This window comes from Coenobita brevimanus, chromosome 52 (genome assembly GCF_032717465.1).
Source record: "Coenobita brevimanus isolate Jiangsu-jjx chromosome 52, ASM3271746v2, whole genome shotgun sequence".
NCBI lineage: Eukaryota > Metazoa > Arthropoda > Malacostraca > Decapoda > Coenobitidae > Coenobita > Coenobita brevimanus.
In genome coordinates this window covers 8,719,398-8,843,955 of record NC_137005.1, presented here as the reverse complement: position 1 = coordinate 8,843,955, position 124,558 = coordinate 8,719,398, and the positions used below count along the sequence as shown (strand labels likewise).

Genomic DNA, 124,558 nt, shown 5'->3' with positions numbered 1-124,558 from the left:
TGTGTGTGTGTGGAGAGATTGGGGCGTGTGTGTGTGTATGGAGAGATTGGGGCGTGTGTGTGTGTATGGAGAGATTGGGGCGTGTGTGTGTGGAGAGATTGGGGCGTGTGTGTGTGTGTGTGTGTGTGTGTGTGTGTGTGTGGAGAGATTGGGGCGTGCGTGTGTGTGTGTGTGTGTGTGTGTGTGTGTGTGTGGAGAGATTGGGGCATGTGTGTGTGTGTGTGTGTGTGGGGAGAGATTGGGGCGTGTGTGTGTGTGTGTGTGTGTGTGTGTGTGTGTGGAGGTTGGGGTATAGGTGTGGAGACGGGTATAGGTGTGTGTAGAGTTTGGGGTGTGGGTGTGGGTGGGTGTGGAGTTTGAGGTTGGTGTGGAGCTCGGGTTTTGGGTGTGGAATGCTTGTTTTCAATATGTAAATGTATAGGTATTTTATAGTTTATGAAGCATTTAGTGTGATGACTTACAAGGAATTTCTTTCATGTGTGAATTGGGCGAGAGCATCATGATGGCGAAGAGTAGAATGACATGGAGGGGAAGTTAATGGTCACCGTCTGCGGAGGACTACCCCCACCACAGATACCAGAACTACCACAACGACAAAACCACAACCAATGCTTTGAAGGGGACATTGAATTGGTTACTGATTGGGTAAGTATGCCAGTTTTTTCAGTTTATCATCTATTGCTAGACGCCTCAATCCCGTAAGGGGTGGCCACAAAGAAATCGCCTCCATGTCACCCTGTCTAACTCCATTTTACTGCCTTGCTCCCAACTCACACCCCCCTCTCTCATTTTTTTTCACATGGCTTTTCTGGGGAGATTAGGTACATTCACATTCACCACTAAATTTTAATATGAGCTTCTCGTGACATATTCCTAGCCCCTTTTTAGTTTCTTGATGGCCAGGTGTAGTTAGAATGGAACGGTAACTGACAAGTAACAAGGAGATACATTCCTTGAGGCCCATTAAAATGTGCATCGCCCACCCTCTTTTCTGTTTATGGCCAAGCCTAGTCAGATTAGGAGGGCAATTTGGACTAACAACTAAGTCTGTGACTGTACAGTATGTTGCCAGTGACTGAATAAGTTTCCTTTTTTCAATGACTGTAGATAACTGTTACCTTTACCAATGACTATAACTGTTACATTTTATCAGTGACTAAATAACTTTCCTTTTACCAGTGACTGTAAATGTTATCGTTTACTGTAAATGACTGTTACATTGTGCTGTAAATAATTACCTTTTACCAGTGACTCGAAGCAACTGTTACCCTTTACCTTTCACCACTAGCTGAATAATGACAAAATTACTGACTTTCCTTCTGCCAGTGACATTCTTCTAAATGCAGTGGCCAGGCCTCTTTCAGTGACTAGATCATGACTTAAATTTTTGGAAAGATTTATTTTTTAACTGTTCTAGCTTTCTTGTGTAATCCAGGCATTAAAATGCTGTCTCTAGGATTACTTCAGTAGATTTAGATATAAAGCACCTAGGGAGTATGGAGGATTATATTTAGAGTATTAGCAGTGTTTACAGTTTTTGCCATCCTTAAGAATTTGTCCATAATCAATGTTATCGTTGTTTAGTGGGTTAAGGTGCTCTCGTTGGCTGATGTATGGAGTTGGTTAGGTGTGTATTATTTACTGTAGATACCTGTGGTCTAGTGGGTTATAAGGTGGTCCAACTAGATGTATTTTTAAGTATTAGGTTTTTCTATGAGGAAGCTGACAGGTTTATAAGTGATATCCCCTCGTCCACACCCCTTTTTTTTTTTTTTTTCTCCACCAGGGAAAGTTTATCTGCTCTTGGAGAGCTGACTGATTTTCTTTTGGAATATAAAGTTGCTCATTGTGAAATTTAGTTGACATGTCAAGTGTTGCATCAGCTGGTTATTTAGCAGTTTTCAGTGTTGATTATGAGGCATTTTAATAAAATAATTTCAATCTCTGAGTTTCAAAGAAACTGTTAAAAATTGGCTGCAGTAGTTCTGCCGCAAGTCTGAAGATAGTCACTCGTTGTTTAGGTACGGAATTTAAACTTCTGATCTTGTTTAGGTGATCCGGTTGGCAGGTGTTTGAATGTTTGGTGTTAATGTGTGTTTAGGGTCCTGGTGGTTTAGTGGGTTTGAGGTACCTGGTGACCTAAAGGGTTTGGGTGCAAGATGGTTTAGAGTTTTGGTTCCTGGTGGTTTAAAGGGTATGAGTGCCTGGTGGTTGAGGAGTTCTGTGCCTGGCGGCCTAGTGGGTTTGGGTGCCAGGTGACCGAGGGTCTGTGCCGGGTAGTGTGGTGGGTTTGGGTGTGGTGGTGGTCCAGTGTGCAGATGACTGGTGCCTCAGTAGCCACAGCTTAGTACTTCAGTTTAGGGAGTTGTTCAGTCACATCAGATGAAAACAAACCAGCTAATGTCTTTCTATTTTTGCAGGAGGCAAGTTAACTTTGTAACAAGATGGTTGAAGATCGTATCAAGACAGCAAGATAAATCCAGCTGTGTAGAGGAAAATGGTGTATGTCCCAAGAAGATTGGTAATGTGTTAATACTGAATCTATTTTTGCTTTAACTTGGTATAAAATTACCATGCTAGTCACGAAGTTGTACGGTAGAAGGGCTTTAACTTAACCTTAAATTATCGTCTTTGAATCATAAGTGTTTAGCTATGACTGTAAATTAAATGTGATGCCAGTCACAAAGAAGTGCTGTGGAAAAGATGTAGAGCCAAACTACAGTAAGTGAATTAAGCTGCATAAGGATAAATCTTGGCCAAGTTAAGGTGAAAGATCTTTAGTTGTATGTACGGAAAGTTCTCGGTTATGTACTAGTCACAAAGAAGTGCTGTGGAAAATAGTGAATCAGTTGTATATACAGAAAGTCCTAGTGTACGTACTTTTTTATTTAATCCATATGGTTTTCTCGGTTTGTCCCAGTGCTCATTTATATGAAAGTCATGAAGTGCCGAATTATTCTCTCCATGCTTATCTGAACATGAACAAGGTGGTCTGCAAACTGATTTTGCTAATCACCTGTAGTCCACCATTATCCTTTGGGAGGATAGGGAGGTATATGACAAGTAACCAAAGAAACTCCTGAAGGCAACCCTCCGTGCCTATAAAGTGGGTTACTGTGACTAGTAATCAAGGACACTCCTGTTGTCCACCGTCCGTAAGGAGGGAACTGATGGATCGATGTTTTATTGTTTAATAGGATTTTGAATTGAGGGACTATAGTTGTTCTTGATCAATCCCAGTCTGCCCAGCCAAGCAGACCCATCAACCACAGACAAAGACAGCCTCTTGCAGGGCCACCTCACACCGTGAACCAGTGTTCCCTTGCAGCTGACAGCGCCTTGCAACGGTGCAGGGAAAAATGTGAAAGCTTGGTTCCTGGGTGGATGCTGCATTTGGGTTTCACCACCCAGTTAACATGGGTACCATAGTAGGCTCCACATCACCCCGTTATTTGGTTATGTGGTTACCACCCAACATTGTAAATGGATTCCTGGGTTGCAGAAAAAGTTATCTGGTGATATGGTTACCACCGAACATTTTAAATGGTTTCTTGGGTTGCATGAAAGGTTTGGTTACTACCCGGCATTGTAAATGGTTTCCTGGAGCGCAGGAAAATATTAAGCTTGGCACTCTATATAGAACCACCCAAAGTGGAATGAAGAGAAACAATAAATGACAGGAAGAAAAGGGAGAAATAGGAGAGGACACTTAGAAATAGAATGTTAAAGGTAAAGGATGAAGTAGGCAGTAGAGTACTGAGTGGATGATGATCACCATCTGCACCTGAGGGACTACTAACCTAGGAGACTCGTGAAAGCAATACTCCTGTCTCTAAAGTCTTGTTTCTGTACCACATTGATATGACTAGTAACCAAGGGGACTGCCACCTCATGAAGGCAACCCCGCTCTATTGCTTATAAAGTTTCGTTATTATAGCGTGTTTTCAAACCTGACAGATCCCTATTCCCTTTTGTCTCCGTCGATGGCAGTGTGTAGTCAGACTGGAGGGTTGATGTGAGTATTAAACAAAGGTGATGATATGTAGGGGTGGTGGTGGTACTGACATAGCAGAGGGAGTGTGGCCATGTGCGGTTTACCACAAGGGTATGGGAAATACCTCCATCCTATGCAGTATTTGCGATAAGTGAGTGCATTAGAGATGAAATGATATTAGAGGCAGTCTGAAACATGCTGATTTGGTGTCTGCAGTGTGTCAGGGAGAGAATGCAGAGATTATCAGGTGTGAAAGGAGTGATCTTACTGGTGAGTTTTGAGTGTTTGAAGTAGTTTATTTGGGGGACATGGTATGTGCTGGAGATGGGGCTAGTGTTATGGCTAGGGTTGGAGGAAGTTTAGGGAGCTGTTGCCTCGCCTGACATTGAGAGGGTTCTCCCTCAGTGCTAAGTGCTAAGGGATCTTTGTATGTGGCACGTGGTTGGAGTGTAATGATGTATGATGGTGAGACCTGGGTAGTGAAGGAAGAGGATATTCATAGGCTCAAACATACAGAATTGATAATTATTAGATTTGTGTGTAGTGCATCCTTGAATGAGAGGCCTTTGGGAGGTGTTAGGATTGCAATAGAAGCGTTGCTGGGACTTCAGTGTATTGGTGTAATGATGAGAAGGGGTACTCTAAGATGGTTTAGACATGTGGAGAGGATGGAGAATGACAGTTGGTTGTGGAGTATGAGAGGTGTGAATGTTGAGGGTAGAGTTAGGAGGTAGACCAAAAAAGAACTGGGATGAAGACATAGTGAGACCTCAGGGATAAGGGATTGAAAAGGGAGACTGCCAGAGACTGAATGGCATGGAGAGTTGCCATTAGGTGACCAAGGCCGACTCATGCAAGTATGTTAGAGCCTTTGTAAGTGATACAAACTTAAAAAATGTAATGGAGACTAATTCATACCTCATAACTACGAATAAAACAATGCAATCCCTTCCCTCATTTTTTCCTCATTTCTCTGTTGAAAAGTGTTCCTATAAAGTTTAGTAAGGGTACAAAATTTTCACTACCAGTTGCATGGAGAGAATACTGTTAGATTAGGCCATATGTGACTAAACGAGGACATCTGTATGTGCACTGTATTTGTGGATGTGGGAGCATTACTTATCCATTCAGTCAGACCCTTCGATTTTCAGCAGTTTTTCACTCTTGTATATCTTTGTATATTGCGGCCCTCATGATCCCACATCCATTACTTATATATTTGTGCTGACCATAAAATGTTTTCTTTACTCCAATAAATGATTGTCTTATATAAATGTTGTAATATTTTATCTAGTGGAGCGCACTTTCTCGCCTTTAAGACGTGATATGAAAAACAGCTTGAATTTGACAAGGCAGTCTTAGAATCTCAAATATTTTGGAAGCAGTAAAATTAATCTTGCTTGTTAAAATCTTACATCAGTTGTTTTGCCAATGAGTGAAGTATTTCTGCAACTCTTAATAATACACTAAACAATCCAATAAATGCAGCAAAAAAAAAAAAAAAAAAAAAAAAAAAAATCCGTGCTCGGTGCAGACAAGGAATTTTTTGAAACCTCTCTACATTTTGTTTAGTGATACAGTGATGCAGCGTGCCAGTTTTTATTCCTTCTGACTACAACTGTTGCATCTTTATCTCGTTTGCTGCTGCGTCATTGGTCACTGCTCCTCTGAACTGTTTGCTTGCATCCTTCCATCACTGCGGCGGTTGCGTAGCGCCCGTCTAGTAGCATACTCTCATACTGTACTTTTTCTGTCCAACTATAATGCAAGAATTGTTACTCCCAGTCCTTCATATATGCAACAGGACAACACTGGAACTGCTTTCCTCTTCAGTTCCTACTGCCTATGACCCTCCAGTCTTTTAAACGCTTTGTCTAGGCATCTCGAAATTAATGGATCTTGACTTAGGCTCTTAGCTTGTTATTTTTTTTGTTGGAGGGAGAAATCTTTCAGGCTTTCTAGCATTTGGTGCCTTCCTCTTATCATAAAAAAATACTTTAATATAAATCTTTCTGGGAAAAACACTGCCTAAAAATTAGCTGCTATTGTGTTAATCTATCATGTTGGACTTAAAGACCAGTTGCATGGGTATGAAATGGCTGGGTAGGCCATGAAGAGCATACTGATTATATATACAGTAGTTTATTAGTTTTCTTGCACCAGACCATGAGCAATAAATGTAAACTTTACCCTGTCTCGGTTAAGATGCGTGTCTCCGTTTATTATATGATCAAGAAAATAATAAGTGGTGTAAACTGTAGGAAGGTGTTCATAAAATCATAAGGTAAGTCTTAAAGGCGAGAAATGTTAACCTCATAACTTGTGGCCATATATACTATCACTGGAGTGAAGGTGTTATTTAATGGAAGATCTGATAGTGGTAGATATGCTATGTAGACACTGGAAATCATAGTCTAATCAGAAATTGGTTATGTTGTCTTTCGCCCCAAAAATTAGAAATGAGAGAATTAACTAGGAGAATGAGTGAGGTGGATAGGGAGACCGAGGATGAGATGGAGGGATGTAGTAGAGGTATAGGAGAGAGGCTGGTGTAAGCTGGGGGGGATGGAGAGAGAGGCTAACTAGGAGTGTGTGATTGAAGAGGCTTAAGGAGACTGAGGGATGGAGTGGAATGGTATATGAGAGACGAGGGTGTAAGGTGGGGGGATGGAGAGTGATAAACTAATTAGAAGACTGTAAGTAAAGTGACGGGGAGTGGCAGGGATATAAGGATGGAGTGGAGAGATATGAGGGGGGGGGGTAAGTTGGAGGAATGGAGAGTAGGAGACTAACTAGGAGAGTGAATGTGATTGAGGTGGAGGGGGGAGAACGAGGATGAGTTGTAAGGATGGAGTGGTGTACATTAGAGAGGAGAGTGTAAGTCGGGGGGAGAGGAACGAAATGGCAGGAGACAGGGAGGCTATTTGCACCCTTACGGGATTAAGGCATCTGTCTGTAGGTAGATAGCCTGTCCACATCTTTTCCTCAGTTATAGTAATAAGGCCATGAGTTGCATATTTTTAAAGATTTGTTTGTTTTCTATGTGACTATGCTCTGAAGTTGAACTTGGCCAAAAATCTTAATCTTCCCAGCCTAAATTAAGAGTTGTAGCAGTGGGATTCTTAAAACAGGATGCTAGTCGCATATCATGAAAAGGATTTTTAGCCATAGCATTGTCTTTCTGTGCCTCGAGTTAGTGTGTCAACTAGCTGGAAAAGAAAGAAAAATTGGGCCAAGTAACAGTGAAGAGTATTAAATTACTACGCTCTGTGCAATGTATTTTATGGATATTTAACATGAACCACAACCAGTGCATGTTAGTATCTTTGAACCCATTCAGTACAGTGGTCTCAATTAATTCTTGCTACATCCCTGATGATTATATTCAGGTTTATTCGTGCTGCTGCCAGACTATTTTATTCAGCTCGAAGGATTTATCGTACCATCCCTGTCCCTCCAGTATGAAGTCACCCCTTTGGCATACCCAGCCAAACCCTGCCATACCGCTCCAGCTGAATAAAATCGTGTCAGCAGGAATAAAACGTCCTCGTACTGAATAGGTTAATTGACCCAACTCAGTCCATTTACATATGCCGTTTTGACTTATATTCTTACATTGTTCGGTTTTTGGGTGACTGGCACTGAAAGTGGCATATGTCAAACGAGTTAGGTGCGCTTTTGTGTACAAAAATATTTTGTATTGATCTTTAACATGCCTTAATGCAAACACACGCTGCATGGTTGCACAGAGTGTTTAGCCAATGCATGTTAACAAAGCCCTTCTCATCCTTTGTTGATTGCCATGTTTGTTTGTATAGCTCTGCTCAGCATTAGCTGGGCAGGGCAATATAAGACATGGCATATACAAAGTGATGAGCAGGGCACGGTCCTGGAAGCATCTTAGGGAAGGGCACAGAACCTATCTCGATAAATCTGCCACGAAAATATGGACTGGCAACTCTGGGTTACCAGTCCGTATTTTCTTGGCCGATTTATCGAGATGGGTTATTTTTTCAACCCCTCCACTCTTGTGTATATACTGTATACTGTGGAAATAAAACCAATGTATTATTACAATGTCTTTATTATATACCTTTTGTACATATTTATTTTTTGCACATATATTTAAATGTGAACTTTGAAAATATCAGAAAAAGACCACCACCAATAGACATAGGAATAGTATGAAGGAGAGATCACTTCAAACTATTCATGTCTATTGATGTTCTGTTTCCGATATTTTCAAAGTTCACATTTAAATATATGTAAAAAAAAAAAAAACATCGTTGAAGAACTGAAAAATTATGCACTTGTGGAAAATACCTTAGAACATAGAAAAAAACTAATGGACTAGACTTAGAAATCATGAAACAGGACTCATTAACATGCAAATGCTGAACATGACCATATATTCAGAAAAGATACACAAGGCAAGAACAGATGAACATAGCAAAAATGGCAGGGCAGGATACAGCAAGGCAAGAACATCAGAACATGGCCAAGATGGCAGGGCAAGACACAGCAAGGCAAGAATAGCAGAAAATAGCAGAGATGACAGGGCAGGACAAAGTAGGGCAAGAACAGCAGAACATAGCAGAGATGGCAGGGCAGGACACAGCAAGGGTGGAAGGGAGAGTATGACTAGGTATAGTACTGGTGCAGGACAAGATAGGATTGGTAGGACAGATGCCAGGGCATATGAGGGAGGACATGGTCGTGTATTGCATGGGTGCAACGAAGGGCATGACTGAGTATTGCAAGGATGCAGGAGAGGTTATGGCAAGGCACAGCAAGGGTGCAGGGCAGGTAAGAGATGGCATGACAGGGTTGGCAGAAAAGGACAGGACAGGGTTGGAACAGCAGGGATGGTAGGACAGGACATGACAAGTACGGCAGGAGAGGAATGGTATGAGAGTACAGGGATGGCAGGACAGGACAGGGATGGAAGGACAGGGATGACAGGACGTGAATGGCAAGTCAAGGATGGCAGAACAAGATGACGGGAATAACAGGGCAGGGGAGACGTGAAAAGGCATAGCAAGAATGCAGGGGATGGCATGGCTGTGTATTGCAAGGGTGCAGGGGAGGGCATGGCTGTGTATTGCAGGGGTGCAGGGGAGGGCATGGCTGTGAATTGCAGGGGTGCAGGGGAGGGCATGGCTGTGTATTGCAAGGGTGCTGGGAAGGGCATGGCTGTGTATTGCAAGGGTGCAGGGGAGGGCATGGCTGCGTATTGCAAGGGTGCAGGGGCGGGCATGGCTGTGTATTGCAAGGGTGCAGGGGCGGGCATGGCTGTGTATTGCAAGGGTGCAGGGGCGGGCTTGGCTGTGTATTGCAAGGGTGCAGGGGAGGGCATGTCAGTGATGGTAAGGTAGCAGTCCTGGAAGGAAGGGATGGAAAAGCAGGGTAAGGAAAGGGTGCAGGGCAAGGCAGAGCAAGGAAACAGAGCAGGGCAAGGATGCAAGGCAGGGCAGAAGACTGGGAAGGGAAGGGAAATGGGTAGGCCCAGTAAGGTAGCAGAGCAGGGTGGTGGTAGAATGGTGGTGGTAGAATGGTGGTGGTAGGGTGGTGGTGGGGGTAGGGTGGGTTGCAGGATGGTGGTGGGGATAGGGTGGGTTGCAGGATGGTGGTGGGGGTAGGGTGGGTTTCAGGGTGGTGGTGGGGGTAGGGTGGGTTTCAGGGTGGTGGTGGGGGTAGGGTGGGTTTCAGGGTGGTGGTGGGGGTAGGGTGGGTTTCAGGGTGGTGGTGGGGGTAGGGTGGGTTGCAGGATGGTGGTGGTGGTGGTAGGGTGGGTTGTAGGATGGTGGTGGTGGTGGTGGTGGTAGGGTGGGTTGTAGGATGGTGGTGGTGGTGGTGGTAGGGTGGGTTGTAGGATGGTGGTGGTGGTGGTGGTAGGGTGGGTTGTAGGATGGTGGTGGTGGTGGTGGTAGGGTGGGTTGTAGGATGGTGATGGTGGTGGTGGTAGGGTGGGTTGTAGGATGGTGGTGGTGGTGGTGGTAGGGTGGGTTGCAGGATGGTGGTGGTGGTGGTAGGGTGGGTTGTAGGATGGTGGTGGTGGTGGTGGTAAGGTGGCTTGCAGGGTGGTGGTGGTAGGGTGGGTTGTAGGATGGTGGTGGTAGGGTGGGTTGTAGGATGGTGGTGGTGGTGGTGGTAGGGTGGGTTGCAGGGTGGTGGTGGTGGTGGTGGTAGGGTGGGTTACAGGGGGGTGGTGGTGGTAGGGTGGGTTACAGGGTGGTGGTGGTGGTGGTAGGGTGGGTTACAGGGTGGTGGTGGTGGTGGTAGGGTGGGTTACAGGGTGGTGGTGGTGGTGGTAGGGTGGGTTACAGGGTGGTGGTGGTGGTGGTAGGGTGGGTTGCAGGGTGGTGGTGGTGGTAGGGTGGGTTGCAGGGTGGTGGTGGTGGTAGGGTGGGTTGCAGGGTGGTGGTGGTGGTAGGGTGGGTTGCAGGGTGGTGGTGGTGGTGGTAGGGTGGGTTGCAGGGTGGTGGTGGTGGTAGGGTGGGTTGCAGGGTGGTGGTGGTGGTAGGGTGGGTTGCAGGGTGATGGTGGTGGTAGGGTGGGTTGCAGGGTGATGGTGGTGGTATGGTGGGTTGCAGGGTGATGGTGGTGGTAGGATGGGGTGGAGGGTGGTGGTGGTGGGGTGGGCTGCAGGGTGGTGGTGGTGGTGGTGGTAGGGTGGGTTGCAGGGTGGTGGTGGTGGTGGTGGTGGTGGTGGTGGGGTGGGCTGCAGGGTGGTGGTGGTGGTGGTAGGGTGGGTTGCAGGGTGGTGGTGGTGGTAGTGTGGGTTGCAGGGTGGTGGTGGTGGTAGTGTGGGTTGCAGGGTGGTGGTGATGGTAGTGTGGGTTGCAGGGTGGTGGTGGTGGTAGGGTGGGTTTCAGGGTGGTGGTGGTGGTAGGGTGGGTTGCAGGGTGGTGGTGGGGGTAGGGTGGGTTGCAGGGTGATGGTGGTGGTAGGGTGGGTTGCAGGGTGAAGGTGGTGGTAGGGTGGGTTGCAGGGTGATGGTGGTGGTAGGGTGGGTTGCAGGGTGGTGGTGGTGGTAGGGTGGGTTGCAGGGTGGTGGTGGTAGTAGGGTGGGTTGCAGGGTGATGGTGGTGGTAGGGTGGGTTGCAGGGTGATGGTGGTGGTAGGGTGGGTTGCAGGGTGATGGTGGTGGTAGGGTGGGTTGCAGGGTGATAGTGGTGGTAGGATGGGGTGGAGGGTGGTGGTGGTGGGGTGGGCTGCAGGGTGGTGGTGGTGGGGTGGGATGCAGGGTGGTGGTGGTAGGGTGGGCTGCAGGGTGGTGGTGGTAGGGTGGGCTGCAGGGTGGTGGTGGTAGGGTGGGGTGCAGGGTGGGGTGCAGGGTGGGGTGCAGGGTGGGGTGCAGGGTGGGGTGCAGGGTGGTGGTGGTGGTGGTGGTGGTAGGGTGGGTTGTAGGATGGTGGTGGTGGTGGTAGGGTGGGTTGCAGGGTGGTAGTGGTGGTAGGGTGTGTTGCAGGGTGGTGGTGGTAGGGTGGGTTACAGGGTGGTGGTGGTAGGGTGGGTTGTAGGATGGTGGTGGTGGTGGTAGGGTGGGTTGCAGGGTGGTGGTGGTGGTAAGGTGGGTTGCAGGGTGGTGGTGGTGGTGGTGGTAGTGTGGGTTGCAGGGTGGTGGTGGTAGGGTGGGTTGCAGGGTGGTGGTGGTGGTAGGGTGGGTTGTAGGATGGTGGTGGTAGGGTGGGTTGTAGGATGGTGGTGGTGGTGGTGGTGGTAGGGTGGGTTGTAGGATGGTGGTGGTGGTGGTTGGGTGGGTTGTAGGATGGTGGTGGTGGTGGTGGTAGGGTGGGTTGCAGGGTGGTGGTGGTAGGGTGGGTTGCAGGGTGGTGGTGGTAGGGTGGGTTGCAGGGTGGTGGTGGTAGGGTGGGTTGCAGGGTGGTGGTGGTAGGGTGGGTTGCAGGGTGGTGGTGGTGGTACAGTGGGTTACAGGGTGGTGGTGGTGGTGGCAGGGTGGGTTGCAGGGTGGTGATGGTAGGGTGGGTTGCAGGGTGGTGGTGGTAGGGTGGGTTGCAGGGTGGTGGTGGTGGTAGGGTGGGTTGCAGGGTGGTGGTGGTGGTAGGGTGGGTTGCAGGGTGGTGGTGGTGGTAGGGTGGGTTGCAGGGTGGTGGTGGTGGTAGGGTGGGTTGCAGGGTGGTGGTGGTGGTAGAGTGGGTTGCAGGGCGGTGGTGGTGGTAGGTTGGGTTGCAGGGTGGTGGTGGTGGCAGGGTGGTGGTGGTGGCAGGGTGGTGGTGGTGGCAGGGTGGTGGTGGTGGCAGGGTGGTGGTGGTGGCAGGGTGGTGGTGTGGAGGGAGGTGGTGGTAGGGTGGGCTGCAGGGTGGTGGTGGTGGTGGTGGTAGGGTGGGTTGTAGGATGGTGGTGGTGGTGGTAGGGTAGGTTTTAGGGTAGTAGTGTTGGTAGGGTGTGTTGCAGGGTGGTGGTGGTAGTGTGTGTTGCAGGGTATGTTGCAGGGTGGTGGTGGTGGTAGGGTGGGTTGCAGGGTGGTGGTGGTAGGGTGGGTTGCAGGATGGTGGTGGTGGTGGTAGGGTGGGTTGCAGGATGGTGGTGGTGGTGGTAGGGTGGGTTGCAGGGTGGTGGTGGTGGTAGGGTGGGTTGCAGGGTGGTGGTGGTGGTAGGGTGGGTTGCAGGATGGTGGTGGTGGTGGTAGGGTGGGTTGCAGGATGGTGGTGGTGGTGGTAGGGTGGGTTGTAGGATGGTGGTGGTGGTGGTAGGGTGGGTTGTAGGATGGTGGTGGTGATGGTAGGGTGGGTTGTAGGATGGTGGTGGTGGTGGTAGGGTGGGTTGCAGGGTGGTGGTGGTGGTGGTAGAGTGGGTTGCAGGGTGGTGGTGGTGGTGGTAGGGTGGGTTGCAGGGTGGTGGTGGTGGTGGTAGGGTGGGTTGCAGGGTGGTGGTGGTGGTAGGGTGGGTTGCAGGGTGGTGGTGGTGGTAGGGTGGGTTGCAGGGTGGTGGTGGTGGTAGGGTGGGTTGCAGGGTGATGGTTGTGGCAGGGTGGTGGTGGTGGCAGGGTGGTGGTGGTGGCAGGGTGGTGGTGGTGGCAGGGTGGTGGTGGTGGTAGGGTGGGTTGCAGGGTGGTGGTGGTGGTGGTGATGGTAGGGTGGGTTGCAGGGTGATGGTGGTGGTAGGGTGGGTTGCAGGGTGGTGGTGGTGGTAGGGTGGGTTGCAGGATGGTGGTGGTGGTAGGGTGGGTTGCAGGATGGTGGTGGTGGTGGTAGGGTGGGTTGCAGGATGGTGGTGGTGGTGGTGGTAGGGTGGGTTGTAGGATGGTGGTGGTGGTGGTAGGGTGGGTTGTAGGATGGTGGTGGTGATGGTAGGGTGGGTTGTAGGATGGTGGTGGTGGTGGTAGGGTGGGTTGCAGGGTGGTGGTGGTGGTGGTAGAGTGGGTTGCAGGGTGGTGGTGGTGGTGGTAGAGTGGGTTGCAGGGTGGTGGTGGTGGTGGTAGAGTGGGTTGCAGGGTGGTGGTGGTGGTGGTAGGGTGGGTTGCAGGGTGGTGGTGGTGGTGGTAGGGTGGGTTGCAGGGTGGTGGTGGTGGTGGTAGGGTGGGTTGCAGGGTGGTGGTGGTGGTGGTAGGGTGGGTTGCAGGGTGGTGGTGGTGGTAGGGTGGGTTACAGGGTGGTGGTGGTGGTAGGGTGGGTTGCAGGGTGGTGGTGGTAGGGTGGGTTGTAGGATGGTGGTGGTGATGGTAGGGTTGGTTGTAGGATGGTGGTGGTGGTGGTAGAGTGGGTTGCAGGGTGGTGGTGGTGGTGGTAGAGTGGGTTGCAGGGTGGTGGTGGTGGTGGTAGAGTGGGTTGCAGGGTGGTGGTGGTGGTGGTAGGGTGGGTTGCAGGGTGGTGGTGGTGGTGGTAGGGTGGGTTGCAGGGTGGTGGTGGTGGTGGTAGGGTGGGTTGCAGGGTGGTGGTGGTGGTGGTAGGGTGGGTTGCAGGGTGGTGGTGGTGGTGGTAGGGTGGGTTGCAGGGTGGTGGTGGTGGTAGGGTGGGTTACAGGGTGGTGGTGGTGGTAGGGTGGGTTGCAGGGTGGTGGTGGTTGGGTGGGTTGCAGGGTGGTGGTGGTGGTAGGGTGGGTTGCAGGGTGATGGTTGTGGCAGGGTGGTGGTGGTGGCAGGGTGGTGGTGGTGGCAGGGTGGTGGTGGTGGCAGGGTGGTGGTGGTGGTAGGGTGGGTTGCAGGGTGGTGGTGGTGGTGGTAATGGTAGGGTGGGTTGCAGGGTGATGGTGGTGGTAGGGTGGGTTGCAGGGTGGTGGTGGTGGTAGGGTGGGTTGCAGGGTGATGGTGGTGGTAGGGTGGGTTGCAGGGTGATGGTGGTGGTAGGGTGGGTTGCAGGGTGATGGTGGTGGTAGGGTGGGTTGCAGGGTGATGGTGGTGGTAGGGTGGGGTGGAGGGTGATGGTGGTGGTAGGGTGGGGTGGTAGGGTGGGGTGGAGGGTGGTGGTGGTGGGTTGGGCTGCAGGGTGGGCTGCAGGGTGGTGGTGGTAGGGTGGGCTGCAGGGTGGTGGTTGTAGGGTGGGCTGCAGGGTGGTGGTGGTGGTTGTGGTGGTGGTTGTGGTTGTGGTTGTGGTGGTGGTGGTTGTGGTTGTGGTTGTGGTTGTGGTGGTTGTGGTTGTGGTGGTGGTGGTTGTGGTGGTGGTGGCTGGGTGGTTGTGGTGTTGGTAGGGTTGTGGTGGTGGAGCGGTTTGCAAGGCAGTGGAGGTGGTAGAGGGGTTGGATGGGTGGCAGGGTGGTGGTGGTGGCAGGGTGGTGGTTGTGGTGGTGGTAGGGTGGGTTGCAGGGTGGTGGTGGTGGTGATGGTAGGGTGGGTTGCAGGGTGATGGTAGTGGTAGGGTGGGTTGCAGGATGATGGTGGTGGTAGGGTGGGTTGCAGGATGATGGTGGTGGTAGGGTGGGTTGCAGGGTGATGGTGGTGGTAGGGTGGGTTGCAGGGTGATGGTGGTGGTAGGGTGGGGTGGAGGGTGGTGGTAGTGGGGTGGGCTGCAGGGTGGGCTGCAGGGTGGTGGTGGTAGGGTGGGCTGCAGGGTGGGCCGCAGGGTGGTGGTGGTGGTTGTGGTGGTGGTGGTTGTGGTGGTGGTGGTTGTGGTGGTGGTGGTTGTGGTGGTGGTGGTTGTGGTGGTGGTGGTTGTGGTGGTGGTGGTGGTGGTGGTGGTGGCTGGGTGGTGGTGGTGGTGGTGGTGGCTGGGTGGTTGTGGTGGTTGTGGTGTTGGTAGGGTTGTGGTGGTGGAGCGGTTTGCAAGGCAGTGGAGGTGGTAGAAGGGTTGGATGGGTGGCAAGGTGAGGAGAAAGAGAGGGAAGGAAGAGGAGGGGAGGAGGAAGGAAGAGAAGAGGAGGAGGAAGAAAGAAGAGGAAGAAAGAGAAAAACAAGGAGGGCAAGGAGAAGAAGAGGGAGTAGATGGAGGGAGAGAGCCTAATACAATACATAACAATAAACAAATAAAATACTAAAACACACAGAGAAGAGAATAACACTATTCATTTGTATATAATGCCAACAAGAGATATCTCTGTTTAAGCTTCAGAAACTGCTTGTTAGTGTCAAATAATGATGGTGATAAAAACTAACTGTTAAACCCATACCAATAATTCTGATTTAAGATACTTTCAATAAGCAAAGTTTTTCTATTATGCTATCAGTCAAAATACAAACAATTTTCACTTTATATATTTCTTAATCTCAAAACTGTGCTGCAAAAGATCAAGGTTAATTCATCTAAAATTATTATTAATTTAAATTTAACACTTATTATCTTTATAGTTATAGTTGCTGTCTTGACTATGGTCCTTAAATACTTGAGAAAACGTCCCTCTTGCTGGGACCTAATCCTAACTTCAAGCAGTGCTCACCTATCAGCTATTTACAGGAATATATATCAATTGTTAAATGAGGAATTATTTTTTACTGGCATTATACAAAAATGAAACTCACAATTTTTACATATTCAGTTTGTAATAGTGTGGAAAACGTGCCATTAGATATCAGATGTGTTTAAGTATATTCCAGTCCTATGGATATTTATACCAAAGGGCCGCAATAACTCTGAAGTTCAGAGTCCATGATGGTAATGTAGAAGCCGTTCGGTATTTTCGTATTGTTCGTATGGTATCGTTTATAAAGGCTCCAACATGCATGTGTCGGTCCTGGTCACATAATGATGACTCTCCTTGCTGCTCGATCTCTGGCAGTCTCCCAATTCAGTCCCTTAACCCTGAGGTCACACACTATGCCCTTGTCTAAGGTCTTTTTCAGTCTGCCTCTTCCAACCCTACCCCAAATATTCACACTTCTCGCTTTCTGCAACCAATTGTTATAAAAATGTGATGCTGTGGAGACACCTTCATGTGGTGGCCCTGATAAAACCAGGCCATGTTCAGTGAAAATGGCCAGATGATCACTCACTGACTTTTATGTCCCTGGAATCCTGGCTCTACTTCGCAGGTCCAACTGCACATATTTTTCCACACTCATGCACCTATTTTCTAGACTCTGCTTTATAACTATCTACTCCATGACTTTCCCCACTACAAGCCAATAGCAATACAATAACAGCTGGTGTTCTCAATGCAAAAGATCCCTTGTGGCTAAACACAAAGACACAGGACAACCAAGGAGCCCTCAATCCAGAAAAACAAGAATACATAAATATTGTAAACAATCACCACACCCCAGCAAGACCTCCACACAGACTTATGAGGCTGCCTCCTCCCCTCAGCCTCACTATGCATACCTCTTCACAATAAGTTAGTTCATTTCTTGCAGGCAAAACTGAGTCAATCTCATGATTCCCAGTGAACCTTAGTTACAACATAGGAATGAGTCTCCTTGGTTACTGGTTAAACTGACCCTCCAGTCTGACTCCACTTTGTCAGATGAAAATAATGCATTATGGCCATTCAAACCACCAAAGAAGAAAGTAGTAATAGAGCTCTCACTTGACCACTGCCCCAAAATAATTAAAAAACAATCTCCACCCAAATAAAATGTGAATGGAACTGCATTAGTGTTTATTTTTGCCCTGATTATTAAAACATTTTCTATTTATTAATATCTAATCCTGTACTTACTTAATACCCAGCCACTACAGCCATTCAAAACCTGCAACACTACCTGAAGTGCCTCAACAACATCCTTCTTCTTCCTTTGACCAACACTACACTTTCCTCTTCCTGTTTTACCCTACACTACACTTTCCTCTTCCTCCTCTACCCTACACTACACTTCCCTCTTCCTCCTCTACCTTACACACTTCCTTCTTCCTCCTCTACCCAACACTACATTTCCCTCTTCTACCTCTGCCCTACACTACTTTTCTCTCTTCCTCCTCTACCCTACACTAAACTTCCCTCTTTCTTCTATACCTAACATTACACCTCACACAATTTTTTTCCCTACCTAAATGATCTCCATCCAAAAGAGACTGTGTTGTAAAAGGCATATTATAATTTCACTAAACACGTAACGGGCCCCGACCATCCTCCAGAGACTGTGGTCGTCAAACATTATTTTTTTTTTTCCAACTTAATTTATGGAACTTTATACCAGTAATCATAGTTCATCCTGCAGAGCAGCTAAACCAAGTATCTGTGCATGCTATATGAGAAGGAAGATGAGGCCATGGACAATGTATACTGTATTTGGATAAGGTAACTGTTTGGGCTGATTTTTTTTTTTTTTTTTAATGCAAGAAAGAAGGAACCAAAGGTCAGTAGCTCACAAGAAAGTGCTCTCCAAGAATAACTAATAACAAAACTGCCAAATTCAAGATCTGTTCATATCCAGATTCCTGGACACACTGCCTAACGCCTCAAGATTTATGGTGATAATTTCTGGGGCACCTTATTTATAAGTTTATAAACAACTTTATGATATTATTCACACTAATATATCTTATGATGACAATAAACTCGTGAAAGCATGACCTTCCATTTCAGTAGCAGCTTATATCTTCCAAAATGGTAACTGCTCTCTCTACATTGATATATAATTTTCCTTGTATTGATAAGCTTCTGGTATGACATCCTAAATAAGTGTTAATACTGAGAAATGTGATACTGAATAACAAACTTGGTCATGTAATTCATTTATTTTGTGGCATTCACTGTCATTTGTATGCACTAAATACAGGGCTATGTATATCCATTTCTATATAAGCCAAATATAAGCTGTGATAACAATTGTCTCCCTATACTAAGAGACAGTAATCACAGCATTACTCTTACATGGGAACACTAAATAGAGGTGGGTGAGATAATGTGAATCAATCCTCCTGAGATATCACTTGCCACATTCAGAAATTTGGAAAAACTGACCCCCTCCTGCATGGATATTTGTTTTAGCTATTGTGTATAGTCAGCATCCAGCAACTACCGCCATTAAAAACCTATACTACACAGTGCTTCAAAAACATCTATTCTCATCCTACACCCAACACTAAATTTCATAAAGACATTTATCTATTCATTCTTTTTATTTCAGACCACATAGCCATTACCTACCCATACAAGGCCATTACAGACATAAAAAATCTCCAGCAAAACAGGAGCCTTTACCATCACCAGACACCCCCCACTTCGGAAACAACCCTACCCTGAGAAACACAAGTACAGTAAGCTCTTAATTATCCATCGTCGCAATATCTGACCCAACATAATATTTGATGCTGCTGGCTCAGTTCTATTAATGGAATATCCAGCATGCAACATGTGGTGACAAAACAGTATGTAACCAGTGGTTCTATGCAATATTCAGAATTGAGGCGTATTGGCCTGCTTGTATGTGGCAGCCAATCGGTGCTGAAGTGCTGTATTATTATTTTATTTAGTTTTCATCTTTTACTCATGGGAAATTTTTTTGGATAGAGGATCAAGATGGATAGTAACACAATATCTGGCCCGACACTGAATGTTGAGCCAATGGGGGGATACTATGCAATATCTGGTGTTTCACTTTATTTGTCATGGGGCTTAGCTGAATTACAATGGATAATTGAGCGTTTACTGTACCCCCATGCCCTCTCTCTCTCTCTACTCTAACTTGATCTGAAAATGCCTTCTGCTCTCTCTAATAAATGCTGAGTTGTAACGATACAGTACAAAAGCACTAAAATATGATGCTTGTCATGAAGAAATGCTATGGAATGAATGTAGGTCTGTACTACTCCTTTCTTCTGCAACTGAGAAATGTTAAATAAACTGCAAACATGAAAATCTGTGCCAAATTATAGTTAAATGAGTATAACCAGACTCCAACACAGTCATCATCTTTCTCTACTTCAGTGCCAAAACCTAATACAACTCTCAAACAATGCACTATGCCCACAGTGCAATGCCACCTTCCACACCACAACACACTCACCACATGCATCACACTGTCACAACACCCAATCCTTCAACATATATCTTTGGCGCTGCCAGGATTTAATCAGTCAGTCAGTCCATTGGGTTGATATCTAGATGAACCTGAAGCTGCAACCACCATCATCAATCAAATTACACCTATTCTATCCAAGGCCCAGGAGAGGGGGATGTTAATGGTGCCAGAACACAGGTGCCTGAACCCAGAAGGGGCCCACAAACCAAGATTTTACTATGCAGCAAATATTCTTCAAAACTGGATAATCTTCAACATATAGGTTTATCATCTACTGACAAAGGTATAAAATATATCATAAGAATTAAAGCGTCTGTTTTATGGGAATGTGTTGGGAAAACTGTCAATATAGGTGATGAGAGGGTCAGAGGCCTTTAATGATTTTTAGTGCTAGGACACCAGGGTCTCCTTCTCAATTTCTCTCTCTCAATTTTATTTCCGGCTAGAACCATTTGAGGTAGGAACCAGGAACAAAAGAAAGAACAAGCATTAAAGTGGGTAAACAGTACCATGCCCAGTGAAGTGGACTAATCATCGTCCTAATCATCATCATCATTACCGATTACTTTTCAATCATCGTAACTATTTTTTTTTCTTTTTTTCCAGCAATCACCCTCACCATTCTCTCCATTTTTTCCGTATGGATGAAATGCATTGGGTCCAAAAAGCAATGAGGAAACCTAACAGACAGAGAGACTAGCCAACCGCAAGACCACTGAAATGGTTCATACACTCATTCGCTCACCAATTAAATCCCAGAACCTTCAGCACACACACACACACACACACAGACACACAAACATTAAGACACACACACACACACACACACAAAACCATGAGGGTATCACATATCCTTGCTCATCTCAACACATATTAAATCATTGTCATTTACATACTTCACCTCTCTATCTCTCTCTCTCTCTCTGTCATACTTTGCATACACAAGTTTTACAAATCCATCTGCTCCAAATTCACTGACATTAACTCCTCTAGTACCCTTAACTGGTGTTCAACTGTCACTTTTGTTTTTTTCCTCTCTCTCTACCGATTCACAAACCAAAACATACTCTAACAGACACAACACTATCACAAATACCTAAAAAGATCTGCATACAAATAAAAAGCAACAAAGGAGGAGAAATATCAACAGTATAGCCTAAGAAGAGCCATTAAAATCCTGACTACCCCTTATTGTGTAAGCAATGAATGAATGAACCATTACTAAAAAGATCTATAATCAAGGAGAAAGCATCAAAGTGTGAGAAATACAAACAGCATACACACTGAATATCCGTTGGAGTCTGACTGCATTTTAAAAACATTCATTCATTCATTCATTGCCAGACGCCATGTATCCCAAACGGGGTGGCCAAGGGCTTAGAGTTAATTGTTTTACAGGGAGGGGCACTAATCCTCCACCAACCCCACTTGACACAGGGATGCCAACAGCATCTGGTGTTCCCAGGCGGTCACCCATCCAAGTACTAACCAGACCCAACGTTGCTTAATTCTTAAAATGTATAAATAATTGGCTGTGATGTTAGTGAGCTTATAAGAACATTGTCTGGCTAACCTAATATTGCACACTGCAAAAACTAATCTGCTCAAAAAATAATACTGCAGAATTCTGAGATACCATGGGTTAACAGATGACAGGGACTTGACAGGAAAATTAGTTCTTGCACATGCTTAAGATATATGGCAAATGAATATGTGATTTGACACTGTATATCAAAATACTGTAGTTTGGTCCACTGGGGCACTGTAAGTTCTGTCTATACAGCTATTAAACTTTAAACAGCTGAAAATGACTATATAATGGCACACTTTCCCACACAATTACAAAGAAGAATGGAAATGGAAAAATAATAAACCTGTAGTACAATTCAACAGGTACATAACTACAGTCAGTTTGTTTTCATCTGACAAAACCAAGCAACTTTTATAACTTCGACACTAAATCATGGGTGTATAAAATTGAATAAACCTTTGTGATGAGGTAGGGATGAGCCTCCTTGGTTACTAATCAAATTAACTCTCCAGTTTGACTGCACTTAGCCATCAGTCAAGTTGATGTTATGAATCTCTGTCAGGTGAAAATACTCTGACTATAGTATTAATCAACAGAAATAAAAGGGCGCCAAAAAAAAAAATACCCTTATCATTATACAGTACAAATAAACATACAGTCAGCCACAGGAAAAAAAGAAAATAACACAAAACATAAACCATAAAAATGAAAAATGATTGTACTGTATAAATGAAGGAGATAACTCAAGATGCTCGTTTAGGAAGCAATTCAGAATTATAGTTATTTTTGGATAGAAATGAGGGGAAACTGAAGATGCCCATTAATCTTATACATAAATTGACATTAACTACGGATGTTCAATGATTTTAAATTTTTCAGTGCTATTCATGGCAGGATCTTTTTTAATGCAGAAAAAAAAAAAAAAAAAAAAAAAAAGCCAATTCAAGATCCATTAATTTGAGGATTCCTGCACACATTGCATTTAAAAGACTGGAGGTCACAGGCAAAGGCTAATACAGATTGAGGAACAGTTTCATAGCTGACTTCTTGGCAATTAAAATCTTCCGAGCCAGGACTACATAGCTGCATTTTCTGCATATTTTTTTCCTGTGGCAGACTGTGCAGTACACCACAATGACATGGCAATAATAGAAATGCAAAAACAACACATCATTATACAGTACGATAGTAGGCATAAAAATGTAACAAAACCAGTATCAATACTTCAGGTAGGATATATGGAAAACTCCTATTTTTAAAGTTCAGTAATAAAGCACTATGGTTTTATCTGTACTCTAAGTCCTTTTATATGCCACATTTATTTACGATCTCTTGGGCTGATAATTCTTTCCCATTGCTGTAGTGGTCCCAAGCTCATTTTAACAACTCCCATGAATCACAGTGAATGGTATAGAAACAAAATACTGAAATTTAATGAAAGAAAAGAGGCAAAATGAACTTCAAATTATTCTTACAACAAAGATTATCCTCCAATAATCTTTAAAGATGTGTGTGGATCTTACTACCAGCAGTCTACTTTGGAAAATGACATGTATATATCCTTAGCAAAATTTCTCAGTTCCTTTAGCAACATCTCATTCAAGAATCTTGATGATTAGCACACACTGATATGCTACAAAACTAGTGGCATTGTCTCACTTATTGAGCAAATACTGTATCCGCAAAAATGACGAAACTGATGATAAATCAGTTGTAAAAAGTAGTTTGATTACAGCACTACTACAGAGGAATACAGGACCATAGCAACAGCAGCCTGCAATTTACTGAACCATAATGCAGGGCTTCCCATTTATATCTTGTGTGTTGTCGGCTCAGTCAGCTGGTGTAGGGTATGCAGGTATTTTGACAGCTTTCAGAAATAACTATGCTCTGTTTACTTTAACTGGGCATTATCATCTTTCCTTTGTAATTGCTAATTGAAAAAATTCTGTAATATTGTGCTAATCACAAGGAAGTGCAATGGAAAGTATGGTGAGCCACAGTGATATCATACTGTGCCAGTGAGGTATGGGAAATAAATCCAAAAAGGGACATAAATTTCATGTTTCTGTGTGTCGTGCCTCTGTCATATTGCCTTGTGTCATATTTTTGTCATGTCTCCTTGTGTCATGCTTTTGTGTGTCATGTCTCTGTGGCTGTTCAATTTTTATATGGATGGAGGTAGAAGAAATGATACGTAGGGAAGTGAATATACTGTATTGGTGTGTCTAAGATGGAGGAATAGAAGAAGGGAAAGACGAGAGGAAGGAGTAGTTGCAAGGAGAGTGGAAAGGTTACAAGAGGATGAGAAAAAGGCAGAGTATAAGAGAGAAGTGGAGGAAAAATTGGGCAAATATGAGTTGGAGCAGATGGGGGACGTGGAAGGTGTGTGTAGAATATTTACAGAAGAAATATGTGCAGCATGTGATGTGGTGTGTGGAAGGAAGAGAAGACGGAGGGGGGTGCAAGGAACAGCGTGGTGGACTGAAGAGGTGAAACGGGCTGTGGCACAAAAGAAGAAAGCACACAATGAATGGATGAGAAATAGGGGTGTGGAAGAAGTTGAGAGGCGGAAGACAGAGTTATATGTAGAAAGAAAGAGAGAGGTGAAAAGATTAGTAAGAGAGAGTAAGAAGAGAGTGGATGAGGAATTTGGAAGGAATTTGAGTGTAAAGTGGAGGGACTGTAAGAAAATGTTCTGGAAAGAGGTGAAAAGAGTAAGACAGGGTGGAGGTGAAGTTAGCAGGGGAGTGAAAGATAAAAATGGTAGATTACTAGTGGAGAAGGGAGAAAAAGTGAGCAGATGGAGAGAACACTTTAAGGAATCGTTGAACGTGGAGGATGGAAGTAATGCGAGTATAAGTGGCTGGGGAATGGCTGGAAGAAGGAGGGAGGTGAGAAGACAGGAAGAAATCAGTAGGATAGAAGTTGTGGAAGCAATGAAGAAAGTTAAATCAGGGAAAGCCCCAGGAATTGATGGAGTGTGTGGTGAAATGCTGAAGCATGGGGGAGAGATAGTATTAGAATGGATGTGGAAGATGTGCAGATTGGCCTGGGAGGAAGGTAGAGTCCCGGAGGATTGGAAGTCAGGTATAATTATTCCCTTGTACAAAGGAAAAGGGGAAAAAGAAGTGTGTGGTAATCATAGGGGCATTTGTCTTCTTAGTATAATAGGAAAAGTGTATGGTAGGATACTTATAGACAGAGTTAGAGAAAGAACAGAGAAATTAGTTGGAGAAGAACAGGGAGGCTTTAGGAAGGGAAGAGGTTGTGTAGATCAGATATTCATTCTCAGATCTTTAGTGGAAAAGTTTCTAGAGAAGGGAAAGAAGTTGTATGTGGCTTTCATGGATTTGGAGAAAGCATATGACAGGGTGGATAGACTAGGATTGTGGAAAGTGTTAAGAATATATGGAATAGATGGGAAGTTGTTGAATGCTGTGAAGAGTATGTACGATGGTGCGAAGGCTGCAGTGCGTGTGGATGGTGAACTAAGTGAATTTTTCTCTTTGAAAGTTGGTTTGAAACAGGGATGTGTCATGTCTCCATGGTTGTTCAATCTGTACATGGATGGGGTAATAAAAGAGGTACAAGGTAGGGTAGTGGATGTTGGAGTGGCCCTGGTGAGAGAGGATAGTGTTTGGAAACTCCCTGTACTGTTGTTTGCAGATGATACCGTGTTGTTGAGTGTAGACGAAGGGGAGCTGCAAGGCTTGGTGGATGAGTTTGAGAGAGTGTATAAGAAACGGAATCTAAAGGTGAATGTAGGGAAGAGTAAAGTGATGGTCTTTGAGAGAGGTGAAGTCAGTGAATGTACAGCGAGGTTGGATGGTGAGGAATTGGAAAATGTGAGTACGTTTAAGTACTTGGGTAGTGTGATGAGTAAGGATGGAGGTTTGGAGGGTGAAGTGCTTGAAAGGGTACAGCAGGGAAGAAAGGTTGCTGGTTCTTTGAAAGCAGTGATAAGAAACAGGGAAGTGAGCATGGAAGTGAAAAAGTTACTACATGACAGTATTGTGATACCAACTCTAACGTATGGAAGTGAAGCTTGGACATTGTTGGAAGGACACAAGTCAAGAGTGAGAGCAGTGGAAATGAGTTATTTAAGAGGAGCCTGTGGAGCCACATGGAGAGACAGGCTGACGAATGAGGATATAAAGGAGCGTTGTGGTGTTGATGTGGATGTGATAGGAAGCGTTATGAGGAACACACTGAGGTGATTTGGCCATGTGGAGAGGATGGAGGGTCAAAGACTGACGAAGAGAGTGTATGTGAGTGAGGTGGAGGGGGAAAGAGGGAGGGGGAGGCCGAGGATGAGATGGAGAGATGGGGTGGAGAGGTATATGAGAGAGGGGGGTGTGAGTTGGGAGCAGGGGAGTGAAATGGCGGGGGACAGGGCAACTTGGAGGCGATTTGTTTGTGGCCACCCCAAATGGGATTGAGGCGTCTGGCAATAGATAGATAGATAGATAGTGTGTCTAATGAGAGAGGGTAAGGTGTGGGAATTTCCTAAACTATTGCTTGCTGATGATACTGTATTTGTTAAATGAGAATGAGAGTGAACAGCAAGTCTTCATGAATGAGTTTGGGGGTATACGTAGGAAATGGAATCTAAAGGTGAATGTAGATATGAGTAAAGTTATGGAATTTGAGGGAAATGAGGTCACAGCATACACTTGTGAGACTGGATAGTGATGAAATGGAGAATGAGAGTGCGTCCAAGTACTTAAGTAGTGTGATCAGTAAGGATGGAAGGAAGTACATGAAAAGGTACAGCAGGGTAGAAAGGCTGCTGGATCATTGAAAGTTGTGATAAGGGATAGGCAAGTAAGGATGGACGTGGAGCTTGGACCCTGTTGGAAGGACACAAGAGTGAGAGCAATGGAAATGAAGTGTGGAGCATGTGGAGTTCTATGGACAGACAGACAAATGGAAAAACGATGAAGAAGCAGTGTGGTGCTGTTGAGAAAAATACTTTGAAATGGTTTGGCCATGTAGAGAGGATGGAGAATGAGAGACTAGAAGAGTGCATGTGAGTGACATGGAGGGGGAGACCAATAATGAGATGGATGGATGGAGTGGAGAGATATATGAGGGAGGAGAATGGAAGCTCGAATCCTGCTGGAAGGACACAAGTCATGCATGAGAACAGTGGAAATGAAGTGAAGAGTGTGTGGAGTTTTATGAACTGACAGACAGACAGACAAATGAGGAAGTAAAGATGCATTGTGGTGCTGTTAGGAGACAGAGTCTGGCCAGGTAGAGAGGATGGAGAATGAGAGACTGACTAGAACAGTGTATATGAATGAAGTGGAGGGGGAGACCAACAATGAGATGGAATGATGGAGTGGAGAGATATATGAGGGAGGGCGTGGAAGTGGACATGGAAGCAAAACCTAGATCCTGCTGGAAGGACACAAGTCATGCGTGAGAGCAGTGGAAATGAAGTGAGGAGCGTGTGGAGTTTTATGAACAGACACACAGACAAATGAGGAAGTAAAGATGTATTGTGATGCTGTAAGCAGAAATACTTTGAGATGGTTTGGCCATGTAGAGATGATAGAGAATGAGAGACTGACTAGAGGAGTGTATGTGAATGAGGTGGAAGGGGAGAGGAGGAGGAGGAAACCATACAATGAGAAAGAAGGATGGAGTGGAGAGATATATGAGGGAGGGGGGTGGAAGTGAGATTGGAAATGAAGCTTGGATCCTGTTGGAAGGACACAAGTCAAGAGTGAGAGCAGTGGAAATGAAGTGAGGAGTGTGTGGAGTTTTGAGGACAGAGAGACAAATGAGGAGGAAAAGCGTTGTGGTGCTGTTAGGAGAAATACTTTGACATGGTTTGGCAATGTAGAGAGCATGGAGAATGAGAAACTGACTAGAAGAGTGTGTGAGTGAGGTGGAGGGGGAGACCAATGATAAGATGGAAGAATGAAATGGAGAGATATTCAAGGGAAGAGGTGTGTGAATTGCAGAGAAGACAGTCAAATGGCAGAAAACAAGGTGACATGGAGGCAACTTGTTTGTGGCCACCCCGTATGGGATTGAGGTGTCTGGCAACAGATAGATATGAGACAGAGAAGGACAAAAATCTCTGCTTACTTAAAATGAGTGAACTTAAAGCAATTACTGGAAACAAAAGCAAGAGGAGATATTTGATTATAAAAAATAATGCAAACAGGCAATCATTGTAAAGTAAGAAAACATTATGGGAAACAGAAAATGATGCAGGGTAGATACTGGATATGCATGCTGACTGAGTCGTTTACCACATCAATCATCATCATTATAATCATCATAATCAATACAATAACCAACATCAGAGTCATTATTATACTCATCATTGCAATCATCATCTTAACCTCTTCTTCCCACATATGGATGGAGTAAGGTATGGTTTAAAATGCAAGGACAAAACACATGGGCATGTTATATATGGACCACCCTGTATTTTTCAGCACCTGTGGCATATAACTAGGACTTACTGTATCTGTTTGTGATGTACAGGCATGTAGGCTATGAAAGCATGCCAACAATACTCTGCCAGCACTAACTTGTATTTCATATTTATCACTCTTCCCCAAAAGACAAGCAAGTTGCATTCCTTCCTGAACTCTTTTTACTGATGCTTGGAACAGACAGCTTCACATGGTAATGATCAGTTTTTTTTGTTTTTTTTTATGTATCCGACTCTGGGCAAAGGCTTTAGGGCCTATACCTCGGGGGCAGTAGCCTATCCCAAGGCCCAGTAGTCCTCCTACACCTCCACATGTCACCACTTCGGCGCTAACACCCACCGTCCATATTGAATACATGCTAGGGATGTCTCATACAGGACTGGTGTATTGGTATTAGCGAGGGTATTTTTACGACACGTCGACGGGTCATCTGGTAGATCAGGAAAGTCTGCTTTTTATGAAATTCAAATCCTTAAATTGTCCCCTGCCCCAACCAGGATTCGAACCTGGGTCCATCAGGACGGCAAGCTGCCTCTCTACCGATTCAGTCACATTATAAATCACATGCATAATTCACTGAGATGTCTTTTAAGTGACACAGGACACTTGCTAAGAAATTATATATGTAAGAAAATCACCACAAACAAAAAGCAGACAAGCCACTTTCATTGATCTAATACCGGACATTATTCAACTGAGAGAAATACTGTACAAACAGTCAAAGGCATAAAAAATAACCTGGGCAACCTTTCTTTATATCTCAAAATTCTAGTAATATATCTATCTATATAACACCTACCTAGCAATCTGTCTGGTACATATGTATAACTGTGTAATGATTATCTATCCATATACATGTCTATCTATCTGACTATCAACTTCAATATGCTTAGTTGATGCAACAGCTTAGCAAAGGAGACGTGCTAATCATGAAGAAATGCAATGGAAAGGTTTCAAAACTATCTGCTACAGGTATACCTGGGGAAATTGCTAACTATACATTTTGTTACTCTAACATGGCATAAAATTACCATCTTAGCAATAGTTTATCAAGCAGAAGATTGCTAGTCATGAAGAAGTGCAATGGGAAGGATGTAGATCTGTAGTGTAGTGTTATTCCATCACTGAGCTACAAGAACAAAGCTAGTGAATGGACAAAAACCTGGGATAAAGTTAAGGTGCAAGAACTATGACAAATAAACACAGACTACAAGTAAATTAAATGATGTTAAGAATAAAGATCATTATTATCTTTAGACCCCAAGAATCACTCAACTGAATAAAATCCTCTGGTGTTAGAAAGGATAAAGACAGTTGCTCTCCCATTTACGAACATTTGAGCTACGCACTATTGTTGTTGAAGAAATTAATTACCGGCCTGAAATTTATTAAGCCTTGTGGCTAATATATTTTTAAGAAGCTGCCAGCTTGACAGTGCCAGGGATTGATTCCTGGCACTGCATCATCCTACCATCATCATCATTATTGTTGATTAGCAAGTAAAATGAGTACAGTGTGTAGATTAAGTTAATTGTCCTTGTACACCCTAGTCTAGGAGTGATCTACTTATGGAGCCAAACACTGCCACTGATCACCATTATCATCGTTAGTCCTAACTCCTTTTCCCATCCAAGAATGGGGTGAGGAATTCTCAATTAAAATTTCTTAAGTAGAGGAGCAACTGTTGACATACTCTGTCCATCTCAACTTAGCTTAAAAGTGATTTGGAAAGGATGCAGAGACTACTCTGCTTCTGAGCTATGGGGATTAGGCTGCCAAAGACAAAAATCTCTGCCAAGTCAAGGTGGACGAACCAAAAAATGTGTAACTCACATTTCAGAGGGATAGTAGTAGTACACGTAGTTGTTGAGGTGTTGATAAGATTTGAAGATGGATGGCCTAGGGGAACCTCTTCATGACCTTTAGAGGTATTTCCCCAAAGGTTAGAGGCCACTGTGTATTGACAGGAAACACTGAGCCAGCAGCACCAACCACACCCAACGGCAGCAGCAGCACCAACCACACCCAGCGGCTGTGGCAGTACCAAACCCAGTGGCAGCACCACCACCACCAATCCTATCGGCAGTAGCAGCATCGGCATCAACCCCAGCAGTAGCAGGAACAATAGAACGAGCGGCTCAGGTAGACCCTGAAAATATGGCAAGTTTTTTGGAGATAATCTCAGGTCTGTTGATAATTTAACCCTCTGTCTGTGAAGGAGTTCAATAAAGATCTTAATTAACCCCTATAGAATTGGTACTGGAGTGGCGGCAATAAGATGGGAAGGGATGGCTGCCTGATTATATTAAAATTTCTCAATCCCATCCCTATCCCCAAACAGGAAAATGGTGGACTACAGAAGGGTTGCTCTGCCTGCAGTCCACTGGGTTCATGTTCTGATGAGCCTGCAGTTGCAACTACTACAACTACTAGTACACAAGACCTATGATGAACTTGTTGAAGTCCCTCAAGAACTTCCTTATTCCCAGAAAGGAATATGGTGGATTGCAGCACAAGGGTAACTTCATGCCTGCAGTCCACCGAGTTCCCATTTCAAATGAGCCTGGGGCCACAACTATTACAGTACTATAGCGTGAGGAAAAGTGGCAAATCTACTTCATAGGGAAAAAAGGACCCTTAATATTCTTCTAGCTATCTATAATAATAATAATCATAACAATAATAATAATAATAATAATAATATATAATGTCTAAACCCCGACTGTCTCAATCTTGCAGTGGAGGGGGATGCCACGAACAAGTGGCCCCAGTGTTGCCCTGTCTTCTGCCATTATGTTGCCCACCCCTCAACTCATGACATGCATAAAAAGGATAAAAATTTGTATGAAGAAAACCTTGGGTCATATTACTGTCAGGCTTATGAGACCTTTTCGCACCTCTTCCTAGGCAACTAGTTTTGTGTATTACATCACAGTGTTCTCTTGTATATTATATGCATCATTTTTAAGGTGCAAGAGATGTGGTGGCTTTATAAACTATATAAATGAACAATATGAATGAGGAGAGGATGCTTAAAAATATAATCATCATCATCATCCGGACCTCCTCCAGTCACCCTTCAGAAGTACGGCCTTACTGACCAGAGAGTGGAGCACACGGTAAGATGAATGTTACCTTACACATGGTATCAATTTGGCTCTCTTCTTCCCCCTTCCCTCTCTCTGTTGGCAGTTTCCATGGCTGAGTCAAATCATGCACCTGAAAAATATTGCACATTAGTCTTTCCCTTCTGAAGCTTAAGTTATCTGGTAATAAAAGTACAGTATATGGTGGCAGCAAGAACAATATCATCCGGGGACAACAAGAGTTAAATTACATGGTAATACCAATGGTAAAATAAGGCTTAAAAATAGAGTTATCTATCTGTAGACAGTATATAGCCAGATACTTCAATCCTGTAAGGGGTGGCCACAAACAAATCACCTCCATGTCTCCCTGTCCCATGCCATTTCGCTGCCCTCATCCCACCTTACACCTCACTTTCTCATATTAAAAAATATATTTATCTATCTATCATCCAATCCTATGTCTCCCCATGAGGAACGTAGGAATCCAGGGCTAGGCAAATTGGTCCTGACGTTTAAGATGAGAATGACCAGCCTCACTCATCTCTGAGTGGCATTACGTGAGCAATAAACCCCAAGCATCCCTTGGATATAAACCTAAACAGGCTCAATCAGATTGGAGCACCTTAATTACCCACTAAACCACCAGGCGCAATAACTTGGTTATATGGTTACCACCCAGCGTATAAATGGTTTCCTGGTGTACAGGAAATAGATCCTCCAGTTTTTCCATCTCCTCCTCGTTCATTCCAACCTCCCACCTATTCCCCCTCTCTAACTCTCGATCACCTCCGTCTTTCATTTTCCTCCAGTTTTTCCATCTCCTACCTCTTCTCTCCCCTTCCCTTTCGCACACCTTTCCTCCTCTTCCTAGTCTTCTCTCCCTTGCACCCCCTCCCCTCCTCTTTCTATAATTTCTCTCCGCTCCCCCTCCCTCACTCTCCTCCGTCCCCCCTCCCTTTATTCCTCCCTCCCTCCCCCCGCCTGCCATCTCGTTGGATCATTAGCTTAACTACCATACAGCTCACTACAAAATATCAATCAAATACATAATGAGTCTCAATGTTCACCTGTAAACATATACACACGGCATTATCTGATACGTATATCGAATGTTTAATACCAGATATGACGTCATGGGTAAAGCAAGGTGATTAGCCAGTGTACTGCAACTATCTAAGCCACAAATGCACCCTACGTACAGAACATACATAAAACAACAAATGGATGAGCTGTAAATTAAAGGAATGAAATATCTCTACTCTTACGAACATACAGAACATACATAAAACAACAAATGGGTGAGCTGTAAATTAAAGGAATTCTCTAAACGCTGGGCTGTTAATTTTCCAGCGTCTGTCACAAAATACACCCTTTCGCTTTACTAATCTCTTCAGAATCAACAAGATGACTGTTGGGTATAATCATAATAACATATGGGTGAACTACATATCAAAAGTGTCAGTGCTTACCGAGTTTTGCAGACTCAGAGCTGCGGCACCGGCCAATATACCACTCTCTCCTCTGGTCAGCAGGTTACTGAAAGTTCAAGGAGCAGAATCGAGAACCTGTGACGTCACAACCAATTAAAACCCACCATCTGCCTGGATTCACGTCAGAAGTGCCAATCGGCGCAACGAAAAGGAAAGATACCATAATAAGGATGCTGTGATAAGGAAGTATATTTAATAAAAGAGGAATTTCACAAACTAGGTCCTATAAAACACACTCAAAAGTGAATGAAGAAAAAATTGATTATTTCCCCACAGCAAGTGGGAAGAAATCCAATTACAAAGAACGTGTTTTTTTTTTTTCTTTCCCCAAAGATCTCCACATATCACATCCCTCATCATCGGGTTATGGGGGGCTGCTGGATAGGGGCGCCTTCATGTAGTAGCACTGATATAACTGGGTGGTGGAGCTCCCCAGTTATACAAACGTCTCTATTCCCTTCCTCTTCCCCGAGAGATAGTGGACTGCAGAGGAACGGCAATTTTAGCCTGCAGTCCGTCGGATTCTTGTTCAGATGAGCCCAGGATTGCAACTACTATTATTGTTAACACTGCGAGGGGCCGGTGATATAATGGTTGTTATATTATAGACTTTGGTTAACACATCTAGTCCATCTGGCTGCCTCGCAAGCCACACACAACCTCGATCCTTTACCCCTTGACGCAAGTGACTTTTGCTACTGATTTATTCTCGCTGCCTTCAGACCATCTTATTTAGGAGACTCTCGAACCAAGGTGTTTTCACTGATCCTTTCACTAAAAAAGTCCTCCCTTAATGAAAAAAAGAAAAATCGTCTGGAGAGTAAGACTAAACTAAAAGACTATGCCACATGATTCCAGTGATAATGTCTGACTGTTCTCTTCTGTTCTTCTGTGTTCATTTTGACTGTCCCTCGAAAACACTGAAGTGGACCTAGAGAACACATTAGGATATGGCAGAAAAGGAAAACGCCAAAATATTCAGAGGTTTGCCGCAATGTTTGCTGGATGGAGAGGGATAAAGGAAGAATGGAATGGCGAGGAAGTGAAATACGAGGGTAGGAGGTGGTGGGGGGTGACAGAGGACGAATGGAATGGTGAGGAGGTGAAATTCAAGGGAAAGAGGATGGAGGGGGACAGAGGAAGAATGGAATGATGAGGAAGTGAAATGCAAGGGAAAGAGGTAATGGAGGGGGAAAGAGGAAGAATGGAATGGTGAGGAAGAGAAATTTAAGCGAGACTGACTGACAAAGCTCATGAGAAATTGACTGACAAAGCTCATGAGAAATCAAACATTACATCAATGGATTGCAGGTTAAAAAAGACCGCATTTCACAAGACTATTATTCCTTTTATTTCAGTATATCTATGTACAAACAATAATCACAATATACCGTTACATTTACACTGTACAATGGAAATGAGAACATAGAAACCTTCACTGTACGGGAACAATGGTAAACTGTAATTCAGATCAAGATGTGCAAATTTCTTTAAATTGATTTAAACTAGATTATAAAAATTGGTCAGAGAATTCGGCTTTCCCTAGGAGTATATCAGGTCACAATTTCCATGGCTTGTGCTCATAGTTTTGTACGATACTCGGTCCAATAATAATAATAATAATGATAATAATAGTAGTAGTAGTAGTAGTAGTAGTAGTAGTAGTAATAATAATAATAATAATAATAATGTAACAATAACACTTGAAAATAATAAATATCTTGGCGAAGACGTTCCTGCATTTCATCAAAAGACATATTAAACAAAAAATTAGGGTGATTCACTTAATACTGCAATATTCTTGGGGAAGGAATGATTCTGCTCGGCTCTGATGTGGAATGGTAACCTTATTTTAATTTGAAAGCCCGTGTTTTAGGCAGCATAGGAGGCCTCGCAACATCCCTTCCTTACTGATTTATTTTGCATATTACACCTTTGTCATCTCTCGTCTGTTTCAATCATCAACGTTTTGAATCAACAATATACCAGAGGATAATGGGATGTAATGTGAAGGCTAAATGGCCGAGAAAGAGGTGCTACGATGCTTCCTAGAACACGTCCCGAAAAGTGATGTAATGACGGACAGCAGACTATAAAAAAATGACTCTGTAAAAATATAATGTCCACAAAAGACAAGAATAAAATGAAGGTACTGCGAGAGATGGCCGTCTGATGAGTCTAAAATTTTCAGTTTTTGCAATGAAACCTCACCCATTGATGAAAAGAAGGTGAATGTGACCCCAGCAACGTCACAACGATGGATTAATGAGAGGTATGATTTTGATGGAATTTCGGAGATGACTAAAATTGTTGTTGAGGTCCCAAGCTCATCCAGACGTGAACCCGATGCACTGCAGGCTGAAACTGCTCGTTCTGCTATTCACCAACCCCGTTTCGGATTACTGGGAAGGAGTTGGAGGATTTTACATAATTAAGGCATCTCTTCGCTGGCCGGCTGTTTCGATGCCAACACGTGAAGGCGTTCCTCTCCAGCAACTGTTTGTCAGTGGATCACCAATACACCGTCCAGTTTGTTCACCATATTTTCTGCTTTAACCTTGCCAGACTACAAACAGAGTAATATCACCAATGCGAATACTGCTATCATTCTGCTAACGACTGCTTACAAGAAGGCACAGACTCACAGAACAAGAGGACAACAGACAACAACGTTGAACAGATGAAGTTATGAATTGTTAATGCTTGGGTTGCCTACGTACAGCATGGCTATCCTAACTGCTAGCACAACTGCCTCAAACCTCCACACTGTCCCTCGTAAGTCGCTCTGGCGAGGCGCTTCCAACTGCAAGAGAACATCGGTTCACTGCTCAGGGCGGCCCTTCGGGGGGGGGGGGGAGGGGTTGCTTGCCTGCGGTTTATAGGTCTTCTTGGACAGAGATAGTAGAACTGATCAACAATAACAACAATAACTGTCTGAAACTACTTAAATTAAAGGAATGTTTACTATAAAACCTGCATTCGTTTTCCAAAATGCTCTACATCGTATACATCTTTTTGAAAACACTTTGCTATGTAAAAGTTAAAATCATTCCTGACTTACTGACTGGCCTCCTACTTTCTTATGATTCATGGCTTATCATCAAATGATTACTGATCTCGGTGCCAAGTTTTTCACAGAAATCATGCATCCAACACTTACAATACAACAACAACATTCTTCCTCTTAGTGTATCATCTTGCATCATGCCCCACAACTTAGCATTCTCATGTAACAATCCTCAGGGGAAAAAACATAAGCAGGTCACCAGACAGAGTTCAGCAAGGAAGCAACAGCCAAGCAAGAACGAGACACCCAAGCACTGTACAAAATCAACAGCTCTTCTACAAGCTTCCTATACTGTATATTACTGCCGGGACATCACCACACCTTATATCCACAGCTCAGGGGCCAGATTCATCAACGTAATTACCGCCGCAGTGGTTTGTAAATATGGCGATGAAAACAGTGAGATGGTAAACATGCGACACCTTGACATTCTCTTGTATGTCATCTGTATCGTTTTAATATCGATACAAGAGGATACTGAGGCTTAATGAACATACTTAATCGCTAAGGAAGAGGTGTTACGAAACCTCCAAAGCCACTTAGTATGTCCCGTAAATAAAAAGGATGGTAATGAGATGGTAAAGTTGATGAATTTGGGTCCTGAAGTCCCGTTTAACAGCTGCATAAAACTCCACTTCATTATCTGTATATTTCCTACATAATAGATGTATATAGTCAACAGATATTATTATGTACAACAGATAAAATATAGTGGCATACAACAACAACACTATTGCACAATAACCCTTTCGCTACGATGACGCCTTCTTACTGTTCTTGCTGCCACCAGACGATTTTATTCAGCTCAGGAAACATCACTCATGCTTAGGAGGTTGATGTAGTCCTAATTTACCCTCCCAGTACGATTATATCTGGTTTACAGTTTGTTCCTGCTGACTCCCAACTGTTTTTATTTAACTTAAGAAAGGTCTCGTAATAAAAGAGTTAATACTTACTCGGGACGGCATTGCTGGTGATTGTTCAGCCACACGTAGACCAGACAATCTTATATCACAGTATGCCAGTAATAGTCACTCCCTGTCTTTACCCATTCCATCACAGTATCAGTTATTCCATGGCATCACTGTTTTGCCAATGACTTATGGCTTATATTACTAAAACTGAGTTTGTATGCATGTGTGCAACTAAGCTCCAACCCCAGACAAACATTTTTAATGAAACCTTGCACACGCAACCACTGGGGGCTCAATAAGTGACATGTCGAGTCTGATCTGGATTGATGTCCTTTGAGAAGGGTATTTTCGGTTCCAAAACAAGTAGTGGGGCCCCCTAAAGTGTTAGAGAAGTCGCTTGTTGGTCAATTACACATCTGTATGAGGCAGGGAGGGTGGGGGGACGGAGGGAGATGATTTTCGGCTGGAAGGATACTTTATCGTTGAAGGTTTACAACTTATGGCTATGGACTACAAGTACCATTCAGACAATCAGTTTTCTGCTAATTTCAAGTCTTCCTCTAGAATACAACCCGCAGCAGTCGATGTTACATCCAGATCCCCAAATTTTACGAAGCCAACGTCCTCTGCAACCCTCAGCTTGCGTGAGGATGGCCGAGGCGGGTGTGGTGCTAAAGGGACGGGTGGCGTGGGTTGTGTGGGTGACAAGGCAGAGAGATGGCCCCACCGTTAACCACTAGCCGGGGCATCGTCCGGGAGGTAGCCGAGGTGTCTGGGGTCATTGCCTCCTCCACCTGAAAAGCAGTAGGTATCAAGTCCTTCGAAAATAGGGTTGCCTGTAATATTGCTCCACTAGAAACGCACCTAGCGGTATCTAATGTGGTGAAGGAAAGGCTCAGTCGACTATACTACTTTTACTCTAACTTGGCCTAAAGTTGTCATCTGTCCATCTTGAATGCTGAGTTGCAAAAGCAGATTAACACCAGAATATCAGGTTAGTCAGGAGGAAGTGCTATGGAAAAGATGGAGAGCTGTAGTACTGTCTTTTCTTTCCACAGAACTACTTAAAATAAACTGCAAATGGACGAAAATGTGGGCCAGATTAGAGTAAAAGGAGTAGAGTGTGGGCATGTTTATGGCATTTGGAGCTGAAAATGAATAAATGATGCAGGGTTGATGTTGATAATACTGACTGAGCCGTTATGAATAAATGATGCAGGGTTGATGTTGATAATACTGACTGAGCGGTTCTCACAACACACAAGCAATAGCCCTGCGGAGTGGAAGTGAAGCGCTATATATGAACCGACCTCTACATTCATATAAGCTTTAATTTCCAAGAACGCCAGCTAAATAAATAGGTCCAGGACACAAAAACATAGACGACAAAAAGGAAGGAAGACCAGGCTGACTGTACCATTTTTATTAAGTGTATTAGGGTATAAATAATTAGTTTCTTGTGCAGGACTATCTCAAAATCCAAGCCACAACAAACATGTTACTTAGGAGTGTTCTTATTATTCTCTCAATGACATAGTACCTCTGTAAGAGTGCATAATTTATCTGAGAGTTTCTGTAATTTCCCAAGTAATATGCTACCTTTACAAGCGTGCATGCTTTAAGAGTTACTATAATCTGTCCAGTGACGGTATTTTACGAGCAAGCAAGCACATCGAAGAGGGTTTCCATTATTACTGCAGTGACATCATACCTTTATTTACCGTTTCCCAAGTTATATCTTGCCCTTATAGGTAGACATAATTAGCTAAAGCAACGTTGGGTCTGGTTAGTACTTGGATGGGTGACCGCCTGGGAACACCAGATGCTGTTGGCATCCCTACGTGTCAAGTGGGGTTGGTGGAGGATTAGTGCCCCTCCCTGTAAAACAATTAACTCTAAGCCCTTGGCCACCCCGTTTGGGATACATGGCGTCTGGCAATGAATGAATGAAAAATTCTTAAACTTTTCTGAGTGATATCATACCTTTATATCCCATACCTTTATATCCCAGGTGATATACGCTTATCATTCCCGTCTACCTTACCATACCTTTATGAGCGTGACACCGTTATCGCGATCCTTCGACCTGCGTGAGGGTGGCGCCACTGGTCTCGGGGTCAAGGAGCAGATCGAGGGAAGAGTTGTCAACGACGGTGGGCGGCTGGCCTCCCCGCGTCCGCGCACCCACGCTTCCCCCGCGACTCCTGATGTCCTCTTCGTCAAGAGGCTCCACAATCCCGGACTTGAAGGCACGGACGACTCGTATCTGGGGTAATGTAGGTGGCTGGCTGAAAGAACTGAGCTGGCTGGGAATAATTATTGCTGTGGGACACTTGTAAATACACTCGCTACACGGGGTGCTACAATAGTTTCTAATTTATATTTACTGACATGTAAACTGGAAGTGAAAGAGGCTGAAAGTCAAGCAACGTTTGAGGAGAAACTCAAACTATTCTGTACAGGTGACTCTTTTTACTCACAGCAATTCTTCTTAATATTAATAGCTTATGTGCCTTCTTGGTTTCGTTGTCTACGAGTCCCAGTTTGTTATGTTTATATATAGGGAACTTAATTTAGAACAAACTAAGCTGACTTAATCTGATGAACAAGATGATAATTTCAGACTAACGGTTTACACATTGTCTCTTCACGTACCGCATATTTTTCTTTCTCTCCTATTTATTTATGTTAGCAGTGGTAGTTAATTTATTCATTGCTAATTATTGTCGGTGGTGATCTGTGCTGATGGTTAGTGAATCTGCACCTCTGAATCGACATCAGATTAATTTAAAATGGAGAATTGTGTCGTATAGTATTTTATTTAACTTAAAAAAAAAAAAAAAACTAAGACAAAGGAAAAAGCCTGGATGTATGGGTCTATGTACACTCTAAACCGCAGGCAAATGACCATCACTCAATTTTCTAATGTGCGAACCTCGCTGTAACTGTGGAAAGAGATCTGTAAGGCATCTCAGTAGAGCGGCTGCCTTGATGTCGTGAGGTTAAATATGGGAGTCTCTGTCATGGTAACTGAGGTGGGAGACAGTGGGCCATTTCAAGAGACTGCCGTACCCTTTACCTTAACTTGGCCCAGATTGTCGTCCTTTTGCAGTTTATTTCACGTAGCTCAGTGGCTGAATAAGACAGTACTGTGGCTCCACTTCCTTTCTATAGTACTTCTTCGTGACTGGTATAATATTCTAGTTTTAGTCGACTGCACAAACCTAGCACTGAAGACGGAGAGATGTGAATTTTAGGCCATGTTAAATCAAAAAGAGTATACGATTCTCACCATTCCCATCGAGGTCAATGTGAGGCAGTCCAGTTTACCTCGAGAGGAGGGGTTGGGTCCGGCAGTGGGCTACTCATCGACTGACTAGAATGATGATGATGATGGAAGTCTGTACATAATGGTAAGTTATCAATTTCCAAAATCGATTCCTGTGCTCATAAAAAGGGATCCATTAGCTCTACTACGATCAAGGCCTGGTACATTACTGAAGATTTTTCATTAGGGCAGAAAACAGAAGTCTAAAACAATCCCTTATATAGAGTAGTTAAAATAGAAAACGAATCAAATATGTTCCCAAAATACCTGTACTTATATTATTTTCCTGAGGCCCTTGTTCCATTTCAGGTTCAGAAGATGTGGAGGCTGCTGCAGCTACAAGTGACTGAAGGAAGTGCTAACATTTCTACTGATAAGAGGGCAGTGTCTATCTTTCGTGCTTACGCTAAAAGGGTAGAAACAGTGTGCACTGACTCTAAACTACGTAAAGGCCTTCAAACTCTACGATACTAAGCTGACCCCTCACCGTTTCACCTGTTGGGTCATGGAGAAAGAGGTGCACATACAGGAGTAGCAGTTTGTGTGAAAGCAGAAACAGCGTCAATGTAACTGTAGCTGAGGACGGTTTAAGCAATGTGTGGTCGTATCGCTAGACTGAGAATGTTTTGGTGACAGTGATGGTGGTGGTGGAGAAAGTAAGAGAGATACAATAACTAGACAGGATGGTGGATGTGGTGGTATATGGGGCAACTACGGTGGTTGTGGTGGTGGTGTGGTGGTGGCTTGGTGGTGTTGTTTCTTGTGTGGAGAATGGACGTTGGAACAAGTTGCTATGTCTTTGTGGTAAGCCAAGAGTTCACTGTCACAATACTTGTTTCCGCAGGTCCTGGCCAAGAAAAAAAGAATCTGTGACTTCCTCCAGACGCTCCATACAAATCTTAACTGCATATTGTACTAGCAAATCAGTGTTGTTTAATCATATTCGGGTTTATTTTAGTAGGTCGTGTAAAACCCCGTGTAAACAGCATAGGTAGGAGGAGATTCAGTGAGATTTGACGTCTCCTTGTAGCTGGTGGTTGTGGTTGCTACTGGTAGTTGTGGTTTCTGTGGTGAATGCAATGGGCTTGGTTGCTGTGGTATTTGTAGTTAATGCATTGGCCTTTGATGTGGATGCTGTGGTATTTGTAGTTATTGCACTGGCCTTTGATGTGGTATTTGTAGTCATTGCATTGGCCTTTGGTGTGGATGCTGTGGTATTTGTAGTTAATGCATTGGCCTTTGATGTGGATGCTGTGGTATTTGTAGTCATTGCATTGGCCTCTGGTGTGGATGCTGTGGTATTTGTAGTCATTGCATTGGCCTCTGGTGTGGATGCAGTAATATACGTGGCTGTAATGGTAACAGCGGTGGTTGAGGAGGCTGTAGGGTGAGGGTGTGCAAGGGGTGGTCTTACAGCCTGGTCCCGGGGTGTCCTGCGGTAGGGTACGGGCAGAAGCGGTCCCTCCACGGTGCCGCTGATCACCTGCCAGAACAACACACCGCACCCTCAGCCCTCTACCTCTCTCTACGTGCTGCGATATGTGTGCTTGCTATGTGTGTGTGTGTGTGTGTGTACTGCTAGGATAAGCTATGATACTTTTACAGGATATATGTGACAGTGGGTGTGTCCTACGGCATATCTACGTGTCTTTAATATCGGCAGTACAACAACCCTTCCCTTTACACGGTTAGTTAGGCCGCATTAACTGCATCTGAATACCACATACTTGGTACCACAGGAACGCTTCTTTTTTTGTGTGTGTGTTTTTTAGCAAATGGTGGGGGCAGGAGCCATGAGGAGCTTAGCCGCGGTACTCATCTCTGTAACATAGGCCTCTGAATCTGTGGTAGGTTATTCCCTCAATATCCTGGGATACAAGGCCACTGTAAGAGGGGATCCCTATATTGTCTCTGGTAATGCGGGCTTATACAGACCCCATTTCATTACGCTTTTCTTCCCCCTAGTAATTCTGCCTCATATAAAAAAAGGATGACAACGCAGCATTTATGGGCTACAGTAACACAGCAAAATAGGTGGAGAACTGAGCCAACTCACTGAACCTGGGATGTCTTTTCATTAGCCATATCCAGTCGAATTTCTCAGATTGGGAGAAACGTTTCGAGCTGGAAGGGTTAGACTTACTCTTAACATTTCCCCTCGATACAAAAGGTCTTCCATAGATGGATAAAATCACTTGGTAGCAGCAAAAATAAGTTCAAAAGGACGATACCCGGACTCAAGGGGTTAATGGTGTTCTCTGACCGCGTATAAGGGATTAGGGTTACGATTATGGTCTCTAGAAAGCCTGACCGCAAATCAAGACTGCGAAAAGCGAGGGGTCATTATACTTTTTTTAAAACCATAACTTGGCCCATATTTTCGTCTTTTTTGACTTAGTGACAGTGCAAAACAATACTTCAGCTCTATATCCTTTCCAAAGCACTTCTTCATGACTAGCAGTACATTCTAGTGTTAATCTAGTGCTACAACTGAGCACTCAACATGGAGAGATGGCAATTCTAGATTATTAGAATGAAAAGGGTATGGTGAATCTAGACCATACGGCAAATGTGACCTACAAAATGCGTGTTCCTGTTCTGTTGTTGCAGGGGATACTCACACTTTAGACTTTTGCTAGTTATCTTCCTTCTTCCATCGTCCCCTTAAGAAATGTGCACGCAGTCATGAAAGGTTAGGCATACTTATTGTTTTTTACATCAGGACGTTGATAATTGACAGTTTTAAACCACGATGCAAGTTTTACGTGGTGTTATTGTAGTTTGTTAAGTTGCGTGTGCGTGTGTGTGTGTGTGTGTGTGTGTGTGTGTGTGTGTGTGTGTGTGTGTGTGTGTGTGTGTGTGTGTGTGTGTGTGTAAAATGACTACTCATGGGGGGTTATGATATGAGTACATGGACGTAAATGATATTGTGACAAGGTACGTGCATTGGTGTGGCTTTCTGTGTATGCAAGACTAATCTGACAATCTCTGATCTGTTTTGCACGACAAGTTACAGTTTGTTGGGCATGTTTGTTCATTTAGCTGTACAACTGAGAAACTGAACTGGGGTAATTGGTAAGCTTGACTGTATGCTGTGTGGCTGAACTGGAAATACTAGGGTGGCTGTAGGTTATGTGTAATTATAAGTCTAACACATATATCTTATGAATAAATGTTAAGCATATTGATACTGAGAGTTTAAGTAAAATAACAAAGCATATGCATAAACTCACGCTAATCAACTTAGGCTATCTGAACTTATATGCTAAATTTAACATCTTTTAAATAGCACAGCAATGGTTATTTACAACTGATTAACTGATACAGACTGGCAGGTCCCCACATGAAGCGTGCAGGCCAACCACTCACTGGAGGAGGAGTAAGGCCAGGCCACCACTACAGGGACAGTATGTACAGAGGTATGGGAGTGGGCATAGGGCGGCTAACCTGCGTCTGGAGGTCAGTTATACTCTGAATCCAGAAGACATGAGCCTCTCTTTTCTTCTTTATGAACTTGGTTTCCAGGGGGTCAGAGGGAGGCCAAGCATCCTCCCTCGAAGGACTCGCCGCTGAGGATCTAAGTGGGGGTGAAGTCAGGTCAGCTTGGGATGACCTTGTGAACATGAGGCAAAGCTTTTCTACGCCTACAGGCTACGACAGCGGTAACAGGGTGAAGTTACCACACTACATGGCAATGGTGCTGGAACGTCTCATGCCCTTACTGATTAATGGGCAAAGTGTCTTCTGCAGATATGATAAGATAAAGCCTATTGCACGATGCTTTCACATGAGTGCTGGCATTTCATGATATTTTTTTATTGTATCGCTAAATTCAAGCAAAATATACAGTACTTTTAATTTCTAAGTGTAATTCAATTTGCATATGTTGATTATCACACTCATGTTCTATATACAATCACATCACAACAGTTCTTTGAGGTGTAATAATTCCATAAATATACTCGTAAGGGGAGTGTATTATCAGTGTGGCACGGGACCTGCAACAGCATTAATCCGTAAGACACAGAACATTACAGCACCACAACACAAACTACTTAATTATATTACATTCATTATTTGCGCGTTAGATGAATATTAGTAGTTAATTTCTCGGTCCACACTAATACACGGAAGGAGGGAATACAGAGGAATACAGAACAGCAGAGTATACTGAGCGAAGGATCATGCACTCTACTGAACCATGCTTCACAAGACATCGTGGTCAACCTACGGACATGCTTCCCAATGCTGCTTCAAGCTATATGAGTGGTCAGATAGAAGAGACTTTTTTTCTGATGAAACTGGTAAGCTGTTGCAAAAAAATAAACTTCATCGTGAATAAGTTGCTTAATAAATACTAACTACTATTAGGAAGCCTGAAAATATAATACTGTACTTACAATGAATGAGAAAATTGTTTTAGTGATAAATTACGTCAGTGATGAAAAAGCCCTGTATTGCACCTTTAAAACACTGACAAAATAATTCGATACCATAATGAATAATGGGAACAGATGAAAGAAAATCGCTAAACCCTTCTAGTTACAAGTTTTTCAATATTCTAACCACATCACTCACACGACATGCCACACATTCACTCATAACCACTTGACTGCTGCATCACAACACACTGCTAGTTCCATTTTGTGTGACTAAGGCGAAGAGTGTGTCTAGAGGTGCTTAACCCCCCCCCCTCTCTCTCTTTCTCTCACTCTCTCTCGCTCTCTCTCTCTCTCTCTCTCTCACACACACACACACACACACACACACACACACACACACACACACACACACACACACACACACACACACACACACACACAAACTAATGCTCACCGTAATTAGAACAAGGGGGATATTGCAGACAGGATTGGTATAATGACATAGGCTGGAGTTTCTTGCTAACATATTGACATTCTTAGTTGGAAAATCAATTTAATAAAGTTCCCGATGATAAAAATCTAGAGTGAATTCAATCCTGGGTCACCAATGCCACACTCACACTGCTTTATCACAAGGTCACACTTCACACCCTCATGCTCGAACACAACGTCTTCTTTTTAAATGCGTTCCTAGAATTTGACAAGGCACTGACACCTTGGCTAAATTCACCTTTCTCTTCTCTGTTGGTCCTATAAGACTTCTGGGACAATAGTTAGTCGGAATAGTTTTTTTCTTTTTCTTTTTCCTTGTTTTTTGATCGTAGGAGTTAACCAAATGATTTATTGAATCGTCTGCTAGTCTGGTACATCACAGAAATAAATGAAAAGAATAATTTTTTAGTAGTAACCTGACTGGGCTGCTGTTATATGTGAAATCTTGGGATTTATATATTTCGTCTCACTGGGATTATGAAAGAGATGCTAATCAAATATATAAGGGTAAGAGACTAAGCCCTCAATTCTTTTAGTCTCGTTGGATAAAACATCACAATTACTTCTTCTACTGATCTATGGATTGACAAAACAGCAACAGGTTGCATTGGATAAGGAAAAGATTACCTGACCATTAACAGCAAAAGCAACAGCAGCAAGGCAAAGGGTTAGTTTAAGCATCCTTGCTGATTAATGCAGCGTATAAGACCATTCAAACTCACATTAAAAGATGACGATATGAAACTGTTAACAAGTAGCATAAAAACCTATAGCCAAACTGGGGGTTAGTTTCAGCATCCTTGCGAGATTTTATGTCAAAACAGCTCAGCAAAAAACATGTTAAAAGACGTTTGTGAAGTCATTAGGCGTGTGAGAGCAGTGCCAGACTAACCTGAATGCCCGGGAGTGTAGCAGAGAGAAGACTGTGGTGATGACTTGGCCCCAGAGCAGCGTCAGCACCCCGAAGAACACACACCACAGCCACTGGTCCAGGGTCAGGGCTGCGGTGCTGAAGGCGTAGCTGCCGAACTGAATTATCAAAACCTGTAGGGATATTGGGATAGGGGTGAGCAGAGGAGGAGAGGAAGAGGCTGTAGGATGTGCAGATGAGACAGGAAGAGGAGGGACGATGAATGGATGATGGGAGGAAGAGGAGAAAGGATGAAAGGATGATGGGAGGAAGAGGAGAAAGTATGAATGGATGATGGGAGGAAAAGGAGAAAAGATGAGTGGATGATGGGAGGAAGAGGAGAAAGGATGAGTGGATAATGGGAGGAAGAGGAGAAAGGATGAATGGATGATGGGAGGAAGAGGAGAAAGGACGAAGGGATGATATGGTAGGCAAAATAATTAGCTAAGGAAACGGTGATACGAAGCCTCCTATGGCACCTAAGAAAAAAAAGCCAACATCCTATTTCTGAAGATGAATGAAAATTATTATGAAACTAGAAAAAAAAAAAAGATTAATTGCAAAAGCATGAAAATGAAGAACCAACATCGAAAAACAAGAAGAATAAGCAGTAAAAATAATATCCACGCAAAGGAGCCGCAATAGATCAATAAATAATAAATAAATAAATAAGATAAAATAAAATAAAAGACGGAAATCCCATCAACGTTACCATCCTGTTTATACTCTAACTTGGCCCAGATTTTTGTCCTTTTGCAAGACATTTCACATAGCTCATTGGCAGAAAAAGACAGTACTATAGCTCTACATCTTTCCCACAGCACTTTTTACTGACTAGCATCACAGTGTTAATCTCCTGCTACAACTCAGCATTCAAGGTGAAGAGAGGGGGTGAAATTTTAGGCCAAGTTGGAGTAAAGAGGGTGTAGACTCAACGCTTCTCACCTGGGCAGCGAATGTGATGAACCAGATGCAGTAAAAGAGAGGGTTGCTGGTGATGCCCTGGAAGACGTTGTGCTCCCCGTGGATCTTACGTGCGTTCACCTCGTTAAAGAGAGTCATCATCACAAACGTGTTGAAGATGAGGGTGAAGTGTTGGGAGGGAGGCTCATCCAACGTGGCGTACAGTCCGTCGTCAATGTCCACCAGTAAGTGACCTGAAGACAGATGGAGATGAGCAAGCGTGGTGTCACTGTGTATTTTTTGGGGGTAAAGGGATTGTGTGTGTGTGTGTGTGTGTGTGTGTGTGTGTGTGTGTGTGTGTGTGTGTGTGTGTGTGTGTGTGTAGATATCTCCAGCATATAAAACCTTCTGAAGAGTGTAAAAACAACAGAAAATACGTCACTTGATTGAAGGAGTCAGCGGAATGTCTAAGATCAAGTCTTACCGTAGAACAGAAGGAGGAAAATGACGACGACCATAAAAGCTGCCTGACCAAGGATGTTTCGCAGCATGACGGGTGACACAAGGGGCTTCGTCCTGCCGTAGGGTAGGCGGTGCAGCAAGGCGCGGGTGGGGGGCTCCGTGGCCAGGGCTAGGGATGCTAGGGTGTCCATGATTAGGTTCACCCATAGCATTTGTACTGTCTGTGGGAAAAGATGGAGGGGAATATTATAGTGCCAGAGCATTTGTACCGACTGTGGGAGGGTTGGAGGAGAATATTATAGTGCCACAGCATTTGTCCTGGGGTAAAGAATAGTACCACAGAATTTGTACTGAGGGAAAGACTAGTACCACGGCACTTGTACTGAAAGACAGAGTAGTACCAAGGCATTTGTACTGTACTGAGAGAGAGAAGAGTACCATAGCACAGGTAATCTATCTATCAAGTCAGTCAAAAGACATCTTGATTATGCCATTCTAGCTACTGCAAGATTATTTTATTTAGCTTAGGAAAGAGCACTCCTCCTGGAGGCTCAGAAAATATATATAACACGTATAAAATTTCAATACTGACCTTAAGTGGCGTGTCGCTGATGATGCATATACTGACGAAGGCGATGGTGACGGCCACGACATTGACGGTAAGCTGAAACTGCAGGAACTTTGAGATAGAGTCATACACATTGCGTCCCCACATGACCGCCTTCACGATAGACGAAAAGTTGTCGTCAGTGAGAACGATGTCACACGCCTCTTTAGCCACGTCCGTACCTGTGATGCCCTAAATATGCAAGGTCTGAGTTAGCTTGGAAAATATGTCCCTACTTGCCATTCTCTAACATCAAAGTCAATATAGCTTAGAAAATATACATCTGCGTCTGTCATAAAACAAAAAGAATTTAATTTGCTTGGAAAATAATCCCGTACCAGTCAATCTCTAAATACAACACCTAAGTCAAAGTAAGCATGGAAAATATATCTCCGTGCCTGTCACTAAACACACAAAGAATTCACAGTTAGCTTGGAAAATAAGTCCCGTATTTGTGATTCTCTAAACACACAACCAAATTAAGTTAATTTAGAAAACATATGCTTATACCTGCGATTCCCTAAAAACCTAAAGGTGCTGGTGAGCCTTTTACGCTACTTAATTTACGGGCTTTACTACTACTTACCATGGCAAATCCCACGTCAGCCATCTTGAGTGCAGGTCCATCGTTCGTCCCATCGCCTGTCACGGCCACCACCTGACGCGTCCTGCCTGCCCTGGAGTTGATGATGCCCTGGACTAAGATGTATTTGTCCTGCGGGGAAGACCTGGCCAGCACACGCAGACGGGGCCACACCTCGTCTATCAGCGCTTGACTCACCTTGAACACGGCGATGGTGATAGTATAATAGTAATAAATAAATAAATAAAAACAGTAGTAGTGGTAGTGGTAGTAGTAGTAATAGTAGCAGTAGTAGTAGTAGTAGTAGTAGTAGTAGTAGTAGTAGTAGTAGTAGTAGTAGTAGTAATAATAATAATAATAATAATAATAATAATAATAATAACGCATTTAGTTACCTGATGGACCTATAAAATGGCAACAGTTAATCCAATTTTATCCCCTTCAAAACGCAGGGTGCCGAGGCTGGGTTATCGTGGTCTAACAAATTAAAGGATGGATAACGAGCCTATTCTCCTTGGTTGCACTGCATGATACAAAAAAAAAAAAAAGCAAAAAACAAACTTGAAATAACCTCTTGGGAAGTGAACCTATGCCAGACATTCTCTCTGAGGCCTTCTAACAACCAAATCATCAGTATTTTTAGATCTAGTACAGACAACATTAACCTTTATCTTTAGGTGGGTTATAAGTGTCTAAGTGATGGCATGTAGGAGGAATGTTTTTAGAGGATGGACTAACAAGACTACACACGCGTTTTTGTTGCTGCCCAATCTAGGTCTGTCTAGCCCAGCAAACCCGTCAACCACTGGTTTTGTGAGGTCGTCTTACAGGCACAGTACAGTACATCGTGTAGGGATCCGGCGCCCCCTTGTGGATGACAGTACTTCACCAGGGTTGGGCTAAAATCCTTCCCACGGCGAGGTGCAGAGGAATATGGGGAAATTTGGCTCCCGGGTGGATGCCCTCACGTGTATAGGTTTCCTTTCAGTGCCCGTAAACACGTATAAAATCAAAAAGTAACCTTTTCCATCGAGGCAACAAGTACAAGCATGGCACCAGTAGATAATCACGCAGTGTCTGACTTCTCCCTGTTCGTCTCTTACTTTCTTGCTGAAATCGGTATGTGGTATTTAAAGCATGTAACTGGGATAGACAGTACTGCCCTATATATAGTTTAGGAAGCGCATGCAGGCATGAAACCACTCACAAGTAGGGGCCGACTAACCTCTCCCAGTTCGTCTCTTATCTTCTTGTTGAACATTTTGCTATCAAGGACGAAGCCATCATCATTTGGTCGCAGGATGCCGCACTTCATGGCGATGGAGCGCGCTGTGTTGATGTTGTCCCCCGTTACCATACGCACCGTCACACCCGCACGCTGACACAGGCTTATGGCCTCCGGAACCTGCACCGTAAAAAAAGAAAAAAGTATACAGGGTGGTCCGAAAACAGCGCTCTACTAAAAATTCACCTGGTGGTATGTTATGGCTTGTGGGGACGGCTCAGTCTGCTTGTGTGGGCATGGGTTTGACAGTGTGAGTGGATAATAAAAATAATAAATAAAAAGCTCTGTGAGACTTTAAATGTACTTTACTTCATTTTACAACACTGTATGATTTGGAGTTACCATATATATACAACTCGGTCTCAAAACACGAATGCTTTCTGGGACTGGGAATGCTTTATACTGGGGTGAAAACAACAAAAACAACAAAACAACAGCTGACTATCTTATCCATATATCTGGGTGTATTTTATAAAGCCTGAACTTAACGATGGAGAGTATTGTACTGAGGAGGTGTATTATGACTCACTTCTGGTCTGACAGGATCCTCCACCCCCAGGATGCCCAAAAGCGTAAGGTTAGAGACAATACCGTTTTCGTCCTCCCAATCTGGCGGTTCTGAGATTGTCGTCTGGCAAAAAAGAAAAAAAAAAAAGGTAAGCTCCAGTTGTTTATTTGAGAAGGATTACTTTTTTTATATACTAAAACTCCTATCAACTTAACTGAATTTTTACATCCCTCTCCTCCTCCTCCTCCTCCTCCTGCTCACCCTCATCATCGTCATCATCATCATCATCATCATCATCAACATCATCATCATCAGCAGCAGCAGCAGCAGCAGCAGCAGCAGCAGCAGCACAGGCACCACTACGACCACCATCACTACCATCACTATTATCGTCATCATCATCATCATCATTATCATCATCATTATTATAAACACAACCACCACCACCACAATTTAATTCAACAGCGAGTGAGTCACAGGAGCCTGAAGTCGTCAAATCTCACCTGGTTTATGTTGGCATCAAAGGGCACAAAATCCCTGTAGGCGAGTCCAATGGTACGCAGTCCATCAGAGGCGAGATGCTCCACCACGTCACTCTCCAGCTCCCTCTGTTCCTCCTGACTCAGCGGCTCCACCTCGCCTTTCTCGTTCAGCACATATTCACACCTGAGGGGGATAATGGACAAACGTCAGCTGGACTATGGTTTTATTATAATATTCACGTATATGTATTTGTATGGATGGCTAACTGGATGTATCAATGTTTTTACGTAAGTTTATGAGTGTATGTATGTATGATGCCCATACCCCTTCAGTTCTCAGGATACACGCTCACATCCCTTGTCAAAAATTAATTGTAGATTTTGTACCTAGACCAAAAATAACCTTAAAGTAACAATCTGACAGTAGTACTCTGCAATACAAATTTACTGCCAACTATCAATTTCTTAAGTGGTTTACCCAGCAAATGCAAAACCTAGAGCAATACTGGCTTCACTTTCAGAATATCACGATCCAGGAAAAAAAAACATGTGCTGATGCAGTCTATTTTGAAATGGGGGGAGGGGGAAAGGGTTGTTAAAAACTGAGAGGTGATGTAAGATAAAAGGAGACAGACAAGTAGATACATGAACATGGGAAGAGCGAGAACTACAGGTGAGCAACGAAAGTAATAAGTTGCATATAATTAAAGATACCTATTTAGCAGAGCAGCTCTTGTGGTCTAATGAGTTACAGCACATGATGTGAACCGTAGGGTCATGTATTGTACAGTATTTGATTCCGCCCAAGGGCCACTGGCTGAAGCCAAGAGAGCATCTTGTCACAAGAGCAACACACTTCAAAAAAAACCTCTGGATAGGAGCGATCACCTTAGTGTTTCAGGACGTGAGTGTACAATACAAACTGCATGCTCCCCACTTCAGTGGATGAATGCACATTATACTTAGAACAACTGATATTAGGCAGCTACTTGTACGTGCAACTGCACATTCCACTGTGCATTATCCATCTCCTCTTATTGATATGATTGCAATATTGGATGATATCTTAATTCTGGGAGATATTTTACAAACACATCCTTCTTATCACTGTTGTCTCAACATACTTTTTGACAATGATCTCCGAGGCTCCCTTAGTAAAGACCCTGAAGCCTCCAACTCCGAGTGGCACCACAGTGGACATGGACTTGCGAGCCGAGTTGAAGGTGTACACTTTGGTGAACTTCTCCTCAGGGTAGTTGTTCCTGATGGTGGTGTAGCTGCGGCCAAGATCCCCTACAAACCCCAACAGTGCACACTCCGTCTTGTTGCCGATCTGTTTTGGCAGTTCCCCTGGGTTGTCGGAAGGGACCACCTTGGACGTGTAGTTAGTGTTGATGCTGATGCCCAGGACCATTAGCTCTGCCACACTGGTTGGTAGTGACTCATATTTGGGCAATGACCTGTGGAGGTTGGCGAAGATTCATGTAAAATATTAAACCGTACAGGGCTATAGAAATATGGAAAAGGAATGGCGACATATACTTAAATATCATTTCTAAAGATTAATTTTAATAACATGAACTAGTCACTGTACATACACTGAAGGATCAGACAGTTCAGTCTATCTGTCTATATACAGGACAGTTACAAAGGAAATATTCATATTCATGTTGCAATGAAACTCTCAAAATAATTGAGTCAGTCTTCAGTGTCTTTTACAGGAATCGGAGCTTTTTAACACTTCTGATAACGCACCAAATGTTAACTACAGCAGATCACTGCTGTTAATTATGTCAAGCAATATCTTAGTCAGCTTCTGTTCCCATTGCAGATACACTGAAAAAGGAGAATGTCTAATTTGTGACTGGAGCACTCCTGTTCCTGGTCAGGATAAGATTCTCGTGTGAAAAATCTCCCATTGATGTAATCTTACATCAACATATTTAACAGCTCCCTAAGATTATGTGCATGGAAAGCGATGTAACGCCATGTGTAAAACTTACATGGTACGCAAATGGTGAGTGTGTGTGTGTGTGTGTGTGTGTGTGTGTGTGTGTGTGTGTGTGTGTGTGTGTGTGTGTGTGTGTGTGTGTGTGTGTGTGTGTGTGTACCTAACCTGTGTGGATGCCTGACCTGTGCGTGGTGCCAGCAATGTGGGCGGCCACCACGGTCATCCTGTTGGTGGTAAGGGTGCCGGTCTTGTCAGAACAGATAGTGGTAGCGTTGCCCATGGTCTCACACGCGTCAAGGTGTCGCACCAGGTTGTTGTCCTTCATCATTTTCTGGAACACAAGTAACACTTCCATCAGACAGACGTTAATCGCCAAGTCTACATATCATACTGTTCTTTAACCCTCTCATTTCTACGTCTTCTCAAGTATTTTATTCCAGCTAATCCCACACGGTTTGATTCAACTGAGAATGAGTACAGGGACCTTGAGAGTGTTGTTGATGCGACGAATATTCTGCTCTATATGTATGCACGGTAGACACATAAATATATCTGCATTAATATAAGAGCCCTTTCATTAACTTCGGCTTTGCATTATTTCCCTTCAAACAACATTCATCTCAAAAAGACCTGTATTATTATTATTATTATTATTATTGACTGCCGAAATGTTGAAGGCCTCAGGCGATATAGGGGTGAGTTTAGTCACTGACCTGATAAATAGGATTATTTATGAGTGTGTTGTCCCAGATGATTGGCTGAAGAGTGTAATTGTAAATGTGTATAAAGGGAAGGGTGATGCCCTGGAAAGAGGGAATTATAGAGGTATAAAGCTTTTAGATCAGATAATGAAGGTAATGGAGAGAGTTTTAGAAGGTATGATTAGAGAAAGAGTGAATATTGATGAGATGCAGTTTGGGTTTATGCCAGGTAGGGGGACCACTGATGCCATATTCATTGTTCGACAGCTTCAGGAAAAATATATTGGTAGGAGAAGGGATCTTTATTTTGTTTTTGTTGATTTGGAAAAGGCCTTTGACAGAGTCCCTAGAGAGGTGGTGAAGTGGGCAATGAGAAAGCTTGGCTTGGAGGAGTGGCTGGTTAGGGTGGTTATGGCCATGTATGTGGGTGCTCACACCCAGGTGAGAGTGAATGGAGATTTGAGTGATGAGTTTTCCGTGAATGTTGGTGTGCATCAGGGGTCAGTCTTGAGTCCCATGTTGTTTATCATGGTACTTGAAGCCCTTTCACGTGACTTTAGAAACGGACTCCCGTGGGAGTTGTTGTATGCTGATGATTTGGTGTTGATTGCAGAGAATGAAAGGGAGGCGAAGGAAAGGTTTAGGAAGTGGAGAGATGGTATGGGGCAAAAAGGTTTAAGGGTAAATGCAGATAAAACAAAAGTGATGATATCTAGGGTTGGTGGCGGTACTGTCAAAGACGAGGGAGAGTGGCCATGTGCAGTTTGCCACAAGGGCGTGGGAAGTAATTCCATCTTGTGCGGTGTGTGTGATAAATGGGTGCATAAGAGATGTAGTGGTATCAGAGGTAGACTGCGAGATAATGCTGATTTTATGTGTACGGCGTGCCGGGGTGAGCAGGTGGAGATCGTCAGACGTGAAAGAATTGAACTTGCTGGTGAATCTCTTGAGTGTGTGGAAGAGTTTTGTTATTTAGGAGACATGTTGTGTGCTGGAGGTGGGGCTGGAGCTAGCTCTGTGGCTAGGGTGAGAAGTGGTTGGAAGAAGTTCAGGGAGCTCTTGCCTCTCCTGACATTGAGGGGGCTCTCCCTACGTGCTAAGGGGTCTTTGTATGCAGCGTGTGTTAGGAGTGTAATGCTGTATGGCAGTGAGACCTGGGCAGTGAAGGAGGAAGACATTCGCCGGCTCAGACGTACAGAAATGACAATGATTAGGTGGATGTGCAGTGCGTCCCTGCGTCCAAGGCCTGGAGGGGCTGGGTTTACAATGGAAGAGTTGAGAGGTAGGATGGGATTGGAGTGTATTGGTGTTGTGATGAGGAGAGGTAGATTGAGGTGGTTTGGACATGTGGAGAGGATGGGGGATGATAGTTGGGTGAGGAAGGTGAGAAGTGTTAATATTGGGGGTGGGGTTATGAGGGGTAGACCGAGAAAGACATGGGACGAGGTCATTAAGTGTGACCTTAGGGTTAAGGGACTGAACAGGGAGGCTGCAATGGATCGTGCAGCATGGAGAGCCGCCATTAGGTGACCAAGGCCGACACATGCAAGCATGTTGGAGCCTTTAAAAACGAAAACGAAAACGAAAACGAATTATTATTATTATTTTTGCTGAGGCAGGGCATGTCTAGGAAATTTAAGGGATATTTTGTTGTTGATCCGGAAAGGGTGTGAATGCTTAGTCTTTCATGTTGCTGCCTGTGACAATACCCACGCCCTGCTCCACAACCCGAAAACACACCACTACACCAACGTTCACTACATTAACACTGATCTTCGTTTACCTAATAGTTGGTCCGTAATCATTTATGGTTGGAGTTGAAATAAAAACCGATGACTTCGTGGCAGGATGTTTTCCCCTCCCTTCCCAGAAAATATAAGTCATCATGACCACTCACCTTGACGGAGAAAGCAAGTGAAATGGTGACGGCGAGCGGCAGACCCTCAGGCACAGCCACCACCAGCACCGTCACACCGATGATGAAGAAGTGCAGGAAGGAGTTGACATGACGCATGTTGAAGGGCTGCTCCTCCACCACGTAGGTCTTGACGCAGAACCGCACGATCAGTATCACGATTGTCAGCACCGCGATCACTGAACCTGCAACACGGAAACCATGAATGAGTGCAAAAGTTACAGAGTTTATCTTCGTCTCCAAAGGCAGACAAGAAATACATAACAGTATATTCTGAAGAGCATTTCTCCACATATATCTCACAAGGACCAGACCCGGCAGCTACTGCATAAACAATAATTCATGCTAATTTAACAACTCTAAAAAAAAAAAAAAAAAAAAAAATTACCTATTGGTGCATTAACCGATACATTTACTAAGGACACATGATGTGCAACATTTTAATGGAAATACGTTAAGTACAGCAAACTAGATATATATTAAATAGAAGGGTAAGGTTTATAAATATAAGTTTCTAGGTAACAGCCGTGACTAATTATTTGGTATAGAAGCAAGGTGTAACTCTTACCTGCATACCCAATCTGAATGGCCAGCCTGGAGAGTTTCTGCTGTAGCACTGATCGCTCGGTCTTGTGGCTTGAACTGCTAGACTTGCCCTTCTCTGTAATGCACAGGTCACTATTAATGTGGTTATTTAGCGTTTGTTCATTGTTCAGGTGCTCAGGATTGTAAATTTTCAAGTTGTATTCAGATATTCAAGTATATTATTGTCTTTTATCCTTAATTTTACAGTCACAGTAGTCAAAAATAATAAGAAAAAGATATACTGTGCAAACCACCAGGTCAAAAGGGAAAGTATACATGGAAAGTGAGACATCAGGTGCACACAGGACATGATGTGTACACAAGACATGTACACAAGATCTGAAGTAAACACAAGACATGAAGAATACACATGAACGAAGAGTATACAAAACATGAGGTGCTGCAAAAACATGTACTTTACCTATACCGTTTTTATATCAATACACTTCACATCAACAGCACTCAAGAGGATGAAGTATACTATGCAGACAAAATCGCCAAGGAAAAGGTGTTACGAAATCTCCAAATCCTTTCAGAATACGAGGCTAAAGTAACTGACCTGTGGCACCCAGAAGAGTCATAATGATGCCCGCCTGTGAGTTGACCCCCACGCCTGACACCACCATACGTCCACTGCCCTCCATCACTGTGGTTCCTGTATACACATATGTGCGTTTGTACACATACACAGAGGTACACACACACACACACACACACACACACACACACAAAGAAACCGAGTTACATACACTCTCTCTCTCTCTCTCTCTCTCTCTCTCTCTCTCTCTCTCACTCTCTCTCTCTCTCTCTCTCTCTCTCTCTCTCTATGTACCTATCTATTTATCTCTAACCATGTTCTTTTCAGATGATACATTTTCAAAATTTTGTGTGTTCTAAGCAATAAAGCACAAAGAGAAATGTTAATATATATATATATATATATATATATATATATATATATATATATATATATATATATATATATATATGTACGTAGTCTGTAAGTATATGTGCATGTGTACTAACCAGAGAACAGAAGGGGGTCAGTGGTGGGCAGCTTGGTAACATGATCACTCTCGCCAGTTAGTGATGACTCGTCCACTTTGAGGTCAGAACCCTGGATCAGCACACCGTCAGCAGGCAGCATGTCGCCGTATTTGATCTGAAAGGTACACACGTCCACTAGCACTGTCAGGGTTTTATTACCACTCGTAGATTCTAATAGCTCTTTCTATCATTCTTTCTTCCTCTGTCCGTCTCTGTCTGTATGTCTGCCTACCTGCCTGTCTGTCTGTCTGTCTGTCCGTCTCACCCACCTGGCAGATGTCTCCCACCAGAATCTCAGACAGTGGCACTTGAATGATGCTCCTTGATCTCACCACGGAGAAGGTGTGGGTATTCTCTATCCGATTTTGAAGGCCTCGGAACTGTCTCTCTTTCCTACAAAAATAATAATAATTTTTGAGTTTATAAGTAAGATACGATGCATTTTTTGGAGAAAGTGTGTGTATTTCCTATCCGATTTTGAAGGCCATTAACTGTCTCTCTTTCCCGTTAAAAATGAGCAAGAATTTTTGAGTTTACAAGGTGATATGATGTGATGAAAAGAGAAAGAAAATGGAAAAGAAAAGATGTGATTGGGGAAACTATAAAAAAATATGCTAAAACTTACGTGTATCATCAAGAAAGAAACTGGTAGGAAAAGAAACATAAGAAGAGAAAGACGGGAAACTACTGTATATATAAAAACTTCAAATTCATACATCAGGAAAGAAGACAAGAAGAAAACGAAAAAAGAGAAGACATAAGAGGGGAAACTATAAAAATTGTTACAACTCACGTATAATCGTTGAATGCAGTGACGAGGACGACGACCACCACTGCCGCCAGGATTGCCACGCCCTCGATCCAAGGGGGGGCCTGTTCCGTCTCCTCTTCTGTGGGGGGAGGGGGTGTTAGGGGGGCTTGCGGGGGAGGGGGTTAAGAAAGTGTGGGGAGTTAGGGAGTGGGTTGTGAGAGGAGAGAGTTGTGTGTCTGGTGGGAGGGGTATTTTGTGTGTGTGTGTGTGTGTGTGTGTGTGTGTGTGTGTGTGTGTGTGTGTGTGTGTGACCTTGTACCCTATGTGCGTGTTGGCATGTACACATATTACCAGGAGCAAGCACACTTTCTCTCAATTAGGTCAAGGCAAGGCAGGATAAAATGCCATGACCCCCTTATACGATATCATTACTCTCTCTCTCTCTCTCTCTCTCTCTCTCTCTCTCTCTCTCTCTCCTGTTACTGATAAGCTGATGCTGCTACTACTACTGCTACTACTACTACTGCTGCTGCTGCTGCTACTACTTCTACTACTACTACTGCTGCTGCTGCTACCACTTCTACTACTACCACCACCTTTACTACTACTACTACTACTAGCTTCTCTTAAGGTTACTAACATCGTCTGATAAAAGCAGGAACCGATAAGAAAAAAAGAATGTCCGTTTTCCCTGTTCTGATTTTTATGAAGTGGAGTGCAAGGTAGTTTCAGCTCTTTACGAATTCGCCTCGATTGCTTAGCGGATATTCAATACTCATCCATCACTATTTACAACAACAAATTCTTATAACTCAACTGTGCCAAAAAATAAATAAAAATGGAAATAAAGTAGTAAGAAATGGAAAAAAAAAAATAACTATGGATGTAGCTAGATTAATGCTTTTCGATAATCTTCAACATCAGTTCATTTTTACTCTCTCTTTTATTGATCTTTAAGGTGTGTGTGTGTGTGTGTGTGTGTGTGTGGCAGTAGGAGTATAGTGTTCATAAAATTTTCACACATCGGTCCTTGGATACGCCCGATGAAGTGATTACTAACAATGGTACAAAAGCTGCAGTATGACGCAATGAAATTATTATACTCTCTCTCTCTCTCTCCTTACCTTCAGACGATTTTATTCAGCTTAAGGAGGAATATCAGGCCGTGAAGGGATTTATGCAGGAGACGGATTATGAGGTCGGTGTGTTTGGTTTTTGGGGCTTGGAGCAATTCCACACACACACACACACACACACACACACACACACACACACACACACACACACACACACTCACTCACAAACACTAATAATAACAGTAACAATAATACAGTAATAAAAATGATAATAATAATAATAATAATAATAATAATAATAATTTTTCGACAAGGTGATCAGAGGAAGGAAAAACAAATTTAATAAAAAATAATCTCTACATTCGATTTCAGGTGTCCTCCATTCATAATAATAATAACAACAACAACAACAACAATAATAATAATAATAATAATAATAATAATAATAATACATAAAATTTCCTAACATAGCAGACGACGCACACGTTCAAAAGACACTGTTTGGTCACATTTATCTACCTTCCTTACTGAATAAATACCCGGATTGCTTCACTGAGGAATTGTGTGATGGTATGAGCGGTGGTGTTTACGTGAAATGTTGGTGGGCCTTGTGGAAAAATAAATTAATTCTGTTATAGCAAAATTGAGATCCAAAAACTACTTCCTGTCTCTTTCTAGGATCGAAATCGCTTCCATCTGAACAGCAACCACTAGATAAACTCTTTTGCTACACCTACACTCAGAATTTTCTTTCAGACTAGACGATTTTGAAATGCAAGGGAAAATCATACCTGTTTGTGGGGTCAAGGTATCTCCATTAACTTTAGATACTGTACTCACACTTTTTTGTGGGAAATTCTGAGTTTGTGGGTTATTCTGAAACTCCATCACTCTTTCGTTGCTATGGTTGCAATGACGTATTTTACAGACAAGGGTAGTCAAACACCAAAGTGTGAATAGGAAAGACAGATACGATTGTGAACAGACATGAGAGGATATTAATGAACGCAGAACACTCAATTTACGAACAGAGAAAAGTGAACATAGAGTAGTAAAAATGTGGACAGAGTGAGCAACTACTAACGAACGTAAACACTCAAATTACGAATAAAGAGAAGAGAATATAGAGTACTGAGAATGTGGACAACAGAGATAACAGACAGCAGTAAACAGACGAACAGTAACAAAGTGAGGACAGGTGTAGGTAAAGAGGAGTTGTCAAAATGTGGAGTGAGCAAACAGTACTGAACAGACGGGAACAGTAAAAAGGTGAGAAAAGGTGAGAGCAGAGAGGAGCTGTCAAAATGTGGAGAATGAGCAAACAGGAGTGGTCAGACAGGAGCAGTAAATAAGTGAAAAGACAAAAGTGAGTGGATAGCAATCATCAAAATATAGCAGACAGTAATGAACAGGACAGGAGAACCAAACTGGTGAACAGAATAAAAAGTGAACAAACTGGGTGAACAATCAGGGGAAAACAGATGGGAATGGATAAAATACATCTCCTGAAACCAATGGCGTAAATTTCTCTTTATTTAAACTACCCTCAGACGATTTTTATAAAGATTTAGAGGGAGATTTCGAGCTGGAGGGGTTACATAAATCTTTAAAAATAGCGTGGGATTTTTCTTAATTTGCATAAAATCGTCTGGTGGCAGCAAGAGTAAACAGAAAACATGTAGAGGTTAAGGGAGTGAATTGGAGTAAAAGAGGCTAAGGGTGGGCAGACAGGTGTGGGCAGACTGAAGTGAGAGAGAGAGAGAGAGAGAGAGAGAGAGAGAGAGAGAAAGAGTGGGTGGGTGGTGGGGATGCTAACACAAATCGACAAAGCCTTACATACAAGCAGACGGTAAATGAGCAGACAGGAAGTAGTTAAGCAGACAGGACTCACCGACATCATGAATCGTTGATGGGTCGTCGGGATCTACTGTGGACAAACAAACAACCACCACATAAACAACAAACAAACAAACAAACAAACAAAAATGGCCCTCGCAACTCCAAAACATTTTCTGTCGGAAGATGTTAGAAGGATATACATACAGGGTGACCCAAAAATTACACTCTCTCATCTTTTGTGTTCCGGGCACGGCTCAGTCTGCTGGTGTGGTGAACGCAGAGGTATTGGCTGTTCCCTGAAATTACTGATCAGCCTTGGAGTTAGTGAACGTAAAAATCAGACACTATAATTAAGAAAAAAGGGTCATGGAAAGGTGGAAAATAATGCAGGATAGAAACTGGTGATGCTAAGTCGTACCCACAACACACAAGAGCTGAGATGAGCAATATATGAACCATCTTGTACTTCAGCCAGAGGTCAAATATTCCTTTACACAGGGACTCTCGGCTTAGGAGACGAGATTCCAGAAAATTCGATTATTCCTATTTAAGAAAAGAGAAAAAGAAGAACAAAAGAAACTCCTAAGACTTATTTTTGGTGTAAAGGAATTATTGATCACGACTCTATTTTAGTACAGGGATAAGGATGACATAGGGAGGGGAGTAGGTATATAATTTTTTTTTTCTTCAGGATAGCATCGGACGGTCTAAGGAAAAGGGAATTAATAAGAGAAAATTCAGGCCAAAATATTAACGTGAGAAAGATAGCATGATGAGAACTTTAGCATCAGAATATTAGTATCATAAGCACATAAACATCAGAACATTATCAGCAAAAAGATATTACTGTTCTTTCACCTTAACTTGGCCCAGATTTTCGCCCTTTTGCAGCTTATTTCAGGTAAGCCCAGAGGAACAAAGATATAATGCTACGGCTCACCTACTTCCTTTCCACAGCACTTCTTCTTGACTAGCATCATATTCTAATGTTTATCTGCTGTTACAAGCCAGCATTAAGGATGGAGAGACGGCAAATTTAGGCCAAGTTAGAATGAAAGGGGTATCGTGCTGCGACAGGATTGAAATTATTTTGATTAAATATTTAGAACATTTCCGTTATAAGGATGTTAGTGACAGGATATTAACGTCATGGGAATATTAGTAGGAAAATATTAGCATTCCATACATATTAGAGACAGAAAATTACCGTCAAAAACTGTCATGAGGATATTAGCACCAAAACACTACCGTCATGAGGATATTAGCACCAAAAACACTACCGTCACAAGGGTATTAGCACCAAAACACTAACACCACAACGATATTAGCACCACAACATTAGTATCAACACACTACACTTAATCCTACCACACGGAGCTAATACCATCACATAATCGACAGACAATGATCCACGACAATTTATTACGTGTTGAAGAAGGGGACATCGCTCCTGGATGTCACTCATATGCGAAACTTCATCTAACGCCATTGCCTCGCCTCAGCTTACTAAATCAAATCCTAGCCCAACCCACCTCACTACTGGTCATGTTTATAATTCCAGTCTCTTCAGTACAGCTGTCTTTTTTATATCATTCGTGGTACTGTCGGATCTAACCTATCCTAAACTAACTTAACGTAACCTAACCTAACCCTAATCAAAACAAGCCTGACCTAATCCAATCCAGTCCAGTCCAACCTACCCTGACTCAAATTAATCCAATCTCACCAAGCATAATCGATCCAACCAAACCGGACCAGACCTAGCTTAAGAAACCATCTATTTTCTCAAACTTCCCTCTACAAAACCGAGGCAAACATAATCCAGCTTAACCCAATTTAAGTAAACCCAACTCAATCCAGTCAAGTCCAGTTTCGCACAAACCACCTCACCAAAACACGATTCAGTTACACCCAATTCAAACCACCCAACAAACCCAACCCCACTCCGCCCCACCTAATCTAATCCAACCCATCCAACCCAACCCAATCTAATCAAACCCAATCTAACTTAACCCAGTCTCCCTTTCACTGACCTACAACGGCATCCTCTGAGTGGAAGAATGAGAGGACGATGCTGACGACGGCCGCCACCTGCAGGATAATAAGGGTAGTGTCTTTGAGCGCCTCGAAGACCAGACGCAGGAAGGAGGCCGGGGCTTTGGGCTCGATCACGTTGCATCCAAACACCTCACGCCTCGCTGCTATGTCATCGGGGTTACTGCTGATGCCTGAAGGAAGAAGATAAATTTGTGGTGGGATATGAGGGAAGTGACTGTCGTGGGAAGTAAGTGTCTGGTGATAAAGAAGGAAATATCTGCCCAAAGGAGAGACAGAAATGCTCGTTGTGGTTGAGAAGATAAAGTCGTTTGTCCTAGGAGGAGGGGGAGGGGGAGACTGTGTAAGAAGAGTGGGAGCGGAACACTTCACCAGAGACAGAACTTTGTGTTTATATTACGCATTACGTGTAGTTGGCTTTCAGGACCCGCCAATGCTACTTGAATGTATATAGAGTTGTCCAGTCATGTAACGTGCGTGCAAGGAGGGGTCCACAACACATACATCAATATATAAATACTTAACAGCCATCGACTTCCAGGAAAGAGGAGCAGGGAAGAGAAACACTTAGGGGAGAGAGGCAGGGCTGAATTATATGAGGGTGTCAGGAAGAAAAATAAAACCATCATATAAATATAATGAAAACACACACACACACACACACACACACACACACACACACACACACACATACATACATACACATTCCACCAACGTAACTACGCATTCTATTACACAAATCTCATTCACACAGAACATGACACATAAATTACAGGCAAAGAATGTCTGTGGGTGTCGGCCATAAATGTCCTTCACACACCCACACCCACACACCCACACATACACACACACACACACACACACACACACACACACATCTACAATATTCCACCACACGAGTCAGGCAAAATCTCCTACCCATAGTTACAGTTGTTAGGAGCAGTAAATCTCTCCTGGGCCCCGGCAGCCCTTCCCTAGCAACCCTGACCTCCCAAATTCAGCTAAATTATGGAGTTACATTGGCAATTCTATCCCCCCCTACCCCATCCCTCTCCCCTATTACTTCTCCTCTCCCCTTCCTCTTCATCTCACCTCTCCCCCTTCCCTTACCCCTCTTCACCCCTCAGCCCTCCTCTCCTGTCCTCTCTGCTTCCTCCTCCTCCTCTTCTCCTCTCTCCCTTCACCCCTCCTATCCCCGCTCCTCCCTTCTTCATTTCCTTCCTTCATCCCTGCTCTACTCTTCCTCTCCCTTCATACCTCTTCTCCTCTTCCCCTCTCCTCGCTCCACCTCCCACATCCATCCTCCTCCTCCTCCCCATCCTCCTCCTCTTCCTCCTCCCCCTCCTCCTCCTCCCTGTGCAACAAGAGGTGACCTTGAGTGCCAGACGGGGTAGTTATGCTTAAATCTCCTGACGAAAGTACGTGACAGTGATTTACACATGACCAAGGCCAGTATTATTGCCGGTTAAGGAAATACCCTAACACCTCTTCCTTAGCGATTCATTTTTTTATTATGGGTGGTTAATATCCTCTTGTACTATATTTATGCCGAGCATTGCCATTTGGAAGGATATATGTAGCAGAAGAGGACAGTAAGGTGTAACAAGCAAAATAAATCGCTCAGGAAAAGGTGTTACCCGACGAGAATAAAGGCACTAATGCACTCTAAGGCATATTTTGTTATTTTACCCCTTCAGTCCGATGCTGTAGAGGGACGCCTTCACGTGGTGGCACTGATATATCCAGGGGGCTCAAGCAAGTGGCTATACATGCGTCTCAGTTACTTCCCTATCCCTTGAAATGAGGATGGTGGACTGCAGGAGAAGAAAGCCTGCAGTCCACTGGGTTCACGTTTATCTGAGCCTGGGACTGCACTATTACTACTACTGCTACTTCTACTATACTACTACTACTACTACTACTACTACTACTACTACTATCCCTTTAGACCGAGGACGTTAAAAGACTTTTTATTCTTACCTCTGTCATACATTTCATTCAGTTTTCATTCAGTTCAATTTCGTTTCATTTCGTTTCATTCAGCTTTCATTCCGTTTCATTCATTTTCGTTCAGTTTCATTCAGCTCTCATTCAGTTTAATTTAGTTGCATTCAGTTTCATTCCTTTCATTCAGCTCCATTCAGCTTCATTCAGCTTTCATTCAGCATTCATTCGGCTTTCAGGCATTTCTATCCCTACTCAGTAACGACACAGTTTTACTATTATGACCTCTCACAGTTTGATGTTAGCTGCGTGTCAGCCCATCGTCCTACCTAACCACACTGACGTAACCTTCATCAGTCTCCCCCCTCCTCTCTCTGTCTCTGTCTCTGTCTGTCTGTCTGTCTGTCTGTCTGTCTGTCTCTGTCTCTCTCTTTCTCTCTCGTTGAAAATATTACTCAAAATTCCCTCGAAAACAGCCTCATATTATTGTCCCAATTTTCGTCGTCATCATCATCATCTCTCTCTCTCTCTCTCTCTCTCTCTCTCTCTCTCTCACACACACACACACACACACACACACACACACTTTCTGAGAACTCGGCACTTACATCTCCCCCCAAATACGCATTCCAATTTCGTAGCTAACCTCATTTACGTAACCTTCATTATTTCGTGGCCCTATAGCCCGTGAGTAGCCTTGGCAGGGTTGGAGGGGGAAGGGGGCCATGTCATAAAGAAGGAATTGCAATTTGGGGACTGTTGAAGCCCACTTGTTGCAAAGACGTGATAAGGAAAATGAAAAAGGAAATATGATCAACTAACAAAAATGAAAGGACCTAGATTTCCTTTCCTTAAAATTTTTTCATATAGGAAAATATGGCAGGGCTTCATTTCCTCCTCTCCTTTGCATAAAAAAAAACCTGAATTCTCGTTCCACTACTGCAAAAACTGGCTTTAAAAAAATGTACGTAATGCCAGAAGTAATAACAGGGGGTACATGAGGGAGGGTAATAAGGGCAGTGAATCAGGGGGGTGTAGGCTGGGAGAACGCAGGGCAGCCGAGATGACGTGAGTGCCGGAAAGGGCTCCACCCCCCACCATGCTAAGGAGAACAGGCGGCCTTGAGGTTGTAAATCAGAATGGCGTGGAGGCAGTCATTGGGGAGCCTGATTGCACTGACCTTATGTACTGTACTGCCAGGTGTATTACTCTACGTGTTACTCTTATATAACTACTGCTGCTGCTGCTGCTGCTACTACTACTACTACTACTGGTGGTGGTGTTGGTGATGCTACGGTAATGTTATGTCTCTGTACTGGGACTGTGATTACTGCCAGTCATATAGTTCTCACTGTGACTTCGCTGCTGCTACTACTACTACTACTATTGCTACAGCTACTATTACTACAGACTATTACCATAACAACTTCATTACCTCCGCCCAAGTAATCAAAGGGTTACATTTTTATTCTCCATCATGTAGCTTTATCATCATCCTAAATCACACACAAATAACTCCCCTCATATAACTCTCTTAGTTCATTTATTTAACCTAGGATGATATTTATAAAGCTAAGGGAAATTCTAGTATAGAAAATGTTATAATTATTTCCTGTGACGTCGCCTCCCCATACACATAAAAATCTGGTATATTTCTAAACACTGGTGTGAGTGTAGGAAAATGATTAGATAAGTGTACAGTGTAACTAGAGAATATTTTAACTGGGTGTCCATTGTAAGGGATAAGTGTACAGGAAACAAGAGAACCATTTGTGTAGTGTAAAGGTGGGAAAAATGATGATAATGATGATGATGCTGACGATGACGTTGATGATGATGATGATGATGGTGATGATGAGGATGGTGATGGTGATGTAATTTACTAGGCAATAATAACTGAATGACAATATAGTATGGTACTGGCATTACTCTAATCATGTGTCATCATCCTCTGCCCCGTCCTACTTTGTCCCATCCTCCCCCACTTTGATCCGCCTCACCCCACTTCGTTCTGCTTCATTCTGCCTCATTTTGCCCCACTGTCTCCCTAATCAAACTAATTTTACCTCATTCCGTCCCTCCCATTTCAGCCATGCCACATTTCGCCCCGTTCTATCCTGCCCATACCTTATTTTGTCCCGCCTCTGCCCTGCCTCACACACCGTCCCGTCTCTGTTCCACCCTTGCCTTGCCCCTCCCTACTTTCGTCTCACTTTGTCCCCGCCCGTCCCACCCTACATTGTCCCGCCCCGTCCTGCCCCGGCGTGGGTGTGGTGCGTGAGGGTCGGTGGTGTTATTCTGGGGGCTTATTGATCACACGTCACCACCACCACCACTCATTACCCAAGCTACAGTATCAAGTGCCACCCTCACCTCCCCTCACTTCACCTGACCTCATCTCACTCCACCTTACCACATCTGACCTGACCTGATATCACCCTGGCACACCTTGTAACACCTGACCTTATCTCACCTTACCTGACCACCTCACCTCACTTTACCTCATCTAACTTGACATGACTTAACCTCATATCTCTCCCTTTACCTCGCCTTACCTCGACTTATTCCACTTCGCCTCACCTCTCTTCCTGGAACACTGGATTACATGATGACCGGGGTCGGGGCGGGGCGGGGTTGGGCTGGGGCAGTACTGGAGGGAACGGGGGGAGTAGTGGAGAGGTAGGGAAAGGTGGTAGTACCGATGGTGTGAGGCGGGGCGAGGCTGACACACAACTCACTAGGGGGGGGGGGGTAACTGCAGAAATCCCTCATTTGATTCTATTGTTAGTTTGATCGCACCGTTACTTTCTTCCCTGGCGCATAAAATCAGAGAATCGTCTATGGGCAGAGAAACCTATCAAGCCTCTCACACCTTAAGAATATTAGACACGAGAGGAAATGACAATCTGGAGTGAAAATCTTAGGAAACAGAGAAGGTGAAAACTTTGGTAAATTTTTTGTATCTATGGGCGGAGCAACATGCCAGGCCTCTCTCAGCTTAAGAATATTAGACAGCAGAAGAAAGCGACAAGCAGAGGAGAACTCTTAGGCAAACTTTTGTATCTATGGGCAGAGCAACATACCAAACCTCTCTCAGCTTAGGAATATTAGCCAGCATAGGGAAGTGAAAGAGAAGACGTGAGATATTAGAGAAATTTTTGTATCTACGAGCGGAGGAACATGCCAAGCCTCTCTCAGCTTGGGAATATTAGCCACCGAAGGAGAGTAAGAAACAGAAGAGGAGAAATATTGGGCCAAATTTCGTCCTCGACTTTTTGAAACCTGAAATTCCCCACAGTAAATTCCCGGTCACAGGTCGATGCTTCATTCAGGAAGGGGAGAAATATGAAGTCCGCCTCTCAGTATTGCAGCTCAAATGCCCGTGTGTTTGGCTTTTACCGCGAACATATCCACCTCCAGGCTACCAACCTCGACACGTTCCCTGGTTTCTCAATAATCCTGTTTTCTTACTGGGGTGGTAAAAAATCTGAGTAGGTGATGGTGAATGCAAGATTAATTTTCTTTACTGTATGGATATGAGTGGCGTCTTGATCATGCGTTGTGGTTCTGGTCATTCAAATACCGCTCTGAAAACGCGTAGGTTTCGTCAGGTGCTTCAACATATGCACCAACTTTTGTTAAAATCGGACAAGATTTTTGTTCTATCAAGGTCGGAATCATTCTCATTGGGTCCGTGAGAATAGTTCCGGTCCCGTGAGACTAATTCCGGCCATACTAAAATGATTTTTTTTTCTTTTTTTCGATTTTAACCAGATTTAGTGGAAAACTTGACTGATCGATAAAGATGAATTGTACAGGGTTTAAGGACATAATAATGTACAACAGGACATTAACCATCCATATCCAAAATAATAAATCGCTGAGGATGAGGTGTTAGGGAACTTCCTCGACAGACGAGAGTACGGACCAATATAGCGTATAAAAGGATATGGTTCCTATCTCTGTATACGTTATTTATGCAGAGTATGGCGGTGCTGGAAGAATATATGTAATACAGAAGAGGATAATAAAGCGTAACAAATAAAATAAATCGGATAGAAGAAGCTGTTACGGAACTTCCTCAACCGACGAGAATATGGATCCTTATTTTCACGCAGGGATGTCAATAAAGAGCGCTGCACTAGAAATTCACCTGGCGAAGTCTTGTGTACTACGGGGACGTCTCAGTCTGCTGGTGTGGGCATGGCAGTGGGAGTAGATGAATAAACGACGCAGATTAGACACTAAGCGGTCTCCACAACACACGAGAAATGGCCCAGTGAAGTGAAAGAGGCGTGTTAAACATGAACCACCCTGTATCCTTCGTTAATGCTCCCTCCAGACGATTTTTTTCAGCTGGGAAGGATTTTGAAAGCAATGTTAAACCCCGTCATCTCGGAAAAAAAAAAAAAGGCAGATTGAAAAAAAAATCCCTAAGCTGAATAAATACATCAGGGAAAGGCAAGTAACTGAATAATAATAAAAAAAAGACTGTCCTCAGGTAAATAGGTCAAAGGGTCAATGGAAGGTAGATAACGAGGCCGGTAATAAAGAGGGACCATTAGTGAGCAGGAAGGAACCCATTACGATGAGTATTGGTCACTCCTCCTTCCCAGACCTCCACGGAGCTGGGTCGTTGGAGGTCGCTGTTGTTAGATTGGTGTCTTGTGCAACTGAGGGTTGGAATATCACTCAGGTATTTAGTCCAGGATATTTGGAACTCCTACGTAATATTATGAAATGGTCGCTTCAGTGGGTTTTGAATGGCGCATCTCACTGTGTTGGTATTTTTCGTACTGTAAGTGGGTCTCTCTCTCTCTTTCTCTCTCTCTCTCTCTCTCTCTCTAATGTAGGTTAACTCATATTGCCCCATCCTACACCCAACTCAGCGCATCAACACACGGCCATCTCCAGTCCAAGCCTTCTACACCCCATACCACCAGGGCGTCTATCGATCTATCTATCTATCTATCTATCTATCTATCTCTCTATCCACGGTGTGTGTTTGTGTGTGTATGTTTTTGTGCCACATTATGCTGTGTTTGCCAATACCTCTGTGTGAGTGCTTGTCAATAAGTGTTTGGCAATTAGACGTGAGTGCGTGTGTTCCTATTCTGCTGCATTAATGTTTGTTGACACTGCATATACACATACATATTACATCTATCTGCCTATCTATCTGTCTATCCACCTATCTATCTATCTATCTATAGTTAATCTGTCTAAACCAAGGCATAATTCAGCCCATGTTTTCTTAAATTTCTCTACAGAAGGGTTAATACGTAGTTACTGTAGGTTTCAAAATGGGTTCTACTGGGGTCCCTCGCTCATAAGGCAGGATCAAGACTTCTAAAAGAAAACAAAAATAATAATGAAAACAAAACTAATAATGGGAAAATAATGAAAAAATGATGAAAACAAAAATAATAATGAAAAAATGATGGAAAAAATAATGAAAACAAAAATAATAATGAAAAAATGAAATTAATAATGAAAACAAAAAATAATAATGAAAATATAATGAAAACAGAAATAATAATGAACACAAAAATAATCATGAAAACAACAGGAACAGGAAGCAACAGCAGCATAAAAAAAAAGGAATTGTACTGTAAATTAAATAAAATATAAAAAACTCTCTTAACTTTCATAGGACTGTATGCCACTCTAGCTGAATCAAAAGAACAAATTATTTAACTTTTCTGCCGCCAAGAGAGGGTTGGTGTAGACTTTTGCTAATCCTCAGAAGACGAGAGAGAGAGAGAGAGAGAGAGAGAGAGAGAGAGAGAGAGAGAGAGAGAGAGAGAGAGAGAGTCTTAAGCTGAATAACATCGTATGGCTGTAGCGAGAATATAAACACCTCGAATGTAATGTGTGCAAACTAAATCGCTTCGACAAAAGTGTTAACAAAGTCTCCAAAGCCTCGATCCTATTTCAGACTCCCTTGTGCATTGCCTCCGTAACTGAAAAGCATGAATCCATCCTCCATCATTTCGTACAAACCTAACCAACACTTTTATAATGCGTGCCAATGTAAGAGGAATTCGTGAAAGAGGTGCAATACCCAGAATAAATCACTAACGAACAGAAGCCACGAAATCTTGAAGGCCAACGAAAATGCGTGCCAGTGAAAAAGCAATTCGTGAAAGAGGTGCAACACCCAGAATAAATCACTCAGGAACAGAAGCCACGAAAACATGCAGGCCAACGAAAATGCGTGCCAATACGAGAGAAATTCGCGGAAGAGGTGGGTAGTTACTGGCTCTATTAACTCGGGTCATTAGTCATCATTATCACCTAATTGGAGTGGATGATTGTGCCTCCTTATACTACTTAGGCCAATCTGGAGTAATTCTTGGGTTGACAGGTGCTTGGGTGAGGGTTAATGGAGTGCTCTGGTGGTGGTGGTGTGTGGTGGTGGTGTTAGTGGTGGTGTTGGTTGTGGTGGTGGTGATGGTGGTGGTGTTAATGGTGGTGTTGGTGGTTGTGGTGGTGGTAGTAATGGTGGTGGTGGTGGTGGTGGTGGTGGTGGTGGTGGTGATGATGGTGGTGGTGGCTGATATGGTAAGGATAGTGTTGGTAGTCGTGATAGTGGTAGGTGGTAAGTAGTGGTGGTAGTAATGGTAGTGGTGGTAGGTGGTGGTAAGGGTAATGTTGGTAGTAGTGACAGTGGTAGATAAGTAGTGGTAGTAATGGTGGTGGTAGCGCTTGTGGGTAGTTGAGCCTGCCCCCCTGACCTGCCTCATACAGAAGGACAAGCGAGGTCACATATCGCATATACTCCACTCAGTCCTTCGGGTCTTTCACTCATTTCATTTTTTATTCTTCAATACCGCATTTTTTCACCATCTTCATTCTCTGTTGTATTTTTGGTTGGCTGTTTCACTTAATGTACTAGAGTCCCACTTAAAATTCGGATCTTCCTCTTAAAATACGGCAATTCCACTGAAAATATTAGAGTTCCACTTAAAATTCGGCAGTTCCACTTAAAATACTAAAGTTCCACTTAAAATTCTAGAGTTCCACTTAAAATACAGCAGTTTCACTTAAAATACGGCAGTTCCACTTATAATTCGGCAGTTCCACTTAACATACAACAGTTCCACTTAAAATACGGCAGTTCCACTTAAAATAGGATAGTTTCACTTAAAATACGATGTTCCACTTAAAATACGCGGCATAAGCTCCTTCTGATCTGTCGTAAAATGTCGTGCGAGAGGACAGGATTCTTGCCAAACGTGACCCACATCCACTTAAGAGGTCAAGTGGGGGTCTGCAGGGCTGGGTAATATCATCAACATAACAGCTACCCTAATTACCCCCCAGTCTATCATCGTTAATTACAAGTCAGCGTCTCATGTCCTCTTTTCACTTTTACCTGGCCTTCAATTGCCGTCTCTCCATCTTGAATCCAAAGCTGTGGCAATGGATTAACACTTGAATTTCTCCGCCCTGAATGCTGAGTTGTGGCAGTACATTAACACTCGAATATGGTGCTAGTCACGAATAAGTGCTATGGAGAGAATGTAGAGCTTTCTGAAATACACTGCACGAAAATCCAGGCCAAGGTAAGGTGAGTGATATGCAGTCCTGATGTTCCAATTTTTATTCTACTAGTAAAATCTACATTCAAGATTATTCAACATTTTTACTTCCTACAGTCCGTTTGTTTTCACTTGGCGAAACTGGGCCACTATCACAGTTTGAGTTTTAAGTCGCTGTTGCATGAAATTTGAAAAAAAAAAAAAAAAAAATTGTGTCTAAGGTATGAATAAGTCTCCTTGGTTACTAATAACGCCACCCTTCAGTCTGACAACACTACCATCAACTGAGGTGAAAGGGGTTAGGGATCTTGGTCAGACTACAGTATAACGCACTACAGTAAGTTCCCTCTATTGACTGAATTCATTTACCGGCAGTCAGAATCAGTTCGAAAGTGCGTGCATTAACTAGAAAATTAACTGATGAAGACTGATAAATTAGCTTGTCAGCCCTCATAAGAGAAGATAAAAAAAGAAAGAAATAATTACCCTAGTTTCGGCACCATGATGATACGGTATTTATTTAATGAAAAGTACTTCGATATTTGTAATCTTAAAATATAGTTCATTCACCTTAGCAGGGTTTGGTCCTCTGGGAAGATAACTGTGTCTCTTTACAAATATAGTAAGTGACATGCCTTTACAATACATCATGCTCTCCCAGAATCAGTTCACTTCACCCGCCACGATAAGTTCACTTTCGCCTCATCTCTCATCACTTCATCTTGCGCCATGATACTCTGCCTCCACTCCAGCCACTCAGTCACCATCACCACTGTATGTGTTGTATATGTGTTCTGATCTCACTGTTTTTCTCCTTACGATCAGTGATAAAGGTTCGTTTAATATTTCACCTCTTCTGCTTGTCACTTTCCTCTGGTGGCTCGTATTCCCAAACTGTGTGCGTCTTGTTATGTTTCTCTGCTTATAGATGATATTATTTTTTATAACATTTCCAAACTGGGAGAGGTCTGGTATGCTTGTCTTCCCAATTGTTCTTTGATAATATTCCTAAGCTGAGCGAATCTTTGTATGATTCCCTGTCCATAGGTGATATCTTTGATAATATTCTCGAGCTGAGAGAGGTTTTTTATGCTTCTCTGTCAATGGTTAATGTTCTCTGATAACACAACTAAGCTGAGAAAGGTTTGGTGTGATTCTCTGCATATAGATTATGTCCCTTGATAATGTTCCTGAGCTGAGAGAGGTTTAGTACGCTTCTCCACCCATAAATGGTTCCCTCTGATATGATGCGTCAGGGAGAAAGGTGACGGACGTGCCCTAAACGTGAAACAGATGCAGTGAAATATTTGTCTCACTAATGGGCCGGACGTAATATGTAAATTATGTTTGGTGTGGGGAGGCGTGTTGTCTTGACCTTCAGCTGAGATGGTAAGGGCACAATGCTTGTCCACCGTGTCTTTTGTGAACCTCAATATAGTGTTCAGAGTTGAAGGTGTCACATCCTCTCCTCAGACGATTCTCTCTCCGGTGTTGTATGCCTGTTACTTATATGTATGCATGTCTATATGTATTTATGTATGTATGTATTTAATCTATCTCTCTATCCATCTATCTATATCAACCTATATTTACACCGCCTCCCCCCTCCCCCCACATACACAAGTCTATATGCGCCCTAAGGGAAAAATATCACACCGATTGCCACATCTTCTGTTGTTGCACACGGCTTTGTAGTCTTAGGCGCCATGTCAAGCTTAGTTCTCTTATCACACACCACTTCACGGCAATGCTGTGTTGTGTGTCTCCTCACGATTCTGTATTATTGATACTATATACGTGATTAAATGGCGAGGTACATTTCTTCCATATCACGACTTGGCTTGGTATTTCTCTTGCATAATCACTTAACAAATTTACTCTGTTGGTGCTTGCAACATCATGGTCCGGTGTTCCTACCATTATTTTTATTTCTGAGGGGAAAAAAGAATGAGAGCTTCAGTCAAGACGCTGCCATGCTCTCGAAGTAACTATACCCTTTTTACTTTAACCTGGCCTAATACTGTCCTCTCTCCATAAAGGATATAGTTGCAACATCAGATTAGCCCTAAATTATGATGCCAGTCACGAAGAAGTGCTATGAATAGGATGTACAGAAGCAGTATTATCTTTCTTCCACCACTGAGCTACGGGAACTAAGCTGCAAAAGGATGAAAATCTGGGCCAAGTTAAGGTAAAAACACTACAACAGAAGCTACATAGGTCCTTGAACACGCTTTCACTCTACGTTACTTACTGTTACTCTCCTTAAAATTGTCTAACTAAATGACCCTTCTGTGTCCCGTGACCCCGCAAGGCGCGCTGTTGTGACAAGCCATAACAGGTCAAAGGCCCCTCCCACCCTTCTCCACTCTGACATATCGTTTGTTAGCCTCTTCCGCCCCAGTCCGGCAATCCTACTGTTTCATTCTACCCATATTATTTTATCTTTTCAATATGATGACGTCTTTTAGTTGTCTGTTAATTTTGCTACCCGACGATGATCTGTTGTTCCAAAGGACGAAAGTTCCATCCGAAGGTGGGAGCATTTTGTTGATTTGAATATCACTAAAATAATCTTTGCTGATATTGCACCAGACCCACCGACATGACATATAAACAATTTTGCATATTCCATTACACCGGTCCTGAATGAGACACTTCTTGCATGTATTCAGTAGGGACGGTGAGTGTCAGTCCCCAAGTGATGACATGAGATGTAAAGCACACGGAAGGACTGCTGTGCCACAGGGAACAGACTGCCACGTCTATGCTCAGAGTAGAACACATAAAGAAAAACAGTGCAACAGAATCAGTACCCAACTTTCATGTGACTTAGAGTACGTCGGAAAGTATAGTCTACGTTCTTTATGAATCTCTCGGTTTCTGATCATCCGTCAAGAATACAGTGGTTATGTACTTATCTTCCCGTCTGAAACATCGGCGAAATAATTTTTATGATTTGACTGTTAACCGGAAGCCTTCCTTTCCATTCCTATATTACTATCGATCTCGTCCACACCAACTATCCTGTCTTCTGCAAAATGCTTTCCACTAATTCTTCTGACTGTATTCATTTGAAGGAACTGGGCCAAGTTATTAAAAAAAAAAAACTTCATTTATCATGCTAGTCTTTATCTTCAAGTTTATACGAGTGTATGTGAAGCTGAAATTTTTCCCAGCTAGTTGCAGCGCCTCACACAGTTCACTGAATTGCATATGTACGACTGCTTAGGCAGTCGTAGATATAAGCCTATAATAACCCAGCCTAAATATCTGGAAATGTCAGTATCTGTCTATCTATCTATCTATCTATCCATCTATCTATAGTGTGTGTGTGTGTGTGTGTGTGTGTGTGTGTGTGTGTGTGTGTGTGTGTGTGTGTGTGTGTGCACGTGGGAGTAAGGGTAAAAACGTTAACGTAGTTTACAGCTGTGACGTCAGTACATTCAGTACGTAGGATACAGTGCGTGAGACGGTGCAGTTGTGTGGCGTGAGAGACACTCGTTGGTGACGTGTGACGCAGGGGTTAGACTCACATTCCTGGACACACACACACACACACACACACACACACACACACACACACACACACACACACACACTTTGCCGTCAATCTGAACTCACTAGTAATATTATATAACGACCTCTCTCTCTCTCTCTCTCTCTCTCGTCACCCAGAAAATGCCATAACGATCCAAAACAACCCTTATTCAGCCTAGACGTAACAGCATTAGTTGGATCACGGATGTATATGTGTGTATGTATGCATGTGTATGTGTGTGTATGTGTATGCGTATGTGTGTATGTATGTAGTCCACTCTCTCGCTCTCTCATTACGGTTCTTCTTGGTATCTGAAATTCACAAGAACGAGAGGAGAAAGCAAAGAGAGGGAATTGAGTGGGTGTGGACGTGATTAGAGGGAATTGAGCAGGAGAGGGGAGGAGAGGGGAAGAAGCAGGGGGAGGAGGGGGAACAAGCAGGGAGAGAGGACGGAAGAAGCAGGGAGAGGGGAGGGGGGGGAGCGGAAGAATGGGGTTGAGAGGCTGAGGTGGGGGGTTGGGGAGAGGTGAGGGAGGAGAGAAGTGGGGAGGAGGAAGATGGGAAGAAGCAGGGACGGGAGGGGAGGAAGAAGCAGGGAGGGGAGGGGAGGGAGGAAGAAGGGGAGTTGAGCTCCTGAGGTTGGGGAGAGAGGAGGGAAGGGGGAAGAAGGGAGATGGGGAGAGGTGTGGGAGGGGGCAATGAATGGGTGCGATGGCAGGGTGGGGAAAAGGTGGGGATGGGGAGGAAGGGGGCTAGATTTTTGAAAGGCCGGTGTGGGGGTTGGGGAATGTGTGTGTGTGTGTGTGTGTGTGTGTGTGTGTGTGTGTGTGTGTGTGTGTGTGTGTGTGTGTGTGTGTGTGTGTGTGTGTGTGTGTGTGTGTGTGTGTGTGTGTGTGTGTGTGTGTGTGTGTGTGTGTGTGTGTGTGTGTGTGTGTGTGTGTGAGAGAGAGAGAGACGTACGAAGAATATAAAGCTCACAAAATTAGCCTTTACGGTATAATTCATCACTTAGACACGCTACAGGAAACGTGGCACTTATCAACATCGTATCGTAATTTGGAGATACCGTAACACCTCTTCTTTAGCGAGCTATTCCGCACCTCACACCTCAACATCCTCATCTATATTACAGAGGAGAATAATTCGATTTATATATTCCCGTAGCAGTGTCTTACGTGTTGTGCGGACGGCTCAGTTGGCTGGTGTGGGCGTGGGTGCGGCAGGGGGAGTGGGAAATAGGTAAATGATGCAGGGTAGGTAACACTGAGCCATCGCCAGAATATACAAGGAAGAGCGGCGATATATTTGGACCACCCTGTATAACGAAAATGAAAAAATACAAGAGAAAGTTTTCATATGCAAAAAAAAAAAACAAAAAAAAAAAAAAAAAATCGCTAGAGAAAAAATGTTACGAAGCCTCTCACGCCATCTGGAATACGGTCCTTGAGATTGTGGTCACTGAGTTAGGATTTCAAGAAGACTTTATTGATCGCTTTCCGGAACCAACTGGCCTACGCACATGCGAGGGTGAGAGCCTGACTAGGAGAGAGAGCGAGGAGTGGAGGTAGTGAGAGGACGGGGGGATAAAGATGAGGTGGAGGGATGGGGGATGAGAGGGAGGCCAAGGATGAGGTGTATAGGGGGGTAAGAGGAACGCCAAGGATGAGGTGGAGGGATGGGGAGGAGAGGTATATGAGAGAGGGGCGTGTGAATTGGGGAAAGGGCAGCATGACGGCGAAAGACAGAGTGACATGGAGGCGATTCGTCTGTGAGTACCCCTTACGGGATTAGGCATCTGGCGAGAAATAGATGGATAGATAGATAGACAGACAGATAGACAGAAAGATAAGAGCATGTCCGCCTACTCGGGCTCTGGCTATCGATTATATCAAGGTCACGTTCGCATATGAAGGTCAGGGTCAAAGGTCAAGGTCACGAGTAAAAAGTTATCTACCACAAGAGGGCGGTTGGTCCTTGTCTCAGGGGGATTTTAGATTCTACGTGTCTGACTCTGGGTATAGATTAATCACTCTTTTCCCTGAGGCCCAGTCCTTGTGTATAATGATTACCAATGTATAGAGTTACTGAAAATCATATACTTATTCCTGTTTTGCTTTTACTCCTGATGTTACCCTGCCATGTTCTTTTAAGGTAATCAATCAATCAATCAATCAATCAATCACGTCAAGTTAGCATCACTGGGGTACTGCTTCACCAATGCATTTTTGTGATTGTGGGATGTCATGCAATACGGTGCAGTGATAAGTAAGGGAACTGATGTGGAAGATTATCAAAACTATACTCCTCTTCCTCTAACTTGGCCTTAATTACCATCTCTCCATCTTGAGCGCTGAGCTGCAATAATAAATAAACACTAGAGTATGATGCTAGTCACGAAAAAGTGTTATGGAAAGAATGTAGAGCCACAGTATTGTCTTCCTCTGCCACTGAGCTACGGGAAATAAGTCGCAAAAGGACGATAATCTGGGCCAAGTTAAGGTGAAAGGAGCATGATAACGGCAAGGTAAGATAAGATACATTGGGATTCATATCTCCGTTACTAGATTAACAAGATCAGTACTGTAATCACTCGGTCATACCCTCCTCTGAGATGTTTGAACAAATGCTTATAAAGGCTAGCGAAACACACACACACACACACACACACACACACACACACACACACACACACGTCAATCCCCTCCCTTCCACAAACGTGTAAAATATATGCAGTGCCAGAATGATCAAGTGACCAGTCTTGAGGGTCGATACTGCACCTACCTGTATTGCACTGACTACTACTACTACAACTACTACTGCTACTACTACTACTACTACTACCACCACCACCTATCACCACCACCACTATTACTACAACAACTACTACTACTACAGCATCACCACCACTCTCCTTTACAGCTATATTTCACGCACAGTCCATCCTTTCTCCACCACTGCTCAGCCTGACCACCCTATCAACGCAAACCACGTCAATGAAGCCGCACTCTCCCTGCCAGCGTCTCCTGTTGCGTCCCCTCCTACTCCAACACCGCCTAGAGTGAGGGTCTAAAATAGGATAGTCTTGCTCCCACTGGCCCGGATTCACGAAGAACTTACGGTGGATTTCCTCTCGTGGCTCTGAGTTTTGTCTGCGGGAAGAACAATGCGCGGGAAGGTCAAGTATTTTTCTTTTCTTTGTCTTTCTTGTAATAAAAAAAAAAAAGTAGTAGTAGTAGTAGTAGTAGTAGTAAAAGTTGCTTCGATTATACCACTACATATTCGTCAAACTCTGGGAAGATAATTGACAACACAATGGTACACTTTCCTCAGCATATTGTCACGTTTCTCACTTTATCATGCTGGACAAAGACGAATCATCAGTAATTGCAGGTTATAGTGTGGTCCATTCTCTCTCTCTCTCTCTCTCTCAGGATGTGAGCCTTCAAGAGCGCCGGAATGGATAAGTGACCGATGAAATTTTTAGGTGGCAAAATACTGAGTCAACACTGAGGAAAATACGTATCAAGGAGGCAAGGCGATAATTGATTTTGCATGTGTGTGTGTGTGTGTGTGTGTGTGTGTGTGTGTGTGTGTGCATCATGAGCCTCACTTCTGGTAATGTCAATCAACAGACGGATTTCCTGCAACCATCTTACTGGCCTTCCCTCTTGTGTGCCTTTCCTTAAAATCCTCGGAACCAATTTTTCTCAGATGTCCGTCCTGTTGACACTACTGCAGCTGCAAATTGAACTCTCGTATCATTTAGCTTTTATGATCACAATGGACTTAATGGATTCAGAATGGCAGCTTAAATGGAATATTGACGTTACCAAATTCCACACTGTTTATATGTGAACTTGGCAACTCGCGTGAGATCGTTAGCTTTTGCCGCCTGTTTGAATTTCGTATTATTTATTAGGCTTTCGTTTCTGCTGCCATGATAAGCGTAGAGCATACAAAGGGGTACAAAGGAAAGCAAGCAGACCTAATGTTACTTTCGAAGCTGTTTGTTACTAAGAAGACACAATGATATCTAATTATATGAGCTGAAGATAAGTGTAGCCACTGGAGTTGCTTGTATGGTCACCTTGATCGGATTTAAGACCTCTACTCCTCTAGAATCGTTGTTTATCATGAAGAGATCTGCAGGATATTTGGGCATTAGATCTTGTTATAATGTACTGTACTATTGCCTCTATTAAAAGCGCTGGAGGCATCAAGTAGGAGCATTACTGTACAGTCCCCTCCCCCAAGATCTCTCTCATGGCGTGTATGACCAGCACACACTGTTCTCACGTCATGCTTCACCGTCCCCATGATGCAATAGCCCATGATCATCCTCAACAAGCCACCGATCTTGTCAATGGCTACTAGACGGCTTGGTGTCAGTGTCCCCAGATGCTGACGTGTTGTGATCATCTTCGCTAAAATTACACTGGCTCTGAGGTCGTTCGCTGCATCATCAAAATTATTGCTACTCAGGACTACGAGTATTTGCCAGCCATTCACATCAAGGTTTGAGGGACCAACATTGCCTTGTCTTGATGGTCTACTTCAAAACAATATTCCCAGTGATCTTTTCAGTGACGATATGGCGACATGTGAACCCCTTCGACATGAAATTAAATGAATCCCTAGGTTGTGAGTGTTTCTTGCAAGTAACAATCTCTCTCTCCCCCCAGCTCCCGTGTTGCAGACCACGTTGCAGATGACACATTATCCTGTCACATCTTATTTCCCAAGCCCCTTGGCCTCATTCTGTCTGCTTGCTTATTTATGCCTCATTTTGTTCAATCTCTCTTGCAGTGTCATGATGTCCTGACTTCACTGAGTATGTTATCTAGCTCTTTTCTCTCCTACCGTTCTGTTTTTCCTTCACTGCTGCCACATTTTCACTCTTGTTGCGTGTGTGTGTGTGTGTGTGTGTGTGTGTGTGTCAGATGGGTTGGGGCATAATCAGTATGTTCTTGTGGGAAAGAGGAGGTCATGGCGTGTCATAAATGCAGTTCTTGAGTAAGCAGGTCATCTCTATCTTGACGACTGTGGTGACTCTACAGCAAATTATATCAAAATTAGGATCCACGGTCGCCACGTAATTATAACTTTTTTCTATCGTATCCACCCATCCCGATCTACTGCAGTGTGAGGGGTAGTGAATTTAAGCAGCCACGATGCTGGACAAGTTGTATACATAAAGGAACGGCTGTATTTCTTTTAACTTTGCCATTTCAAACTTGTATTCCTTTAGCAAATATAATCGTTTCACTGTATCATACGTTTCACCTCATCCTTGTTACCTAAATGTGTCGACTCAGGTGAAGTGCATCCCGTGGCGCTCTCCCTCTCTCTCTCTCTCTCTCTCTCTCTCTGTTAATCTTCTTTGACTTCGATTTTAATTTGAAGGCTCATACTCTTCATATTTAGTTTTTTATTTTCCTTTATTTTTTATTTTTGTCTTATCCCTCACTTCCTCTTCCGTGTTACCTTTATCCTCAGACTCACATTTTTTGCATCCATTACCATCTTATTCTTCTTCATCTCCATTTTCTCTCATATTCATCTTCTCCTTATATTCCGTACCATCCTCTTCGTCATATCGATTTTCTTTCTTTAATCTCCTTCGCAATCTCCTTCAAATTTTTCATATTATTTCTCAAACTAATATTTTTTGGTTTCTTTTCTTTCTCTCCCTCATATATATTTTTTTCAATAACACTTTCAGTCCAAGAGCGTAATTTTAGCTTAATTTTGCTACCGTCAGATAATATTACTCAGGTTTGGAATTTGGAATGGGGGGGGGGTTGGTACAGCCTCCATTAACCCTTACCCCTTTCAGTCTCTTTATATGTTTTTCCTTTTTGTCCTGTTGCCTCCAGACGAGTTTATTTTGCTTCAGAGAGACTTTATGAACTGGGGGAGCTAGATATCCCTCCACTAACACCTTCACTATTAGCGGTGCTGCTGGAGAGGGACGCCTTCATGTGGTGGCACTGATATAACTGGGCGGTGGAGTTGCCTGGTTGTACACGCATCCCTCAGTTCCCTCCCTATCCCCCCAAAAGAGGATGGTGGGCTGCAGGAGAGGAGCAAGTTCATCCTGCAATCCACTGATGTCACATTCACATGAACCTGGGGCTTCTACTGCTGCTGCTGCTACTACTACTACTACTGCTACTACTACTACTACTGCTACCACCACTACTACTACTACACTACGAATACTACTACTGCAACACTGCTATTACAACTAGTGGTCTGTCCGAAGCTAAATAAAATCGTTTGGTGTCAGGGAGAGTACAATATAAAAATGCATCATGGGACTGAAGGGGTAAAGTCTCAAATGAAAACTTAACTGCTTTAGCCTATTCTTGCTAGTTTCAGACGATTTTTCTCTCCCCTTGGAAACTATCGAAACTTGATGATTAACCTCCTGATCTACCAGAGGTTTCCCTGAACTGTAGAAAGTAGACTGGAAGTAGCAAGAATGAAGAGAAAATCGTCACTTTCGTCTTCAAGTTTTCCTTTTATTTTTCCCATCAAGGTACCATCCACGAGGCAGCCATTAGTACTCAGCCTTGACATTCCAGGCCTTCATACAACCACTCCCACACCCCATCTTGGCCATCCCTCACGGCGAAATGCCCATCCCATCCCACCCCATACTATCCAACTCCAAATCACCCCACCCCAGACAGTGACCATCCAACTCTACCCCCATTCCATTCCACCCCACACCACAACATCCTACTCTCACTTCCACTGCACCCCATCCCATCCTCACCCCACACTACCTTCACCCCACTCCACACCATCTCCCAGCCCAGCCCAGCCCATACCTCACACGGTAATGTTTGTGATTATGACCGAGGGTTTCCAACAAAGTACAAGACCTGATTTGACCTGGTGCGCTACGCCGGTTCAGTCAAAGGTCAGGGGGCGGATGGGGAGGGGTTAGTCTTTTCAGTATGATGATGTTTCTTTTATTAAATTCTTGGTTCCTTCAGTTTAATCTAGCTTTAGGGAACTCTCACACTGACGGGGTTGGAAACAGTATCTATCAAACTACTCGGTCATGAAAAGTGGAACGTCCGGTGGTCGGGTTGATAGATCGTGCCCCTGCTAATCGTCCGGACCTGGGTTCAATCCGTCCCGGGGAGGGCATTTAAGAGGGTGCAGTAGTGTGTCTCGCTATATGTTGTCACACGTTCGCACTCTGTCAAGGTTCCATGATGACATATGCAGACTCTTTCACTCACAAACACAGCACACAATTTCTACATGCATTCCGTATCCCACACTCTAAAACCCTTCCATATCTATGTTTAACCCATGCATGAAGCGATGGGGTTGGGGCAAATTGCTTCTCCAATGACAGAAAGTGGTATTTTTCTGTTTTACGGATCAGTTACGCTTCCCAACCCGAAAACACAGCTTGAATAATTATAACAGAATATCCCCACAATGTCATGAGTCAGCAAACAGGACGATACAACACAAAAATACATACTTGCCTACTGTATAGTAAGTAGTTCCCTGCCTCACTACTAATGCTTATGATCTTCAAGTGTCTAGCAAATTATAACACCTGATTTGACCTTGGACGTTACGCTAGCTCAATGAAAGGTCAAAGGGCAAGTGGGGAGGTGGTAATGGAAGGCGTTGAGTGTGAGGTCAAAGGCCAGATCAATATTTCATCTACACTTCTTGGTAAATTAGACTAGGGTAATTTAACAGGAGACTTATGGGTAAGGCAGGGCTTATAAAACGGCTCCGTACTTTTCTTCGTCTTTCTCCTGATTCTCCATCTTCGGGAAAACTAACCTTGATTTTAACTTTTTATGTGTCCGATTCTGGGCACAGACTTGTTAACCCGTTCCCAGAGGTCCAGCAATCATCCCACCTACCATACGCCTTCACATGTCACCTTACCACGCCAGTACCGCCCAACCTTCAATGATTTAAATTTTTGTGTGTCCGATTCTGGCCATAGACTTGATAACTCGTTCCCTAGGGCCAAACAGTCCTCCAACCTACCACGAACCTACTTTTTACATTACCCACTGTTACATAGCCTATGATTTCATCATCCTTTGTGTAATTTTAACGCACAGTATGCTGCATGTTTGATCACGAGCGTGTTCTGCCTCAGTCCCCCCCTTCTACCGTTATAGTAGAGTAAGTCGTTCTCTCTGTTGTCCAGAGCGGGATTGTCAACTCTATGTCCCCATGGCTTCATTTGCGCGTCCTTATTACAAGTTGTATCAAGCTCTCCTGGCTCCTATATAATGAGCTCAGTCTCTGCATCATTGCCACTTAGATCTGCTCCTCATTTTGTTCACATCTCTGTCCTCCCCTGTACAGTTATTATTATTGTGAATTTCTCAGGAAGTCTCCAACCATCTAGCAGCTGTGTGATATGAGTATACGTGTTATTGCATTTTGTTCTTGTACTGTATAGCATAAGTTTAATTTGTAGGCCTAGTGAAGTTTGTAATTTGTGTGGGGTTCTTTGTCAGTCATTTTTGATAATAGTTTGTATCTGTAATGATTTATCTGGCATTCACTGAGTATTATCTGGTATCTCATTTTATCAGGGCTGACTTAGATAAATTTACTCTTGCTAATTTCGTGTTAATAGAGGCTATTGCAGTTAACCATATATTTAACCTGTTTATTTGCCATTACATTATCCTTATGAGTCCTGAATGTTTTATTGTTAGTTTGAGCATTAAACTTTGACTTGTAATTTTACCTAACTCTTTTGTTTTGAACCTGGAACTTTACGGGACAGTAGTGATTTTTAGCATTCTCACTGAAAGTGTACGTTATCTTTCTCTGTTCCGTAACATAAATTTGGCGACCTCATATCAGGATATTCAGGATATTATCATAAGGATATTGTTTGATATTTTGTGACTGTGATATATTCATGATGGCTACTATTTCTACACTTGATGAAGCCAAAGATTTTTTGTCAAATGTGCAAACAGTGTGTGATATAGAAAACAGAACAAAGAATGAACTTAAGATTGTTGCTCAACAATTGGGATTTGTTGTTCGCTCTCATCAGTCTAAAGATCAAATTGTTGACATGATTAATGAAAGCTTGTTTAATGTAACTCCTCCAAATGAGCAAACGCAGATTGAATTAGCTAAGTTACAGCTTAGGCCCTGCAGGAGGCCCGTGCTAAGGAGGCTGAGTTTCACGCACAAGTTGAACTTGCTAGGATTCAGGCAGACCATGAGTATCGCGTGAAACAATGTGGAACTGGATCATCTAGCTCTGATGATTTTGATGTGGCTAAAAATGTTAAACTTGTCCCTCCTTTTAATGAATCTGATTTAACAAAGTATTTTCAGTTGTTTGAGAGGGTAGCTACAGGTTTTAATTGGCCTAAGGAGTATTGGCCAGTACTCCTTCAAACTGTTCTCACCGGTAAAGCTCAAGTAACTTATGCATCTTTGCCTCAGGATCAGTCTGATAATTATGATGTAGTAAAGAGCTTGATTCTTAAGGCCTATGAGCTTGTTCCTGAAGCTTATAGAGTAAAATTTAGGACAACTTACAAGCAAGATAAGCAATCCCATGTTGAGTATGCAAGAATCAAAGAAGATTTGTTAGAGCAGTGGTTAAATTCTAAGAATGTGGATTCTGATTTTGGTAAATTTAAGCAGATGATTTTGCTGGAGGATTTCAAAAGGTGTATTAGTAAAGATGTAAGCCTATATCTTGATGAGAAAAGAATAGATAATTTGTCTGATGCTGCAGTTTTAGCTGATGAGTATGTTCTCACTCACAAGAGATATTCTAGAGAAAAAGGGAAAGCTGAGAGTAAGTACGTTGCCTCTACTCAGAGTACAGGTAACAGGAAAGAGAATAAAGATGATGTTTCTCAGGAAGTAAATACCAGCTCCACCTCTAGATTTCAGAAAAGTAAATGTACTTATTGTAGTAAGCTTGGTCATACTACGGAGAGATGTTTCAGGAGACAGCGTGATGTGAACAAAAAGGAGTCTTTAAATATTCAGTCAATTGGTCTAGTGTCCACTCTTGAGAGTTCCCAGAATTCTTTAACTGAGTTAACTGAACCTGCTTTGAGGGGTAACTTAAATTCTCATGATGGAGCTCCTCTTTTGAGCAGTAACGTGGGTGACACTCTCAAGAGTTCATGTGCTAATTTCCTGTCTGATGGTTTTGTCAGTCCTCTGGACAGTAATGACAGGAAATCAGTTCAAATATATCGTGATACAGGTGCTTGCCAATCCCTTATGCTGACCAGTGTTCTAGGCTCTAATGTTAATTCCTCTGATGAAACTGTAATCTTACAAGGTGTAGGGAATAATTACTTCTCCGTCCCTCTGTGCAGAGTGAATTTAGAGTCTGGTTTTGTTAATGGTTCCGTTATGGTTGGGTTGGTTGAGACACTCCCAATGTCAGGTGTAACTTTCTTACTTGGAAATGATATTGGTGGAAGTCAAGTGTGTCCAGCTCCTCAGTTGTCTAGTGAGCCAGTGGCTGCGACCCAGGATTGTGATGTCCCTGATGTGTTCCTGCATGTGCTGTCACTAGGGCTAAGTCTAAAGTTACTGGTGATTTAGAGGATAATGATGATGATGATGTTATCCTAGCTGACACTTTTCTTGCTAATTTGGACCACTCACCAGATGAGGCAGTACCCCGTAGTGTTGATAATTTGTCTCGTCAAGAGTTGGTTGAGTTGCAGGTTGCTGACCCTGAGTTGAAAGGTCTAGCTAACTCTGCTTACAGTGAAGAAGAGTCAGCCGGTGCTTCTACTTGTTATTATGTAAAGTCAGGAGTACTTATGAGGAAGTGGAGACCCCCAACAGCATCAGCCGACTGTGAATGGGAGGTTGTACATCAAGTTGTCATCCCTCGTGTTTGTAGGCAGGATATCATTAGAGTGGCTCATGATTCCAGTTTGGCAGGACACCTGGGAGTGAGGAAGACTGTGGCACGCATTTTGAAACACTTCTACTGGCCAGGTATCTTCAGGGATGTTTCCTGGTATTGTAAGTCTTGTCACACCTGTCAAGTTGTGGGGAAGTGTAATCAGACCGAAAAGGTTGCACCTCTAGTTCCCATTCCTCCTTTTGAGGCGCCTTTCACCCGTGTGTTGGTGGATATTGTGGGCCCTCTTCCTAAGACTTCTTCAGGATTTTCTTATGTGTTGACCATGATTGACATGGCTACTCGTTATCCTGAAGCCATTCCACTTAGAAACATCTCAGCAAAGAACGTGGTTAAGGAAATGCTGGGGTTCTTCACAAAGTTTGGTCTGCCTAAGGAGGTACAGTCAGACCGGGGGAGTAATTTCATGTCAAACGTTTTCAAGCAGTATCTGAAAGAGTTGGGCATCACCCAGATCACGTCTTCAGCTTACCATCCCCAGACCCAAGGAGCGTTGGAGAGATATCATCAAACACTCAAATCGATGCTCAAGAAATACTGTTTGGAACATCAGAAAGACTGGGATAAAGGTCTTCCATTCGTTGTGTTTGCTGCAAGAGAATCTCCAAATGAATCACTGGGCTTCTCACCTTTTGAACTACTGTTTGGCCATGAAGTAAGAGGACCCCTTAAGTTACTCAAGGAATGCTGGCTGTCGGAGGAAGATGACGTCAACCTGCTGGAGTATGTGATGAAGTTCAAAGAACGGCTGTCCACTGCATTACAGCCGGCGAGAGAGAATTTAGGAGCTGCTCAGGAGAAGATGAAGACTTGGTATGACAAGAAGTCCAGGTTACGCCACTTTCAGCCAGGAGATCAGGTTTTGATTCTGCTACCAGTTCATGGGCAACCTCTTCAAGCCAAGTTTAGTGGCCCTTATTTCGTGGAGAAGAAACTCAGTGACGTCAGCTATGTCATCGCCACACCAGATCGTAGAAAGAGCAAGCAACTATGTCACATCAACATGCTAAAGTTATATCACAGGCGGGACGAAAATAATCCAGTCTGCACTGTAGCTGTTCCACCCGAGTCTACAAGTGAAGCTCTCCCATGCAGTATGAGCCTGAGTGATAGTTTGGGGAAGAATCCTGATATCATGAATGATCTCCAGACTAAGCTTTCTCATCTACCTCCCAAGGAAAGGCAGGAGTTTTCGGCATTACTGCAGGAGTACCCGCAAGTGTTCCGTGCCACTCCAGGAAGAACCACTGTGTTGATGCATGATGTCGATGTTGGAGACGCAAAGCCAATTAAATTGCATCCTTACCGTGTGAACCCGGTGAAAGTTCCTCTCATCCAGAAGGAGCTTGGCTACCTGTTGGACCACAAGATGATTGAGCCCTGTCACAGCGAGTGGAGTTCTCCTGTCACTCTGGTCCTTAAGCCAGGTGGGTCACAGAGGTTTTGCATTGACTACAGACGTGTTAATCAGATAACCAAAACAGACACTTACCCTCTCCCTCGTGTGGAAGATTGCATACACAAGATCGGAAAGGCTAGGTACATAAGTAAGTTTGATTTGTTAAAGGGATACTGGCAAGTACCTATGACTGAGCGTGCTAGGGAGATCTCATGTTTTGTACTATTAGGAAAGACTTTTGCATGGTCTGTAGTGCCATATACAGATTGTTTTAAAGTAATAAGAAATTTCCTTTGTAAATTTCTTTTTCTTTGTGGGGAGGTGTTACATAGCCTATGATTTCATCATCCTTTGTGTAATTTTAACGCACAGTATGCTGCATGTTTGATCACGAGCGTGTTCTGCCTCAGTCCCCCCCTTCTACCGTTATAGTAGAGTAAGTCGTTCTCTCTGTTGTCCAGAGCGGGATTGTCAACTCTATGTCCCCATGGCTTCATTTGCGCGTCCTTATTACAAGTTGTATCAAGCTCTCCTGGCTCCTATATAATGAGCTCAGTCTCTGCATCATTGCCACTTAGATCTGCTCCTCATTTTGTTCACATCTCTGTCCTCCCCTGTACAGTTATTATTATTGTGAATTTCTCAGGAAGTCTCCAACCACCTAGCAGCTGTGTGATTTGAGTATACGTGTTATTGCATTTTGTTCTTGTACTGTATAGCATAAGTTTAATTTGTAGGCCTAGTGAAGTTTGTAATTTGTGTGGGGTTCTTTGTCAGTCATTTTTGATAATAGTTTGTATCTGTAATGATTTATCTGGCATTCACTGAGTATTATCTGGTATCTCATTTTATCAGGGCTGACTTAGATAAATTTACTCTTGCTAATTTCGTGTTAATAGAGGCTATTGCAGTTAACCATATATTTAACCTGTTTATTTGCCATTACATTATCCTTATGAGTCCTGAATGTTTTATTGTTAGTTTGAGCATTAAACTTTGACTTGTAATTTTACCTAACTCTTTTGTTTTGAACCTGGAACTTTACGGGACAGTAGTGATTTTTAGCATTCTCACTGAAAGTGTACGTTATCTTTCTCTGTTCCGTAACACCACGAACACACCTCCCAACTTACAATAATTTACACATGATTATGTGTCCAATTCTGGGCATTCTCCTACACACCATACACCTTCATAATTCACCTGACCCACTCCAAAGCTAGTCAATCTTCAACGCTCATATTCAGAGAGGACAATATCTCCTTTCCACCTCCTCATACTGAATGGGTTAACGTCTTCAGTATAACCAGGCCTCTTCTTCCATTCCCCCTACCGTCTGACAATTTTATCTTTTTCAACCACTTTCCTCCAGTTACAGTTTTCATTGTATTACCAGGCATTTTTTTTTTAAATTCAGATCAGGAGAGACTTTTCGAGCTGAGGGAATTATTTTTAACCTCTTCGCTTTTATAGATATATCTCAAGTTAGTCCTGTGGTGGTAGATGGAATGGGATGAAGTGTGGGTCGTGGGAGTGAAGGGGTTATGGATTGCCCTCCTGAGGCTATGAACACGTGAAGAGTTGCGCCTCAATTTCAGCCCTTCCCTCCCCCCTTCCCCTTCCTTCTTCCTCCCTCCCCCTTCCCCCCTTCCCCCCTTCTCCCTCCCCTAATCCTCCCTCCCCTTCCTTTCCCCCTCTCCCCATTCCCCCCACGTCTCTCTTTCTTCTCAGACAGCTCAACCAGGGCAGACATTCAGCCAATTTCGCCACTTGTGAGACTGCCACATCCACCACACACACACACCTCGCGCTGGTGTGTCGTATGGGGGTCATGACATCGCGTATTCCACATAACAACATATCAATTCATGTGTATACAGTATTTCAAACTTTACTAACGACTTCCCATTTCGAAGTGAGTAATCCTTTGGCTATGTAGGGAAAATTTGTACATCATTCAATTAGACAAAAAAATAAATAAATAAAAAGCTTGGTCACTCATTCGGAAAACGTCTGTTTTATTCTTGCTCCCTCCATTCCATTATATTTATGACTATACTCTTTTTACTTCAACTTGGCCTAAAAGTACCATCGCTCCATCTTGAAAGGTGAGTTGTGTCAATCTATTAATACCAGAACATTATGGTAGTCACGAAGAAGTGCTGTGGAAAGGATGTAGAGCCATAGCATTGTCTTTTCATGCCACTGAGTTACGTGAAATAAGCTAAGAAAGGACGAAAATCTTGGTCAAGTTGCGGTAAAAGGACAATAGAAATATATCTGCAGGCGTTACGTACAGGGCTGGGTTTTCTATTTCCGATGTTATTTGAATGGAAAGGTTTTGAAGGGATATGCTTCTTTATTTACATGCCCCTTCACTGATTCTGCTTCCTTCATATACCCTCCCTCTTCTTCCTTCATATACCCTCCCTCTTCTTCCTTCATATACCCTCCCACTTCTTCCTTCATATACCCTCCCTCTTCTTCCTTCATATACCCTCCCTCTTCTTCCTTCATATACCCTCCCACTTCTTCCTTCATATACCCTCCCTCTTCTTCCTTCATATTCCCCCCTTTCTTCTATTCCCTCTTCCCTCCTTTATACCCACTCCTCCTTCTATCCTCTTCTATTCCCTCTTCCCTCCTTTCCTTTCTTCCTTCTCTCCACTACCACTTCTTAGCCATTCCTTCCCACCTTCCCTCCAGCTTACCTTCCCACCCTCTCTCCCTCCTCTACCCTTTCAGTACACTCCCTCCCATTATCCTTTCCACCCATTCCCTCAGTCCCTTCCCTGTCCCACATACTGCTTGTTCCATACTCATTCTTCATGCAAGGAGATAATTAGATAGCGAGAGAGAGAGAGAGAGAGAGAGAGAGAGAGTCAAAGATCATAACCACTTTCAAAGAGATGTTGTTCACCTAATAACTTTAATCTCTCGTTCTTTAAGTGTTCAGGCTACTTGAAATAAATATAACTTAAGTCCTGCGCAACATACATGAAGGAATGGATGCTGGTGGTGGTGGTGCGGAGTCAAGATCCCTACTCCTTGTTTGGTTAAAGCTTTATGCAGTTAGGTTTGCGATAGGAAGCTCACTAACACCTCTTTGTTATCGATTTATTTCTGATTCAGCTCCTTACGATATTCTTGTGTGTTATTCATGCAATCTATGTCGATACTGAAATGACATGAGATGCAAACCAGGAGATACTGAGTAGTTTGGAAAATAAATCGTTAAAGAAGAGGTGTTAGGGAGCTTCCTTACCCTCCTCACACCTGCACTCCTCGTACTCAGTCACTGTAGTACTTTCAAACACGTAACCAATAAATCTTCACTGTAAATCCTGGTCGCAAATGATAATCCCAGTGAAGGCTGTATGAATTACCCTTCGTATTTTAAAGTGTGGTAGGCGGTGGCGACCATCATCCACTCACTTGACGTAGTGTTGTCTACTTCTTTCACCTTTATCATTCTTTTCCTGTGTCTGCCTTCCTCACTTCCTGTCTCTCCCATCTTTCCTGCCACTTTTTATTACTCTTCTTTCCTTTTCAGGTGGCTTTACAATAAATGACAAGCCTAATGGTTTCCTGTAAGCCATAAAACCATTTACAACCATGGGTGGTAATCATATAACCAACCCATACGTGTTCCCTACGTGTCAACAAGTGGGTTAGCGGAGGGCTAGTGCCCCTCTCCGTAAAACCACTAACTCAAAAGACAAACGGCCACCCCTTATGGGATTATGACTCTGGCTATGTATAGATGGACAAATAAATTTTAAACTGGTGTGACACGGGTATCAACGACCCGTATTCTCGTCAGGTAAGGAGGCTCCCTAACGTCTCCTCCTTAGCGATTTATTCTCCAAATTACTCATTATCCCCTGGCTTGCTTCTTTTGTCTTCAATATTGACACAGCCTGCATGAATAACACATAAGGATATCGTAACGGAATAGAATCAGAAATAAATCGGTACGGAAGAGGTGTTAGTAAGCTTCCTAACCGTACGAGAATACCGTCCAATGCGGCTGAAATTCTAAAAAGCCGTAAATAAACGCTGGAGTGATCAGTCAAGACCTACGTAGAGGGTGTTAGCGTGAATAAATGGTATAATTTGCGCAACAGTGCGGCAGTGTGGGCGTGAAAAACTGAGTGGGCGTGAGTAACTGGGCGCGAATAACTGTGTACGTGGATAACTGTGTGCGTAAAAAACTGTGTACACGAATAACTGTATGCGTGAATGACTGTGTGCGTGAAAAAGTGAGGCATAAATCGTGTCTCAGTGGGCAGTGTTTGCGTCCATTGTGTCACCCCCTACATAATGTCCACGGGAACTGCCACCCGCCTTTCACTGTCTCACCACACCATTCCTCACCACAACACCACCCTTTTCACCACATTTATCACCACAAGAGCACTTTATTTACCGTGTCCCTCATCACAACATCACCTATTCAGCGCGCCCCTCGCCATAACACCATCCATTCAGCGCAATTCTCACCACATTAACGCCCATTCACTATATCCGTCACCACAAGAGCATCTATTCATCTTGTCCATCACCATAACACCTCCCATTCAACACAACCCTCACTACATCACCACCCATTCACCACAGTTCTTACCACAACACACCTATTTCACTACATCCCTCACCACATCACCACAGTCCTCACCGCATCACTACCCATTCACCACACTCCTCACCACAACACCACCTAATTCACCCACACTCACCTCTGTCATCCCCTGCCCTCACTTTCACTCTCCCTGTCAAACATCCCATTCTCCCTGTCAAATATTTTCTGCACTTACTTCTGCTCCTGTCAAACTCCCCTCTGTTCTTCTTATACCCCTCTCACTTCTTCTCCTGTCTATTTCACCAACTCTAACCCCCCCACTGCTGTCAACTTTTTCGACTCCCACTTGTCCCCCTGTCAAAATTCCCTTGCTCCCATCTCCAGTTCTGTCAAATTCACCAACCTTCTCCCCACCCCTGTCAAATATTCACGTCTCTGTCTGTCTGTCTGTCTGTCTCTCTCTCTCTCTCTCTCTCTCTCTCTCTCTCCCTCTTTTGTACCAATTTCAAGAACTCTTGGTTTTAATCCTGTCAGTAGCCCAAACTCCCACTCACAGTTCTGCCAATTCCCTCTCATACTCCTGCCAACTCCCTCTCATACTCCTGCCAACTCCTTCTCATACTCCTGCCAACTCCCTCTCATACTCCTGCCAACTCCTTCTCATACTCCTGCCAACTCCCTCTCATACTCCTGCCAACTCCCACTCACACTCCTGCCAACTCCCACTCATACTCCTGCCAACTCCTACTCATACTCCTGCCAACTCCCTCTCATACTCCTGCCAACTCCTTCTCATACTCCTGCCAACTCCCTCTCATACTCCTGCCAACTCCTTCTCATACTCCTGCCAACTCCTACTCATACTCCTGCCAACTCCCTCTCATACTCCTGCCAACTCCTTCTCATACTCCTGCCAACTCCCTCTCATACTCCTGCCAACTCCCACTCATACTCCTGCCAACTCTCACTCATACTCCTGCCAACTCCCACTCACACTCCTGCCAATTCTCACTTATACTCCAGCCAACTCTCACTTATACTCCTGCCAACTCACACTCATACTCCTGCCAACTCCCACTCATACTCCTGCCAACTCTCACTTATACTCCTGCCAACTCACACTCATACTCCTGCCAACTCCCACTCACACTCCTGCCAACTCTCACTTATACTCCTGCCAACTCTCACTTATACTCCTGCCAACTCTCACTTATACTCCTGCCAACTCCCACTCATACTCCGGCCAACTCCCACTCATACTCCTGCCAACTCCCACTCATACTCCTGCTAACGCCTTTCTCTCTCTCTCTCTCTCTCTTTCCTGCTTACTTTGCTACAGACTCGATGGCCGCGCTTGAGGTTATTTCATATTTTATCGGGTGTATTGCGAGATGGAAAATGATAACCTGCGAGAAAGTGTAAGGAAGGGTGGTGCTTAACATGGGAGGAGGGGTAGTTGCTGAGTAGGGACATAAAAGACGTTCATTTACACAACATCTTTTATTTACACTAACTCCAAGGAACTCTGGAAGCACTACGTTATTAACATCATCATCATTACCATCACCACCACCATCGTTACCTCCATCGTCATCACCATTACCACTATCATCACCATCATTACCTCCACCATCACCACCACCATCGTTACTACCATCATCATTACCACTATCATCACCATTATTACCTTCACCATCACTATCACTTCACCATCATCATTATCATCATCATGTACACCACTACCACCACCATCATTAATACCATCATCATCACCACCACCACCACCACCACCACCATCATCACTACCACCACCACCACTACCACCACCATCATTACCATTGCCTCCACCTCCACCACCACCACCACCACCATCATCATTATCCTTACCTAAACAAAGGGATGAGGGGCGATTCAATAACAGAGAATGTACAAAAATGTGAGAGCTATCAACATCAAGCCTAGCAAAACGAGCCACTCCCTCACCATTCAAGCCACCAGAATCCTGACATCACCTCACCGTCCCCAGCACACAAAAATAATTCACCGTCGTTAGAGCAGCGTTTGGGAGGTGCTCATAAAGGAATGTAATCCTCTCATGAACGATGCAACTCTAGCATTTAATTCTTGCTGACGATGTGAGAGAGAGAGAGAGAGAGAGAGAGAGAGAGAGAGAGAGAGAGAGAGAGAGAGAGAGAGAGACTGTCATAGGAGCCTGAGCGTTACCTACTGCAAATATACGATCAATCAGCGTCCTCAGTAGTGAAATATTATAAAAAGAAAAACACATTCGCCTTTCTTTAATTTTCACTCAGGTTTGGCTGTGAAATTTTTGGTAGCTCTAGAAGTGACCAAAATTAAAGACACTCTAATACACAATTTAAGGAAATAAATAAATAAGCAAATAACAGCCAGACACTTTACTATTCACATTAAGTTGGTTGTAAAGCGTTTGTTAATTTTTGAAGGAAGATATTTTTTTACGAATGGAGGACACCTGTAATCTGTACATGGATTTTTTTTTTTCTGTTTAATCCGTTTCTTCTTCCTCTGTGCATCTGAAAAAAAGTGTATGGTATTTTTTTAGATTTCTTTTTCTTCCTCTGTTCATAGTCTGTAAAAAATAATTGTATGGCATTTTAAAATTTCTTTTTCTTCCTCTGTTCATCGTCTGTAAAAAAAAAGTGTATGGCGTTTTTTTTTTGTTTAATTTTTCTTCCTCTCTTCATCCTCTGTAAGATATATGGATTTTTTTTGTTTTTCCTTCCTTTCTCCGTTTCCTGTAAAAGTAAGAAAATAAAAAAATAAATTAATAAACATATTCTCATTCCCTGCCACCCCACCGCGTGAAGGCGTCCCTCTTTAACCCCTTCAGCTCCTAAAAATTGCGGAATCTATTAATGCACTGCCCTAAAAAATAATAACACAAAAACAGGAGGATTTGCGAATATGATTTGGGTCGACCTGCCGACTGACACGCAACAGCAGTTATCCCTGTATAGATTACCACCGCCCATGACACGACGGACTGGAACAAACCGGTCTGTGTGGTAGTTCCGAGGAGGAGGAGGAGGAGGAAGAGGAGAAGAAGAAGGAGGAGGAGGAGGAGGAGGAGGAGGAGGATGAAGATGATGATGATAAGAAGAACCAGAAGAGCAGGAGGAGGAGGAGGAGGAGGAGGAGGAGGAGAAAGAAAAAGAAAGAGGTAATAAGAAGAAAGAAAAACTAAAAAGAAAAATGATGATGATGAACAGGAGGAAGAAAAAAAGATGCTATATTTTCACCTACCAACCACACGAGAGACACTGAAGCAGACCATCAATTTCACCAAGTCCAACTCTTCCCCAGTAACACGAAGTCACGACCAAGCCCATTTATGACGTGACGTAGCTCAATTAGCGACTAGCACGAATTTTGCAGGGTGTAGTGGCTCTATTTTCGGTTCAACGTGGAGTAATAACATGAATGGAAATCTTTGCTTACCTAAGGCGTAATATTTCGTCTTAAGGAAGCGAAGAAGAAGGAAAATATGAGGAGAGCACCACCATCATCCCGGTTCAAAGGTAATCTCTCCATGTGATCATACCCTCTAAGAAGACTCTTATCTTATCCACCTCTTCGTACAGCTTTCTCTCTCTCTCTCTCTCTCTCTCTCTCTCTCTCACACACACACACACACACACACACACACACACACACACACACACATTACCTTCTATGCACACTCTCCTGCTCTCCTGCTCCTCATATAGCACACACACACACACACACACACACACACACACACACACACACACACACACACACACACACACACCAACCCCCCACACACACACATACCTACACCCCATCCCCCACACACCCCTACACCCCCTCCACACACACAAAAAAAGAACCCAGGGATGACAAGTGTACCCGGAAATAAACACAAGAAAATAAAAGGCAACAAGTTCTTCGACAGCCGCCTCTCCCCGACACCAGACCCTTCCACGAGCAACAAGTTAATCGCAGCACAGAAGGAGGGTCGTTCTTTTAGGTCTGAGATTCCGTAACCTTTTTTCCTTAGCGATTTACTTTGCCCATTACATCACAACATCCTAGGGTCGCTTTGTAGCTTTCGTAACATTTTCCATGGCGATTTTTTCTGCTTATTACATCACTAAATCCCCTTGTATGTATTCCAGGTCGCTTTACATATTTCGTAACACCTTTTCCTTAGCTATTTTTTCTGCATATAAACCACATCATCCCCCTGTATGTTTCTGACGCCATGTTCTTCACCCTTTCAGTTCGATGACATTTCAAATTTTTTCTTGCTACCTTCAAACAGCTACAGGAAATAATATTAACTTTATTTTCAAATTTGTGTCAGACTGCAGATACCCGGTTGTTCTTTTTTTCTTTTTTTTTTTATGCAAGGAAGAAAGAACCAAAGGCCAGAAGCTAGGAGGACAGAAGCTAACGAGGGCAAGGAAAGTTAACTCCCCTACTACGGTTACGTCTCGTTTATTGTTCATTCCTATTTTTCTTATTTATTCTATTACTATTCTTGGCATTTCCAGACGATTCTATAAAACCTAGGACAGACTACCACAATGAAGGAGTTAATGAAGATATCTACACCTCCTGTTCGAAATCTCTCTCCCATGCCACATAAACTCATTACGAAATAAGCAGTTATAAAAAAAAATAAAAATAAATAAAAATAAAGTTCTTGGGCTTAGCGTGTTATATCTTTGGCTGGTACGTTCGCATTTTTTCTGTTTCATTAATTCAGTCCAGGAGGTTACGTTTTGGGCTGGGTTTGTTTGTCTGTCTGTCTTTCTTTCCGTCTGTCTGTCTGTCTGTCTGTCCGTTAAGTGGCATTAAGGAAGAGATATTGGATGGCATTTCACCAAATCTGGAATAATGACTGTGGATCATTACAGACATACGTGATTACAGTTTGGATAAAAAACGTCAAAGGTTAGTTGTGAAAAACACGTAAGGGAAAGTGATCTTGCCTTGATGGTGATATACGCTCTCTGAATGCTCTTGTTCCTGTTTGCGATCCGTCTACCTAACGTCGCATCCAGTGAGAGTTGGTCTGAATAAAAGGACACCCAGGCATTTCTGTCCCTATTCAATAAGCGACCCATCTTCCCACGACACGCCACTGTCCTTCCTTACATATTTATGCACCTTATCTCTCCCCGGGTTTCTCCGTCTTCTTCCTCTTCCCTTAACCACCCCACTTTCATAGCCTCTCCTAGTCAGTCTCTCACTCTACTATTTGCTTCAGACGATTTTAATTCAGCTAAGAGAGGCCCACTGCAGGGATATGGTTAAAAAAAAAACTATCTCGGTCTGTGTCGTGTCCAAAAAATATTAGGAAATTTTGACGTTATTGTTGTTGACACCAGATGACGTTATTCAGGCAGGAGAAACTGACTACTACCTGGATAAAAAGTATATTGGGAAGGGTGTGAAAAAAAAAAAAACTTCTTATGTCTATCACCTGATTCAACAAACCAGCAAAATTATTACGGTAAAGACGGTGAGACGGAACATAGTTGCGTGATATGGAGGAGATTATATGCCTCCTATCGTAAATACTAAAAGAGGCCAGGTGGGTAATGTATAATGGCCCAGCTGGTGCGTGTGCGATATGATGGAGTGTGGGGGAGGGGTGTTGTTAGTATTTACAGACAACAGGTGCCGAAGAGGGGCGCCTTCATGTGGTAGCACTGATATAGCAGGAAGGTGGAGCTGCCTGGTTATACAAACGTCCCTCAGCTCCCTCTCTATCCCCCGAAAGAGATATATGCAGGAGAGGATGAGCTTCAGCCTGCACTCCACTGGGTTCACATTCATTTGAACCTGGGGCTACAACAACAAAAACAAGACCACCACCACCAAAAAAAAACAGACAGCAAAAAAAGAGAAAATGCATATAGAAAGACAGAACAACAAAGGCCGCCAAGACAAACATAAAGCCCACTGAGAGGCCGTCATTCGATTTCCATCATTAATTCATGTGTTCAGAAAAGAGAGAGAGAGAGAGAGAGAGAGAGAGAGAGAGAGAGAGAGTGTGTGTGTGTGTGTGTGTGTGTGTGTGTGTGTGTGTGTGTGTGTGTGTGTCGCGGCTACTCTCCATAATGCATTACCCAATCTCTAACGAATCGTGACGTCAGATTATGGCAGACTGTCAATGTGGGGTTACTTGGCATTTTTGGCTGATGTTTGTCAAAGGAGGTAACATCTTGAAACATCATCAGGGTAGTGATGATGATGATGAAGATGATGATGATGACAATAATAATAATAATAATAATAATAATAATAATAATAAGGATGATGACGTTGATGATGAGTGGTAAAAGTAGTGAAAACCCCAGGCTCAGCTGAACGTGAACACAGTGGACTGCAGACTGAAGGTACTTTTCTCCTACAGTCCACCATCCTCCTGTTGGGGATAGGGAGGGAACTGAGGGACGTTTATAACCAGGCGGTGGAACTACCCATTATCAGTGCCACCACGTGAAGGCGTCCCTCTCCAGCACCAATGATGATGATGATGATGATGGTGATGATGATGATTATGATGATGATGGTTTTCAAGGTGGAAGGTAGTTCTGTGCATTATTTTTGTACATTATATTTTTCAAGGAAGGCAGGGTGCTAGTGTGTCACGGAAAGAGAAGTCGTTACTTAGTACAGGCAGAATTGTTGTACTACAGCATTCAAGATGAAGAGATGACAGGTTTAGGCCAAGTTAGAGTAAATGGAGTATAGCCAAATCCACCCCCATTCTGACTACATCTAGCCATCAACTGAGCAGAAAAACGTTAGGGATGTTTGTCAGGTTAAATTAAATGGAATGTGGTGATAAAAAAAAAATAATCAACCCCTCAATCTAATTACACCTGGCCATCAACTAAGCTGCAAGGGGTTAAGGATGTTTGTCAGGTTAGAACAAATAGGAAGTTGTGAGGTAATAAGAGTAGTGTCAAATCCACCCCTCAATCTAACAACACCTGGCCATCAACTGAGCTGCCAGGGGTTAGGGATGTTTGTCAGGTACGGAAGAACGTGCTGTAGTGATGTTATATGGGTTAGAGTGGCCCTTGCTCCAGGCTCGCGTTTTGCTGCAGCCGAATAATCCATCGCGGGTCGGTTCCGGGTCCTTATCGATATCCCGCCAAGGTCACCCCTACTGTTGACACTCGTACGGCGCCCTCCATAACATTTCAATGTATCAATCCCATCACGTCTATTTTTTTTTCTTTTTAATGTATATCGTTCCCATTTTTAAATATTCTTACCGTTTTTTTTTTCTTTTAAACATCCATGCCGTTCGTAAGTTATTTTTTCTCTACATCCACACCGTTCGTAAGTTTTTCCGTTTATACATCCATATCGTTCGTAAGTTATTTCGTCTATACATCCATACAGTTTGTAAGTTTTTTTTTTTGTCTATACATCCATACCGATCGTAAGTTTTATCGTCTATACATCCATACAGTTCGTAAGTTTTTTCGTCTGTACATCCATACCGTTCTTAAGCTTTTTTTCGTTTGTACATCCATACCGATCGTAAGTTTTTCTCTATACATCCATACCGTTCGTAAGTTTTTTCGTCTATACATCCATACCGTTCGTAGTTTTTTTCGTCTATACATCCATACCGTTCGTAAGTTTTTTTCTATACATCCATACCGTTCGTTAAGTTCTTTTCTATACATCCCTACCGTTCGTAAGTTTTTTTCTATACATCCATACCGTTCTTAATTTTTTTTTCGTCTATACATCCACCCCGTTCGTAAGTTCTTCCCAGACACGCAACCCGTTCCTAGTTTTTCATATTTCGACAACAAAACCAGCTGTGTCACTTTTCATACTTACTAAAACGCCCATCACCGCTTTTTTCATTTTACTACACCATTCATAAGTATGTTTTATATATCTACAACTACACTAAATCAAACTTCTTATGTCTACTAACCTGTTCATAACTTTTTCTTTTTTAAATTCGTGAAGTTAATAGACGTAACACTACCCTTTGTTGTCCTGTGTTTTTCATTTTATGGCATTTTTCTTTGTTTTGTTTTGTTTTTGTTTTTCTGTTCTCCTCCTGGCACTACAACACCTACTACTCTTACTCCTCTTCCTCCTTGTTCCTCCTCCTCCTCCTCCCCCTACTACTACTACTACTATTACTGCTACTACTACTATTACTACTACTACTACTACTACTACTACTACCACCACTGCCAGTACAGCAACAACAATAACAATACCACCACCACCACCACCACCAACAACAACAACAACAACAACAACAACTACTACTACTACTGCAGCAACAACAACAACCACCACTACTACTACTACTGCCACTGCTACTATTACTATTCATCCATGCTATTAAGCCAAACCATCAATAATCCCAAGAGGTGAAACGACGCAGCATGATTTTAAAAAAAATAATAATAAATACACATCCTATCTCATGCACTGGGGTATACATTTTCCACAACCTAATTGATTATTGATCCATGACCCTCCTCAGTAACGATGGCCGGTACTCAGCCCAGCATGACACCAGCGAGAGTCCTTTACCAGCCCAGTCACACCACCAATATACCGGTGCAGTCGTCAATACCAGATCAATCACTCCACCTACAATAAATGCTCAGTTTACACCAGATCATTCACTCCAGACACAAATAACACTGTCAGTCTACACCGCCTCAATCATACCACCCATTTACCAGAGTAATAATTCCACCTAAATACCAGTTCAGTCATCTATACCAGTCCACTCACTCCATCTTCAAATAATACTCAGGTTCCTATGACTCTCAGGTGAATAAAATCGTCTGGTGTCAGATGCGTTCTATGCTATACTCCTTTCACCTTAACTTGGCCTAGATTTCCGTCCTTTTGCAGCCCATTTGATGTACCTCAGTGCCATGACAAGACAATGCTACAGCTCTACATCTATTTCACGGCACTTCTTCGTGACTAGCATCTATTTCTGTTACTAATCTATTGCCACAACTCAGTATTCAAGATGAGAAGGTAATTTCAGGTCTAGCTAGAGGGAAAAAAAATTAGTTCATTCACTCTATAATTATCAAAGTTTTCATACGATTATTTTCTTTATTTATTACGTGTGTGTGTGTGTGTGTGTGTGTGTGTGTGTGTGTGTGTGTGTGTGTGTGTGTGTGTGTGTGTGTGTGTGTGTGTGTGTGTGTTAAGCAGATAAACAGACATATAAAGTAGATATATAACTAGACACAAATTGACAGATAGACACGTAGGCGGATAGATACAGACAGACAGACAGATAGATAAACTATAGATAAAAAAGTAGGTAGGCAAACAGACGGATAAAACAGACAGACAAAAAGACAGAGAGATAAACAAACAAATCATATACTACATCTCAGAGTTTGTGGCACTCCCCAGTCTCGTTCCCCTTTCATTCCCCTTGGTACCTTGGAATCACGTACATACTGTATATATTTCGCTACACACACTGTATTATCGACACCCAGGATAATGGCGCCGTAATTCCTCTCATTCATGCTTCACTGAGCGCGCCACAAGCTGGAAATTATGTACTTCTTCTGTCCAGTTATGGGTTGAATTCTGCGTGGCATTCAAGGCTTCGCTACATCTTCTCCTTAGCGTTTTGTTTTGCATATTGCACCTTCATAGTCTCTTGTATGTATTTTCTTTTTCTTTTTGAATATCGATATAGTTTGCATCAGTAAGATTAAAATTGGTAATTTTAACTCTTAGGCTCTTAAAACTCACTCGCAAAAGAAGAAAACTGTGATGTAGGCTAAGATAAAATGCTATACTCTCTTCACTATAACCTGGCCCAAATTTTCGTCCTCTACAGCTTGTTTTACGTAGCTCAGTGAGTGAAACAGACAATGCTAAGGCTCAGCACTCTTTCCATCGCACTTCTTCATGACTAGCATCAAGCTCTAATCTACTGTTACAACTCAGAGTAAAAGATATAGTGATGGCAATTTTAGATAAAATTAAATAAAGAGAACATAATAACGATAATTCACCTCTCAAGTGTTAATCTGATACAACTGGGCATTCAAGATAGAGGGATGGCAATTTTAGGCCAAGTTAGCGTGAAAAAAATATAGCGAAGGCGGGCCAAAGAGAGGAGAAGGTGCAATAGCTAGTATAAAACGCTAAGGAAGTAGTATTATAAAAACTCTAAAGCGCACAAGAATGAGCTAAGAACCCCTGATTAGAACCCATGTCACCAACTTAACTGCCTTTGTCTCCTTTTAGAGCCTCCCTCATTATTCTTGCTAGCATCCCTACCTTCTCTCTTGTCTTCTTTACCTCTTGACTCTGTATCCCCTTACTTACCTCCAACTGTCACCCCTTGCCTCCTCTTCCAGCCTCATCCCCCTGTTTCTCCCTTACTCTTGCCTTCCTGTGCAGTCTCTCTCCCTACAATTGCTTCATCCCTCAGTCTCTCCCCACCCTGCATCTCTCCCTAGTCACTCCCCCCCACTCCTGCCTCACCCTCAGTCCCTTCCCACCCTGCCTCACTTTCAGTCTCTCCGCCTCACCCCTGACTCACCCCCAGTCCCTCCTCATCCTGTCTCACCCCCAGTCCCTCCCCACCCTTCTTCACCCCCAATATCTCCCCACCCTGCCTTATGCTTCAATATCTCTCCAGAATGGCAACTGTTAATTATGTCTGTCGTCCTGTATAATTCATTTTTATTATCAAGTCACGTCCCCCTCTCTTCCTTCCTTGCTTCTTCCACCTTCTTCCTCCTTCCCTCCTTAACCCCTCACCTCCCTCCCTCCCTAGCCCCTTCCTTTCCAATGACTGCTCTCCCTCCCTCCCTACCTCCATCCTCCATTTCCTCCCTCCCTGTCTTTCTCACTAACCCATCCCCTACGTTTCTCCATACCTCTCTTCCACCTAGACTCCTTCCCCCTTAACTCACTTCCGTCTCCTTCCCCTTCCTCCCCTGCCCTCTCCTCTCCCTTTTTCCCTCCCTCTCCTCCTTCCTGCCCGCTGCCTCGCTTCTCCCTCTCTCCCCTCCCTTAGGCCTCTAGTTCTCCCTCCTTTCCTAGCCTCCCCCCCTGCCCCTCCTCTCCTCCCTCCCTTTCCCTCCCCTCTCCATGAATGACCATAAGTGGGCCAATCCCTAACCCTCCTCCTCCTCCTCCTCCTCCCCTTAACTCACTCGTACCTTCCTCGCCTCCCTTTCCTCTCCTTTCTCCCTCCTTCCCTTCCGTCCGTGCATGACGTCCCTTCATAACCCTTCTTCCCCTCTCCCCTCCACCTTTATTCTCTCTCCCTTCCTCACTCCTTCTTTACCTTCCTCTACATAAACTTTTCTCCACTTTCCTCCTCTGCCTCTCTCCCTAACCCTCTCATCTTGTGCCCCTGCCTACCTCCCCTCTTTACCTCCCTCTCCTCCAAGCATGACACTGTGCATGACCCAGTCTCTCTTCCTTCCTCTCCTACTCCTAATTCTAACACACACATATCGCTAAAGCAACCTCCTCTCCCTCTTTCTCTCCTCCTCTCTCCCTCCTCCCCTCCTTCTCTCTCCCTCCCTCCCTCCTTCTCTCCTCCTCTCTCCCTCCCTCCCTCCTCTCTTCCTCTCTCCCTCCCTCCCTCCCTCCCTCTCCTCCATGTATGACGTTTGTGCCTGCCCCTCCCCCACCCCCCGTGCCCTGCCTGACAACCGTGCCTGACTCCTGCTATGTGACTATCGATTGCTGATGGACGTAATGGGGGTAGATTGTGTCTCCTGTGATTAAAGATGCTCTCTCTCTCTCTCTCTCTCTCTCTCAAAAAAAAAAAAAAAAAGAAAGAAAGAAAGAAAAAAGACAACTCCCACAACCATCCTCACACTACCCCCCCTCTCTGTCTGTCTGTATGTCTGTTTGTCTGTCTGTCTGTCTGTCTGTCTCTCTGTCTCTCTCTCTCTCTCTCACACACACACACACACACACACACACACACACACACACACACAAGAAAAAAAGAAAAAAGAAAACATACAATTTCCATCATCCACGCATCTACTCCCAACCCCCCCTTTCTGTCTGTCTGTCTGTCTGTCTGTCTGTCTGTCTGTCTGTCTGTCTCTCTCTCTCTCTCTCTCTCTCTCTCTCTCTCTCTCTCTCCCTGGCCTGACCTAATTGCCCCGTCTTAGCCTTAAAGATGAAGCACTGGACAGCGATAACGATTGATTACCGAGAGAGGTCCTTGTGGGGCAGAAAATCGCCAGTCAGTATTTATCTATCTATCCATCTATCTATCTGTCTATCTCTGTATCTATCTATTTATCTATCTGACTATCTATGTATCTATCTATCAATGTACGTATCTATCAATCTCTGCATCCCTATTTATCTGTGTCTGTCTGTCTGTCTACCACCTACCTACCTAACTACCTTCCTGTCATTCTATCCATCAATCTATCTATCTACTTATCTATCTATCTATCTATAAAATATAACTGAATGTAATTAATATGCAGGTGTTACGGGTTATCGCTTACCAATTCTTCATTAAAACAGAACTTACAGAAAACTACATAAATCGTCTACAGTAAAAAATTTGAAATTAGAAAAAAAAAATCGTAATTGAGGGAATAAATAATATGTAGTTAGCGACAATAAAACTAGCCTCAGAGGTGAAATAAAAACAAATCAATTAGCAATGAAAATAAATCAATCACCGCACCTCTCCATAATGCTAAAGTCTACCATTAAAAAGCGAAAGAAAATTGCAGCGAAAATGGACAAATTTAGCTATTGCCGCTTCATAATAAATGCATCGTCGTCTGTAGTTATCGGAATTTACTGCTATCATCCTACCGATTAGCTGGAAAACAATTTGTGAGGAAGTCGATGTAATGATAGAGGTACGATTGTGCGTGAAAAGTCCATGTTTTGTCAGGAAATGGTGAGTAAAATGTTGATGTTTTGAGAGGTGAGACTGTGAGTAATAATCCGATGTTTTGTGACGCCTGATTATAGATTTAACGTCGATGTTTTGCGACGTGAGATTGTGGATGAAATATCTACGTTTTGTGACGTGGCTATGGGTAAAATGTAGATTTTTTGAGAGGCCAGATTATGGGTTTAAAGTCGATGTTTTAGGAGGTGATTGTGGGTAAAACTTCGAAATTTTGTGAGGTGAGATTGTGGGTAAAACTTCGACTTTTTTTTTTTTTTTTGTGAGCCGAGATTGTGAGTAAAATTTCGATGTCTTGTGAGGCAGCCGTCCGTTGAAGAGCAGACACCAAAGATTAAAAAGTGGTCGACGGAATACTAAAGCCACCTTGTCAATTCGGTGGGGGAAAAACAAACGCATTCTGGTGAAAGTCGATGGACGGGGAGATTCAAACATGGCCGCCTGTGCAAAGGTAAACAACTCATGCAAATTCAAAAATGGCCGACGAAATACTAACACCAGCTTCCTAGATCAGCGAAAAACAGGCACTGAGGTGAAGGTCGACGGTACGAAAAGTCTAAATTTGGGGTAAATACGGCCATCAGTGAAATTACGTTACGATCCTACGTGACTTTGTCCAGAGGTGCGCTAGGTACGAATCAATGACGTGGCGCTGATTACACCCCCCTTTTCAATCCGCGTGACGTCATTCGTAATCTACTCTTCCTATCACCAGACGCTTTTATTCTGGTTAGGCAAGATTTGGGAATGGGCTGCTAAGTCTATACTCAGAGTCGGAAACATAAAATAAATGACTGAATGAATAAATAAATAAAAAATAAATATATTGATAGAGAGGTTGGTAGATAAACATTTAAAGATAAATAGATAAACAGATAGATAAATAAATAGATAGAAAGATGAACAAATAAACTCGTATGGAAAAACAACAGAATTCTCTCAATCCTCCCAACACGACTTAAGAGAAAGGGTAATTTGGCCACCATATAATCAGAGTAAGAATATCAAGGCTGCTAAAAATAGGAGAGAGAGAGAGAGAGAGAGAGAGAGAGAGAGAGAGAGAGAGAGAGAGAGAAAGGGGGGATAATAAGAAACAGGTAAGAGAAAGATTAATATCCACAAGGCACGAAAGGAATATTAAAATCTCATATTAGTTCCAATTACGCTGTCAAAAGAAAAAAGAAAAAAGAAATAAAGAAATATAATGTCATAAAAACATAATTGTGAGGAAATAATCGTAAGAATGTATATACTAGAATGGTAATAAGAAAAACAGTAAGAAAAAAAAATACATATTATAAAATGGCACCGGTAATAACAAAACACAGTAACAAAAGAGTAAGAAAAATATATGTATATAACGGAGTGGCAGTAACAAAAACGAGAAGACAACAGGGAGAAAATAAACAAGACAATGGTAAGAAAAATATTACCCTTTTTTCTCCACAGTGACACTTTTCCTTAATTTATTATTCTTAACTCCCCTTCACCCCCTCCCCCCCACAAAAAAATACTTGGCTTCGAATGATATCTGGTAATGTAAAAATTGAGTAACTCTTATTTTGGGCTATTATTAATGATTCTAGATTATTTTTACTCTATTTAGGAAAGAGATTTTAGTACTAAAGGGATTACTGAAGGTTCTATCAAACCTCTCCTGTTAAAAGGGCCTCTCCTAATCTGAATTACAGGGTTTAAAGACGCCAAGGAGAAAATATTAGACACGCAGAATTAAAGGAACTAATACGACATGAAAGAGAGTCTATACAGAATTTCAGCTTGGCTAATAGTGCGTGTTCCAAACTGCAAATTAGTGACGCATTACAAACAGCATGTAATTTGAAAAAGTGACAGGAAAGTAATGTAAAAAAACGACAAGAAAATGAGTTACAGCAAGATAGATTTGAATAAAACACGAAACGTAATCTGATTTATGAAGCACTTAGAGAGAGAGAGAGAGAGAGAGAGAGAGAGAGAGAGAGAGAGAGAGAGAGAGAGTAGTAGTAGTAGTAGTAGTAGTAGCAGTAGTAGTAGTAGTTGTGGTAGTAGTAAAAGTAGTTGCAATTGCAGTAGTAGTAGTAGTTACAGTCCCAGGTTCATCTCAAGTGTGAACCCAGTGGACTGCAGGCTGAAGTTGCCCTCCAGTAGCCCACCATCTTCCTTTTAATGGATAGGGAAGTAGTTGAGTGACAATTTGTATAACTGGGCAGCTCCATCACCCAGTTATATCAGTGCCACTACATGAAGGCGACCCTCTCCAACTCCAGAAAGTTACAATAAATTTATCTAATAAGGCATATCAGTCATCGCAATTTTAAAACTAAATCAAAAGTGCTCAGGGAAAACAGTAACGTCGCGCCAGAAATCTGACCTTGACCTGTGACCTTGACCTGTGACCTTAACCTATGACCTTGACCTGTGACTTTGACTTGTGACCTTTGATTAACCTGCACCCAAATCAAATCGGTTCTTCCCATCCTCACACACAATGTACTTCCTATGTGCCATTTTTTGTTGGGATTGGATCAGGCGCTCATGAGATATTTTGTTTACATACATACATACAGGTGTACATACATAGATACATACATGCATACAAACACACATACATACATACATACATACATACATAGCCTACCTACCTATCTACATGCATACATATATATATACAGGCTGCCTACCTATTTACCCACTACATTCATACATACCTTTTTTTTTAGAAGATGAACAGAGGAAGGAAAAACAAATTAAATTTAAAAATGCATACATCAGAATACGGGTGTCCTCTATTCATCAAAAAATAATAATAATAATAATAATAATAAATCTTTAGCAGTTGGACTTGAACTGCTGTAAGTTGAAGTTTGAGGGAAACTAATCTGAGTAAGCGAGTTCCAAAGAGATTCAGTTTGGGGAATAAAGGAATTATGATAGACAGACGCTCTGCAATATGGCAATGTGTCTGTCAAGTCATGAGCGCTACCAGATGCCTGTGTAGCACGGGTTAAGACATGGGGAGGTGGCACAATGGATGCAGCTTGGTCTGAGCACTTGCTCTAAAAGTAACAGTAAAATAATGCAAGGGAGGCAGCATTCCGTCTTACCTGCAGGGAAGGTAGTCTATTTGTAACTGCTGGGTTATTAATTATTCTTACAGCTTTGTTCTGTATTTTGCTTTCTTGTTTAATGCAACTTCTCCACATCCACTCCACAAGGCTGAGCAATATTTGGACTGAGAGTGCACATGACTCTTGTAAATTGAGGCTATTTGCTTGCCAGTGAAGAAGTTACGGATTCTTTAAAATAATCCAAGTTTCTTTGAGGCGGTTTTAGCAAGAGATCCAACGTGAGAAGTCCAACAGAGGATATACTTAGATACCTTCGCAGAGACGGAGTTGATGACGATAATCGCTTCTTCGGAGTCAGTATGAAGCAAGAATAACAAGTACGTGTTAACAAAATTATAAAATCCTCCCTTGATAATGAACATCGTTACAACAATATACGGAAACCAAATAAAAATAGATAGATAAACAGATAGACAGACAGACAGAAAGACAGACAGATAGATAGACAGATAGATATGCAGATAGATACATATATAGACAGACAGATAAGGAAATGCATCTAAAGTAGTCTAATTTCAAGACCTGTTAGTTTTATATGCTTCAAAATATACAATGTAAGGAGGCTGGTGGTGTAAGGAGTGTGGGTGTGCGGATGTAGATTGCAAGTGTAGTGTTGTAGTGTAGTGTAGTGTAGTGTTGTATAGTTTAGTGTAGTGTTGTGTGGAACCCCGTAATGTGTGTGCAAACAAGTGCAATGTCGTGTAATGAAGTAGTGTAGTAGTGAAATGTAGTGTAGTAATGTAGTGTTGTGTAGTGCAGTGTAGTGTAGTGTAGTGTAGTACAGTGTAGCGTAGTGGCAGTGTGGAGGCCCCTAGCGTGCATGTCAAGAACGACCCAACTTTCTGCTACCCTCCCAGTGCTCTCCCGGGATTACACGTCTGACTCTCCCCTTGATGACTCTTCCTGGAATGGCCAGTGAAGAGAGGACCAAAGTTTAAGCTTAGAGAAGTGTGAATAATTCTGACCTAATTAATACATGATCAAATAAGCTCAAGTTTGTTTGAGTTGGGTGAAGAGATTTTAAAATTTCTTTCATCATAACTTGGCCCAGATTTTCGTCCTTTTCCAGATTATGAAATAGCTCAGTGGTACAATATGGCAATGTTACGACTCAGCATTCCTTCCACAGCACTTCCTCTTGACTAGCATTATATTCTGTTCTTAATCTATTGTTATAACTGAGCACCCAGGATGAAGAGATGGCAATTTTAGGCCAAGTTAGAGTAAAAAGAGTATAGTTTAAATCTTTAGTTTAAATCTGACGAGAAAATAATAATACAAATCCTCTATAAGATGTAAAAATATTAGAAGTTACTCTGGCCACTACCACCTATGCCTGCCAGACAATTTACTTCAGCTCTGGCAAGACCTAGCGAACTGTGTGTGTGTGTGTGTGTGTGTGTGTTTTAAGGTGTCGATTAACTGCTTGAATCCGGTGACAAGTGTGTGTGTGTGTGTGTGTGTGTGTGTGTGTGTGTGTGTGTGTGTGTGTGTGTGTGTGTGTGTGTGTGTGTGTGTGTGTGTGTGTGTGTTTTAAGGTGTCGATTAACTGCTTGAATCCGGTGACAAGTGTGTGTGTGTGTATGTGTGTGTGTGTTTTAAGGTGTCGATTAACTGCTTGAATCCGGTGACAAGTGTGTGTGTGCGTGTGTGTGTGTGTGTGTGTGTGTGTGTGTGTGTGTGTGTGTGTGTGTGTGTGTGTGTGTGTGTGTGTGTGTGTGTTTTAAGGTGTCGATTAACTGCTTGAATCCGGTGACAAGTGTGTGTGTGTGTGTGTGTGTGTGTGTGTGTGTGTGTGTGTGTGTGTGTGTGTGTGTTTTAAGGTGTCGATTAACTGCTTGAATCCGGTGACGAGTGCGTTGTGTGTGTGTGTGTGTGTGTGTGTTACGGTGTCGATTTACTGCCTGAATCCAGTGACGTGTGTGTGTGTGTGTGTGTGTGTGTGTGTTACGGTGTCGATTTACTGCCTGAATCCAGTGACGTGTGTGTGTGTGTGTGTGTGTGTGTGTGTGTGTGTGTGTGTGTTACGGTGTCGCTTTACTGCCTGTATCCTTTGCCGTGTGTGTGTGTGTGTGTGTGTGTGTGTGTGTGTGTGTGTGTGTGTTACGGTGTCGATTTACTGCCTGAATCCAGTGACGTGTGTGTGTGTGTGTGTGTGTGTGTGTGTGTGTGTGTGTGTGTGTGTGTGTGTGTGTGTGTGTGTGTGTGTGTGTGTGTTACGATGTCGATTTACTGCCTGAATCCAGTGACGTGTGTGTGTGTGTGTGTGTGTGTGTGTGTGTGTGTGTGTGTGTGTGTGTGTGTGTGTTACGGTGTCGATTTACTGCCTGAATCCAGTGACGTGTGTGTGTGTGTGTGTGTGTGTGTGTGTGTGTGTGTGTTACGATGTCGATTTACTGCCTGAATCCAGTGACGTGTGTGTGTGTGTGTGTGTGTGTGTGTGTGTGTGTGTGTGTGTGTGTTACGGTGTCGATTTACTGCCTGAATCCAGTGACGTGTGTGTGTGTGTGTGTGTGTGTGTGTGTGTGTGTGTGTGTGTTACGGTGTCGATTTACTGCCTGAATCCAGTGACGTGTGTGTGTGTGTGTGTGTGTGTGTGTGTGTGTGTGTGTGTGTGTGTGTGTGTGTGTGTGTGTGTGTGTGTGTGTGTGTGTGTGTGTGTGTGTTACGGTGTCGATTTACTGCCTGAATCCAGTGACGTGTGTGTGTGTGTGTGTGTGTGTGTGTGTGTGTGTGTGTGTGTGTGTGTCTATATTTCCTCCAGACGATTTTATTAACCCTGGACACACCATACGTAGTGACAAGGTAAAGAAATAAATAAAATCCCTCTTTACTACTTCACAACGAGTATTTGCTCCGTAAGTCGATGCAGCTTGAGAGAGAGAGAGAGAGAGAGAGAGAGAGAGAGAGAGAGAGAGAGAGAGAGAGGAGAAAATCAACTGAGATGGAATTTTTAAGTTATGTGAGGGAGTGAGTGTTGATTTAAGCTTCTCGACATTCCAGTTCAGAACAAAAAAATAAATAAAAAAGAATAAAAAATAAATAAAAACAGGTTGTCCAATTCAAGAGTTTTAGTGAAGCAAAATTCTAAAGGTTTTTATTCCTGTCGTTTGAGTAAGCTCCCTAACACTTCTTCCTAAGCGATTTATTTTATTACACCTTACTGTCCTCGTCTGTGTTATATAATTCCTTCCAATAACGCCATACTCTGGTAAATGACGTACAGAAGGATATTAACGAGTCATATCCACAAAATAAATCGCTACGGAAAAGGTGTTAGGGAGCTTCCTTAACCGACGAGAATAAAAGAACTGAAGAGCCGTATTTTCGTCAGGTAAGGAGGTTCCCTAACACCTCTTCCTTAGCGATTTATTTTCCATACTCCCCATTAATATCCCCCATTTTTATTCATGTATCTTTTTAAAATCGACAAATTGCATGAAAAGAAACAAGAATACAGCAACGGAGCAAAATAAATCGGTAAGGAAGAGGTGTTAGTAAGTTTCCTAATCGCACGCAGACTGACATACTCCTCCATGCACGTGATTACCGAGCATTTGCATAACAGAATAAAGAGCACGAAAGTAATCTTTGCTTGACTCTTTGTACGTGCTATTTTTACCCTTTGCACGTATTTGTTTTACTCTTTTCACGCACTCTTTTACTCTTTGCACGTGCTTTGCTCTACACTTTGCGCGTACTCTTTGTTTTACTCTTTGCACGTACCGTATGTTATTTATATAGTTTTGGTATCCTGGTAGTCTACATCAATAACTTACAGGGGGATAATGAAGTGTAATTTGCAGGATAAGTTGCCAAGGAAAAGGTGCTCCGATCCCTCCTAGGCCACTTGACCAGCGTAATACTTGATGTTGTTGCGGCCCCAGGTTCATCCGAAACGTGAACCCAGTGGACTGCATACTGAAGTTACCCCCGTTCTGCAGTCCACCATCCTCTTTGGGGAGTTGGGAAGTAGATAAGGGACCTTTGTATAACCAGGCAGTTGAGCCGACTTATTATATCGGAACCACCACATGAAGGCGTCCCTCTCCATCACTGTTCTCGTAGTAAGTAGCCAACCAAATAGATACGGTACACCTATATCTACACCTCCACCTCTGACTGACAGACCAATGACGACACAGCAATATAATAACCACTACACTATCATCATTGGTCACCGTCACAAAAACCCGCCACGATTAACATCAATATCTTGTTATGGCCCAGCTCACAGCACCGTTGCCAAGGTTGCCTCTTTTTTCTTCACCAACTTTAGAAATATTCGCTTCTATTTAGCAATCATGTTTCGCGTTTAGCGATATGACGTCCAGCAATAATATACTGGTTTTCGCGTTTTTGGTGACACGGATCCAAGAACCAAGTCAAGCAGAAGTCAGTTACTTCCAGAGCTATCCTGATTTTCATTTACTTTTTATGATTTATTTATTTATTTTACAATAACGATTTCCAGGGCTCGCTCGAACAGGCTTCTCGATGGAAAATCATAATGAAGTCAAATTAAAGTCAAATTATTTTAGCTAATAACCGCATCAGTACGCTGGCGCTTTTAAAAAAAATATATTCTTGTTATCTCTGGTTGGATTTAAGTGGTTTTCGAGAAATGTGATGAACTGGATGGGTTAGATACAGCATCCACTAATCCCTCTGTTCTTTGCAAACTTCTAAATCCATCATCATCATCATCGTGATTATATTTTCCCGCCTAAGGATAACGTGAGATAGGACCAAAAAGACGGAAGAAAAATGTACAAAAGTGATGTCCGAATTATCGTCAGCGAGGAAAAGGTGTCAGGGTACCTCCTTAATCTACAAGAAAAGGACCTCAAGGTATGACTGACCTGTGGGGTGTCAGAAGAAGCCTTGACACAAATATATGAAGCTTAGTCTGCCACTTATGACACAGATTTTGATTGACCTTCCATGGGGTGTCAGATGAGGTGTTGACACAGGTATACAAAGCCTATTATACCAATTATGGCACGATTCTGACCATCACTTACCTTCTGTGGGGTGTGAGAGGAGGCGTTGACACAGTTCCTCCACGGTGCCGAATTGCTCCTGCAGTGTGGTCAGTCCCTCGTTACCCCTCGCCTCCATAAGCCGACGCAGCTGCTCGGGAGTCACGCCGAACTCGCTGCCTGTCGTATTGCCACGCGCCATGTCGATGCTCTTCCTGTACATACGTTGTTCACACGCCCCTTTGTCTCTTGTCCCCCTCCTGCACAGACAGAGACCACACTTATATACTCCTTCAGTCTTATTCCCCGTCCTGCTTAAACAACACAGTATTTGCACCTTCTACCTCTTGCACCTTCGATCTTTTGCATCTTCTCATTCTTGCACCGTCTGTCTCTTTCACCTCCTATCTTTTGCATCTTCTATTTCTTACACCTTTTCTCTCTTGTGCCTTCTGTCTCTTGCACCATTTCTCCCTTCATACATTTCTTGCAGTTCTGTCCCTCCCATGTCCAGTCCTGTACAAACGACACAACACTTATACCTGCTGTCTCTTGATATGGTTTCAGAAGTCTGTGTTTTTGATGTCCCGTCTTTTGTTTTTCTTCCATCAAACTCAAAGAACACAGCACGTACGCTTTTTGTCTTCCCTCCTGTGCATACGCTTCTATCAGTCCTGCCTTTCTGATTTCCCGTCCTCACCCAACAACACAACAGTTACACCCTCTGTCGCTTCATACGCTTTTTGCAGTGTTTGTCTGGTGTCCCATCTTTCCCAAGCTACGCAAACACTAATGATTTCTGTCTGACATCCCGTCCTTATCACAGAACAGAAACACTTACACTTCAGTCCCTCAACTGGTTCTCAAAGACGAGAATATAAGTCATTGTGTTAAATTTCGAGTCTTTTTTCCACTACCATCTTCCGTCACATCTTCTCCACTATCACCAGGGTCTCGAGGGTTGTTTCAGGAGTGTGGGCTTCATGGTGTTAGTGTGAGGGTGAGGTATGCACTGCAGCGGGCGGCGTGTACAGTGTACACACCTAATATATGGAACCCGCACCTCTTTCACCACCCGCTACCGACCGGGGTGCAGCCACGCCGCTTCAGCCGCCACATTCTGTCTTGCGGGGCGGGGCGTGTAGGCGCAGGTGAGGTGAAGGGGCGGTGCTTGGCAGGGGGGGGCAGGGCGAAGGGGCGGGGTGAGCAGTGCGCGTAGTCTGCTCACTCACAAAACTTCATACCCTGGAACAACACAAGGTGACACTGTAAATACTATGAATACGTAACACAGCAAGCAGACTACTCATACGTAAGAAGTATACAGATAAAGTAACCCTATACATGTTCAGCTTTTAAAGATAGCGACACTGAGAGGACCTTCACACGCTCTCTAAAACTGAGTAAAATCGTCTGGCGGTAGTAAGATTAAATGACACTAGTGGTCAGCGTTGTGAAGAGGTTTTAACATTGGTAACAACAGGAACAGGATCAATAACAGAGAAAGAGAGAGAGAGAGGGGGGGGGGGAATCGTGACATCTTCAGACACAAGGCATCGTTTACATAAATATTCCGAAGGCCATTGTGTTTAGACATTGACACACCACTAAGGGTACAAGTGGCTTGAGAGATTTCGTAACACATCTTCCTTAGCGATTTATTCTGCACATTACCCCCCCCCTCTTTCTCTCTCTCTCTCTCTCTCTCTCTCTCTCTCTCTCCCAACGACCAGCCATCGCAATACCAGTAACCTCTTTGCTGAATTTCAAGACACGAGTCCATTAATAGAGATAAATCACCTTCATGTTTTTTTTCCTTAATTTAATTCAAACAGATATCCACTAATAAAGAAAAACGGCCTTCCTTGTGTTTATATTATTTTTACTTAACTAAATTCAAGACACATACTAATCAAAAAAGGCAAATAGCTCTCTTAATTCTTAATCTTTACTTACATCGAGAAATATAACCACTAATAAAGATAAACAGCTGTCTCTCCCGTCCTTTATTCTTTTATTTCACCAGCAATACCAACAAGTCTCTTATTTCCCCTGCCAGACGATTTTATTCAGCTGATGGGGTGAGATATGGTGCTGAGGGAAGTACTGAAGGCTTTCTCTGATTCTTAATATTAAAAAAAAAAAATACTTTTAATTCTAAACTGAGTAAAATCGTCAGGAAGTAGCAAGAAAATAAGTAAATAAATAAATAAATAAATAAAGATAAATAGATAAGTAAATAGGTATATAAATAAATGAAATGAACAATGCATTCTTTGTCTTCTTTTTTGTTTTTTTTTTTGCTACTAAGGGGCGATTTTCTTCATCAAACAGGTCACCTCTTTTAGTGAAGGGGTTCGTGAAGGCTATCTCTAACCTCTCTCTCTCTCTCTCTCTCTCTCTCTCTCTCAGTTCAGTAAAATCGTCTGAGGTAGCAAAAACATTAAAAAAAGTCCACTTATTAAAGAAGGTTAAGTTTTTGTTTTCCCATTTTTCATCAGTAATTTGATTGGTGGTAATTTCTTCCTGGTAAGTGTTATAATCTACATCCCACCAACTACACCCTGCCACACCCACCTATACCACTACCACCCTTTGTTCACTCCTCTTACACCTTAGGACACCAAACATACCGCATCCACTTGCACTACATCACACCACAGGACTCTCCATTGCACCACCCACCCAAACCCCACCACAACCGTACACCACGTCACATCACATCCCAATACCCACCACATCACACCCCAGCACCCCTCACACCACACCCCAACACCCCACCACGCCACACCCCAACACCCTACCATACCACACCCCAACACCCACTCCACCACACCCCAACACCCACCCCACCACACCCCAATACCCCACCACACCACACCCTAACACCCCATCACACCACACCCCAACACTCCACCACCCCTCCGTTTTCAAAATCCTTTTCGAAGCTACATAAAACTGGTTGTAGGAAGGGTAACACACACACACACACACACACACACACACACACACACACACACACACACACACACACACACACACAAGCGTCATGGTATCGTTGTAAGGTTAAAATAAGCCTTCATATCAAAATTACTCGTCATTTACCAATGCCTTCCTGTACGATACTAACTGTTATTGATTACCACTTTTAGTCCCTCAGTGCTGGGACGTCTTTTCATGACTCCTGCTATTTCTAGACGATTTCATTCAGCGTAGGGGAGACCTCATGTTGTGGAGGGGTTAAAGGAGGGTGTGTCTAGCCAACCACTCCAGTTTGAAGTCTCTCCTAAGCTGAATAAAAGCGTCTGGTGGGATTAAGAATAAATGTCAGAAGAAAATAACGTCCATAAGAGGAAGATGACGTCTTAATTTTTGTAACTTAAGACGATTTTCTTCAGCTTAAGGGAGATTTTTCGAGCTCTAGGGGTTACATAGAGCCTTCATTAACCTCTTCAGTCCGAGTGCGTATCTCAGTAACTCCTATAGGCCAATGATACCCTTTCTATTTCATCCTTGCTCTTTTTTATTTCATTCTTGCTCTTTCTTATTTCATCTTTGCTCCTTTTTCTATCCTTGCTCTTTTTATTTCTTCCTTCTTCTTTTGCTCTTTTTTCCTCTATTTCATTCTTGCTCTTTTTTATTTCATTCTTGCTTTTTTTTTTATCCTTGCTCTATTTATTTCTTCCTTCCTCTTTTGCTCTTTTTTCTTTTATTTCTTTCTTGCTCTTTTTATTTTATCCTTGCTCTTTTCTTTTATTCCATGCTTCCTTTTTTTTATCCTCCCTCTTTTATTTCATCCTTAACTTTTTTTTTCATCCTTGCCCTTTTTTTCATTCCTGCTTTCTTCACTCTTGCCTTTTTTTTTTAATTTCATCCTTGCTCTCTTTTATTTCATCCATGCTCTTTTTTCATCCATCATCCTCTTTTTATTTTATCCTTGCTCTCTTTTATTTCAGTCTTTATATATTTTTTTAGTCCATCCTTCATCTTGTTATATTATCCTTGCTCTCTGTAATTTCATCCTTGCTCATTTTTTTTTTTTTTTACAAAATTCTTGCTCTTTTTATGTCTTAGCATTGAAGTTACGCGATTGGACCAGTTCTGTCGCATGAAAACAAACCGCAACAGACGATCACAATACCACACCTACTCCAAGTCGGTAGGAATATTCAAGCACCCCGCGTCGATACCCCTCACCCCACACACACAACAAAAACGTGGATTGAGCTACCCTGGGGAATGTGGCGAGGGAATGTTGCACGCCTGTTGCTGTCTCCAGTCTCTGTGTTGCTAAAAGTGAGTGCGCGAAGGTGTGAATTGGGTCCAAATTTCTTTATCTTTTCATTTTTCTTTTTTTCTTCGTGTTCTTGTTGGTATTATTTCTTCTTCTTTTTCTTCTTCTTCTTCTTATCATCATCATCATCATTATTATTATTATTATTATTATTATTATTATTATTAGTAGTAGTAGTAGTAGTAGTAGCAGTAGTAGTATTGGTATTATTATTATTATTATTATTATTATTATTATTATTATTATTATTATTATCATTATCATCATCATCATCATCATCATCATCATCATCATCATCACCATCATCATCATTTTCATTACTACCATTACCACTACCACTACTACCACTATTACTACTACAACTTCTACTACTACTGCTATTTACGATGATCTCTGAATCATGCTATGATTATACGCCGTCCACTCCTCTTTCTGATTGCACTTTGTAACATGAACCACTGGATGAACATAGCTAAGATTAACAGTCCTTTCTTAACAACATGCCATCAACCGAGCCGAAAGGGGGCTAAGAGGAGGACGTAGAGCTGCAGTGCTGTCTTTTCCTGTCACTGAGAGACGTGAAAGGAACTGCAAAAGGATGACAATGAAGGCTGTTAGTGTAGAGAAAGGGATGGTGAATAAAACAGTATAGAGATCGCCTGAATATTTGCCTATCCTATCGCCTGAATATTTGCCTATCCTATCGCCTGAATAATTGCCTATCCCATCGCCTGAATATTTGCCTATCCCATCGCCTGAATATTTGCCTATCCCATCGCCTGAATATTTGCCTATCCCATCGCCTGAATATCTGCCTATCCTATCGCCTGAATATTTGCCTATCCTATCGCCTGTTTTGCCTATCCTATCGACTGAATATTTGCCTATCCCATCGCCTGAATATCTGCCTATCCAATTGCCTGAATATTTGCCTATCCAATCGCCTGAATACTTGCCTATCCAATCGCCTGAATATTTGCCTATCCTATTGCCTGAATATTTGCCTGTCTCATCGCCTGAATATTTGCCTGTCCTATCACCTGAATATTTACCTATCCTATCGCCTGTTTTGCCTATCCTATCGACTGAATATTTGCCTATCCCATCGCCTGAATATTTGCCTATCGTATTGCCCGAATATTTGCCTATCCCATCGCCTGAATATTTGCCTATCCCATCGCTTGAATATTTGCCTATCACCTGAATATTTGCCTATCACCTGAATATTTGCCTATCCCACCGCCTGAATATTTGCCTATCCTATCGCCTATTTGCCCATCCTGCCGCCTGAATATTTGCCTATCCTATCACCTGAATATCTGCCTAGCCTACCACCTGAATATTTGCCTATCCCATCGCCTGAATATTTGCCTATCCTATCGCCTGAATATTTGCCTATCCCATCGCCTGAATATTTGCCTATCCTAAGCGTGTCCATTGATAATTTGCGCGGGAAAGTGCCAGTTAGTGTAATCCTTTGTGACGCCTGGTATTTATGCGTAGATCGTGCGTTGGCGTCTTTCATTATGCACAGTACTTTTATCCAGCCAGTGACGCACGCACGCTGTTGAGATATGGAATTCTGGTCGTGTAACGAAGCTCCCTAACGCCTCTCTCTTAGCGACTTACATTCTGGTGGTTAATAACATTCTGTGTGTGGTTTATGCGGGGTATTGACGCTGTTTGCTACTTGAAAGATTTATAAAACAGAACAGGACAGACAGCCGTAACAAGCAAATTAAATCGCTTAGGAAAAGGTGCTAGGGAGCTTCCTTTTAAATGGCACAAAAAAAACACTTCAACCATTTCAGTTCAGTGACTTTTTTTTTTTCATTCTTGCTGTCTCCTTCACCTTTCAGATCTCTCGTACTAAACAGGTAAAGGAACCCCCCCCCCCGTTTGAAAATTCTCTCTCTCTCTCTCTCTCTCTCTCTCTCTCTCTATCTATCTATCTATCTATCTATCTATCTATCTATCTATCTCTCGCTAAATTAATCCTCTGAAGATATTCAATTCAATCATTTCCTGTGGCACCCTCGGGGATGCATAGGGCCTCGATGAACTCACACCACCACATCCTATCTTGTGCTAACTCCTCAAGATCTCCCCAACACTCATCTCCAGCTTCCCATCTCATTGTCCTCACCCACGTCTCTTTAGGCCTTCCTCTACCTCTCCTACCAAGTGCCACCCACCCTGGTGTACCTCGTACTATTCCCTGTCTCCTATACACTTGTCCTAGCCACTTCCATCGTGAGAATCTAACATATTCATCGATCGGCTGCACTCCCGTTATTTCTCTAATTCTACTATTTGGTATCCTTTCCCACCACTTAACTCCTAATATTCTTTTAAGTGCTTTATTTTCAAACACCAAGAATTTATTTTCCATAGTCACTGTGCTGTACCAAGACTCGTGTCCATAAATTAAGATACTCCTAACCATTACCTTATAAAGTTTGATTTTTGTATGCACAGAGAAATTGTTATTATTCCAAATATTTTTAAGCATTCCCATTGCCTGATTAGCCTTCTTTAACCTTTCCTCGAATTCAAAGTTCAAAGAACCATCCTTGGCTAAGTAAGTACCTAAATATTTAAACCTATCAACTTGCTTTACAACCATACCTCCAATTACACATTCCTGTGCATTTTCCATATTCATATTGATTATTTCAGTTTTTCCACAATTAATAACCAAACCCACCTTGCGACCTTCACTCATCAAACAGTCCAACACTCTCTGCATCTCTTCTGGCCCATCACAAATCAAAACTATATCATCTGCATAATCTAAATCCAAAAGTTTCCTGTTCTCTCCCCAAAGTATACCTGCACCGGTTTCTGTTCCAACGCGTTTCATAATGTAATCAATGACCAATATAAATAGTAAAGGCGATAGAACACCACCTTGAATTACTCCGGACTTGACTTCAAACGAATCACTCAGACAACCATCAACCATCACTTTACAAAATGTGTCCTCATGCATGTTCATAATGACCCTCACAAAGAAGATAGCATGAATAAAATGAATAAATACATCAAAATACTGAAGAGGTTGAGGTATAATAGGTGAGATAAATCACTTAGGAACACGTGCTACGAAGTCTCCTACACCAATGAAAATACGACTCGATCCCTGTCTTCCTTCGCCCCAGCATTCTAAATAATTCATGCTCTAATGGCGGACCGAAACATGCCACTCTCTTCGTCTCCCTTCGATTGGTTTTGCTGGAATATTAGGGCAGCTGAGAACACTTATGGTTTTGCACAGTCCACACACACACACACACACACACACACACTCTTACATACTCAAATACTAACCTTTTCCTCCCCCTTCTGTGTGTGTGTGTGTGTGTGTGTGTGTGTGTGTGTGTGTGTGTGTGTGTGTGTGTGTGTGTGCTTTCCTGGCATTTTCTGGTCATGTATTTTTGTTCTAACGATAGCTTATTATTTCTGTGCAGATGCGTACTTTTTGCGTTATTATCGTCGTTTTTTCTTCCTCTCTCTCTCTGACGGAACTTGGCCACTCATACAACTTGAACAGATGTTGTGGTTGCGTGAAATTCGATAAATCTTATTTATGAGGCAGGAATGAGTCTCCTTGGTTACTAGACAAATCGACTCTCCGATCTGACTGCACCTGGCCATTAACTGAACTGAAAGAGGTTACGGATCATTGTCAGGTATAGTAGTAGTAGCAGCAGCAGCAGCAGCAGCAGCAGCAGCAGCAGCAGCAGTAGTAGTAGTAGTAGTAGTAGTAGCAGTAGTAGTAATAGTAGTAGTAGTAGTAGTAGTAATAGTAGTAGTAGTAGCAATCCCAGGCTTATCTGAAATGTGAACCCGGTGGACTGAAGGCTGAAATTGCAACTCTATAGTCCCCCATCCTCCTTTCTGGGGATGGGGAAAGATGAGGGACGCTTATATAACCGGGTAGTGCAGCCGCCTATTCATATCAATGCCACCACGTGAAGGCAACCTCTCCAGCACCCAGATCAAAATACACTCAAACATCCCCTACACCCCCCTCCCCAAAATAATCTAAATGGTCTGCTCACCCCTCACCTACTGGGTCACTGAACTCCGTATTGGAAGTAGCGTCGACAAGTGCCCATAATATTCCCACTTACTGATGCCAAAGTTAGGACTGAAGGATGCCAAGGTTAGGGTCAAAGGTTACCAAGGACAGGGTCGAGGCTGCCCAGGTGAGGGTAGCAGAATGTGATTATACGGTCACAATAAGGACTTTTAGGTTTGGTTCATGCAATACCTATAATTACCGTATGTATTAATGCTTCAGTTAATTTATGCTGTATTATTTTATGTTATGCTAAGTCAGGATCTGTTCTGGAATCATCTTAGGTCATGTTTTTTGTTAGGCATTTGCACACAAAAAGTGAGCACAAAAATGCACAATTCAAGCCTTCAGAAACTGAAAAAAAAAAGAAAAAAAAATCTACTAAAGTCAGTTGCCAAATTATTACTTACTCAAAAGGAAGTCTCTACTTCAGTTAAAAATACCAGAACTAAACCTTTAGAAAATGCCATTAAAAAAAAAAATCGCAAATGTCGGTTGCCAAAAGGTTACCTCGACATACAGCCTCAGATTCATATAGTATGTCTATCAAATGTATATATATCCGTACAGACCTCGCTATTAATGTTCACGTAACTGATAAGGAAACCAGCCAAGAAACAACCCCCAGACTACAACATGCAACCGTCCCTTTATATATCCATGTCCCTATTTTAGCTCTAAGTGCACACAAACTGAGGTAAAGAGACTCTGCTCAAACCCGTCGGGCTTGTGTGACACCGAATTCACTGACTGATGACCAAATTGACAGTGTGACGACATCGCTCCTGGTCTGACAAAGCAACTCTTTTGTCAGTAACACAGTGCTTCTCCACAACACCATTTTTTTACTCTAACTTGACCAAAAACTGTCATCTCTCCACCATGAATACAAAGTTTCAACTGGAGGTTAACTCTAGATGTGCTAGTCATGAAGAAGTGCCATGGAAACATTGTAGAGCTATCGTATTGTTTTTTAATGCCTCTGAGCTACGTGAAAATAGTTGGAACAGGATCAAAATTTGGGCCAGGTTAAGGTAAAAGGACTGTTATATTAGTGGAAATGAAGATAGACGCCTTCACGTGGTGGCACCGATATAGCATGGCGGTTCCACTGCCTGGGTATAATGACATCCCTCAACTCCCTCCCCATCCGCCAAAGGAGGATGGTGGACTGCAGTGGAAGGGAAACCTCAGCCTGCACTCCACTAGGTTCACATTCAGAGGAGCGTGTGACAAAAGCAACAACAACAAAGCAACAAAACAGACAACAACAATATCAAAGCAACAAAATAAGCAACAACAACAATAACAAAGCAACAAAATCAACAACAACAACAACTACCATTAGCTTCCAAGAGAGAGAGAGAGAGAGAGAGAGAGAGAAACTATGCAGGGTTGATTGAGTCGTCCCAAGCACACGAGAATTAAGGTGCACTACAAAAAGGAGGCTAAGTCTCTAAGGAAGAGGTGCTAGGATGTCATTCAGGATACAAACCGTTCTCTCTATGACCACTTAATCCTGTTTTCTGTGACGTCAATGGAATCAACTTATCTAGGACACACACACACACACACACACACACACACACACACACAGTCATACACATACACATATACACACATACGCAAACAAAAACAAACACACAACTACATAGGCTACATACACACAGAAGCAATGAGAGAGAGAGAGAGAGAGAGAGAGAGAGAGAGAGAGAGAGAGAGAGAGAGAGAGAGAGAGAGCACTGTCCAGTTTAAAAATATTTCTTAAACTACTGGGATTTTTCGTGACCACCAACCAGTCTATTTATCTATTCATTCTCATCTATCTGTCTATCTATTCTCATCAGTCCGTGTGTTTATCTATCTGTCTGTCCGTGCATTTATCTATCTGTGTAGTCTATCCGTCTGTACGTGTGTCTGTGTATATTCTGTGTATCTGACTGTAACCTATCCGTCTGTCTTTGTATCTGTTTGTCCGTGTTTTTATCTATCTGTGTATTTATCTATCTGTGCTGTCTATCCGTCTATTCGTGTGTTAATCTATCTATCTATTTATCTATCTGCCTGTCTATTTACACTGCACCGAAAGCCCTCCAGATGGGAAAAAAAATCATAAACAGAATAATATCGACCTGACTTATTCAAAGAAGCAGAGGAGAAGGAAGAGGATTAGGATTAGGATTAGGAGGAGGAGGAGAAGGACACATAATCGGACTGAAGGGATCTTAAAGCGTCAGGGAATCTCTCAAACCACTTAGAATATTGCCAGTGTTTTTATCCCTCCATCTCACATCACCACAACACTCACAACAAAACAAGTAGCCACTCTCGTAATGCCTTCCACGAATCTGATATTTCTCTCTCTCTCTCTCTCTCTCTCTCTCTCTCTCTCATTCTGAATATCTTTTAAAAATCAGGCCAATGCCAAATCATTATCTCGTTTTGCGTGACGTTTTGTATCAGATAAAATTTGTCCGCGGCATCCTTCATCTGAAATCAACAAAAAATTAATACCCAAACCTGATCATTGATTACAGAAAATACCGGCATATAAATATACCGTAACATACTTTGTCTACATACATACATACATACACACATAATAGATAGATAGATACAGTAGATACAGATAAAGGTAAGTAACATTTACATACTCGTAGAATGCATATAAGTTTTTTATGCATACAGATGTCTATGTTCGAGGATGTAAACAAGTGCAAACATACATGAATATACATGTGCAATTACATACATAATACATACATATTTACATACATACATACATACATATATATCCATCCATCCATCCATCCATACAAAAACACACACAGATACAAGCATATGCAGTATTTACACACAAGCATGGATATTCATACGTCCTTTGCATCGACGTGTATATGACTAAGAGACAAGAAGAGGAGAGGAAAGTGAGAGTGGGGGACTGAATGAAAAGTGAGTGGGTGAGTGAGTGAGTAAGTAAGTGAGTGAATGTGGTTGTGAGACTGGGTGAGAGATTGTAAGAGTGTGAGACGAGAGTAAGCATTCGAGTGACTGAGGTTAAGAATGTGAGTGTCTGTGAAAGAATGAGTGAGTGAGAATGATTGAGAGAAGAGTGAGGATAAAAAAATGAATGTGTGAGTCAGAATGTTGGCATGAGTGACAGAATGTGAGGGAGATAACCGTGAAAGTAGGCCAGTGTGAGAGAGTGAGTGAGTGAGACTGGGATGTGAATGAGTTAAAATGAGTGTTAGTGAGGGTGAAAGAGCACATGACTTATTGCGACAGTGTGAAAAAGTGAGTGAGTGTGTGAGAGAGAGAGAGAGAGAGAGAGAGAGAGAGAGAGAGAGAGAGAGAGAGAGAGAGAGAGAGAGAGTGTGTACATAACAGCCAAATCAAATTACTT

General features: G+C 43.0%; 1 protein-coding gene across 1 annotated transcript; it reads right to left on the bottom strand.

The window, feature by feature from the left end:
* Window positions 1–36,499: 36,499 nt before the first annotated feature.
* LOC145400393 (plasma membrane calcium-transporting ATPase 4-like) lies at window positions 36,500–113,307 on the bottom strand. Its single transcript, XM_080272908.1, has 21 exons — window positions 112,820–113,307; window positions 61,739–61,933; window positions 56,833–56,926; window positions 56,309–56,432; window positions 56,019–56,154; window positions 55,552–55,647; window positions 54,976–55,068; window positions 54,390–54,592; window positions 51,974–52,122; window positions 50,965–51,300; window positions 49,862–50,024; window positions 49,380–49,481; window positions 48,791–48,970; window positions 47,569–47,763; window positions 46,968–47,174; window positions 46,398–46,596; window positions 45,956–46,167; window positions 44,993–45,144; window positions 42,674–42,803; window positions 37,948–38,164; window positions 36,500–36,692 (listed from the first exon to the last, which is right to left on the bottom strand). Exons 1-20 carry the CDS (start codon window positions 112,998–113,000, stop codon window positions 37,967–37,969), a joined length of 3,345 nt encoding a protein of 1,114 aa, XP_080129034.1. The 5' UTR covers window positions 113,001–113,307; the 3' UTR covers window positions 36,500–36,692; window positions 37,948–37,966.
* Between the last annotated feature and the right edge of the window lie 11,251 nt (window positions 113,308–124,558).

Coding starts and splice junctions, on each gene's coding strand:
- LOC145400393 (XM_080272908.1), bottom strand. CDS start 113,000: ATGTACAGGAAGAGCATCGACATGGCGCGTGGCAATACGACAGGCAGC. Junction 56,433..56,832: donor ACTGCATTCAACGATTATAC/GTGAGTTGTAAC, acceptor TTATTTTTGTAG/GAAAGAGAGACAGTTCCGAG. Junction 55,648..56,018: donor TGACCCCCTTCTGTTCTCTG/GTTAGTACACAT, acceptor ATGTGTATACAG/GAACCACAGTGATGGAGGGC.